This window comes from Gobius niger, assembly GCF_951799975.1.
Source record: "Gobius niger genome assembly, chromosome: 1".
NCBI classification, from domain to species: Eukaryota; Metazoa; Chordata; class Actinopteri; order Gobiiformes; family Gobiidae; genus Gobius; species Gobius niger.
Window position 1 is genome coordinate 55,598,279 of NC_136852.1, and position 143,793 is coordinate 55,742,071.

The 143,793-nt window shown below is 40.6% G+C and overlaps 9 protein-coding genes across 12 annotated transcripts in view; 5 read left to right on the plus strand and 4 right to left on the minus strand.

Moving 5' to 3' along the window:
* Positions 1-3,174: 3,174 nt before the first annotated feature.
* On the minus strand, positions 3,175-3,631 carry LOC306969020 (homeobox protein Nkx-6.3-like; the record flags this gene model as incomplete). Its single annotated transcript, XM_079564630.1, has 2 exons — positions 3,175-3,405; positions 3,482-3,631. 2 exons carry the CDS (start codon positions 3,629-3,631, stop codon positions 3,175-3,177), a joined length of 381 nt encoding a protein of 126 aa, XP_079420756.1.
* A 946-nt stretch (positions 3,632-4,577) lies between these two features.
* Positions 4,578-6,567, plus strand: LOC306964781 (E3 ubiquitin-protein ligase NEURL3-like). Its single transcript, XM_079558934.1, has 4 exons — positions 4,578-4,670; positions 5,407-5,904; positions 5,988-6,119; positions 6,202-6,567. Exons 1-4 carry the CDS (start codon positions 4,646-4,648, stop codon positions 6,375-6,377), a joined length of 831 nt encoding a protein of 276 aa, XP_079415060.1. The 5' UTR covers positions 4,578-4,645; the 3' UTR covers positions 6,378-6,567.
* A 1,329-nt stretch (positions 6,568-7,896) lies between these two features.
* On the plus strand, positions 7,897-26,795 carry sorbs3 (sorbin and SH3 domain containing 3). Of its 4 annotated transcripts, none has more exons than XM_079554998.1 (21): positions 7,897-8,186; positions 15,214-15,281; positions 16,228-16,407; positions 16,590-16,662; positions 16,905-17,038; positions 17,588-17,651; positions 18,249-18,287; positions 18,379-18,463; positions 19,136-19,247; positions 21,054-21,116; positions 21,256-21,381; positions 21,909-21,964; positions 22,741-22,811; positions 23,207-23,265; positions 23,353-23,399; positions 23,566-23,680; positions 23,750-23,875; positions 24,559-24,660; positions 25,220-25,305; positions 25,395-25,501; positions 25,801-26,795. In XM_079554998.1, the coding sequence occupies exons 2-21, from the start codon at positions 15,270-15,272 to the stop codon at positions 25,860-25,862; spliced, it is 1,719 nt and encodes a 572-aa protein (XP_079411124.1). In that variant the 5' UTR covers positions 7,897-8,186; positions 15,214-15,269; the 3' UTR covers positions 25,863-26,795. The 4 variants fall into 4 exon arrangements, with proteins under 4 accessions (XP_079411124.1, XP_079411121.1, XP_079411123.1 ...); XM_079554995.1 differs by having other exon boundaries at positions 7,903-8,186; positions 24,559-25,095; positions 25,801-26,793; XM_079554996.1 differs by lacking the exon at positions 7,897-8,186 and adding an exon at positions 10,010-10,073 and having other exon boundaries at positions 24,559-25,095; positions 25,801-26,793.
* Positions 26,796-27,620: 825 nt separating this feature from the next.
* On the plus strand, positions 27,621-61,688 carry pdlim2 (PDZ and LIM domain 2 (mystique)). The gene is made up of 10 exons (XM_079554655.1): positions 27,621-28,014; positions 35,843-35,963; positions 38,656-38,807; positions 40,697-40,766; positions 40,931-41,076; positions 42,193-42,256; positions 53,608-53,723; positions 59,389-59,537; positions 60,078-60,186; positions 60,738-61,688. Exons 2-10 carry the CDS (start codon positions 35,871-35,873, stop codon positions 60,910-60,912), a joined length of 1,074 nt encoding a protein of 357 aa, XP_079410781.1. The 5' UTR covers positions 27,621-28,014; positions 35,843-35,870; the 3' UTR covers positions 60,913-61,688.
* A 3,376-nt stretch (positions 61,689-65,064) lies between these two features.
* On the plus strand, positions 65,065-103,733 carry adgra2 (adhesion G protein-coupled receptor A2). Its single transcript, XM_079571006.1, has 19 exons — positions 65,065-65,429; positions 83,311-83,382; positions 95,123-95,194; positions 96,962-97,033; positions 97,126-97,197; positions 97,269-97,432; positions 97,706-97,919; positions 98,590-98,754; positions 98,831-99,029; positions 99,140-99,289; positions 99,365-99,526; positions 99,616-99,816; positions 99,907-100,096; positions 100,201-100,409; positions 100,584-100,711; positions 100,803-100,926; positions 100,995-101,143; positions 101,634-101,723; positions 101,847-103,733. Exons 1-19 carry the CDS (start codon positions 65,137-65,139, stop codon positions 103,237-103,239), a joined length of 4,119 nt encoding a protein of 1,372 aa, XP_079427132.1. The 5' UTR covers positions 65,065-65,136; the 3' UTR covers positions 103,240-103,733.
* Positions 103,734-104,347: 614 nt separating this feature from the next.
* Positions 104,348-116,252, plus strand: rab11fip1a (RAB11 family interacting protein 1 (class I) a). The gene is made up of 6 exons (XM_079579747.1): positions 104,348-104,548; positions 104,680-105,038; positions 109,156-109,592; positions 111,189-112,056; positions 114,996-115,101; positions 115,932-116,252. The coding sequence occupies exons 2-6, from the start codon at positions 104,689-104,691 to the stop codon at positions 116,130-116,132; spliced, it is 1,962 nt and encodes a 653-aa protein (XP_079435873.1). The 5' UTR covers positions 104,348-104,548; positions 104,680-104,688; the 3' UTR covers positions 116,133-116,252.
* Positions 116,253-117,483: 1,231 nt separating this feature from the next.
* prlhr2a (prolactin releasing hormone receptor 2a) lies at positions 117,484-120,376 on the minus strand. Its single transcript, XM_079551507.1, has 3 exons — positions 120,164-120,376; positions 118,921-119,398; positions 117,484-118,515 (listed from the first exon to the last, which is right to left on the minus strand). Exons 2-3 carry the CDS (start codon positions 119,388-119,390, stop codon positions 117,882-117,884), a joined length of 1,104 nt encoding a protein of 367 aa, XP_079407633.1. The 5' UTR covers positions 119,391-119,398; positions 120,164-120,376; the 3' UTR covers positions 117,484-117,881.
* Positions 120,377-127,087: 6,711 nt separating this feature from the next.
* Positions 127,088-133,609, minus strand: got1l1 (glutamic-oxaloacetic transaminase 1 like 1). Its single transcript, XM_079572766.1, has 8 exons — positions 133,358-133,609; positions 132,303-132,484; positions 132,046-132,166; positions 128,717-128,934; positions 128,490-128,640; positions 127,897-128,062; positions 127,607-127,749; positions 127,088-127,326 (listed from the first exon to the last, which is right to left on the minus strand). Exons 1-8 carry the CDS (start codon positions 133,542-133,544, stop codon positions 127,193-127,195), a joined length of 1,302 nt encoding a protein of 433 aa, XP_079428892.1. The 5' UTR covers positions 133,545-133,609; the 3' UTR covers positions 127,088-127,192.
* A 3,804-nt stretch (positions 133,610-137,413) lies between these two features.
* Positions 137,414-143,793, minus strand: part of adrb3a (adrenoceptor beta 3a) — a 9,154-nt gene continuing 2,774 nt past the window's right edge. Inside the window, exon 2 of the mRNA XM_079564952.1 lies at positions 137,414-137,740. Within this exon, the coding sequence (XP_079421078.1) occupies positions 137,713-137,740 (28 nt within the window). The 3' untranslated portion in view covers positions 137,414-137,712. The remainder of the gene's footprint in view (positions 137,741-143,793) is intronic.

Sequence of the window (143,793 nt, forward strand, 5' to 3'; positions counted from 1 at the left end):
TCTATTTTACGACTTATTTTAATTCCATAAAAACAAAGTGCTTTATCCTGTAATCCTGACTAATAGTAATGACACATTTGCCAAAATAAATCTTCAGTTTGCTCTCGTCTGTCCAGAAACACGTTTGCCTGCAGCATCCTGTGTTATTACGTGTTTTATGTCCTTAGATTAATACCTCGTCGCTAGAATGCAATGTGCAGTTTTGTTCTGTCATGTGTGGTTTTTGGTGCAATGTTTGTTATTGGGCGATTACTTCTTGATCTTACACAAAAGGGATGGCACAATGTTTATTCTCACGCACACAATACATGCACGGTTTGTATGACAACAGACAATTTGAAACGTTGTAAAACAAGACTGAATGTTGTAATTGTGTGGAGTGTATTTGGCCAGTGTTACCATTACCATTTACAGGCACTACCATGTCACTTTTGCAGATAATAAATATCCTTTCTTGTATGTTGATACGTGACTTCTGCAGAGTTCTTTTACTTAATCATAGATGTTGATAAACCTGTTTGATGAGTTGACTGGATATATACCAGGCCATAAAGGATATCTGCAAACAAAACTTATCTCACGTGGTCGGTACTTAGTTTATTTAGTTAAACTTTAACTAAAATGATTTCTTGTCAATGGTCACTACATTCATTCATTTCTTGTAAATGAGAGAAATGTTGCACTTTTTTTTCCTTTTTCTTTTCGTCCAGCCCTATAATGAGCCAATTACTGACTTCACCGGTCTCAGTTTAGCATCATTAGTTGTAAGGTTTTGGATTTATTTTTGCTGAAAGATCTAATAACAGTCATTGTGGTAACATTGTCCTGGTTCTTCACCATGCAACACAGTGCCCTTCGCTTCACAATGTTCAGACTCTGGAGGTTCGTCCATAGACTGTAAATCTTGGTCTTGTCTGTCTGGGGCCATAAGGGAGCGTGTGGGGAAAGAGCTCGTCTGCTGGTATTGATTTCATGTTAAATGGCTTCTGAGGGTCATTGTCTTCAATTAGGACAGAGAATCGCTGGAGTTTTGACCTTTGCCCCCCCTCCCTCTCTTCGTTACTGTTTATTTAGGTCACAACACGTGTTTACACTTTCATTTTGAAGAGAAGAGTATTATTCGCCAATCATTTACAAACAAACTGATAGTGATTTGGCGGAAATAACCTACAGTTTACAAGGTCAGCGAAAAAATAACAAGCCTATAATCAATTTCATGTGAAGTAAAAACAAAACAAAAAGAAAGACAACGCAACTCCTTAAAAAAAAATCAACGTAGGCTTAAATCAGTATTAAGCCAAAAGCCAGGGGTGAGTTTTCAGTAAGGCCTATGTTCTGCCATGGCCTAAATTTATGATGAGGGGCTTTCGAATGACTTCATCAGTGAGAACCGAATGAAAATTATTTTATTAACGTTTTGTGTTTGGCCTGCACAAACACAGACACACAGACCATTTCATTTGCAGCAAAAATGCATTAAATTCAAATTTAAAAAAAAAACAGCAAAACATTTGCAATAAGTGAATCATTTAAATCAGCGGTTACCGTTTTATTTGTCTCGCGCTGCCCTCGAGTCCTCCATTTCTATTCAAAATAGCCAACCCCCTAAACTCTAGGATGCAGCCAATTATTTAGAAAATGATTCACTTAACTCAGATTTACTGGTATTTAGCTGTGTATTGTGTTAAAAATGAAGCTAAAACACATAATCATTAAAAATAAGTTTTCTTTCAAAACAATATTGAAATACTGTCCATTTTCACCTTTTGTTTACATCTGTAATATGTCCATGCACCTCCTCGTTAAGTGGTCGCGTGTTGGGAAACACTGATTTAAATAAAAAATGTTTTTGATTGATTCAACTCCTAAACAAAACAAAATTAAGCACAGATATTATTAATCTCAGACCATCTTAATTGCAGTTGGTTATAGCCTGTAATCATATCGCTTCCACAAAGATGATCAATTTTCTAACGTTATGACCAGTTTCCTTCACAGAATTAGTTTATTGGGCTTTGTCATTGATCTATATTGCTTTTATCAGAAATGACAATTACCATTCAGCTTATCCACAAGAGTCGTCACACTCTGGCTGTGTTTATGTGTGTGATCCTAAACGATTCACCTAAACTCAAACAGACCTTAAAAACTCCATCAAACAGTCATATATTTACAATGTTTGTTTATTCAATTATTTCATGCATAGTTGTTTTTAATATTTTTTTAATGAATTTTTTTTTTTTTTATACAGATTTAGAATGTGATGATGTCATAATGTCAGATGGAGGCCAGGGCCAATACAACACTATGAGAGAAATGCAGTTTTTGTAAGAAATCTCCAAAACGAAAAATTACAAATGTTTTTCCTCATCAGTATTTGATCGTGATTGGATTCACAAACCTGTGATATTATTTTTATGTCTGAAAGTCCTTTCTATTGGACAACATCACGCTCATGTTTTCGCATATTGTCACCACTTTTTGACTTTTTTTGGAGAAAATAATTGGACATTAGTTCATATGTGCTGACAGAGGAGATAATGAACTTTGTGACAGTTTTTGTTTCATGTGGATTCCTCCAGTAATGCCTGAGATATGAGCCAAAAAACAAAGACATAAAAATATGCATTTTGTCGGTTACTGCAGTTACCATAGTTACCGTCAGTTGCCCTCCTTTAGAATGTTGTGATGTCACATGAACAATACCTATTCCGCCCCGCCCACTTTTGTTGCTTTTTGCTTTGTCTCGGAAAATGTTCAGCACTAAAATCTGATGTTTTGTCGATTGATTTGTGTAAAATGTCCAATGTTTATTTGTACCAACATGTCAACACTGCACCGTTTCTCAGTGCGGCCTAAAATCGGCTTTGTTTTCGTATAGTAACTGATCTGGACTTCTCCAGTCCCATGTTAACTGATAGGGCACAATTCATGGCGGCGCCTACGCGAACTTCGTTAATAAGGTGTATACTGTTCACCAGTGGTTCTCAACAGGTGAAACCGTTTTCAATGGGTCACGAGCCTTTCCTGGAAAACATTACTTGTAATATTTATGTATAGAAAAGTATAGAATCACGACTTGAGTCTGTTAAAATGACTGATATCAGGTTGTTTTGGCTTAATTAATGCTTATTTAACAGCGGCCCGTGCTTGAATACTGTACAGTGGGCAGCATCAGACTTGGTGTGGTCCCAGGCGCAGCACAGAGAACGCTCGCCGGTGTTTCCGTAGTAATAAGCGGATCTTGTCATCGTCAGAGTCTGGATCCAGAGGTTTGTTGTACTCCTCATCCTCCACCTCGTTCTCTGACCCGTCGCCACTCTGTCCCGCGTGGGACACCTGTGTGGAGCTGGGTTCAGATGCACTCTTCTTCCTCCACTTGGTGCGCCTGTTTTGAAACCACACCTAAAAGACAAACAGCGGCTAAAGTGTCTGAGGAATGTGTTATGCAACTCTTTATATAAAGATGAACTAGTTTTACCTTCACTTGTGATTCTGTCATCCCCAGAGAGTAAGCCAGTCGGGCGCGTTCAGGTCCTGCCAAATACTTGGTCTGTTCAAACGTCTTCTCCAGAGCAAAGATCTGATGTCCACTGAACGTTGGCCTGGTGTGCTTCTTCCTGCTGGGCATCTCCCCGAGTGGACCACTGTCTAAAACAGAAAACAATGTGCAAGAGTGTAACATTTTATTATGGCAGAACTGTAATGTAACATATGTCATTAGACATACACAGCAGTTTTCAATCAATTAGCATTGCATGTTAATGCATTTACATTTACATATATTTAATCACCTATACAACACCAATAACAAATGTCTTTCTTCAGAGTACACTCAATAAATTAACATGCAACTATTCTTGGTTATTATTATTTTTTAAATTTTATTTATTATCGCATTTATAAAGAACAAATGAAACCAATATTTAGGGGATTGACACACAGCAGCACGAGAGCATGTGTTTCATAAAACACACAATATCTCTGTTTCTTAAAAAAAAAAACAGCCACGTGCTTTCTGAAAACAACCTCAATGAGTGACATCATTAGAAAACTATACAACTATTGCCATTGTATTTGAAACAGGATGCTGCAACAAAAGGTAAGAGTATAAACAGATCACCATTTATACACAAAGAAAGTCAAAGAGCTTCACAAAAGCTTAAATTAAATTAAACAATTACAAAAAATTAAGAATTCATATTAAGTCAAATAAAAAGTGCAGTTAATACTTTAAATTGTCTTTTTCTTTATTAACTACTGTCACTAGTATAGTGTTTCCTGAAATGTTTCAAATTCCAAACAATTCCCTAGTTACAAAATAACACTAATGATATTCGGTTTTGTTTTTACAAGCACAGCATTTGTAATTGCTCTATATTATATATTTGCCAACTTCAAAAAACAATCAACATACACCTGTTTACACTGACTAATTTGGAAACTGAAAGTACACGTGAGCAGTAAAAAAAAAAACTAATGGGGATTTACAAACCAAAAGAATGTCCCTCCCCTTTCCTGCTCCTCCCATTGATGTGATGTATGATGTTAAGCAAGTACATGAACCACATGAATATCACAAATGAAGAAATCAGCCACAAGAGCAACAGCTTCTTTTCTCTGAGACACAGAACAAATCTACAACATGGTGAAGAGCAGCCTCAACTCTGGTGAGACGACATTTTAATTTTGCTGTAAACTTTTATATTTTATGTAGGAAGAATTTTAGAAAGAAATAAGCTTTTTTTTTTTCATTTTAAATGAAAAAAATGATTTCTGATTTTTTTGTTTGTACATGTTTTTATTATTAGTTTCTTTTCATTGCTTTTGGTGCCTTGTACGTGACACATATGATAAATAAACTTGAAGTTGACCTTGAATTATTGAATAGTTCATGGTTATTATGGTTTATAATATAATCACTTTTTTTGAGAAACGGCAGAAACTGGAGGGATTTTATGGACCTAAAAATAATTAGCCTAAAATACCATTCAATTTGACTCAAGCATTTAAAGGCAATTTTAGTATTTATATGTGTCTGTTAATGTTTGGTATGACAGTAATAATAAAAGGTATTAAGTAAAATATTGTCAAAGTCTAGCTCAGAAATCCTCTAAATCCAACAGTATTGACACACTTGTGGTGTGAGTCAGTGGTTGATGCAAGGTGTTGCTACGGTGTAATACCGCGCACATGTAAGATAAAGCTCTGGTGTTATTGTTTATCATTCTTCTTCTTTATTACTTCCCCTCACAGTCTATAATTCAATTAAAAAAAAAATCATATTTTGTTTAATTATATCACAGTTATATCTTTTAAAATCCTGAACCAGTAATAATGAATTGTAATAAAGGTTTATGAAAGCTGCTAGATGGCTGACCTAAAGTGCTTTCTGTGTGTCTGCAGATGTGCACAGGTGTGGTGCACTGTGCCTGGGACCTCTGACCTTCCACTCTCAGATCAAAGGGGCGTGCATCAATCTATCTGAACACGGCAGGTGTGCGCAGCGAGCCTCGGACACATTTAAGAACGGCCTCGTGTTCAGCTGCCGGTCTGTCCGGGTGCAGGAGCGAGTGCGACTCAGGGTCGACAAACACCGTCTCAACTGGACAGGAGCTCTCCGAGTGGGCTTCACAACTGTCCCACCATCGGCCCGCACTGGAGAGCTGCCCAGTATGGCCATGCCCTGCCTCATGAATGTCCCTGGACACTGGGTAGCGCCTGTGGCGGACGATCTGGTCAGGAAAGGCGCACTGCTGGAGTTCTGGGTGTCGGACAGCGGCTCTTTAAATGTGCTTGTCAACAACAGCATCCAGAGTAAACTGCTGACAGGCGTGGACATCAGCCGACCACTGTGGGCTATGATCGATGTATACGGCCAAACATGCGGCATCACCTTATTAGGTAACATGTTCTATCTTCACTTACTTCAATCTGTAGTGCCTCATATCTTTTCTCCAGCTCATTGTATAATATGTCAACTACAGGATCAGTGAAGAAGGATCTTTTTCGCACAAGAAAGTCGTGCCTTCCTCCTGTATGTGAAGTTGTGACCCCGTCTGTCCCGAGCATTGAGCCCTGCAGAGCCATCCCGCTTGTGGACACACGGACCTCAGCAGGTAGAACCTTGTAATAACAACGAGTTTACATTGCGGCCTACATGGATTGTTTCTAAATGTTTGTTTTGTGCTTCTCCTGCAGGCAAAGGAAACTGCGAGGAGTGTGTGGTGTGTTTGACAAAAGAGGCCAGGATCATAGTGAGACCCTGTGGGCACCAGTGTCTGTGCACAAACTGCGCGATGCGAGTTCTGGAGGATTTCGGCACCTGCCCCCTCTGTCGACAGACGATCCGCAGTGGGGTCATAGCAGCTGCGTAACAAGAAAATCAGGCCAATCATGTAAATAATGTGAATGTGTTTTGTACAGCAGTTTCAACATGTATCTCATTATGTATATAGTTTTTATATTTATGAATATATTTAGCATTGCAAATATATTGTCAACACTACAAAAAAAAAGACGTAAATTACTGTATTATTTATGTAAAGAGATTTTTTTTTTTACTGAACAGAGCATTATAAACAATGTAATAAAATACATTGATTCCTGTATGTGTGTGTGTAAATACAGAACACAATGAAATGAGCAGTTTTACTGATGTTTGACTGATTATAGGGACTGAATAACAGTAGATTTACATGTAGATGATATCTGAATGACTAACGTTAAATGTTATATGAGGACACTATTACACAAGTCATTCAAGGCCTCCCTTCTTCAAAATGGCCTTTAGTTATAACTGCTGTGTATTTGTTAATATTCACAATCTTGATTAGTATTAGTATTTTTAACCTCTTAACACATTTCTCCAGTTCAACTTTATCCAAATCTAGAAGCATCTCGACTGGAGCTCACATCCTATAGGCCAGGTTTACGCTTCATTTGAAAGCTAAGACCGTCAAAACGGATCCATTTTTCCTCACGTTGTTATCATTTTTTGTCGTATCTTTTGGTGCTTTTTTTATTGCCACGTTTCTGTTATGGTTTTGTCGCTTTTTGATGCTGTTTTTTTTTTTGGGCGTTTAAATCCTTATTTATATCACGTTTTTGTCGCTATTTTGGTGTGATTTTTTTTCCAAGAAGCTTTTAGATTTGGGCAAGGTCGAAAATGTGCTTGGTTAAGCCGAGGTTTAAGAGGCTAATCTACAACACTTCCTAAAGCTGTGTTTAATATGTTGTAATCATAGACTGTATGTTGTAATCAGTTAATTTACTCACTGTGTTTTAGAGCAGTGGCTTAAGCCGATCTGGCGACATCTGGCGGTGTCTTATGGGAATAACTTCATCAGGCGCACAGTTCATCAGTCATCCGTTAGGGGGCAGTGTCATACAGCCTTTAACCTAGCAATGTATACAAATGAATCTTCATTGTATATACTGCCACATACTACAATTCCGAGTTTATTGTGTTTATTGGGATAAAAGTGCAGATAGGCCTATGTGACCTTCGATGATGATGGCGACAGCTTTGTTGAATCCAATTTCTCAGAACTGGGTTATATAATTGTTGTATCAAATGATCTACTTAGCATTTTAGATATGTTGGTCAACTTTTAACACGGCATTTAATAAAATTAAGTGCACCTCAAATGTTTGGGCATGACTAGGACATCAAAGTTAAGGTAGACTATAACTCCATCTAGTGGTGTATTGACATAACTAAACTTAAATTACATGTTAATTCTATACTGATGCCTTACACTTATTAAAGCCTAATACACAGTGAGCATCACCAGCTCCTTTTTCAAGATGCCTTTCCAAAATACTTCCTTTTGCCTTGTCTGTAAAACACTGGGGGGCGGTACTGGTGTCGAGCTTGTGCCTGTATGGGGATCTCTATTATTTCCAGCTGTGGATGGAAACTATTACTGAGCTCCCTCTCCCTGATGAGAATTCAAGTGCATGCTCGCACACACATCTGCAAACACATGCCCACACACACAATGCAGCACACAGTCCCACATTGAGGAGACCCACGCTGAATCATTCTGTGCTGATAAAAGGCACCCTGTTTGCCAGAGACACAGAGGGAACAGCCAGTGGGAGGACAGAGCAGCAGTGGAGCCTCCTTTATTTTCATTCACTTCCTCAGTCCGCTGCACTGACGGCAACTCACTGCGCAGCCTGTAAGTACCACACTCACTGCTCACCCGAGACTTCACTTCAAACTTTTACCAGTAACAGGATTATACAAAATGGCAATGATGTTTCATTTAATTTCATGCAGGTAATCTCTGTGATAATATGCAAAACTGTGTGACGCTGCTGCTGCTGTGTTTACATGTTTCATAATTTTATCAGATGTGTCTAGCTTTTTCACAAGAGCTCATTCCTGTAATGCAGATTTTTATCATCAAGTCTGATACACGTGCTGAGGCTTCACATGCTGTCTCTCTTTCTGGTTTATATTTCTATTTAAGTTATATATCAACAGTTTGCCTCTTCAACTCTAACCGCAGGACTTTAGGGAATAGTCTTTGGGCGACCCCAACTTTAGGACAAAATCTTGTTTACTGCTGGGATAAACCATGGTGCTTCATGTTTATTTTCTGTGACATTCCACAAGAGTGACTTCAGAACACAGTACCTGCTGAAACACACAGAGCTCCTATCAGTGTAGTTTTACGCCTAGTCTTAGTTAAAGATTTAACATGTTGTTTCAGGATTCACCAAAACACAGCCAACTTTGGTGGTGGAAAATCAGGGTATGGTCATTAAATGATGTAGTTTGAGATGACGTACCAGATTTATGTCATCGGCTGTTGACTCATGGAGGCTTTTAATGAGTACAACATATTGGTTCATAGTACATGGTGTAAAAGGACAGTGACTGACCTTTACAGACTGCTGGAGTTGGTCCATCTCTGGGACAAAGGCCCCCAGTTTCCCCTGTTGTCCTGATTATGTCTGTGTAACAGAAAAGATGAAGTCTTGTGTTTGTTTAGTGAGGTAAAAGAGACAAAAGTGAAGCGGGGTGCAGCGTGGGAGAGGTGTTGTTCCTGGGACAAAGTTGTAATCACTTCTTGCGTGATTACTTCATTTAGCCGTGGAGTGACAGAGTGTCAGATCGGGTCCCAGCAGGGTGAAAGTCCACTCCACAGGCAGAGCCCTGGAGCAGCCCCGTAAACCGTTTGGCAAAACATCCCTCTTTGAAAGAACAGTCTGGTTAAAGGATATCTGCTGCACCATGCCAGACCACTGAATTATTAAAAAGAGCTGAGTCTTTGGATTTCCACTGGAGCTGCTAGTGGAGCAACACACATAAAACACACATTAAAGTAGTGGACTCTGCTTCTTAACTTGATTAAAGTACTCTGTCTGAGATTAACAGGTAAGCCCTCACCCGTGACACGTTGTCAACACAGTTAAAGTTTTATTGCATCTGAAAAAAAATTAACCACCAGCAGAAATAAGCTCTGCATTTGATGAAACATCCTGCATTTGAATATTTAGTGACTATAAACTTATGCTTTGAATAATAAACAGGTTAAACTCAAACAGTTTAGCTCTTAGCTATCTCTGTTTTATTACAAGAGGGTGGCCAGGGCAGTAGCTTAGCAGAAGGATCCTCTTATTGTAAACAGGGTCATTAAGGTTCACAAAGCAGCGGGAAAGCATAGGAACAGATAAAGTTCAGAGGGGTGTCATGGAGTCACTGGGAAGTGTCTGAGAGGAGATAAACTATTCCCCCTTGGTTAACCCCGCACTTTGAATTATCACCTTATCACAACAATAGCGCCGCTTCACTTAAGGAGGTGCCCCCAACAAACGAACAGGACCAGAGCGCAGTGCCTTTTAAACCGGGCTGGAGAGGTTCCCATGGTGATGCCTGTCAACCGGGAAGTCCTGTGTGGAGGCCGGTCGAGCAAGGGCAGGCCCTGAGAAAGAGAGAGAGAGGAGTGATTGTGTGCCCTGGCAAGTTTAGAGAAAAGAGGCAAAAGGGCTACTGCGTGGTTTACGTGCACCACTGACTGATAGAGGTGTGAGTTCACTGGACGGCGCTATTTTTCAAGGTGGGTACAGCCTTTTATTTTCAGATACAGTAACAGCTATTTGTGATCCAAACGCCTGCATAAATCATTTCGATGGTTGTTTTTCAAGCTTGGGTAACCTGTTTGACTGCTCACAGGGCTTAGGAAGGATTAGTGCCGCACACCTGCCTGAGATAGTCTTATAGGGAAAAGAGGGGATGCTTCTGCGTACCTGAAAACCCCACGCAAACCAGTGTGGGAACATGTTGTCAGTCGTAAAAGGTGAAGCATTACTTTGGTGGACTAAAATTCTCTGCTTTTGAGTCTTCTTCTTTTTGGTCAGTAAGGTATGCACACAGTGGCAAGTGATTTAATGGTTGGAGGTACATTTGTACTGTCAGAACAGTTTTGCATCCTACTCATTTGTAAGACCTTTCACTCCCCACTAGAGCTGCCCCTCTTTTCTGTCACTTTGATTTCCACAGCCAACTATAATTCCCTTTGTGAAGCTACAAAGCCGTGAGCTGCCACCTCTCATACTCACAAGCTCCACTCAGCTTTGAACATGCACAGCGACAGGCATGGGATTTGCTAGACTTTGCACATGTTACTGTTACAGGGAGGTTTTCTCATGCTTTGGCCGGTGCAGTTAATAGCCCGTGCATGTTTGATTTGAAGATTTCCTCTCTATCAGATGAAACTTCATGGTTCCTACAAGCTTCAAGGGAAAAGTGGCTGAGATTTAACGCCTTGTGGATCCAGTCCATTGACAAGAAGCACGCTAACTATGTCTCCTCCCGTAGCTTAGGACGTGAAGGAGCACCATACAAGGAGGGAAAGTACTTCTCCCCTGATAAATGTGCGTATCCCCCCAATAACTGCATATCATAAACTCACCGCTCCACATCCTTGTAAGGGCTCTGCCGGCATTCGCACATCTGCCGAGCGGCGGACGAGACGCGCGGTGAGCTTTTGTGATTAACGTCACCGGCTGGACCTCTAACACGGACACATAACAACACCATGATTCAACAATACATGTTTGGACAAAAATGCCAGCTCTGTTTATCGAGGAACGGCTGACACACACAATTACCTTGTTACAACTTACCGAAATTCTTTACAACATGGTTATGTAATTTATGGAGGACCAGCTGATAAGATGGGTGTTCTAAAGGTAAAGATAACAACAATAACCAAGAATGCTTTCAGACTTATCAGGTTAAATTTAGGACGTGCTTAAACCTGATGCCAAATTATAAATTCCGTATTATTTAAGTAAGTATTATTAAAAAAAGATTAAGATTGATCTTTGTCAAGCGAGTTGTCTCATGATCGGAAGGTCGAGGGTTAGAATCCCAGCTCCTGAAGATGCACAGGAGACGCACACTGTCGTTGTGTCCTTGGGCAAGACACTTCACCCTCCTTACCTCCAGTGTCTGCATACATTGGTGTATGAATGACAGTGTGAATGGGTGACTGGTTCCTTGCTGAAAAGCGCTTTGGGCCTAATGAAGGTAGAAAAGCGCTATATAAGTTGAGACCATTTAATAGCATTTCTTTATATAAACAGTGAGAATGAAAACAGCACTGCTACTCACTACTTAGAGGAAAAGTGGCTACAATTCTTGCAAGAAAGTTCTAGGTTTGATTACAGGTTCAGATGGAGCCTTGCCGGGGGAGTTTGCATGTTCTGTGTCTGTGGTTTTCAAACTTTTCACTGCAAGCTCTACCACAGAATAATAATGTCCCGAGATCAATAACAGGACTCTACATGTGGGTCAGACTATTCCTCTATCTAGTAGTACTAATGTAAAACCTGTACATATAATGACAAAGAACACTTTACCTTGTCCATGTAACCTTTGATTTTACATATACTGTATTTTCCGGACTATAAGTCACACTTTTTTTCATAGTTTGGCTGGGGGTGGGGAACTTATACTCAGATGCGACTTATATATCAAAATATATAATGTCCCATATTCGTTATTTTCACACTGACAGCCGCTAGAGGGCGCTCTAGCCTTGTGTACAGTGTCTCCTAAGACCGAAAACAAATAGAAAGTCATATTCTGCAGATTACAAGCTGCAAGTAGTGAAATATGCAGGTGAAAATGGTAATCGAGCAGTAGAAAGTTTGGAGTGAGCTTGTGAGGGACTGGCGAAAAGCGGCGGTTACTCTTACTGCAACTAATTGTGGGTTAAAAGCTAGAGGAACGAGTTCGCAAATGGGTGCTTGAACAAAGTGCTGCTGGGAGAGGCTTGTCAACTGTGCACCAGGGTGGCTGATGTGACTTTTCCTCAGAGCGACTTATGTATGTTTTTTCTTCTTCATTATGCATTTTTTGGATGGTGCAACTTATACTCTGGAGCGACTTATAGTCCGGAAAATATGGTAGTTACAAACATTGCTTTCAGTCTATATTGCTTTGATTATCTGAAATAGAAAATATAAGTTTAAAATGAGTAGTTTACTGTCTAAGACACAAAAGCATTATCATTATCTATGTGTTGTGCCTTTGTGTACACCAGTGGGATCAAGCCTTCAGACTGTGTGCAGTAGTTCTCATGTTAAGTCATTGGTGAGTCAATTATTAACAGCTCACCACAAAGCACACAGAGGTAGGAGCCAATGAATGGAGATGGCTTTGCCTCTCGTTAATTACGGTTTTAGGATGTGGTCGGTGCCAGCTACATTTCTATCGTCCCCTCCCCTCATCTGTGTCCTCCATCCACTGACACAAGCCACTCTCAGGCCAACAACAGTGACGGTTACTTTAAGCACATGTGTGGTTATCTCAACAGTGTAGCTTAGACACCGATAAAAGACTATTTATACTTGTATGAAAGGTTATTGTTTGCACTGGTCGACTTGTGGGGAACGTTGTATGCATAAGTAAACGGCTTGGCATTTTAACTCGTTTCAGATGGTTTGGAAATCATTCAAAAAATCATGAGTAATACATCGTCTGTTATGTCATGATTTTCTACATAAAGCTATTTTGAGCTGTAGAAATGTGTCATATTATCAGGAATCACTGGGGTGGGTGTGGTGCACTGACCTGCTGCTGACTCGGCCTGTTCTGGCTCAACAACTCCTGATAAAAGTGACTCCTGTTTTTCAAGGAAACAACTTCTCCTGAACATAAGTTTTAATATGCCATTTGTGTTTGTATACTGTGGTTTTATTGAGTAGGTTTACAGTACACAACATCTGGCCTAAAGCGTTCTGGGACCGGATGAGCTTCCTTGGGACTAAATTATTTCCATAGCAAAACCTAAGCAGTTACTCAGCTGCATTGTGTACATTGGAGCTGACATTCAGTATAGAACCAATCATTTTCTTATGAACCATTTTGTGATTGTGTTAAGTCTCCTCATATGAAGGCTGGACCTTTTATGGACCGTTCCTCTCTTCATCCCAACAAAATCTCCAGCCAAATGTGGTTTAAGCACAGCTTGTGAAACACATGGGCTATAAAGTTCACATATTTGAGTGAGATAATATCAAGGTTTTCTCACCAGGCTGGAAGTCCTCTCTGTTAAACACCACATTTACTGGACAGTCCTGATTACATAAGACTTAGTTGGATGTTTGGAGAAAACCTGAGAAGAGATAGACTTATTTGAGTTTACCTTATTAGGTAGATCTTTTTTGTTTGCTTGCAGTGAAGAGGGGATGTCTGCAACACTTTTCTTTGACCTAACTTACAGACTCAATATTTTGACATTTGCTTACTCACCCTGACAGAGAGATGGCGTGCTCCAAGATTGCGCCCATTTAGGTCAAGAAGAAACATGTTGTAGCTAAGGTATATAAACCAGCAGCAGGCTACGAGGTACAAGTAAAAAGTCTTCGGGTGCACAGATATGGTAATCTGAACTATCAGAACGGTATGCAACAACAAACAACTGTGTCATTTGCAAAGGCTAACAAATTAGCCTTTGGATAAAGTCTAGACTGCCTTCTTGTAATATTTTACGCACAGCCCTACAGCTATCATCGACGCACTGTTATAATAAGTATATATAATCCCAATTTAGGCAAAATATATTAAGTTTGGAATTAGCAACGCCCTATAAATAAATCAATCAAGGCCATCATTTCCGCTTTGCGCAAAGGCGGCGCTGTAGACGCATCAATTAGATCATACAAGTGTCAGTTTGCCACAGTTTGGCGCTGGGGCCTGTCATTGAATTAATGTCCTGTGCTTCTGCCTTTTTCCACTCTTGCTTCTCAGTAAGTTTAGTTTGCTTTTTTCAGAAAACACGAAAATATTCCCTTTGATCATATTTGCATGCTTTTGTGTATTGGCTGGAACTTTAACCTAATAATAGTAATTGTCTTTGATAAAGATGGGTCATCTGCTATAGCTCTCAGCTGGAACAGACTAATTGTGTTGTGGTGGACAGACCCATAGTTTCTCCATTATGTAACGCAGTTTGTTGGGGGATGATTCAGTTGCCTGACATTGTTGTCTGAAAACCAGATCACCTCAATCTCTGGCCCTGAGCTGTCTCCTCGTGTTGTAGACACAGCATAGCTTCAGCAGTCCTTATCCTCATCAGTGTTGTCAAAGGGAAAATGTTGGGCAGCTCTGTAACTGTAGAAGCCAGGCTATATCTTCTTAATCATTAATATTTATGTTTCCCAACCCGTTCTAAATAAAATTCCTTTTTTCTGGTTTGTGTTTTTGGTACTTACTTGCACACCAAAATGGTCACTGAATGTAGCTCATACTGTATTAGACCCCAGCCTCTAATAGGAGCGGAAATCACCACCCCCTCATTTCCCCATGGCTTTGATCTGGAAACAACACATCCTAGTGCTTTTTTTTTTTCCAAGACTCAATTGATTTCAGAAGCTGACCCTCTCAGATTCAGATTATTAAGAGATTGAATGACTGGTACTGGGAGGAATATGGGGTAGGAATGTGAGTTGCACACGTTGTTGGGGTGGGATTTTCCTTAGCAACAGTGAATGTGGGTGACAGAGTTTTTCCCCTTGTTGGAATACTAGAAGAGTGGGAAAATGGAACAGTTGTCCACCTGCCAGCAGACAAGGTGTGTGAAATGGTCCATAAACAGACCCCTCTGGACTGATAAAGATTCAAATGTAATATGTTTTTGTTATTTAAACACATATTCAACAATCTGTGTACTTTGTGTGTGTTTGCAGATCTTATTAATGACAGAGACTGATTGTGAAGTTGCAAAAGGGCAAAATCGGATCTCATGCAGTCACAGGTAAACATGTACTTTATGTATTTACTGCCAAATTCTGATTATTTGAAAGGACATATGTCTGAAAAATAACATTGTTTTACTATTGATTTTATAAAAGCAATATAGGGCAGAGGCTTAGCATCAAGGCTCATTTTGTAATTTTGTTTTATGATATGAAGTAATGAACAGGATTTTTGTGGGCCCTTCCCAGTTCTGGGCCCTGGGTAGACAACACCCTTTACCTTATTTGCCCCTGGCTAAGGAGCACTATTCCAGTTTATTCATGAGCGCTGTTGTTATGATTAATCACTGACAGATTCAGGGGTAAAAATGCAAGTTTGTTTGTTGCTCTTTTTCTAAAATCATGGGGAGTTTTTGTTTAGTTGTCCCAAAATGTTATTACATTATACATAAGTAGACTACACCATATTTAGGCCTTATGCGACATTTGAACCCCAGCCAAATTGGGGATTTCCCATGACCCCTTTCAACCATCCCGGGACGATGTCACCACCTGATCCAACCCCGCAGACTCCGGATTGTGGGTGGGGCTATAAGACAATCACCATGACAACAGTAGAACTATGACTAACCCTGTCGGACATTCGGGGCGACCGCTCTCCAACCTCCCTGTCTCCTCCCCCTATCTACAAACATTGAATAGGAAGTTAATGGGACACTCCGCTACTTCTTTGCCCCAGAATTTTCAATGAGGCATTTTTCTGTGTTTGTAGCAAGAGAGATGATGAAGAGGGTGGGCCACTAACTTCCCACTAGTTGTGCTTTAAATAAATTAGAAGCAATGGCATCATAGGACCTCCCCCACTGGGACTGTTTATTCTCTGGACAATAGAGGAGAGAGACACTAACAAGTTCACATGACCCTCTATACAACAGCGTTTATCCAGGAAATGACTTCAGCAAATTTCACTCATTATTACATATTTGAAATGTTTACTATTTTTAGCCACATGCAGAAGAGGAGGGCTCCCGGATCATCTTCTCTGGGGATCATGGGATTTCATCTGGTGAACACATACTAACATCTCCAGAGATGACGCATGAAGTGGTGGTCATCTCCCCCGGTCTTCCCACTCCTCCGCTCAGCCCTTATCACTCCGCAAGGTTCCCGTCAGGGGAGTCTAAGGTGAGCCTAAGTGAATTTACAAAACCAGGGCGCCTCCTTGTGGAAGCATCTTGTACAACTGTGTAATGCACCACAGCATTTATAGGCAGAGGTGATTTGTCACTGGAAGAAGCAAACATGCACATCTTTAAATATGCTCGAGTTCACAATATCATGTAATAAAATATATTGTTCTTTTGAAGGTGTCAGACGTAAATGGAAGTGGTTCAACGACTCTTAGCTTTGGATCATTCTACGGCCCCTCGAAAACAAATGGTAAGTCGTGCAAAAACTGATGACACAGTGTAATAAACACAAACTCTAATCTATTTAAAATTCTCCAAAATACTAGCTCTTGAAAGCAAATCATCGAGCTGTATACTAAAGTGATTTTTAAGTAGGCTTTATACAGTATATTTTGCTTGATTCTATTGTTTTTATTTCTTGTATTCATATATTATACACGTCCTATGTTCTATCGTCTATGAGGTTTCATATTGAATTATCGTTTTTTTTAGGAAGCATGTCCAATGGCGTCAAGAGTGCTACGACCTTACCTCGCAGCTGGACGCCCACCAAAGAAGAAAGACTGATCAAATATTCTGGAATTGGTCCTGTGGATGAGACTGGGATGCCAATTGCTTCAAGATCAGTAAGAACGATCAAATACTTTCATTATTGCTTTGATTTACTGTGGGTTTCGGAGATCATCAACTGCCTATGAAAGCCAATGTTGTCATGTTTGAGCTTTACGTTGGAAATGTATGAAAGTATTATCACATCTACTCATATGTAGAGGCTGTTTATTTTTTGTGTCTGTATCTGAAAAAAGAATCAAGATGGATGAGTCTGGGTTTAACGTTTGTACCACGCTATGAATGATTTAAATGTTCACATTAAAGCTGGGATCCCTGACTTTTTGTTGTTGTAGAGTACATTTATTTTTGCCACCTCCAAGTATGTTGTAAACACAGCAAAAATCAGGCCTTGTTGCCTTGTCTTGACCTAACATTTTATTGAGCGGTGTAAGATAGAAGTAGAATCTAATCTTAAGTGCGATTTATTTATAATTATAATCTCTACATAATAATAATTTAATCTAATAATTTAATCTTTCTTTCCCTTGTTTTTTCTCTGAGCTGTATTGGCCCCGGCACCGTTTACTTTGCGTAACAAAAAGTTTTTTCTCTCTCTATGCCAGAGTGTGAATAAGCCCAGAGACTGGTACAAGAGCATGTTCAGACAGATTCACAAGAAGCCAGAGGGTAAGGACACTCCTCTTCAACCTTCTCTCTCCCACACTCATCTGTCAGCACTGGGTCCTGGAGAGGTGATCCAGCAAACAGATTACTTAAGAGGGAAAATGGGGATTGATGAAAGAGTGCTATAAGTCGACGTCACATCATTTTGTTTATCCGCCATGACATTTATCTCAGTTCAGCTACTTTTACCTGTAATTGGGTCGTATACAGTCGGGGCGTGCAGTGTTTCAAATCACATCTTATCTTTTAATTTCAAAGAACCCTAGGCTTTGTTGTTTGTGTTGCTATTTTATGATAGAGTGTGTATTGATTAGTTTGATTGTTTAAATACAGACTGTTGAAGTTGAAATAAATATCTTTTACATTTATTGATTTTATCATAATTCCTTCTTTGTGCAGCACATTGGGCATAGTCATTAAAATGTCTTATTAGAGCAGCACTAAGTAACTTGTTTACCTTAATAAATCCTTTTCGTAGTCCCTCTGGGGGTAATACAAGTGTTGATGGGATGATTGGGGGGGCTTTCATCTCCCCCTGGTGTCTCTGAAAAGTTTTACACATTTTTCTCATAAACTAATGCTTAATTTCCACCATTTTAGAGTCTGACTTTGAAGATTCAGAGCGATGGTACGCCAAAGGTAAGTTTATATAAACCCAACATAGCTTTACCCACAATCTCAATGCAATTTGCCTAATAATGACCTCAAGTGAATTTTTACTTCTCTGTAGAAATCCATCATGAAAATGCAGAAAACAACAACGAATCTGACAAGAGTCTCTTTAGGTTGACCCCTCATGGAGCCTTACCAGACTGGTGAGTATTTGCATTGATAATTGGGACTGAATGGTATATCTTTAACATCTGGATTTAGCAATTAGCAATGGATAGAATCTTTCTTAAGAACCTAGGGGAATGGCTGTAGTTTCTATAACCAGATGTGTCCAAAACTGGCCGCACAACCTACAGTACATATACATATACAGTAAGTAATAGCGTTATATGAACATGAAAACCCAAATGTGTTTAAGTAAATTATGTTTTTGAATTGTTTAACCCCTTTCCTCAGACCAAACAAGCAAAAAAGAGCGACAAAAACTCAACAAAAGTCTGACAAAAAAGTGACAGAAAAGTAGCTAAAAATGTATCAAAAAAGTGACAAAAAACAATAGAGTGACAAAAAAGTGACAAAAACAGCAACAACACACATTAGCCATTACACTGGCCTATAGACTGTAAACTCCAGTCGAGCAAGAAGTTTTTAAATTTGGATAAAGCTGAACTGGACAAAATGCGCTGGGTTAAGGTGGGGGGTTAAGAGGTTAAAGTTACTTGCAAACTAATAAATCAGTATATTGTGAATACCACCAGAACTCAGTGCTCGGGGGGGGGGACAGACAAGTCGGGATTTGTTGCTACAGGCACCAACAATGAAGCCGTGATTAAATTGCTGTCCACGTTTTTGTGTGCTCGGGTGTTGCGTTTCAGGAGTGAGGACGTCGATAAGCTTTCGGACCCGGGGAAGCAGCAGCAGCGCCAGCCGAGGAGCATTTTCGACTATGAGCCTCCGCTGAGCGCCGCCTCTGAGAACAACAAGCAGGTATGCGCTCCTACACATCCAGTATCTAAAGTCCTGTGTATTTACGTTTATCCAATCAAACCGCTGCTCTCCTCTTTGTGGTTTTCTTGTTTTGTTTTTTTTCCTCCTTACAAGAAGTCTCACAATAGGTGCTCTTTCTTTATGGATTAGTTCATGTCTTCTGGCTTCTCACGCAATAACATTTGTGCATACTTGTGTAGCTACCTCTTATCGCCACCAGATGTGCAAACGCATGCACCAGTGCTTCCTATCGTCGCAACACCTCATCATAATTACAAGAGCATTTACGAGTAATTGAACTGAATCATAGGGACGGATAGAACTCCAAACGTGCAGCTATTTTTCCTAACATGACGTAATGTCTACCTTCCTCAGTGCTCACCTACATGTTATTATAAAGCAGTCCCTAAAGTGTTTTGATGAATGGCTCTTTTTGAAACACTGTCCCAGATCAGTTGCATATTGTGCCCTGTGTAAGTGTGTGTGAAGAAAAGGCATCTTTGTTTTCACTCGCCCACGGGAGTGAAAGAGGTGTCCTGTGATCCGTATTATGGTGTTAACCTCTTGTGGAGTGTAATGGCTCGCAGCATGGAGATTATTTAATTTCCCGTTTTGATGATGGCAGCCAACACTGTATTCCCTGGACACCGTTTAGCAAAGCAGACCATATCAGGTGTTAGGTTGGCTGTAACATGCGTTTGTAGCAGGACCTGTGGCTGCAGTGGAGACGACTTCCAACAGGGCGAAGAAATTATCTTGGCATTTAGTGAAACAACGCCGGCCAAAAACATAGAATCGTAGCCTTACCTTATAAAGTCATATTCAGGAACTAGTGCTATTCAAAGTTTGATACTTAGCCGTAAGAATGTGTTGAATGCCATTTCATAACAAACAGCTGTGGGACTAACAATAAAACTGTACCGACTCTGTATTCATCGCAATCTCTCCTTTATTGTTTCTGTTTCCTCTCTGACTATTGGCAAATACTTTCAAACTCCTATTTACTATTGGTTTGCATGTTCTCCCCGTGTCGGTGTTGGTTTCCACTAAAACATGCACAATAGGCCAGGTTGAGTGAGAGTGAGAGTGAGAGTGTTTGCTGAATCTTACTGATCTTACTGAACTGAGGGCATTTTCTCCAGTTCAGCTTTTCCTGAATCTTAAAGCTTTTCGACTGCAGAGCAACATTGTAATGCCTCATTTGAAAGCTATGATCTACTATAGTGATTGTAACTTTTTTTGGTCACATTTTTGAAGCTTTTTTGCTGTGTTTTCAACATGTTTTTGTCACTTTTTTGTCGTGTTTTGGTTGTGTTTTTGTTGCTTTTTCATCGCCTTTTGTCGTGTTTTCATCTTGTTTGTGTCGCTTTTGTTGTTGCATCTTCATCCTCGTTTTTTGTCTCTGTTTCGCTGCTTTTTTAAGCTTTTAGATTTGGGTAATGCCAAACTGAAGAATGGCATGGTTCAGGCGGGGGTTAATCGATTAACCGTCATCATGGGCTTAATCGATTAAAAAGTATGTTAACAATTAATCATTATGCTGCATTTTACGGGAAAATACAATACAAAGTGCAAGTAAGCTTAAAATGTGGTGAAGTTTATAATTCAACTTTTTGATTATTACTGGAAAATAATCTCATTGATATAAAACGTCCTGTACAATGACACTAATCCGGTGGTTAACAGTTAATCGATAATCGTTTGATAAAGTTCCCAATTAATCGATGAATGAAATTGAGTAGGATGTGCATTTGTCCCGACCCAATTAACAAGTACATTTACATGAAATGTTATTTGTCTGTTTAGACCAATCGACTTGTATCGCCAAAGAAAGAACCAGCAGAACAACGCAAGTCACCTTCAATTGAGGTAAGCTTTCTGTTTGCAAACATCCCCTCATTATCATCAGGACAAAGTAGTTCAATGGCAGTAGTTGTATCAGCAGTCGTAGTGGAGCTGTTTCATCAGTATTTTAACTTGGCCCTTCCACATTCCTGCGGGCGCTCAGGACACTCTTGTCTCTGAGCTGTGCCGCTTTGAGGCCGAGCTGGACTCCGAGATCAAGGGCCTGGAGAGGAGACTGTCCCAGAAGAAGCAGAAGCAGCAGCAGCAGCAACATCCTGCCCGGGGTGAGGTACTGAGCCCCAAAACATCCCTCCTCCTCTTCCTCACCATTTTATCATCCCTTGCCACGCCATTCCCCCCCTCGGATCCACAAGACGTCTGCACGAATCAGTGAGACCCAAATGCCTGCTTTCACCAAGTACAGTGCGTTGTTTTGTCTTTGGATGTTGTCCCGCCTGCCTGATGCTTGCAACTTGGTTTGATCCAGCATTTTGAAAATCCTGCCTGCCAATCCCCTTCTTCCTCCCTTAGTTTTTGTTCAGTATTTTCTTAGCAGCATTCCTGTGATTCTTGAATGATGTCCTCGGCAATTCAATTTGCTTCATTTGGTGTAATTTTATCAAATCACTGCAGCAGCTCAGACAGCCCAGTAGCAATGCTGTGCATAAAGAGAACATAGGACCCTGGGGATTTCTGTCTCCGTTGGGAGTGGTCAGCACCTCTACTTTGTCTGAGTTGTTGTTAGATTTCCTCACCGCGGTAGTGCACAGTAGAGTGAATGCTGCAAGCTGGGATTAACATGGATTCTTATTGCAGGAGCCTAGAGGCAGAGACCTGACGCCTGCGCCAAAGACTGACACATTTAACTATAGGTGCGTAGACATTTTTTTCAATGCACATCTGTATTTATATTTGGAAAATTTTACTGACTTTTTTGCCTAATAAATGCTCTATTGACGGTGACACAAATGAGCCGAGTGCTCTTGTGTATAGAAAAGTTTGTCACAGCTTAAGCAAAGTTTCTCAATTTAAATTAATCTACACATAAATCGTCTCCATAGATGTAAAAACACCATAAACACTGCGATTCCATACAACAACAGGTAATAACGCAAGTCAGCTGACTGTCTGTGCTGCCTCCACTGTTAAGAAGCTGTTGACGCGTTAAAGTACAATATTTGTAGCTTTTTAACTGCATTCCACATCCCTCCCCAAGTGTGTAACACATTCTCAGAGGAATCTCACTGTTATTTGCCAAAGCGTAGCTCATGGGTTTTGACCTTTACAAAAATACCTTTACGCTGCATGATGTTCAGGAAATGCCAATTTAATACAGCAGCTGGGAGACCTATTAAACTAATTTCTTCTAGCAGGAAATAGCTTTTTGACAATCCCCTTTATGAAAACAGGCAAGCAACATAGCAGATAATGTTAATGTTAATAATGTTTGTCCAAATTCAGCTGTGTTTGTGATCCTTTATTTTGAAAACTTAAGGTAATTTGTGTACAGCTTGGCCTCTATTATGTTGAGAAGATGTGGCAACCAGATGTGTTGTAAACCTGAAGACAATGCGCTGTTGTTTGTCGATCCTTGATACAATGACAAAAATGATAAACGCTAACAATGGGTTTGTTGTGTCGTTTCTAGCCATTTACCCACATCAAAACATCCAGCTCAGCGATCCGTGGGCTCATCCCCTGCCTCGACTCCCTCATATGGTAAGTGTGGACTTTGTTACCTTGCAGACCCGTGATTTTCCCATAACCTTTGCCCTGGAAACTAATTATGATGAAAACTAGGGCTTTGAAGTATTCACTTAAATCACTTAAATACTATCAAATGTTACTGTAAAGAAAAAGTCTGTGTTCCTTTGTCTTATGGTGCACTCTGTGGTTTACCTGACTGCAGCACGGAAAACCTTTAAGGATTCTTTCCTATTGTAGCGGTGGTTGCTGGGTGGAGGGGAAGCGAGGAAAAATAGGAAGTTGAGACTTGATTAAAGATTAGCTTTATCCAATTGTTTTTCCTAGATATTGGCTGAGAGTGAGCCAGCCTTTCAAAGAATTAGAGAGCAGCATTTTTCAGCTCACATTGTTATTTTGTAACTCAATAGACAGACTCTCCCCTGCAAATGAAATCATGGCGAACCCACCAAAGAAAGAAGAAAAGAAGGTAAATACTCGCCCTTTGTGGCTTAATCGCATTCTTTGCATTATTTTTGGTGTCGCTTGTATGAAACTGAAGGATTGTTTTCTGCAGATGAAAGCAGCTCGAGCCAAATTTAATTTCCAAGCTCAGTCACCCAAGTAAGTTACATTGTTTTACAACTTTGTTTTTCACCAGCCATCAAATGAAAGTCCTTTATTGTATTACACTGATAATCCCAAGAAGTCAAATAACTTTAAAACTGATTTAAAACATTACATTTTATTTAAGCTTAGAATAATTGGATCTCCTCATTTGTTCATTTAGGGAGCTCACGCTGCAGAAGGGAGACATTGTCTACATCCACAGGCAGATAGATGCAAATTGGTATGAAGGAGAGCATCACGGGAGAGCTGGCATTTTCCCCACAACTTACGTCGAGGTAATAGTTTCTAGGAAAAAAGGAAAGCAATATTTATTTGAGGTACTGACTGTGTGTGTTTTTCAACAGCTTTTAGCTCCTAGTGAGAGACCCACTCCAATAAAGTCACCCACATTACAAGTGTTAGAGTATGGAGAAGCTGTGGCTCTGTATAATTTCAATGCAGATCTGCCTGTTGAACTCTCCTTTCGTAAAGTGAGTAAAAGCAGTGTTTCCTTTTATGTATTTAATAGAATAGGGGAATTTTGTATATTCTATATGCGTAGAGATATATATTCCAAAAACTGTATCATAATTTCCTTTGTACGTATAAATTCTATACAATTGTAAAATAGAAGTGAGAAACAAGCTCCAGCCACAAGGGGTCAGTAAAAGGAACACATTATCTGTTTGATATTGTGGTAAACAAACAATATAGTATGTAAGATAATGTTGCCTCAATAGTAGACCCAGTAGCTCTGGGTGGAATTTTGTAAAAATGACCATGGATATTTAGATTACGTACATTGCAGGTTATACTGTATGTTTCTTTGTGTCTCAAGAGAAACTAAACTGTCGTATTGATAAACGGCAGAAAACGTCCTATTGCTCAGCTGTAGAAGCAAACAATGCAATTTTTGCTATGTGTTATTTAGAGAAAAGACCTCGTGTGTTTTAAAGCCTATGTTTGGCTACTTGTAGTCAAAGTAATGCAAGCCACATCTCCATGGTGACGAGCATGCAATGTCCCGAACCCAGTTAAGCTACATGTCACGTGTCACTGACATGTCACTCCCGTAATGAATAAGTGTATTTTATTCTGGACAAAAAGTTCTGCAGTGTGGCTTTAATCAGCTCCTTATACAAAAAACCTACCCCACATGTCTTGTATGTTTCAGGGGGAGGTGATCAGTATAACCCGCTGCGTTGATGACAAGTGGCTGGAGGGCCGGATCTCGGGTACAAACCGGACTGGCATCTTCCCAGCCAGTTACGTTCAGGTCAACAAGATGCCCCGCACCAAATACACCACAGACGACCTCTCCACTGGCCCCATGTCGCCCCTCTCCCCGGGACCCCAGAGCCCGGGGCGGCCGCTCTACTCCCCACGATCCCCCCTGTCACCGTTCACGCCCAACTCCCTGAGCCCTAAACCCGAGCATTCTCCTCTGAGGCAGGCTTCACCCGTCAGCTTTGGCAGCCCGCAGTCCCCACGCTCCCCCTCCCAGACGCCTGTTCCCAAAGACGCCTACCGGTGGCCACACGGCGGTTTGAGAACAGCTTCACCGACAGGACCAAACAGCCAATGGACACATTCACAAAACCACAGCTCCCCGGCTCGAGCAGGTTCACCCTCCACTCAGTCGCCTTTGTCTGTGCACAGAGCTGCAACTTCACCGGCTTCAAACACTCCGCGATACTCTGAGCGTTCACAGGTCTGCTTACACTGCCTCCTGGACATAGATGCATGTCTTCACTAGTGCTTCTGCTGCTTTTGACTTCAGGAATTTGATGCATTCATTCACAGTGTTTGATATTTCCCTTTTATAATTGTTTTAGGGAGGGAAAATAAGTCAAACGGTCCCTAACAGCAAACAAGCAAACATGCCAAATAACGCAGGCCCCCCACTGGTGCAACGCCATCCGTACGTTTCCACATTTCGTACACAAAAATCTGTTGCAATTTTGAGTGTATTTGTTGAACTTCTTTGTTTGTTTGTTTGTATGTATGAAGGTATAAAGCTGTTTACAACTACAAACCACAAAATTCAGACGAGTTGGAGCTTAGAGAAGGAGACATTGTGCAAGTGATGGAGAAGTGTGATGATGGCTGGTTTGTAGGTAAGTGAAATAATATTTGTGCAATTCTAGTTTTTGGAAGCAATATACTAAATAGCCTGTGAAAGTCAATGAGTTAGAACATTGCAAAAAAATATGTAAATAAGCGCACACTGTAATTCACAGACTAATACAACCCTTGTTGTATTTCTAACCATACATACTTAATGCCTGTGTAACATTACAAGACAAACTAAGCACTGGCTGTAATTTGTGTAATGCAAGGTCGCCCTCTAGTGGGGAAGCATGCTTGAACGATTGCTTACATTGCACTAATTCCTGTGCTTTTTGTGTTTTTGTAGGTACGTCAGATCGGACTCATGCTTTTGGGACATTTCCAGGAAACTATGTTGCGCCAGTGTGACGGCTTCACTGCTGCTTCCCATCTGGACTCACTACAGCTGTGTTTGTCACTCCAGTTCACAACAGCGATCTCTCCTACCACTGCTCAGCCTCAGCTTGTTTGCATGCTGCACTTATTACAAGGACACTGTGTGGTTTCTTATGTGCCACTTTCACGCATTGACACACATGCCGGAGTGTTTTTACACAGAAAGTTTCAAGGAAAAATGAATAGTAATGGCACTGATGCAGGATCAAAGAATGAACCATTTTGTTCCACAAATTTGCAGCTGCAGGAAATCTGCATTCTTTCCCACTGAAACACACTGCTCCAAATGTCTTATACTGTACTGTGTGGTGTTGTTGTCACCATGATACCACAAACCACTGCTGTCATTTCTGACTCTGATCCATGCATTTGTATTTTCTTCATCTATGTCTTCATACTTTTTTTTAGATCTTTGAGAAAACCCTGTGCCTTCTGTGGGAACCAACTTCTGTGCCTCAGATGAGTGCATTTTATCGAGATAAGTTTGCCCTGAACACTGTGCAGACCAGATACAGTATCTATAAAAGGGTTATATCAACATATGTAAAACATAACTATTTTAGGGGCTCAAAAGTACAAAATGGTGCTGAGAAAAAAACAGTAATTAACTGTGCTAAGCTTTTTGTAAAGTTCCTTTGTTCAACAGTGTTAAGTTGCTCAAGTGCTCCCTCTGAGTGAGAGCTGAAGTGAATATTGTGTGTCTAAAAAGTGCCTACACTGATCATTCCTTCCACCTAACAAAACTATTGCTGCCACTGCTGCTTTTTCTACACTAGTGTACCAATGAGACGATAAAAGACCAGCTAAAGCGTTTCTATTTTGAAAAAAGAACAATGTATTTCAAAGTTGCTTAAGATGGTTGTACAAATGTAACATTTGACCAAACTGAAAGTATAATATATTTGCTTACAAATCTATGTATTTCAAATGTATGGTACGCATTTAAGGCAAATAAACATAGTGTTATACACATACTGTGCAGTGCTGTTTTATTAGATGGATTTGAACTTACTCTCTACTTGAAAAACAATATTGTTGTACAATGCTTTATTTTTTTACAGAATGTTGCTTTAATATACAATTTTATTATTGCTGCATCATTATATGCATCATAGGCAAGAGTACATTTACTATTGTTTATTATTCAGATGAAAACATAAACATCGGTTGGTGAAAGTCACAACTGACCTAATTAAACTGACTTCAATCAAACATAGTCCAGGCAAAACAATTGAAATAGTTAAATGTTTCTCATGCTATTGGGACAACTGGTAAAGATAAAGTGTAGGTTAATTTCTACTGTAATTCAATTTTCAAATATCTAATATCAAAGAAAAAAAAGAGTGGAAAAAGAGTGGTGCACACTGAATGGGTGCTGCTGCCGGATGCTCTCTCATCGAATGCAATTTCTCCATCTGTGAGATCAATAAAGTATCATCTTATCATCTTATCTTATCTTATCTTATCATGAATGAAACTTCTCATTACCTCTGTGAATTTTGACATAATGGTGTCCTTGACAGACGGTCAAATGGCCCTTATGAGGTCCCGAGGAGACACAGATCTCTCACCTGTCCAAGTAAAGGTGACGCGCAACGTCGTCGTCTGAAATGACTGCAGTGGCTGCGCTCTGTCAGCAGGTGGCGCACTAGGACTTAATGCTGTCGGGGTGTTCTCTGGTTAAATGACATGCTGCTGCTCAATTATCACCCTCCTCTTCAACTCCCGCCTCTCTCCCTGACATGACACGCCCCGGGTTTGTACCTTTGTAAAATGTGTTATTTTGGTTTGCTCCAGCACATGGCATGTTGAGCTCATCCCTCGAGCGCAGAAGTACAACCGCGAGTGGTGGTGAACCATATTGTGCTGCATCAGAGACTACAAGCCCCTCATCATCACGCCCACTACTGCGCTGACATTGCTGGAGTTAGCAAGTACATATATAACAAGGCTGTTTTCCTGACTGTTGTTTTTGGTGGCTGTCTTTGCCCCGGGCTGAGCTGCGCTGGGACCTGCTGTCTACTTTCTGGGTGTGTGAAGTGAAGTTTGGCGGAGAGGCTCTGGCACGTTCAGCAGGTGGTGGAGAGGGCGACGCGGGCAATCAGATCAAACCACATCGATTTTGGTAAGTAAACATTAAGCAAATACTCTTTCTTAACTGATAACATGCTGTGTTTCACGGTTGTTTAGTGAGTGGGATATGATGTGTATTACAGTAGGGTCTTGACTTGAACGCACTGAGGCGATGTTAAATTAAGATTGATTTCAGCTCTGTGAGAACTTGGAGCCACGAGAGGTTTAATGAAGCATAGTAGCACAAGTGGAAAAGTGAAGACATTTATAAAAAGGGGCTCATGAGCAGAAACACAAGCCCACACAAGAAGCCTCTGTGTTGAAGACGAGGAAAGGTTGACTCTCTCCACTGTAAGCAGTCAAAAGTGATTTGTGGAAAAGGCTGAGCCAGGTGCAACCCCAGGAAAGTAAAAGCCAGTGTTTTGTGTGTCATTAAGTCAACTGGTGGTGAATCCTCTTGGTCTCCTCTCAGGTGAAGTATAGGTCTGTAGCAGCAAGACAAACATGCAGAGATGTCAGTGTAGTGCTGCCAAATGTTTTGACACATTGCCAAAACACATCTCATACTGTGAAACCATATACTGTGTATGATCCTGTTGAATTTGACATAATGTTACATCGTCTCATCTGGTTGAATGTCAGAACAGCCACAGTACAATACAATCTTGTGAACTTATGAAAAATAACCAGGTCTGCTCTTTTATTCCCACTGTGTGCATTCTTCATCAAAAATAACCATTTTACAGTCTTCTATTTAAGCTCTGAAATAACATGTTGGGTGTGTGTGTCCTTTTGTTTGGTTTCATTACAGAGAGCTCTTTTCTATTGTTACATAATTTGAAACTTGTGCAGGAAGTCCGTTTGAATCTGTGGTTTGAGTCGTGAAAGAAACGTTGGTCCGCCAAGCCTTTTGAAACTAAAATACCTTAAATAGTTTCACAAGGAAGTGTTCTTTTATTTAGATACAAAGACATTTGTTCTGTCTTAACGCGAGGCATAAGGAGCTGAGCAGTGGTGGTTGTTTATGTGTGAAAACTAATGATGCATGCAGAGGTTGCGGTGAACTGCTTTGATTGCTAAGCAGCAGAGTAAGTTCAGTGAGGAAAAATGAAACGTGATCTCTCTCTCTCTAGTCTACATGATGATACAGAGGCAGATAGCTGGTGCCGGTGCCACAGTGCCCTTGCCTTGATACAAACTTTTACCGCAATGTGCTGCTGAGATGAGTTAAAAGCACCGTGAGAACTTTACTTCTGATTGCACAATCTAAAACAGCAGACAATCACCAACACCCCGTCTTCTTCTTCTGTTGTTGTTGATGATTTTCCCATCTCCCTAGTGACTGCCGCTAAAAGTGTGAATAATAAGATTGCAATGTAATTTCACTTTGTTCGAATCTGGGAGGGGCACTGCTATGACGTGGGCCTTTTGATTGGCTGGGCGTGTGTGTCCAGGTATTGGCACTGACCTTTCAGAGCGCCTCATGACACAGGCCCCAAGCACGGCTGACTCCCTTCTGCCTCTGGAAAGTTTGCTCTGGTCTGTCGCCATCAGCAAAAGCTCTGACGAGTGTGATTCATTCCGGAAATATTCCCCTATGGCTCAATTGATCACAGGAGAGGTTTTCACATCACAAGTTCACATCTCGTACTCAAATGTGTTGTGTCTGCTAACCTCATCATTCTGTCTGCTGTTATGAACAATATCTAAATGTCTCTACTTTTGTCACGATTCGTAAAAATCGTTGAGGATTTGACGCCAAGACAAGGGGCTAAATACTACAATGACAATTTGACTTTGCACCTTCTTGTAATTTTGCGTGTCTGTCACTAACAGTGTTGTTCTGACATGTGCACTGTGCTTAATGTGACTCATCGGGGCAAAGCACTTTAGAAAATAACACATAACATTTCAAACAGTCACCTCAGCAGATTTGGTCTAATTCACTCTGAATTACAGCTAAGTGCATGTTTGGGTTTAAGTGCTCCATTGGAGATGTCACATCAGTGGTAGGTGTTTCTTTGAGGCTTGGTGTAAAAAATGTTGAACTCAGTCATGTGAGTTGCCCTTTGTCTGTTTAATGTAAAGGCAGGACTTGATGTTAAGGTTTTTGCAAGTCATAGTAATTCGCCAGGATATAAGAAGTGCCTGTCATCGTGTTGATGATAAGCACCTTTTTAAATATGTATTTGATCATGATTGATTGCCAGAGGAAGGGTAAGCAGCCATATGTACTCATGTAAGGGTAACATTACTAAGCCACACCGCGTAACATTTCATTCAATAAATAGGAGGCTATACAGACATTTATTTTATTATGGATATATTTATTAAGAAAAATATGAACAAGCCAAACTTTATCTTTGCTTCCACGGCTCGTCTCCATGGAGATGTTGACTAAAGGCAGCCAAATATGAGATGTAAATAGGTAGTTAGGTCCTCATCCAAGCCCGTTCTGTGATTACCCACTGCAAAAATACCCTTTTCTGTGTCGAGCTGGTCATTAGCAGAATGTTTTTTAATGCTGACATCTTAAAAAAAAAAAGTACTGGCCCAAATATTTACTCAAGTAAGAGTAAAATAGTGCTTGGAGAAAGTTTTGCTTGAGTGGTGTGAGTACTGAGTAACTGTTTGAGCGTAAAAGTTAACAAAACTTAAAAAAAGATTTACTCATAGTGTCATGAGATAGTTTTTTTTACTTAATAGTACAGATACTTCATTTTAATATTACATCCTGTAAAAGTAAATTACAGTTACTTCAAAAAGAGTATGTACTACCCACCTCTGTTAATTGCTTTACAGGCCTGTGAAATACACCAACATGCCATTAGAACCTCCGTGTGGCTCTATGAATGCATGAATTCCTACTGGGCAGTGGCCAGGCACAGTAGTGTTACTAGTCAAAGCAACAATCTAACATTGGCTAACATTGATGTCTTCCTTTTTTATCATAGTAGAATACACCAGCTAAACTACAGATATTTTCCCTCCACCTAAAATGATATACTAAATAGAAGCTAAATTTCAGAAGCTTGTTCATGAGACCGGTGGTTAAGGGCTTTGGTTGGAGTAAGAAGCACAAACTTTACTAATCCAAGGTAACCACCAGGTGTTAAAAATGCAAACAGTCTTGTTTTTCAAACGGTTTGCCCTAAGTATACATGACATAATGCGGCCATTGCATCAGAGTGAACCGTATTTTACTACACTTGTGCCTGTGCAAACGCAGCTGATGCTGAACTGCGATGACTTCATGACTAGAATTCCAGCCATTGTTTGGGTGTGTTGAATTGTACTGCCAAATTGTTGTGGCAGCAAAAGCAGGGAGATGTCACCAGAACAGAATTCACCTTTCATGTTCACTGGCAACCATCCAACACGTGGTTCATCACTCTGGACAGTTGTTTCTTTCCTGAGCGGCACTCGACAACAGTAGCCATCAAGCCAAATGTTGGTAGATCCTAATAATAACTGATAATGATAACAAATGAAATTGGCTGCTAATAGAGCTAATAGAAAATACATCCCCAATTATAGAGATACAGTAACTATGGATGTAGCCCTGAATAAAAATAAACAAGCCAAGTAGATCCCAATTTAAAATGCACATAAAGAGGCAACACTTTTCTTGCGTATTTGTTAAATGTGGCTCCTAAAATTAAAGTTGCCGTTGTAATCATTGACCAATATCACACCATGTTTCACCATGTTTTTATTTGAGCTTAAAACCTCACCACCATTTTGAGACTTTCACTGTCCTTTCATCTTGACGTTGCCCCTTGCTTTTTATGGCGTCAACACTGGACATTTACACAGGGAATTAGCGGAGTGCTCAGCTAATAATGCTGACTCTATTGGAGAAACTGCTGCAGCTCATAGAACTAATTGACACCATCAGAGGCTGGGAAACCTCAGGAGCCTGCTGCCTGTCATTATAAGAGTTTCACTTATTTGAGGCCACGGCAGTTAAAAAAGTGCAATGATGGTGAGCCATATTCCTGCTAATTGGCCCGGACTGTTAATGAGAGCTTGTCCAAAGCACTTGTGGAATGTAGAGAAGATGAAATAAGCCAGTGTTGAGGAAAAGTACGTGTTTAGAGCGACTGTCACCTGCATTTAGGGCTGTGACAGAAACGTGTGTGTGTTGTCTGGGTTTATTTAGTCTTTAGAAAATTTAATTTCAAGGGCAATGTCTGTGAAGTGTTATCACAACCCACTATGTCAAAAACTAGATATTCATCATAATTCTGTTAAAGGAATCAGGAGCAGACTGTTCAGGAACACACAGATGTAGGAAAATGCTTGTAATTAACAAAATGGAAACAAAGAGTTTCCAATCTTCTGACAATTTCCTGGTCACTTTTAATCAGTGGAAAAGATCAATTCCTAAGGCTAGGACTGTTACAAGATATCCCCTAATTGGTTCATTCAGTGACAAAATGTTTTATGTAGCAGCAATCCAAAAACAAATTACTTTTAAGAGAGTGGTGGATATTCTCTTTTCCCAAAATTAGGGCTGTAACTTCATTATTATTATTGCAATATTGGGTGATTCATATTCCATGGATATTATATGGATAATCGCAAAATTAGTCAGGTGTAAATCTCATTGAGATTTGAGATTGACCTAATAATTCCATCGTTGGCTTGTTTTAGTCCTGATTTGTTATTTTATGTCTTGTTTTGACACATTTGAGTTTACAAACAACAAAAGACTTACAGTTTTTGTTTGAATATAATTGAACGCATTTTGTAAAACATAATAATGTCATAGTTGTCATATTCAAGAAAGTTATGGCATATCACAATTTGTTTTTCCTCTATTGTGCAGCCGAACACAAAATTGTCCATTAAAACACCCTTGGATGGATCCAAGCGGGGTTCTTGACCATAAATATACCATTACTGACCGAAAAAAGTAAATTTGTAGATATGAAATACATTGAAAATACAGCTCAACAGTTTACATACCCTGGCAGAATTATTTATATTTTTTGGACTATTTTTCAATCAATCAATCAATTGTTTTGTATAGCCCAGTATCACAACAGGAGTTGCCTCACAGGGCTGCACCGAACATTAAGGCAATAATGTTCAGTGCCTTTTTTTCACTCCTAGTTAGTGGTTGTGTAAAGCCATTTATGGTCAGTCTATTTTTAAACCATGATGAAAAAAGGAAGCTGGAGCCAGTGGCATCAGCAAATCACTTCCATATTTGACAGTAGGTATGGTGCACTTGTTTGTTGTCAACAACAGTGAAATGTAGAGCTGGTTCGCTGATGCCACTGCAGCAGAATAAAGTGAAGGTCCCGTTACTGACCATCTCAGTCTCCTCAACTCCGTGTCATTGAACCACTGTGGGGAGAGCTCAAACCTGCAGGTCATGCGAGACAGCCCAGGAACTTACAGGAACTGGAGGCTTTTTGCCAAGAAGAATGGGCCAATTTACCATCAGAAAAAATAAAGAACCTCATCCACAACAACCACCAAAGACTCCAAGCTGTCATTGATGCTAAAGGGGGCTACACAGTATTAACAACTGGGGTATGTGAACTTTTGATCAGGGTCATTTTGGTACTTTCTTTTTTCATCATGGTTTAAGAATAGCAAACTCACACAACCACTATGAGTGAAAAAACGTTTTGTATTATCTTTCATATTCTTCGAAAAATAGTCAAAGAAAAATCTAAAATTCTGCCAGGGTATGTAGATTTTTGAGCACAACTGTATCTACAATTTAAAGCTGACTAGGCATGTTCTCGTGAGACGCTGTGGACTTTAGTCATTAGATTATTTGAGTTGCATTGAATATCTTGTTGGTCTGTTTTGGAAAAAGAAGACAAAGCATTGCTCTCCAAAAAGTTGAAGCTGAAACCCAATTGTCATGCAAAGAAAACAAACACTAAGACTCAAATATTTACTAAAACATCAACTGTGATCTCTTTGTTATTCTGAAAACCATACCCAGCTCATATAGAGGCCATCATTATACTTCACCACTTGTGCAAAATGCATGCAAAAATATACTATACGTTGTGCCGATACACAACATCACTTTGCACATGTCAGAAGAACATTTTCATGAAACTGCCTGTCTTTACTGGCACTTAAACTATGTTAGTCATGTGTTTTTGGTTTCAGATTCCTCCCATTCCTATTTGATGTGGTTACACAATGCATGTCAAGGGGACTTAAGTCAGTAGTGAGTAAAGCCAAGAGAAGTCATGTCGGAGATAAAGGGGGATCTTATATAAATGCCCAAGCTTCTCATCTGTTAATATTAAACCTGACTAGATCGATCTCCAAACCATGTGCAAGGCAGTTCAGTTTCACATTTGTGGCGCTGTGGTTGGGTGGTTGGCATGGCACGCGGGTAGTTAGAAAGTTATGTGTGCCTTTTTGTGGCTTTTGTCCTTGTGCCTGCACAGCTGCCAACTTTGAAGCTTTTAGACTTCCTGTGAAATCTGTTGTAAACATTGATCAAAAAATAACAAAATGTCCTCTATCTGCTGAAGTGAACACAACCTTACTGTGTGTCGCACCTGTTTGTGGGTTGGATGGACTAACTTTGAAGTGAAAGTATGACAAATTACGATGATGAGACGAGTGGGTCAGAACATCTACAAAATTATACCTGATGGGGTTCTCGCTTCTATGTCAAGGTCAACTTTATTTCTATTGCACATTTACAACAACCGCGGCTGCCCAAAGTGCTTCACATAAAATACATGACAATAAACTGTCCTGAAGGAATTGTGGCAATGCTTCAATGAGTTATGTAAGAGTGTGATTTGACTAAACAGATAATGCAGAGAAGATATCAGAGACAGTTCGATGGACAGATGGCTGCATATTGAACAATACAGAAGTCTATTTGCAATCTATAAAAGGTCTACGTCAATTTGACATTTTCAAAGCAATATACATCCAGGAACATTCACATTTGAGTGAGAACTGCTAATCGCGTATTCATTTCAAAACATGTTAAGCGATATAAACAGGATTGCCAGGTTTTACAAGGAGGTCTATCCTGGAAAGAGCCAGATTGATGTTACTGTGCTAATGATATTTGCATTGACATCAATCTGGGATCGCCCCAGCGCACATCATTCGGGGAGTGGACATATAGGAGTCACCAATACACACTAATGGAATCATGAAGAAGAAGCTAACGGGCTAACGGGCAAAGCTTACTGCGGCTAGCGCCACTTAAACAGTATTTACAGCCAAATTTGAGTGAAAAAAATTAGCTTCATTGTGTAATTGGATGTATAATATCCCTCTCTCCCTTTGTCTTTTCTGTCAGTGTGGTATTTACTCTCACGGACAATTAATAAATAAAAAAAACGCTACATGCAACGACACCTGCAAGTGGTGCTTATGGCCTCTAGAGGCATGAGTTACTTAGTACTGCTTTAAAAAATGTCATGTGTGTCATGTCTTATCCCTGACCTGAACCAAGCACATTTTCTCCAGTTTGGCTTTACCCAACTCTAAAAGCGTTTTGAACAAAGTGACGAAAACAAGAAGAAAGTGAGGATGAGAATGCACCAAAAGAGCGATCAAAAAAGTGACAAAAAGTGACAAAAAGCATCAAAAAGGCGTCAAAAAAGCGACAAAGGAGCGATGAAAAAGGGACAAACGCAACTAAAAAGCGATACATTTTTTTCTGTGTTCAAACAGACTGGTAGGTTTACAAACTCGGCGTAGTTAATGAAAGACATTGTATTACCTACTTAAATGCAGCTTTTGTAGTTCTCCTGTGGCCATAAAAATGACCCTTTCCACACATCTGCGCTTTAACCTGTAGCTCTAATATAAGTCATAATGTCATTTCTGATCAGTATATATGTGTAACATTCTTTTTTCCTGTTTTATAGAGTTTGACTTTGCTGAACTGGTGTCTCGATGGCGCTGACTGTGAACCTGACTGGCCCTTCTCCGTGGGGTTTCCGAATATACGGAGGAAGAGACTTCAAGAAGGCCATAACTGTATCAAAGGTACCATTCTTTTGCACGGCGTGGCTGAACTTTGTCACACCTTATCAAACCATATCCTCTGTTTTGGACCATACCCCGCCTGTAATGACATGCCAATGCAAAGTCAACTTCCTCATTTTCACATCGCTTTCCTTGCCTTTGTTTTTGTCTGCGGTCGCCGTGTACAGTTTTCCTTGAGTACCGAGCGTGCACCAATGGATGGAAGTAGATTGCATTAAGAGGAAGTCAGTGATTACAGTAAAAGTGGAAGTTTGAATGGGAGGTTGACGGGGCGGCTCCTGCTGCTCCAACAGGGAGTCGCCACATGTGAAAGCCAGCACCACGTGTATGAAATAAAGTTCATCCACGTGAATATTGTTTCTGTCGATCATATTTTCCTAGGTCAAGCACTAAAGGAGCTGAAACAATGCCACTGAAAGCAGACAGTGCTCGACAAAACACCTCCAGGAAACCATGTTCAGACTGACCTCTGTGTGCCAGATGCACTCTGCCCACTGCAATGCACTGTAGACTAAATACTGAACAATCGTATTCTCCTTTTGAGCAAAGATAAATCACACAAAACCTGCATGATGGGGCTATGCAACCGTAATTTAAAGCTTCATGAACTTCAAAGTTGTTTACAGTGCGCCCTTTTCAGCAGGTTTTGCCCCCCCCAAAAGCCAGCTTTGAAATACAGCCTCTTCCTCCTTGTCACATTTTTGTTACTGCTGCCCAGTAAACAAATCATTGTCGCTCATCTCAAATATCAAACTAAGACACAGGCTCCCACAGAGGCGGAACATTTCTCTATAAATTTAGCCTGTTTTGCGAAATGCCCCGTCACATCCACAGTCAGGTTGGGTTTGTCTTTAAAGAAGGGGCTGTGTTTTGGCACTGGGACGACCCGCTCTTTCAGCCCGATTGGCCTTGGCGATGCATGTTTTTTAGATGGGTGGAGTGACTCTGGAGAAGAGCCCCTGACTGCTTTTGGTTGATGTGTAACCAGGCGTGCCATGAACGAAAAAGCACCACAGCAACTTCTAATTGCCCCTCTATGTGGTGCACACCTTTTGTTGGGTAAAACTTCCAAATACCAAACTGACATTTTTATGAGTGAAGCTTTGCATACTTTGAATTCTACTCATTTTAATAGTGTGGCAATTACAGAATTTTGTACCGTGTGGTTAAACTTTTGCTTTAGCGAGCCTTTTGTCTGGCTTGTATACCTTGGACACATGGACAAACCACACGGACAGACCATGCTGAGACAGTGGCTGGAACATTATGTTTTGAGCCATTAGTGAGGAATTCCTTTAGATGTGGAAGTATAACATTGGCTTTGACATGCGGTGAGCCTGAGGTCAAAGGCCAGGCCTAGTCAAACTATCAAATAGTGTCGTTCTAATGACTTCTGCCCAAGGGTGTCATGAATTTACTGTGGCTCCCGTTGCTCTTTACCTTTTACGACTATTCGCACTAGGGCTGCACAACATAGTGCCAAATTATTATCGCAAATAGGTGACACAATATCTATGTCGCATGAAGAAGCCATAATATATCACACAACAACCTAAAACAGTGGTTCCCTTTTTTGTCTCAGGTACCCAATGAGTCTTTCATTTGTACTCAAAGAACCCCTTTCGATGGTGCCTCCAATTATTTGGAGAATTCTCAACTAAACTAAGATTTATTAGTATTTAGTAGTGTGTTGGGTTCAGTGTTGGGGGTTAATGTATTACAAAAGTGATATGCTTTTTCAGAAACTAAAAAATATAACATAGTTATTACATTTCAAGTAAGTCGAGTTACAAGAGCATTTAAATGTATGAACGAAAAAAGCCAAACTCCCCCCAAATAACAGACACTGGTGTATAAGATGTGCATTTGTGTGTAGCTAACATTATCAAAACAAAACGGAGGGAATGGGGAAAGTGAAGGAAAAGGAAATCTTTGACTGCAGTTTTGCTCAGTGACATTTTTATTTAACTCAAAAGTAACTCAAAGTAGTGTAACTCAGCTACATTTTTGAAACGGTAATATGTAATACAAACATATTTGACTTTTATAGCTGTAACTACTAATACAGAATATATTTCAGTTTTAAAGTAACTTGCCCAACACTAGTTGGGTTCAAAATAAGGCTAAAACACCCTTAAATGTAGACGTTTTACAGGAAAATATCCCCACAATTAACTCTTCTTTTAAAGTCATATTGAAATGCAGTTCAGTGTCATCTTCTTTTTGATCTGAAGTAATTCTAAGCACCCGACTGCAAAACACTTGTACACCCCCGGGGGTCCACATGCTCGTTGTTGGGAAACGCTGATCTTTTAGACGATTTATTTTTAAATTAGCCTTGTTGAAATTGTTTCATAAAATACTACAGGGATGTTATTGCAAGATAAAAGAAAAACGTGTACAATGGATGCACGTTTAAGAAATGATGAGTTCTCCAAATACCACCACTTATAAAGTCAGTCTAAGTCTATTAAAAGTAACAGCACAGTTGGGTCTAAACTTGGACGGAATGAGGGAAAATTAGGACTGAATCATGATCAAAGTATATGTGTTAAAATAAGAGACATTTTGGAGAAATCTTTCCAAAGACTGGAGCTGCAATGGAGCCTCGTGTCACTCGTTCCATTGAAACGTTCCACTATTTTATCCTTTTTTATTCATTTTATTCATTTCCCTCTCATCTTTTCCACAGGTCAATGACGGCAGTAAGGCTGAGCAGGCAAGCCTCCAACCCGGCGACATTATTTTGGAGATAAACGGGGAAAACACCACAGACATGTTGAATGTTGAGGCCCAGAACAAGATCAAGAACTCAAAGACACAACTGCAGCTGATGGTTGAGAGGTATGCTGCTGCTGCTGTCATGAGTTTGATCAAATACTTCATCCTATTATAAAATGTTTGTTTTGCCAGTACCACATTGTTCTCAGGTCTCTTTCCTCCAACATTACATTCTGCTTCATCATGCCGGCTCTGTACACAAACTAGTGATTGCAATCAGGGGAAATGCCTGCATGTTTTCTTCCTGTACTCCTCTTAAATTTGGCCGAATCTTGTGTGAAGAATGGGACATGTTTGTCTATCACGGTTGCTCTACTGTTTTGCGGCCCTTACTGTATATATTCTCACGTAAGATTATAATGGGATCTGCCCCTTTCAACAAGTTTTTTTCTTGTGCAAAATATTTCCCAGCTTACTCCATGTATTCATCATGCCAGAAAAAATATTATTACTCCCTGCCCAGAAAAATTGTGGTGCTGGAGTATGTGTACTCCATCCATTATGCAAATCGACTCATTGATTTATTTGAATCACACAGGGACTTGTCAGGTTTGTAAATGACAAGATTTGACATCTGGACTGATGTGGCTCCACAGCTGCTGTTCTTGTGCTCTTTCTATACAGCTGTATAAAATAAATGTATTTCTATGTGCACTGCTTTTACCTAGTGATATTTAACCTGGAGCTCTGTACCAAATCACAATCCCTTTCATTATCCTGCCATTTTAAGTGCATTACTATCGTCTAGCCTTAAAAATGCAATATGCAACTTTTGATGCAAAAAAATAAAAAGTTTATATTAGTGCGTATTTGACCTTGTAGTGTCTCAGTGGCTGTATGAGTGGTCAGCATGGCGCCTTTATTTTCCATCACAGTGGTCTCTACAACGCTCCAGGATCAATTGTTTTGTAGGTTTTGTGGTGAGGGGGTCCATCAGCAGAGAAAACCTTCCAAACAGTTGAACCTGAAGCGTCCTAGAGACCACAGTGATCGAAAGTAAAGTCGCCTTTCTGACCTCTCAAACAGCTGCTGGGTCACTACAAGGTCAACTACGCACAAATATCAACTTTTTTTTTTTCACATCAAAAATTGCTTGTTCCACCTTTAAATAGCATGTCGGTATGTTCAATCCATTTAAATCCATTTTCAATCAAACTTTTTATCTTTATCTTTATCTTAAGTTAATTCTTTGTAAAAACAGTCATTTCATTTTTTTTAAACTGAAATTCTTGGTGCCGATAGGAATTCTTCCTGTGTAAACCTTGAAGAATCTCCCTGGGGCAGAGTGACAGCAGGCGCCACAATGATCGCTATGAGAAGCACTTTGCATTGCGCGCCAGAGTATCGAACAAAACGCTGCATCTCCCTCCACAGTTACATTAGACATTTTGTGTCAAAAGTCAAATTTACATCAATTTGCTGCTACATAAATCATATTTTCCACAGGAGTAGGACATGTGTCTGCTTCATAAAACATAAGACATCTCTATGCTGCACAGCTCCAGCAGCAGAAATGTGCTTGTGAGTGATTTACCACAGGCATTCAGGCCTTCCTGTGAGCTTCATTACACTGGGCTCAACCCAGAGCCAGGCTGCCTCTGGCCCTGCAGCCAGGGGGCCGCTGTGTTTGCATTGGCGCTTGCTGCTCATATTTTCCCCCTGCAAAATTCAGCGATGGCATTGCGTACAAAGTAAGCTTTATTTTTAGGCACTGTAAAGCAAAGTAAGAGTTGGAAAGTGAAGACACCCTGAATAAATATTTCTAAAGCAGAAGTTAACTTTCCACAAATCTTCCGAACCAATTATTTAGACATATTTTTTTATCATCATATTTTATTCAATATAAAGCAAATGATGAATTTATCAGTTGTGATCTCTTATCTTATGTTAAGTGACTCTCGTAGAGGGATGGAAATACGCTTTATGACACTTTACCTTTTTTTTGTGTAAAGGCCAGAAGTTCCCAATCTCTCCCAGACCAATGGTATTAACTCACCTGACCAGCTGACCGGGCGCTTTCAGGTCAGTATCAAATACCAATGAAATGTGTTTTTACCAGCTCTTATATTATCTACATTAAATTTCTGCAACCTTGGATGTGTTTAGTCAGCCTCATGTTCTGAATGGTTCTGAATGGTTCTGAATGGTTCTGTCATTCCGTCATACGTGTGTCTCGTGTATTGCAGGAGTCTTTAATCGTCAGTCGGGATGAGAACCAGAATTACAGAGAGTACTCCCTCTCCAGTCCTGCCTCACTGTCGCCTGGACCCTACTCTCCAGACCCTCCCGCCAGTCCAAACGGCAAAATACTCAGCCCTAACAACAACAAGGGGTACATACACAAACACACAAGCATTGAAATTAGTTAAGTTCCTTCTCTTGTGTTGTTTTTCTAGACTATTACAGCATTTTACTTCCGTTATTAGTTAATCGTCTACTGGTAGAATAAAATGGGCTTTAAAGCTTTCATTTTGAACTGTTGAGCTCAGTCCATATTGTAGCTTGAACCTTTAAGCATTTGAGTTTTACAGCAACCATTGGTCTGCCAAAGTGTAAGGATGACTAGCGTCTCTCGGGGGAAGTTACATGATGCAATTTGTGCTGTAAAAAGTACAAAAACTGTGAGTATAACCCTTGTAAGAAACCTCCTACGAACTGAACAAGTGCTATGTTGAGTCCACAAAAGGCTGGTTGTAAAAGGGGAAAGAAAAATGGAGGTTAGTGGAGCCAGGGGACTGTGCTGTTGGAACAAAGGAAATGCACAGGATATCACATTCCTGTTTTATTCACATTAACAAAAGGCTGAGTGTGGAAGCTTCACGTTGTCGCTCTGCTTTTTTTTAACTTTTATTTGTACTTTGTTGACCACACTTCAGCCCAACCTGAATTTACCTGATTTGTAATTATCTTTTCTGTCTTCAACCAACCCCGTTTGCAGCAGAATCTCCATATCTCCATCTCCCACACCCCCAGAAAAGTATATTAAACTAATATAATAATAAACTCCTGTTAAATTACTGAAAAATGTTAGTCAAAAAAAGACGAAAGAACCTGAGGAGGGTTCCCAGAGCCCCGTGTATACTCTATATGAATAACAATACTTCAAAGCTTGAGTTGAGCCACTGAATGTAGTCTTTCTTACCCTTGGTCCCCCATCTTTTTGATGAGAACAAAATATGCCCATGACTGTGCAAACTTGCCTTAACCTGCTTGTATGTTTGCACCACTGTTGCTTCTTAAACATGCCTTTTTATATTACCTTTGTTGTGTATTGTTAAACAACTATCTTTGGATCAAGATTTCCTGATGATACACTCACAAACCCCATCCATCCTGGGCCTTACCACTAAAGAATTCAGTGCTTTTAAGTGGTCATGATGAACAATCATTCTTTTTTCAGTGCGTGTCCTTCTTAAATCTCTCCTTTGTTTTTCATCTTCTCTTGTAGTGTCCAGATGCGCTCCTGGTCTCCTGAGGACAGGGGCCTCAGACTGTCCAGACCGCTGTCACAGGTTGGTTTATGTCTTTAGTAAAGCTCCCTGCTGTAAATTCTGCTTTTATACATGCACTCTTGACTGAACATCATTTATATCCACGCACATTTAAGAAATATCTATAAAAGCCTTTCTTCACGAGAGCAAAATAGTTAGCCAGACCTTAAAGGAGACCTATCATTCACCTATCATTGTAAAAACGAGGGAACAAAGGGGCCCACGGATTCGGTCTGGTCTGGTACTTTTTTTTTTTCCTTACATTATTGGCTTACAACATAAACTGCATTCTTATCCATAAATGCCACACAAAGTCAGCTGTGTTTTGTTGAATGTTCAGTTTTATGGGGTAAACATATCATGAGCATGTTTTGTTTAGATGTTGCCTAGCCTATCGCTTTTGTATGACTTTGATCTCCGCTCCGCACACGCGCGACAGACACACCTGATGAAAATAATGCCGCAGCAAGAAGCAAGGTAAAATCAGAATAACAAGGCGGCAGCTTCTTACTAACCTTTGATTGATTGAAGAGCAACTTCTTTTAGCATCAGGCTTAAGTTGACAGAAAGAGTTGTCCATGACGTGGAAGAAGTAATGCCTCATGTTAGTTTCTGCTCCTCGTGTCCTAATAAGTCCATAAGCAATTTCGAAGGTTCCTCAGCGACAAAACAAAGCATCGAGCGCTGATTCTCCACTGTAAACTCAGTCACATGACGCGCTTCCGTTTGAGCTGCAGAGCGGCTCATGCGGCGGCTTTTAATATGTGCGGTGTTGGGTCGGGTCAGCAAACTGAGACTCATTTTTTCGGGTCAGGTTTGATTTACATTGGCTCGTGTTGGGGCGGGTCAGGCAAAAAGCCGACCCGCGCATCTCTATTGTGTAACATTTACAGGCAAAAACAAGCACTTATTCGATACTAATTAACTACATAACGACAATGGAAAAACATGAGGTATGTTGCTACATTCTTAAATACACATAACATCTTTAAAAATAGAAATAATTAAGAATTTGCTATTTGAGCTGGTTTCTTTTGTGAAAATTGGTGGTGATTTGCTAAAACAAGTTGCCCTTGATCCAATCAGTGTTCCTCCTCAAATGATTTAAACCAGAGCAATCCCACATTGATAAAGTGCTAATGTTCTTCGCACTGTAATATCAATCTGCCTGGTTACAAACTTGCCACTTAAAAGGAAGGAGCTTGTTTTGTTCTAGTCTTGAAAGGGCCTGTACATGGCGAGAGAAGACGTGCACTTTATATTGTATCTAGTGTTTTCTTAAAATTGTACACAAATTGTACTTTTCAGATGTCTGATTATCGCAGTGATTTCAGGAAGCAGAAAAGAGTTGACATTTATGCAGCAGGGAGTTTATAAGCTCAAAGGTCAGTGTTTAAAATGGTTTGACATTCAGTTGTTGCAACGAGGAGCCTTTCAATTCAAGAGGTAAAAATATATAATCGCCATAACCTTTACTTCACAGTCTACAGGCTCCTTTATAATAATAATAATAATACTTAATAATACGTACCCACACATTTATCTGGTAATGCGCTCTTAACAGTGAACAGGGAAATGGTCAAATTTAGTCTCAGGGTTATCAGTAGATGTTGACTGAACTATGTACATACTCACCATTCCAAAAACATAACCCAGAGAGGGGGAACCGAGGCGTCTGGAGACCTCACTATGCTACACATGTTGTGGGAAAGTTTGTCAGCTATTCCAGCTATGCTCAAATGATTCAAGTTTGGGCCCTGATCGCGACGTGCGGGACGACGGAGCAGAGGAAGAGAAAACAATCAAGACCTTTTGTAATGACACGACATTCCATCAATTTTTATAACTTGCGGATAAGTTAAGAAGTATGCAGGGGTATGAACTTCAAAACATTCACACATTCCTTCTGTGAAACCCCAGCTGAGAAGATCCAAGTTTAAAGAATCTCATCGAGTTCAGGATTTTTTCAGCTTGTTCACATGCGATCTTGAGTACAGATGGCCGTTTGGACAGAGGCTACTGAGGCAATGTGTTTCAGGTCTTGATTCAGTCTGAGAAGTCTAGCCGTGATGTAACTCCGGCCTGTCATTTGGGTGCTCGAATTGTGTCTCTCTAAACAAATATGGCCACCTATTACTGAGTGCTTGGATACTGGCTCTGGTGATTTGATGGAAATGCATAATTTAAAGTTAGTTCATGTAAAAGCAAGTAAGCACATGTAACGAGAGTTGGTCTAGAGCTGTGCAATTATAGAAAGCATCTAATTATAGTTTAAGTATAGAAATTAGATTTTAAATTTGTAGATGTAGTTCATGATACGCATTTTAAACATGTTCAGGAGCATTGACATTTAAAAGGAGACTGAAATACGAGCTGTTAATACAAGTTTTCGATGCATTTAAGAGAATTTCTGAGGGGCTACAATATAATGTTTAGCAAGCAAAGTGCTGCGGAAAAGAGACAGGAAAAAGGTTCTGCTCTGGCCGCATTGCATTGTGACCTGGCACGCAGTAACACAACAGTCTGGAGCTCTGTGATGTATAGCCACAGTGACAACAGGCCCCTCTGTCTGGGCATAGAGGTGCAGAGTCCGAGTGTATCAGGTGATCAGTCTCAATGAATGGGCATTAAAAAAGGTTTTCCACTCTTGTTTTGGCTCTGCAAGTGAGGAAAGTGGGATGAGCAACAGGATCCCCCTTTTTCCACAGTGCTGGATATCCTGAGAAAATGCCCCGTACAATGGGGGCTGTGATGGCAGCGCCTGGTGTTGCTCTTCTCTTGCGTCACAGGCCTCTCGTTGTGTGTTGTAGATGGAGGAGACAAGGCTATGCAGCGGGGTTGACAGCTTCAATCTAAAGACCTGCATCTGTGTGATATTGTCAATTAGATAAGATCCATTAAGCATGTTGAATTGGGAAATTGCCGTTAGCACTTTGACCAAACTGTGGCATGTGTTAAAGCTTTTTTCACTCTCTGCCTGATTGTGGTAGCTCCTGGTGATTGACTACCATTGTTTATGTTTTGTACAGCCAGCTCATTGACTAAAGGAAGAAAAGCAAAGACCGTCTACATTCCAGGAAGCAGGGCATGAGATTGTATTTGAACTTGCTGGCACTGTCATGACTGAGAGCATCTGTTTATATCATCAAGAAGGGACCACAACGGGGCTGTGTTTTGACTAACGAAGCCAAAACCAAAACTGCTATTCACAAGACATGACCTATCATAGCCAGAGGACCAGCCTCCACGTCTGGCTTTGCCATCGCTGCACTTTGAGGTTCCTGAGGCGGCCTAAGTGGCCTGTTGGATCCTGAGCTTTGGATTGAGTGTTTATTTTAGAAATATTTCTTGCCATGCAGCTGGGCCAACTCTCGCAAAGTGACAGTGTTGGGATCATGCAGACCAATGTTTCCTCTTTATCCTAAATTTAGTGAAATGTCTGCAATGACTTGTGTCACCGAGAGTTTTATTTTGAAGGGACCGGAAAAAATAGTCTTGCATTCTGCCTGTAAGCCATAAATCGCTGTTTATTCCATCTCAACCAGCAAACCAATCAGTACAGTGACTCCAGAGCAAAGCCGTGGTTGTCTCTTTAAGAAATAGACTTGGCACGAAAGAACTGCCGTGACTTGATATTTTTCAAATTATGAAGATGGATTTATGTTTGTGAAGGCTCTCATTCATCCAGGGAGTATCCATAGTAGAAAAGCTTAAATCATCAACTGGACTGGGTTTTGGTAAAGTTGAGGACGTTTTGCTTCCAGTCAGAAGTCAGTCAGTTTAAGTCAGAAACGTTGGTAAAAGTGTCTTTTCTGCCCTAAAGAGCTAGGAAGAAGCTTCTGTGACTTGAAGTGAAACGTCCTCAACTTTACCAAAACCCTGTCTAGTTGATAATTTAAGCTTTTCTACGAAGATGGATTTATTACATTTGGCACAATGTGATTTTAATTACTGAAAATGCCTGTTCCTAAAAGGATAGTGACAGTCGGGGCAGAGGTTTGCTTTAATGTTGTTGATGAAGATACTTTGTAATCATGGTCTATTTCAAGTCTGACTTGAGCGGCGCTGCTGTTGGGTTTGGCAGACGGTCGTGCCGCTGAGCCGAGCCAGTGTAAGGGGGAGTGAGCTGTTTTCCTCCCTGTGACCGGACAGAGAGGGACCTTTTCACGTGGACTTGGAGCCATTAAGTTCAGTCTCCATTGTGACCATTACTGGGGCAGCATGCCTCTCCTCATGCCCCAAGATTGATCAGCCTTGCCTGTTTTTCTTTCCCCTGGAGCGGAAAGGCAAACCAGGAGGCTTTTGATTCCCGTAGCGCTCCAAAGGGCCAAACTCACAGGAATGCTCTCTGGGCCATGGAGGTTTATTACTGGGAAGTTTTGGCTCGGATATAAAGATGGCCATTTTTACTCTTGGTTGAGTTTATGAAAGTACTTGTCAAGGGAACTCCAGAACAGTGTTTTACTAGACACCCTGCAAACGTAAATGTGTAGTTTATGCCCTGGTTTTACACTACATCACCAGTGCTTCACTAACCGTATACTATTGTGGCTCATAAATTACAAATATGAAGTTGACGAACAATCTGCTGTTTAAGTATTACATCTGTGAGGCTCAGCCAAGTACTTATAGTGACATTTTCTTGATTTGCAGTAGCCATCAGTGGGAACTCCTGTAGAAATATGACCACTAGCATACACAGCATAGTATATACATGTGTCTAGGTTTTACAGTCCGGCTTATGTCAGCTGCATTATATTCAAATGTAATCCTAAAACAAGGGAAAAGTATTATGTTACTGAATTTTAAATCAAAGTTGTCAAAACGTGTACAGTTCTCACCTCGTGTATTATGCAGCAACACATGTGTAGAAATGGCATGACATTACGGCAACTGCTCTGTTATGAATATCGAATGTTGGTCTATAAAGTAAATATATAATGCGTTAGAGTCACCCCGTAATGGCCAACAGATGTACAGGGATCTGGAAATGCAGTTAGGGCCCGTGTGGAGATCTTTATAGGGATGAAAAATGGGTTGCTTGTAGCTGCCATGGTGGATAAATAAACACTTGGCCTCATTCATTTTTCAGTGGATCTCCTGGTGGCACTTTGAGGGAGTCCCACCCCCGGACCACCTACTGTACCATCACATGAGATGGATTTGGCCTTTCCCCAGTCACTTCATTTTCACCACTCACACGTTTACAATTATTTGGGCATTGCTGAACTGAAGAAATGTTAAGCATAGGAGCTGGTTATCTTATATACTAATCCGTTGTGAATACCGCAATTCCAGTAGAGATTATATTTTCAGTCTATCATGCATAGAATTAAGTGATCTGTCTGGGGCTGTAATGAATGGGTCTTCTGTTACATTAGTCTCAGAGCTTTTGAGTTTATTTCAAAGCAAAATTTGGACTTCAAGAAAGTATTGAGCTGGTTTTTAGGTGTGAGATTAGATTTCTAGATTGACCCTGCTAGTCACCAGACAATAAGTGGAGTTATTAAAAGTTGTACAACCTAACACAACAATTAACATTATTCCAGGCTTGTGGCTGGACATTACTGCTCTGTAGTTTGTTACTCAAAGTCAAGACACCATCATACTTTTACGTTCATTTTCCGTACTGTGAGACACTTAAAGGGATAGTTCAGGATTTTTGAAATACATACATTTCCTTGTTATCCAGAGTGTTGTTTATTTCTGGAGATTTTTTTATTTTTATTATTCATATAGTCCTTATATATGAAGAGTTTAGTGGCGCTAGGCTAGTGCTAGGCTAGCTGCATGTCTATGGTAACTAGTAGCCTGCATTAAAAAGAGTCTGACCCAAGCACAGTGAACCTGAGACAAATCACTTATAACACCTGACTACTGATATAAATGTCTGTGTTGACTGAATAATTTTGCATTTGCAAGAACTTATATTTGAGCAGCATCAGCTTCCTACCCGATGATTTTCAAGAGTTTTTTTATGCAGGCTACTAGTTACCGTAGACATGTGCTAGCCTAACCCTAGCCTAGCACCACTAAACTCTTCAAATATAAGGACTATGTGAATTGAAAAAATATATCTATATCTATATCCATCGAGAAATCAACAACACTCTGGATAACTAGGAAATGATGCCCTATGTCAAAAATCCTGAAATATCACTTTAATGAGGTCTGTCTAATGCAGCAAGAAGACATTGTGTAATAAAAAGTTAAAAGAGCTGAAGTATGTTAATGGGCTGATTTATATATGCAGTATTCCCTCATGCTCCCGCTGTGCTTTTGTATGTTACAGTATGCGGACAGAGTTATGCACTATTATTTAGACTTGATTATAAGGCAGTGTTTATCAGCGACGGTGGATAATGAGTAGGTTGTTCCCAGGACCTCCTCCAATGAGCGCTGCTGGACAGGAACCACTGTACACACATCTTTGATTATTACCCAGCCTGGGATGCCTAATGCCCCCCCCCCCAGTGCTACAGCAGTCATGTCTGTGGTGGAGACAGAGAATTAGCAGTTAAACGACTTTCTTTCAGCGTCCCCAAAAATAAAAACTTCCCCTCGGGCATTGCTAATGTGTCGTCTTGGCCCATGCCCTGTAATTGAAACTGCTGGGTGGTAGTGATGATGCAGAAGTCTACTTGCTTAAAACCAGACTCGATGATCATCCGTGGCACCATACACGCTGTCTCGCTTTAGCCTTCATCTAAAACACATGCATCTGTTGACAACATGAAAAAAGAGCCAATGCTGAGCAAGATGCACGATTCGCTCAGTTGCCAATGTGCATAAGTTGTTATTTTTATGTTTATCTTCTTTTATCCTGGGCCATATTGTGATTGTGAGATCTCTGAAGCTGAGCAAAGACGGCCCTGCAATACCTGGATGGGAGGTGGAAATACCAGGTAGCTTTGGTGAGGCGTTTGTGAGTGAGTGGTTGGTGGTAGTTTGTTGGTCCAATGGCGCAGGTCTTCTGTCTAACCCCCGAGGACAGATGTGGCCAGTTACACATGTGCGTAGCTTACCACCACCGAGTATGGAGCAGATTAAATCAGTTTTGGGTGACTTGCGCTATGTGAAAAGCGCTATACAAATAAGATTCCTTTCCCCTTCCATCATCTGAATACAAAAGTAATGTGTTTATATTGTGGACTGTAGCAAACGTATTGCATATTTCACGTCATCAAAACAAACGCTCAATTCAGAAAAAGAAAATGCCATGCTGATGTGCCCCACATTTCATTTGTTTTGTGGGCCGTCACTACTTGTACAAGAAGCTTTTGCATTATTTGTGATTCTTAAAAAAACAATGGGACATAGTGGCACCTTTTCACCAATAATGTTTATAGATGCTGATTTATTATAATGGAATAAATGATTCACCAAATCACTGGTTCACTGCAAAGACAATTCCCCACAACGGCAGACATGTCGGCTAAAGGAAAATTAGATTACTGCATCAGAAGTAATTTAAGAGCTTTGAATACTAGCATGTTATTGTACACTCACACCAATGGCATGGCCCTAATGATCTAGACCCCCAGTGTATGGGTTGATTACAGTTTCTTTCAGCTTTAATCAGTGTTTCCTCTTTTTGACAGCCACAGGAACCAAGAAGAATTGGCTGATGAATTTCTCCAAATGTTTTTTCCCATATCTAAAGTACTTTCCCATCCAAGACAAAATAATAGGCTTGCCTTCAGCTCTGAAGTGCCCCTCCCATAGTTAACTGGTGTGTCATGTTCTCCAATTGGCACTGCTATGGCACAGCACACATGCAACAAGCCCTAACTGTGTAGCGCTTTAGTGGTCTAGTAACAGCATTGAACCACAAGGGAGACTCGAGCCTTGGTATCAGTCCTAAGCCAAGGAAAATGAAAAAGAGTTGCGTTCAAATTGACATCTGCGAGTTTGCTTACTAGGGGGTAGATGATTTGTTGTGGCAACCGAAGAAGCCTACTATGTACTTAAGCCTAACTGCATAGTTAGTGCAGCCGAGTTAAGTCACAGAGCATCTGGAAGTGGATAGATAAATCAATCTGTAATCAATGCAATCTGGGTATGTTTTGGATATTATCATGTTAAAACCCGATACCTGACATTTCTAACATCCAGATTCTTTTACAATATACTTAAGCAATACTTTTTAAAACGTTTTTCTAACACAGGGACAACAGTTGATAAAAACAATAGGTCACTCAAGCACAAAGGCACAAATCCTTATACCTGTTCTTATATTGCATTCCTCTGTAGATCGGAGGCGACTTGTGTTATTACTTATTGCACACAAAACCTTGGCAAACATGACAGATTGACATCGGCAACCTGACTCTTATATAACTCTGGCTTGTTTTGCATTAAGGTGGTTTTAAATGTACTTTTCTTGGTTTTGCCTAGAAGCTCTAAAGCATGTATGGCTGTCAGGTATATGCCTTTGAGATTGTTTCACAGCGGGAGAGGAGATGGATGTATTTACTTTGTTTTCCGCTGGTACAGAATGTATGTTTCTGTGAATCCGCTGTTATTATTCTCGTTTTGTCCTGGGAGCAGAGCAAAGAATCCCCAATGATCATTTCTTGTAAAGTCTCCTTGGCGTGCTCCACTAATCTGCCCACTCGCTGAAGGGAAAGAGGAGGAAAATTGGACTCGATTGAGAACAGACACATTGTTCAAAGACGTTTTCTGAATTGGAAGCGGGTGCTGGCAAATCTTCATCATTGCCACTGTTTTGAGTCTCACTATGACTGTTGCGTGGCTAAATATACCTTCAGGCAAGTCTTAGTTATAAATGGTCTGCACCTTCCAAAGTTAAGTGTACTGCAGCCTCCATATAAAAACTGAAATCCAACACACACAAATAGGTTCTAACGTTTCCATAAAGTCAGGTGTTACCACATATTTCCCTAAGACCACAAACAGTGAACTGCAGACTTAAGATGGATACTTTAGTGTGATATTAATGGTAGTACAGCAAGGTTCGATTTGGCTTTCTCGGGGTAATCCAGTCCCACCTTGTCGATGTTGGTTTAGAGCACTGGACCATGATTCATAGGTCAGCTTTGTCTTTGAGCAAGACACTTAGCCCACCTTGCCTCCATTGTCTGCTTACACTGCTATAAGAATGTGAACGTTAATGAGTGATCAATTCCTTTCCTTTGAGTCCCCACTAGAGGTGGAAGAAGCGCCAGAACGTCTGAAGATCATTTTCCATTTAAAGTGCATATGACTCATCAGACACAATTTTTGCAAAAACATAGTTAAGACGATTATATTTAAGATTTTGCTAAAGATTGTACCCAGCTTTCTTTAGTTTGGCCATTTTTGTGATGTTTATAGATTCACTTCCTTATTGGACACCGACAGGAAGTGACATCGATGAAGGCAAACAATTTTAAACTGTTGTCGTGCCGACCATGTTGAGTCAATGGGAAATTAGTCAAACTGCTATATGGAACTTTACCTTTATCTATGTCAACCGTCAGAATTTCTTTATTAAAATCGCTGCTTCACTGAAATAAAATGATAATTACGCAAACTATGTTATCCATCTAAATAGGTGATATGCACTAAAAATAATGTGAGTATTCCTACAGAACCTTGTTTAAGATCCCCTTTAACCTCTTAACCCCCACCTGAACTGAGCCCATTGTCTCCAGTTTGGCTTTACCCAAATCTAAAAAGCTTTAAAAGAAAATTGCGATGAAAACAAGGATGGAAACACAACAAAAACGTGACAAAAACGTGACAAAAAAGCAGTGGAAAAGCAAAGAAAAAGCAACAAAAACGTGCCAGAAAAGCATCAAGAATACCACGAAAACATGAAGACTAGGCAAAATAGCAATGAAAACAGTGACGCGGCGACGACGCAACAAAAACGTTTTGCAGGTCTTAGCTTTCAAATGAGGCATTACACTGTTGCTCTCCAGTTGAGAAGCTTTTAGATTTGGGTAAAGCCGTTAAGGCGGGTGGTTAGAGCTTAATGCCATTTATTTTAGTGCCCTGAGAAACATTGCACGTTCTTGCAGCTCGACCATCTTGCTGTTCAGTCTGGCTTTTTCAACACATGTGTTTTTTTTTTGTTTTTTTTATGTTTAATGTTTCATTGAAGCACTTTGGCCTTTTGTGTTATTGTAAAATTCTATACAAATAAACTTTTGATTTAAAAACTGAAGTAATTATCCGCAAGCCAAAACAAAAAAACAGAGCATCTCTTAAGTTTTGAGACATAACTTTATGTCATTAATGTTTTCCTTGGATGTTTTTGGTGTAACAGTTTTGTGTAGGTGTATCTGAGTTCAATGCCAGACAGCACAATTTGTTTTTAGGGATTCCTGACAGTAAAAATGTCTCTGGTGAGTTATGTGCTGCTCAGACTCTGACCAGGTGTGCGAGCGTGTGCCTGGGGTCAGTCTCACTGCAGCCTGAGTCACACTCTCGAGGCACAGTTACATTTATCCAACTTCAACCTTTGGCTTTATCTAGATTGCTCTGTCTGCCCTTTGGTTTTATCTGCAATAAACAACCCAGTGACACATTTGCTGAGCTCGACAGTGAGTGTTTAAAAACGTTTGCATATGGCGCCCCCTTCTGTCTGAAAACGAACCCAGCGTTGGCAACTTGATCTTGTGGCAACAGTTCAAAGTGGACTAGGCGTTACACAAACTACTATACTGTAAGTGAGACATTTGCACCTGTGGCTTGTCTTACCATTTTAAATATTAGATTAAATTAGGTACTGTAAGTGATACATCCAGGCAGAAGCATCTTTTATCTGTATCATCTGTGAGCACAGCTGTGGTATGAGCTGATGCTGGAGTGGTATTGCAGACACACGCCGGTGTTTTGATTGTTGAGAGCGATTAGCCCTGGCAGCAGCCCCTGAGGAATGTTGGGTGTGACTCACGCTCTCGAGTTGTATTCGAATGTGTCACATCAAAAGAAACGTGAACCCTTCAATAAAACCTCTCAGGAGAATATGATCAAACGTGGCTTGAGTCGACGCAAACAGTTTTATTAGCACTATTGAGTTGTCATTGTAGATCCTAAACTTAATTGCACTTAATTGCTCTGATCCTCCTCATAAAAAGTGGTGTGTATGATTCTTTACACTGATGGGTAAACATGTTCTAATAAAAAAAAAAAATGCTAATTGTGAAAATGTTCTCTTAACCTTCACTTGTTTGGTAATAAATAATCTTTATGCCATTAGAAGGGAAAAATACAGTGTCATCTGAAAAAACATATCTTTTTTCAACTGATTTATTGTACAATGAAGTCATGTTGGTGGTTCACAGTTAATCGGTATTTTTTTCCCATCGATTTATTGATTAAAGCGATTGACCAAAATGTGCATCTCTACTCGTGTTTTCTAGGAGTTTTCTCCGGACTACAGGAGCAGCTCGGTGTCCAGTCGGACTCCCACTCCTCCGGGACGCTACTCGCCTCACAGCCCGATCGACCGAGATGTACCGATGTCTCCACGCCGCAGGTACACGTCTATGCACTACGCACGCACAAGATCGGAAGCCATGTCAACGGCGAGTTATAAAATGTGCTATCACTTGTCGGTCCGGAGACTTGAGGGCTCTGTTTAAAACAAAAATAGAGCATATACCCTCTATTGTATTAGCATATATACATACATTGTAAGTTAGTGCTTGAAATGATACTGTATTATATCTGTATCATTGAAAAACTTGGATAACAATAGAAAATACATCCGTTTTGTATGCCCTAATTTACATTTTGTATTGACTACTGCATTATAGGGTTTAGACTGCTGAGCCTTGGTCAACATTAATATAAACCTCCTGGTAAACTTAATACACACTTTTTTTCTTAAGATGTATTAGGACCCAAACTTCATAGTGTTTGTTGTCTCTATTGGGGAATGTATTGTGGAATGCATGGTTTTATGAAACCTAAAGTAAATAACTATTTTCTAAATCTGTTTTTGAAGAGGGGAAGATATGCAAAATTGACTTTTTAGAGCTTTTTATCATGTTGCAATGTTGTTATCTCATCAAAAACATAACTGGAGTTGTGTTTCAAGCCACTTGCGCAATTTTGAGTTATCTTTGAATCTTCACTGGTGGCTATTCTTAGCAGCGAGACAACGGCTTCCATAAGCTCCTCCTGAGGTCCTCCATGTTCAGGAAATGCTTTCCTCACCCCTTCTAGCTAAGCTTAACCCTCTCATCGCAAAGTAAAAACACTCCCCATCTCTTCACCAAAGCGACACGGGCAGAGGTGACTTTTATTTTCTCTTTATTCACTCTATTAAAACAACTGTGTGACGAATGAGAGCAAGAGGAGGGGTATAGTAGCATAGTAGCATGGAGTATCAGGAAGTGAAACTACTGGATATATATATATATATTTTAGCTTGCACTCACACTTGGGATGTCATTAAATCAAGATGGGTGAAAAATAGCAAGATAGTAACAAAGATATGTTGTTACCGAATACCTGCAAAAAGCATGAGTCCTTGATTAACTGTACAAGTATTTAAACCACAAATACTCTAAACAGAGATGTGTCTGTAGTATCCTAAGTTTGTTACACAGAAACAGCTGTCGGGAACAAGGAACCGAAACCTAGATCCGGGCTTCACTCTTATGTGTTATTGGCTTTACCAGTTGACCCAGTAATTAGCATTTGTAACCTCTAAAATAAAGTGTCCCAATTTGTGCCACCAGTGCTCCCTCTGATATTTGTGCAGCTGACTTGAGCTAATAGAGCTGTTTGCAGCTGCACCGTTGTCCCAGACATTACAATTATGTTTAGAGCTCTCAGGAAACGGTATATTGCGTTTCCCACCTGCAGTGTTTTGTGCTGATGAGGTGACGGTCCGGCCTGGTCATTTGACACACGCCTTGTTTTCAGTTCACTCCATCTTTTTGTGTGTTTATTTTTGACCATATGTTTTGTTAGTAACTAAAAACCCAAGAAAAAGCCACAAAAAGCCATGGACAAAATGTTTAGTTATGCAATTTATCATTTAAAGACACTACTACAGTATCTTTCTGATACAGTATCTTTTACTGACATGAGAAAAGATTTGTTTTGGCAGATTTTTCGCCATTTTAAGGCCAGGGATGTAAAAGTGTTTTGATGCTCTATGGAGAATTTCCACTACAGAACTAGAGGAATTTGTGTTCAATGGCCATACATTTATAGAGTGAACTCATGCATTTTTTGTGAGCAGATTTTTATTGATTTGTCCGCTGACGTGCCTTTTGTCTCATGTGTCTGTCTTTTAAACCTAACTTCTGTGGCCTCTTGTTGGACACTTATCCTTGTTCAGTCTTACATGGCGTGCAGTGCTCTGTGTCCACTCTCTGCTGGAGAGCCTGGTGTCTGTGTTTTCACATAGCAGGATGGTTGACTTTGGCCCCAGTCTCCCTTTGGGGAAAGTCAGGCCTGTGATGTGACGTGTCGCGGACCTCGGTCAAATCAAAACTCCACGTACTGCCTAAAAAGTCAGACTCAACTTCTCCCCCCCCTAATTGGCCCCCAGTCCAGAGACCCCAGCCGGCACACAAAGCCTCGTCTTGCTTTCTCTGGGCCAATCACACACTTGGAACCACCCAGGTACCGCCCCTTTGCGCTGCCAAGCCAATGAGAGCACACCCATGGGCACACCTTTCTGTTCGGCTATTGTTTTTCTGTCTAGTCTGCTGTAGATAGAGAGAGGTGTGTGTTCTCCATCCGTGCATGCTAATATTTCCCTCTTGCACGCACGGAGAACTGACAGAGAGTTTGAGACAGCCACAAGAAACTGCAGTTGTGGTCTAGTTTCTCTTATTTCTGTCTGAGGTAAGTCCTGCGAGATTTGTTTGATCTGGATGTTCAGTACTGAGTTGACCTGCTCTATGCTGTAGATGTTGCTGGTAGAAATTTAGCCTTGTGATGTGAAAATGTTTTGGCTACACCAGATTTGAGTCTCCTCTGTCTTTCCTATTGTGCTGCTCCAGTCTGGGCATAAAGACCACTAAGCTGTTTCTCAGATGCTGACATTGACGCATAAAACGTTTAAAAGCATAATTTCCCAGAGAACTAGTCACTATCAAGTTTGCAGCTACTTCATCAAATCCCTCCACTGCAGAAGTATTGCTTTTCATATGACCCTCATACGTATTTGTTTTCCTCCCATTTGACCTAGACTTTCCATTTGTTTGGAGATTGCATGTCAGAGTGAAAGAGAGAAGTTGAACAAAACGAAAACTGATTGCTCAGGGTGGAGGGCGCGCGTTCCCCGAGTCTGTTTTCAATTTAAACCATGTTCTTTGGTGAAAGGGAAAAAAGTCGGACATTGGTCTGAGTTACATGTCGTATGTTGCTTGTGTCTGACGTTTTCTGTGCATCTTGTTCATGCTCATCAGAAAATGTACAATGAGTTCAGGAAGTGTATATCACATTGTATTGATTCGTACGTTATTATGTTGAAGTCTAACAGCATACTGAAAATGTTAAAATTGTCTGCTCACAGGCTCGACAGCATTGCCATTCTCTGTCCCATTTCTCTGGGAAGTGAATGGAATTTATCACAGACCTAAACTCTTATGAATGTTGAAAAACAACTATGACTGATTGCACTGGAATCAGTCAACAAAATGTACCCTCCTATTTTCTTCTTAAATTTGTTATTGTAAGAAAATTACTGCTGAGTTTGTACAAATATCAAATGTAATTACAGGATTTTAGTAACAAACCGCTACATAATGAACTGGAAATGATTAAAAGAGGCCTGAAAACTTCTAATCACATTGTCTGTCAAAATGTCTTGACCTCTGCACTCACAGAATGTTTGCACAAGATACAGACGTTTTACTTATTAGTCATCAATTAATCATCTACCGCTTGACCTACAGAGATTCATCCCTTAATTCAGGAGTTCCCTTGACCCCCAAAATTACTAGACCAACAACTCGACCTCTCACTGTAAAACGCATGATAATTCAGGTGCAAAACTTAAAATCGTACATTATCTTGATATTTGATTTAATATCACTAGTATGCTGTTTTCAGTTTAAAAAAATATACATCAAATTTAATATCGCACCCCCCCGCTTTGGGAACCACTAACTCAATATACAGTTAGCCATGTGCTCTTTCAGACACGGCACATTCAGCTAGGTTTGGGACTGGCACAAAGACTGTGCAGGAGTTAGGCCCTGCTTATCACAAACAGTAATTTTCCCCTATTTCCTAAGAGCAGAGCCCCAGCAGAATACATCCATCTCCATAGGGCTGTTCACAGTGCAGGTGCGGGTCTTCTCAAGTTAAATATTTTGCCATTCTTTGTTGAAATTCTGATGACAAGGGAGACACTCAGTCAGTTTAATTTGAGACGTTTATGTTCCTCTATTGGTTCGGGTGTGGTTGAGGCCTTTTACCTGTGGCCAACTGTTGTACCCGATAGACCAGTTTGTACTGACAGCAAACACTCCACAGCGCCCTCCAGACACACTGACTGACACGAGAGCACTTGTATCTATCATCTTCTCTTCACAACGTTACTGCTCTGCTTCTCAACCGCACATGAGGCTTAGCAGATGCAGTAAAAAGTAACTACTTCCCCGCCACATGAGGGAGTGTTTCTCATTGCTCTACTTTTACTAGTTTGTAAATTTGCTAATTGCAGACATGCAAAGTTCAAAGGCTGCTTTATGGTTGTGGGTTTACTGTGAGTTTTGACAAAAGCTGTAGGAGCTTGTGAGAACTGACATATACTGTACGTCAGTGGTTCTCAAATACCAGCCATAAGTGAGCATGAAACTGAATTTAACCAGCACTTAGCCCAGAGTAAACCAGGACTTTGCCAGGACTTTGCCAGGACTTTGCCAGGACTTTGCCAGGACTTTGCCAGGACTTTGCCAGGACTTTGCCAGGACTTTGCCAGAACTAAGCCAAATGTAAATCAGAACAAAGGCAGCACAGCCAGAACGAAGCCGAGAGTAAACTAGGACTTTGTCAGGACTAACCCAAGAATACACAGAGAATACACCAGGACTAAACCAAGTCTCAAACAGAATTGTTTACGCAGTGACTGATAATCAATTATCCCCTTTAATTTACACTGCATTATATATTTAATCTGTTCCATCCTTTGTGTATACTGTTTATTTATATTGTCATATTTGACTTATTTAATTTACACTTGTAAGTTTTTACATATTCCCAAATTTGCACAAGTACCTTTTCAGCTATTTCTACTAATTATTTCATTATTTAAGTTTTATCCTTAATATTAGAGAACACATTGCATTATTCATTCACTCCATACTTGGTGTTGGTAAGCTATTGTAGCCACAGCTGCCCTGGGGTAGACTGATGTAAGGTGTCAATGTGCGCCCTTGGCCCCACCGAACACCACCAACCACTCACTCACACACTACAATCACCCAGGTGTTTCCCGAACGGTCTCCCATCCAAATACCAACGAGGCCCTTCCTGCTTAGCTTCCCAGATCTGACGGTGAGCAGACAGAACATTATTGTTGGCAGAGGATATTACTGCTGTATATAGTACTTGCAGGCAGCCTTATAAGATTTGATAATTGTGACTCTTTAGTTGATCAGGAGGTGTGTTTCTGTGGTAGGGAGGAGGGTGCGGACTCTCATGCAGGGCATCCTTTGTAACACCAAGGAGCACCTTCTACATGACACACTGTTGGCTCATAGGAGCGAGCGCAGCAACAGGCTCCTCTCCCTGCCTCTCCCTTCTGCTATAAGGCTGTATAACAGCTCAGTCAAAAAATGTGTTTTTATGTGTCTTTTGTATGAATGTTCTTGCGACTGGACATTGCGACTGAATTTCTCCTGCGGGGGATGAATAAAGTTTTTGTCTATCTGTCTATTAAGCGCTATTTTGACCTTTCAAACTTTTATGTCGGTATCTTTTTTCCATAATCTGCTGCAGCATTAGTGCAAAAGGACAGGGGTGCAGGGCAGGTCCTTGACTGGACAGTGACCTTCCTGTGGCTGGGGCTGAAATGTCTGAAAGCCGCACACTGACCCTTCCTTTGCCATTTTAGTTAATTAAACACACATGTTTCTTCAAACTCCTCTTAATGTAATCATTATTTAATCATGATGCAATTATTGCCCTTCCTGTAACATGTTTGTATTTTGTCCTCTTGTTGTTTACAGTAGTTCAAGCTCAGACTTTGCAATGCAGAAGTTTGACAAGGACTCGGAGGTGTACAAAATGATCCAGGAGAACAAGGAGTCTCGCACCACGCCTCGACAATCCAACACCTTCAAAATGCTGCAGGAAGTGCTTGAGGCTGATGAGAAAGGTTGGCTGTAGTCCATTTGATTTTGTCTGAACTAGTATATAGTTTGTACATGTAAAAGGTCAAGGTAATTACTGCCATATTAGTGGGTCTTATCGAGACTAGTAATGTGAGGATTATGACCAAATCTGAAACTCATTTGTGAAAAACGTATTGATATTTTTTATGCAGTTTCACCCAAAAGTCACTCATCAAATACAAGCAACAGCTCAACAGAGCAAGCGACCCCAGTGTGGTGTTTTTGCACCCAAAGCTATTTTGTGTAGCTTGACCAGCCTCTATATGAAACAAGTAACAAGGCTAAGGCTGTATTAAGCCATTTGTCACTATCCCTCGTAGTTGCATGGATAAAATACATGCCCCCCTTTTCAGCATGTCTTTGAATCAAGATAAGAATCGCATTCTTTCATGGCACAATTGATCAATGAGTGAAAATCAATCCACAACATTCTTGGTGACTAGTGGGAATAGCCTCCTCTCTGGGAAACAGCGCGAGTCCTGCTCCTTTCTGAACCATTTTGAAGCCGTTCTCTTTCATTTCAGAGGCAGCGCTGAGGTTCCCAGGAAACCTCTCTCCCAACCTGCCCAAAACCGCCTCCGTGGCTGGCGTAAACAAGCAGCACACCTGTGAGAAGTGTGGCACCAGCATTGTGTAAGTTTTGGGGACTGATTGTATTTTATAAATTGTCACTATATGTGCTACAGTGAAGGCACTCTTGAGCACTGATGCTGATTTGACTGGGAAATTTTCTAGGCCTTTGTGTTTTTGTTGATACAGTCGCCCACTGGACTACAAGTTGTTTTCCTCATTTCTCTAGAGCAGAGGTCTGCAATGTCAGGCCCAATTCAGAGATCAAATACCTGTTAAACTACTCTAAAAATATAGAAAATATTGTCAATGATTTGTATCAATACGAAATTCTCTGGCATAATCTTATTTGCTCTTATTTGATGTACAGTACTGGCATTTGTAAAAAGTGGTGCTGTATTTTAGGCTGCAATTTGGAGATTCAACTCAGGGTCTTGATGACAAAGAAAATCGAATTAGTTTAATTTGGGTCACAGCTTGTCATCATTGGTTGACGGTGATGTTATAGAGTAAATAAATTAATCAATTTGCAAGTGTGAGTTACAAATGTGAAGCTGCGTGAGTGCTCCGTAGAGGTAGGAAATTGAACAAATGTTTGTCTGGTATTTCCACAGTACACAGGCGGTTAGGATCATGGACGATCGTTTCCGCCACCCTGAGTGCTACACCTGCACAGACTGTGGGCTGAACCTGCGGATGAGAGGGCACTTCTGGGTGGATGACGTGATGTACTGTGAGAAACATGCCAATGAGCGGTACCAGGGGCCCGGACAATGTCCACGTTATTGAGGGCAATGAACAAATGAGGATTCAGCCCTGACTGAGCTGAGCACCTATGGACAGACGTAAATGTGGACTATCAATGACATGCCAGAGGAGTTTCTTTCCTGATCACTTTATTTTGCTGTATTATGATTACTTTTCTTGCAAGTTATCAATTTTGTATGACTCTGTCTGTAGTTAAAATGATGATGAAAAGCTTTGTTTATTTGCAGTACTTTGAATTGTAAAATACCTAAACCTGACAGGACTGGTTTCAAACCGTTCGAAGCTCTGATTAATTGGGTATTTATGAAATATGAGGTTCCTAGTTAATTAAAAGGGACCAAATCTTATCTATTGCATGCCATTCAGTTCTGTGCACAGTGTGGGCCTGTGTGGGGTGGTGGCTGTGTGGAGAAACATGCTTTTACATGCAGAGTGTCAGAACTCTGCGTGCCTTCTCAGCATCTGCATTTGTGCGTGAGCATGAGGCGAGTGAAAAGGGTCCAGGTGAGCAAACATTTTCTGCTAGAAAAGGCCAAAACATGCAGTTTTTTTCTTCCCTGTAAGCAATACATGTTGGAAATGTAAAAAAATAAAATAAAAAAAATGCTGACTCATGTTTATGAGGGACTTAAATAATGTTCACTTTACAAATATTGTTGTGATAAAAATGTATTCTGTATAGACCATAACAAATGCACAGGACGTTTATTGTGAAGTTGTGATGATACAGTCCAGTTTGCAGTCGTACCCTGAGATGAACCTGTTCACATTTAATGTGGCACTTAATAAATTATATAATAGCTCTTGGTGTAAAAAGTGTTCTTGGTTGATGTTCTTGTGTAAGTGTTATTACTGCTGACAAAGTAAATGTATGCTTGCGTTTCGTGGTCCGCCATCTTCCACGGGCACTGGCTGCTAACCCGGTGTACCTCGTTTCACTGACTGTGACTGTACAGTTCACCGTAATGTTAATGCTGTTTAATGAGGAGCAGCTGCTCTGTGGCCAGTTTCAAATGGCATCATGTGGAAATGGAGTGAAACCATTATGGGAAAATGCGAGGCTTTTTAATGTCTTGAACAACTAAAAGTCAACACCACAATTGTTCTATTGTATATAGAAACCAGATACATGGACACCTACAGGTGCCAGCAGCTCATCACAATTAGGGATGGGATGATAATGACATTATGCCAGAATAATTGCGATTAAGATATTATCACGACATTTGCCTGTGGTTTAAAAAATGATGAGGATTGGGCAATTATTAAATATTCCATTGTCTGCTGTAAATGTCAAATTAAGTGAGACAAAAAGTAAGTATTTAAAGGCACACTATAACATTTTGGACTAAACTGTTGTCATCAATACAAAACATGCAGCTCATGAGCAGCTCGTCACAGATAATGCTCTTTCTGCAGTGGGTAATCAAAGAATGGATTTGGATGAGGAACTAACCTACTGAAATGTTAAACATTTCTGACTTTTGTCACATCTCCATGGAGACGTACCCACTCCTGGTAAAGCTATCGGCACTGGTTGTCTGATGGATTTACCGATTATCTTCTAGCTCGATAATCACGATAATCATCAAATGTGGCGATCGTTTAATTGCCGCATTTTTAAAATTGCGATTAACAATATTATTGTCTATCATCCCATCCCTAGCCACAATGAGGGGTTTTAATCAGAGATGTGAGCTTAGTCTACTGCCAACAGAGGGCAGCAAAATCATGAAGGCCAGTAGTGGTCAACTTGGTCAATAAAAGCTTTCAAAAATGCTGCTGTGAAACGTAAATTATCTTAATAAATTATTTTTGCTAATTAAAATTATCTTTGTTAAAATACTGACCTTTAATTTAATGTGCGTGTGCTCATGAGAACTGTGATACATAAAATGTGTCACTAGATGTCGCACTTTCCACAGGAACAAACCGCTTGTTCTGCGCTTCCCGTGAGGACCTGATCTAACTTGGACTACAGCATATAGCTACTACAGCATATACATACTCTACCACTTTTACGTTTTCTTTCTTTGATTGATTTAGCCGCAGAAACAGCGGCTTCCTGACCCATTTCTCACCAATCTTTCTAATCTCAATGGTAGACTGTTTTTATAACGTTGCTGCTCATCTTCCTACCTGGATGCAGATGTGGATTTAGGGTAGAGCTGGGGGAAGCAGTTGCTTGGCTTTGGGGAGCTGCGCAGGGCTGTGGGGCGCACCAAAATGTTGGAACAGCATTAAAGTTCGTCTGGATGTGATTAAGTACAATTTGATGTAATGCGCAGTTCGGGACGTGACATTTCAACTGGAAACTGCGCTCTCCAGATGAGAATGATTTAGGGCTATGCGTAGAGCGCAGACGGAGGGGGTGGTGTACTTGAAGCTTTATTTAACAGCTTGGATAAACAGCTCCGCGTTTCACTGCCGGAGCGGGCGTCCATCCACTCTTTGTGCTTTCTTTGAGTAATCACTGGGCCCGGAGCGCGGTAATATGCACAGGAATAATACCGTGCACCGTGAGGGCCGCAGCACAATGCACCATTATATCACCGCTGTGTCTGAGGTCCCCCGTTTTAAGGATGACTATGAGTGCATGTCAAATCCAATCACCTTTAGTCCCTTTTTAAGAACGTTTCTCCTTCACCTACTCATATTATGACATTCTTCGCTCCGCTGCGCAGTCTCCGGCCTTCCTGTGCCTCTCAGATATCAAAAAATATTTTTAACTTACATCCGCGCGCCGTGCAGGATTTGGTCAATGTTCCAACCACAGAGACTGGTGGTTGGCAAATCAATGAAAGGGAGACTTGTAGGGAAGTTTATACAGTATTTTGAGAGATTGTGTGTGGCAGGGCAGAGTAAGAAGTAGCTCCATAAGTTAAGCTTTGTGGTTAGGGTTTGAAGTTGGGGGGAAATTAGCTATTGATTATTATGGCAGTCTGGTGGGCTGCAGATATATCAATATAGGCTCATAATTATATTGGCTTCATTTGAACATCAGATGTAATAAACGCCATATATTTGACTAATATTAACCTCTTAACCCCCACCTGAACAGAGCACTTCTTCTTCAATATGGCTTTACCCAAATGTAAAAGCTTCTTGGGGGGAAAAAAGTGTCAAAAGCAACAGAGATAAGACAAAAACGAGGATGAAAATGCAACAAGCGGTGATAATGAGAACAGAAAAATGACAAAAAAAGAAATGCAAAAAGTGACAAAAAAGCCTCAAAAAAGAGCAACAGAGAAGTGACAAGAAAGTGACAAAATGTGATGAAAAAGTGACAAAAATGTAATGGGAAAATAATAAGTGACAACAATGCGAGAAAAAAAGCTCCATTTAGATGAGTTTTGTTGGTCTTAGCTTTCAAATACGGTGTTACACTGACCTGTATAGGCTGTGACCACATGGATTTGTGTAAAGCTGAACTGGAGAAAATGCACGCGGTTAAGGCGGGGGTTAAGAGGTCAAACTCATCTGTAGCGATTGTTTTGTACAGACTTTGAATTATGGCATACAGTGACTACCGCGCGTTTTGTGCTGATTCACGCTCCCTCAATATTCTATCTTCTTCACTTGCACATTCAAGTAAGGGACTAAGTAGAACTAAGTCTAAGTAAGTCTAAAATAAAACTTTCAAACTGCATTCTTCAAACAAGCGCCAGGAGTCAGGACCTCTCACAATTGGGCCTTTCAAATCAAAAGTTATGAACTCGCGCAAAGTGACAGAGAAGGTGGGCTTGGCGCTGGTCACGTGACGTTTCCTCCCCCCCCTGTCTCCGTGACATGGACGCGCTAGGACCCGGGGACCGTATGCGCGCGCCCTCACACGGAATGGGCGCACTTGGGCTGTAGTTTCATACAGTGAGTAACGGTGTGACCTGGACAGGAGCGCAGAAAACCAATACTTTTTGGGAGCACTCTCTCTGGTGAAGTAAGACAAAAGTTTGATTTAATCTTGGAGTCGGTTGTTTTTGAAAGCTCGAGGCTATGAGGGAACTTTGAAGAGTTTGCGACGCGACTGTCAGAAGTTTTGTTCACTCCAGTGGATGAGAGTTTTTTTCTTCTTCTTTTTTTGAGCACTGGGAATACTTTCAGATATAAAAAAGTAAGCGCGAGTGACTTGGCTGTGAAGTGGTATCGCACTTTTTTTTTTTTACGCGTTTTGGGGATTTATCCATCTGGCGAGGACACAACCGTACCGTGTGAGTAGCGCTCAGAGCTCCGGGCTGGAGATATGGGATGATGACCGGAGGCGGGGGTGCTGCTGAGGTGTCATCCAGCCCGAGGACAATGTGTGGCATCCCCGCGCGACTGCTGGTGCTGATGCTGCTCTTCTTCGCGTTGCCTCTGGAGCTCGGCCGGTCACAGTCCGTCTGTCCCGGGCCCATCGCCTCCACCGGGGGCTGCAGCTGCACGGACGACCGCTCCAAGGGCCACGGTGTCCAGGCGGTGGGGAGAAGAGTCAGCTGCAGCAAAGAGGAGCTGTCTGAGCCCCCGGATCCCAGCCTGCTGCCCAACAGGACCGTCACTCTGTAAGTCTAAATGTGCTCCTTTCTGCTTTGGTTTCCATGTCATTCAATGCATGTTTAAATGAACTTGATTGACAATGAGTAGGTGTAACTTTTGAGTAGCTTGACTTAATACTAAAGTACGGAAAGTGTTATAATACAAGTCAAAATGTGTGTTTGTTTATTTGACATAGTGTGCCATTTATTGCACACATCTTCTGGATTCCCATGTCATCCGTGCATCTCTTTGACCTCATGACCTCAGTTTTAACTTGCTTAGAGTGCGTTGCAGTAATAAGGCATGTTAGGTCACAAGTTTACATCTTGATCTAGTTTCGACTGTGAAGTGGGGCTGTGTGTCTCCTCTCTGTCCTACATTTGGGGAGATCAGTGAGAGGGCAGGCCACTGTAGCTGTCATTCTGGCCCTGCCTCTTTGACACAACTCTGCCACTTTAAATTTCACTCAGCGTCTGTCCCTCCATTGCTCCTCTCCCTGCACACAGCTGACTCCTAGCCTTGTAAAAATAGAAAGGGAAAAAAAAAAACATATTTGCTATCAAGCTCTTTTGTCCTTGACTTGCTTCTGGCATTGAAAACCGTCCTCTGTATCAACTTGGCATTTTATACAACTTTTTTTCTGGGGTCACTGCATATTACCTGCCTCCATACTGACACAGCCTGGAGAAATGATCTACAATATTAGGATTCGAAGAGCCAAAATTCTTACATCTATAAAGACTTTTAACAAATTTGAATATGTTAATTGTCTGTTAACACCGAATGCCCCTCCTGACAACAACCTCTCCATCGAGATTTGGGACTCACACAAATCATTTAATGTGATTATTTGTCATTCAACTACATCTAACTAATTACACTTTATTAGAAATGATGAGGACACCGGCATAAGCCAAAACACAATAACTGATATGATAAATGGACTAACTATCTCGCAGTGACACTTTCTGGGTGGTGTTTTCTCCCTGGAATTTAATTTTGTCATCACTTTGTTTTGCAGCTGCTCCGACTGTAGCCAGTTCCCACACAGTGTCACAGCCTCAAATGCTTTGACTTGTGTGGGAGTACAACAGAGCTTTACATGGGTACATAAAAAAAAGAAAAAAAAGAAAACACGTTAGCCTTCACAAAAGCGGCCCTCTGGATCTGGCATCTGAGGTAAAGTGAGGAGATTTGTGCCCCGGAGAAACAAAAGCAGCCTGCATACCATTTATAGTGCCTTATGTGTCTTTCATAATAACGTCAGGATGCACATCTGGCTAACACATTGCCCTGGAAGCACAGGGGAACATCAAAATGGCTCTGATGATACTGAGGTTTATTAAAAATACAAAAAAGACCATTTGACCAAGTTTCTTTTCGTGTACGTCGGCCATTTTCTTTACGTCAAACCTCTATTTCCCCCCTCAAAAAAGTTTCCCCATGCTGCGCTTTTGTTGCAGCGCACTGCATTAGCTCCAGATGTGGAATGCGGGACACGGCGTTGATATTCCTGTTACCCCCTGACATTCCTGAGTCAGGCTGCAGACACCATCCCAAACCATCCCGCGGTGGTCAAACACCTGGGACCCTGCCCTCACACTGCAGCTGGAGTCATAGCTGCTTCTACTATAGTCCTCTGTGTATTCGTGAAGATGGGCTCCGTGCAAGACACAGGCCCAGGCTTCCGGGCGGCTGCTCAGTGTAATGCACAACAGCTGGCCCCTGTGAACATTCCTGCTGAGGCCCCTTAGCCTCATGGGAAATCCCGACGGGGTTTTGTTTATTAAAACTATTAGTTGGCCTGTTTGTTGTTCCTGCCAGCCATAAAGCAGCAACCAGTCGCTCCTATATTCTCACCTTCTCTACACTAGGATTTGCTCTCGGATTTGGCGAAGTGAACACCCAAAACGTATCATCGTGTCTTTGTATCAGTATTGTCATTTACTGTAGTGTTTTGAAAGTATCACAGCAGCATAAATATAAGCCTTACAAGTGACTAACCTACTTTTTGATGAACCAATAGGTCTAAACTCAGTAACAAAGTTTCTCCTGAAAAAAATGCATTGCTTGATGAGATCCAGGCCATACAAGACCTAAACAGTATCACCAACGGATCTAAACTTGTACTAAAAATTCAATCTGGAATTGATTTTGATGAGTACTATCTTAAAAATAGGATTAGACACACCATATTTAATCAGAACTGAAGCTAGACAAACCAGCACTAAAACAGTCAAAAGATGAAAGAGCTCGGACTAGAATGAGGTTCCAGATAGGCGTAAACAAGAGCAAAAACAGTTTCCAAGAATAAACGAACTGCCCTATTGATTCAAATCTATACAGTGTGAGGTAATGTTCAGGTTTGTACTTTGGCTCAGAGAACCCAGGAACTAGGGCGCCATTGTGCAGCGTGAACCCAACTTCTTTCCTTTATCACTTTTCATACTCTCCTTTTTTTACCCCTTTCTATCATGAGTTCATCCACACGCAGTAACTCTCAACCTAAATATTTAGCCGTCTTGGTTGGAAACTGCCATGTCCAAACTCCTTCCAGATGTGGGCCTGCGCACAGCCTTGTGTTTAGGGCTAATTATGCACAGCCCGCGGAGCTGAATCACGGTGAGAGGAAGAGGAAGGGAAGGGAACGGCAGATAAGAGTGTGAAAGTCCAGGAGAGAAATAATGAAGGGAATAGTTAAATAAGTCAAGAGTGGAAGGTAGAAGAAGTGTTTGGGGAACAAAGGCGAGTGCATGCGGATGAGGGAGAGGAGACGCTTGGCAGGCGCTTCAGAGAGATGTCCCCCAAGAGACTGAAAACTCCCCACATCTACAACACTGGGGAGAGGAGGAGCACCGCAGCCCCACATTCAAATCCTGGGAAAACCTGAAGAAATGAAATTGACCGAAGATGGACACAAAAAAAACATGATCATATCACTATGCATCAATTTACAAAATGGACAGTAACACTCTTCACGTTACCCATAGATGGACTGTGAGTAATGTACATGAGATGAATGAATGTGTTTGTTTTTAACTCACGAGTGCCACAAAAGCTCAGGCTTGTTGTCAGCAGTGACTTACGGCTGGCTCAGTGTCATATAGGCTGATCTCTGAATGGGCTTAAGGCCACTCCTGCCTGTCCCGGCCAGTTCCTCTTTTGTCAAAAACAGCTGCAGTGGGGACTGGACATTTGCTCCAAACATTGTTGCACTTGAGAGCCAGAAATGCCAGGGATATATACAATGGTTGAAAATAGCAATGTACAAAGTAATGACATACTCGAACACAACTTTTTGGTGATCTTCATAATTCCCATAATCTTAGAGTGATTGTGCCAGCAGCTGCCAATGTGGTAACTCAAGTAGAACTACTTATGTTGATTGAAATAGCAGAGATAGCCTTGCAGTAATAAAGTAGCACTGGTAGTATTTTTAAATTAGTAGGTATGTAGCTACTTTCTTCACAAGCTCTCCCTAATAACTTGGCAACTGTGCTCTGTGTACCGTATTTTCCGGACTTTAAGTCACACTTTTTTTTCATAGTTTGCCTTGGGGTGCGACTTAAACTCAGGTGCAACTTGTATATCTAATTGTCTCATGTAAAGCTCTTCTTCTTCTTCTTCTTCTTCTTCTTCTTCTTCTTCTTCTTCTTCTTCTTCTTCTTCTTCTTCTTCTTCTTCTTATTGTCAATGGTGCAGTTACGCCTCCATGCTCAGGTAGTTGCCAAGGCTGGTGCGACTTATACTCCAGAGCGACTTATATATTTATTTTCTTCTTTATTATGCATTTTTTGGCTGGTGCAATTTATACTCCGGAGCAACTTATAGTCCAGAAAATATGGTACTTTTATTTCAGCTCAAATATTTATACTCTTGTGATCGTACTTGAGCTTCTGGATCTGTAGATCATTTATTTGTCTGCTGAGTTGTATTAGTATATTATATAAAACACATTATCTCTCATTTATGTCAGTCACATACTGTGTGTCTAAGTAAGTGGTTCTGGCAGAAAACTAAACCTCTTTGAAGATAACCAACTTTTGCCACTACTTTGACCGCACATTATCGGCTCTTCTTTTTAACCTCCAAGTCTGCGATCGATTTGACGGGTCGCTACTATCTCACCGCTGTCATGGCCAAATCACCTCAGCAAAATTATCTATTGACCAACGAGTCTTTAATCACCATTCTTATCTTTTTGAGTCACTGGGTTGTGCTTGTCAGATGTGGAGAGACTGGAGATATGGGAAAGAGCTGCCAGATGTGTCAGTGGTTTATGTCGGGACAGGGGATGACTTTCAATGAAGCGTCCCGCGTCTTATCAGGGGGTGGATTCCAGTGGAGGCAGAGTTTATTTATGTGGGACTAGGTGTTGAGCGTAGGAGAGATGAGGCACACTGACCGCTCCCCCGCACAAATGCGAGGCGGGGCAGCGGGTCGGTAATATATCAAAAAAGCAAACAAAACCATGACATTGGATCCTGGAGCTTTTCTACTCAGCTGCAGCACCTGCCCATGCCACACAAGTCCAGGCTTTCGCTGTAGATCAGAGAAACCTGATCAGAGCCTTGAAAGCGTATTCACTTTTCACCCCATTATATTTGTTGATTAAGAGTTAGTGCAGATTTGGGGAAAAGAGGATATCTGTGTTGTCTTTGTAATGTCATTCCCCTCTGAGAGTTTGTATTATTATTTTAGTTTTTCCTTTCGCTGTGCTTTCGTCTTATCTTTCTCCAGAAATGTCCGACTCTGAGTTTCCTTTGCCAGAACTTCACTTCCCCCTTCCTCAGAGCTGACCGCGGCTGCCCCTCAGGTTCCTGTCCGGGTCAACAGCACTGGGAGTGCAGCACGCAGATAATGGGGTTTTTCAAAGGAATGCAGTCAATTTGCATATTTTTCTTTAAAGCAAACTCTTTTTTGTGTTTTTTCCTGCGTTACTTTGTAGTTCCCACTTAAAAAAATCATAAATGCTTGTGTAGCTTTCAGTCAGACATTTTTCAGTCATCCTGCATTATCAGTTCCTTCCATTCTAAAGAACTCAAAACTCCTGTCCCCCTCTTGCCCATGTCGTGAAGTGGTGATTCTTTGCATCTTTAAAGTTAAAGCAGTACTTAGTAACTTGTTTACTTTAATATTACCTTTTCGTAGTCCCTCTGGGGGTAATACAAGTGTTAATGGGTGGTGGTATCTCTTGCCAGAAAACCACATGCAGCTTTCCTGCCTATGGGTCGGAGTCACCAATAACCACAATTGGAATCACGAAGAAGAAGCTAACAGCTAACCGCGGGCTAGTGCCACTAAAACAGAATTTACAGCCAAGTTTTAGTGAAAAAAATTATCTCTATTGTGTAATTGGATGTACAATATCCCTCTCTCCCTTTGTCTTCTCTGCCAGCGTAGTATTTACTCTCACGGACAATTAATAGGTAAAAAAAACGCTACTTGCTATGACACCTGCAGTGGCGCTTGTGGCCTTTAGGGGCATGAGTTACTTAGTACTGTTTTAAGACAGCTTAATTGGACTCATTCTAATTGTTTCAGTGCTCAGATTTCCTTCACGGCATGTTATTATGATTAGTTTATTGCAGTTATTTCATTCATGTGTCCATAACCACAGTAAAATACTGCGTTACTTTCAAGTCAAGTTAACTTAATTTATCAATGTTTTAGGTTGTCTGAAAGATTGAAACGCTGTGTTATTCATTTGATCGGGCAAATAAGAAATCAGTCCTTCCCCAGGAGTTTGTTTTACCCCCATGCCTCTCCCTAACACTGCTGAGTAACGTTTATGATGCACTTACTGTAACATATGACCACAAAGTATTAACACTCATCATATTTTATGTCTTTTCCCTGGCAGTAAATTTGAGCTGGTTCAAAGAGACAGGAGCAGATGTGAAGATTTGCAATATGTATTTAATAAACAGTGATGATTGATAAAAACCACAAGCTGCTATGTGTATGCAGCAGTAGTAGCTGAAATTAAACGACTAATTGGAAAGCCTCATGGTTGCATTAGATCATCTTGGGAAATTTTCATGTATTATTGCTTGTATATAAACTTGTTGACCCAGGAGTTTTTGTTGTCGTAGTTTTACACAAATAGGACTACACACGTATTGTTACACACGTATTGTTACTATGACAAGGTAAGGCAAGGTAAGACAATTTGTTCTCTGCCTTCGACTAAAAAGGGGAACCTTTTCGGAACAGTGGCTATGTTTACATAAAAAAAATCAGAAAATCTAATCATAATCTGATTTATGGAGGTTTAAGATAATTAAAGATGTATGTAAACAGCATAATCTGACATACATTATCTGATATGTATGCAGTGTTAATTTTGACAACATATTTTATTTTAGTTTTAGTCTTAGTCTTTTGACTAAAATGTAATTTAATTTTAGTCGAGATTTAGTCAAAAAATACGTTTCAATTTTAGTCTAGTTTTAGTCGACTAAAATTGCATGTCAATTTAGTCGACTAAATTTAAGACTAATTTAGTCGACTTTGCATTTATAATATTCATTATAATCAAATTTAATCAAGGTCCTCGACTTCATGGAGCTGCTTCCACATGAATAAAGCACAGACCTGTTCATTTGGCTGAGAATCTATGTGATATGAGGTTTTTTCAGATTGTCAATAGAAGTTTGGATGATTTTAGTCTCTCCTTTTCATTTTTATTTAGTCTTATTTTAGTCGACTAAAATACCTGGACATTTTAGTCAAAGTTTTAGTCTCATGAGAAACTTTTCATTTAGTTTTAGTCCAATTTTAGTCGTCAAAAATATCACTTTGACTAAAATTAAGACTAAATATTTTAGTCGACGAAATTAACACTGTATGTATGTAATCTCATTTCTTCCTAATCTTTCGCACGTGTGCCTGAACACACCAGAGAAATACAGCAAAACGGCCAAAATCATGTCAAAAAGACACAGATTTAAAGATATAATAAAAAATACTGAGAGCATTATTATAAATGATGAAAGATAAATAATCAGAGAAGCTGTTCATGAATAGATAAAAATTAGCTTGTAGAGTAAGTTTTGCTGCTGAATGTTGAGTGGTTAAGGTGCTGCACATATGCAAAATATGACTTCCTCCTTCATGTTGTGAGTTCGAGTCCCTGCTCTGATTATTTACCAAATTTTCTCTCCATTCTCTTCACCTTTACATTTTTAATAGAAGTCTAAGCACAGTTTGTTATTGGTGTTTTAATTTCTTTATTTACTTACATAAAACAATAAACCGGATTTGCTTTAAGTTAATAAACCTGAGCTGTGTCTACTTACCAAGCACAAGAAGCTGCCGCCACATGAACAGCACTTTGACTCCCAGTCCAAATATGGAGGCGTAATCCTCCTCCACCTGGTTCTGCAGGTGGGCCTGACTTAATAGGGGCGTGGAGACATTTCAGTTGATAAAAATCGAAATCTGTACTGGATTGTCCGATTTCTGAACACATCTGAACACATCAGATCAGATTATTGGGTTATCTGATTTCTCCAGTTTTCTGATTTCTTTGGACCATGTGAACATAGCCAGTGTTTGACCCCCATGTAAAGAATTTGATCTCATTTTTTGAGTACTTAGCTTGATTTTCCTTTTACCTATTGTGCATGTTTTGGGTTGATTGGGGAAACCACAGGAATTCAAATATGTACAGTATATACTGTAATTCTACTGCTACTACTACAAATTATTGGTGTAAGCGTCACTTTCCACTTCCACATCCAACTGTTTGCATCCGAAACATTGCATCTTTCCTTGGTTGTGTCCAGAGGCACCGTGAGAATATCTGGGGCAGAAACATTTCATCTGACCCTTTGCAAAAGCAGCCTGTTTTTTTCCCAGCAGCCTTTGCCCACGAGCAGAAAACAGAGGCCAGTTATGAGACCGAACAATGAGACAGTTTGAGCCAGGCATTCACTGCATGCCACTCACTGTTTGTGAAGGCGAAATTACTAAATTGGCTCATTAAAGTTTAAAAACACAGTGATTTAGCCCGACTATTGTGTTTATTCTTTGTGGTTATAACAAGAGATTTTAGTCCAAATATTGAAGGATTTTAGGATAGTTTCATGTAGTTGCTGAGTAAACCACCTAATAAATCAATTGTACATAATGTAGTGTAGAAGATCTCGGATTTAGGTTTGAATGAAGCACTAAAGCTGTATTGTATTTTTTCTTGACTTCAGCAACAGTAATATTATGGTATTCAAAGGTAATTTTACCGTCAAATACAGTCTTATAATGGGCTGCACAATTCATTAACACAAATTATATTTTATTATTATTATATTATTTCTAATTATTTAAGTCATATAATACTTCAACAAACAACAAAATACCCAGTTATGGGGCATTGTATATAATGAGACTCAGAAGATGGTGAAAGACTGTTGTGGAGCGGGGGGAGCTGCGTAGGAGGAAGAGGAAGGAGGAGGTGGATCTGACCAGTGCAGCACACCACGCTCTGAAACAGGGACAAACCCAGGAGATGGTGCACTGTTTGAGGGGAGACTGAAGGCAGCCAGACAGGTTTCCTTCGAGTGCTACAGTTTCCCCAACCTCCAGAAACATGCTGGTCAGGTTGACCCACAGAGGCGGCGCGGCTCAGCCACAGCAGCACAGGGTAACACCTGAACACTATTTCGTTGTACGTTTACAATGACAAATAAAGCACTTACTTACTTAAACCTGCAATTCCTGTAGCTTAGACCAGTGGTTCCCAACCTTTTTTTACCCCGGCATTAAGCCAGACTGACTTTATTCATGTATGTTAAGTAAAGCATCCTACGCTTCGCGTTTACGTCCTCCGCCATGATTGTTTGTAGTCCACACGTGCAGTCGAGTAAATGTTCTGGTGAAAGCCCTCAGAGAAGCTTCTTGCTGTGGCTTTAAGCACAAGTTCAGCTCATTCAAAACAGAAAACAGGGCACTGGGAAAAGATCATTGGGTCGCGGCCGCCATCTTTACTGTTTTGGTTGCGGCCCTGAGGAGCGCTGGTGTTTGATGGGAAATCCGTTTGAATCGTTTGAAAGTACAGTATACTATGCACAATATATGTCGTGTTGAGTAAAGTAAATTTACTTTTACAAAGTAGTAATACGTAATAAACTGATAATTATAACTTTTGCTGTTTTTTTGCCAGCAGTTTGAAGGACTTCTTTGTAAATAGTAAATAGGCACTGACCGGTTCTGCAGCCATATTCCATTATTTGGGCAAAAGCCTCATTTTGTGGACAGCGTGTCTTTTGCACTCACACATGGGCAGGGCGTGCATGGCCACAACTCCCTTAAAATAGTCTTCAATCCTCCCCCTCTGTAATTAGAGGCATTTAAAAAACCTGTATTTTAATTTTAGACCATGCAGTAGCTTTTCGGGCCACTTATGCGTGCTCCCACTCACACATGCAAAATACGCACTTTCAGTATAAATAAATGTGATAGGCTGCACACACGAAGCCACAAACCGCAAAGCCAGACTCCGTGCGCCGCCTGGTAACCCAAGCACAATGCACAGCTCTCTATAATAAGTGGTTGCGAGTATCAAATGCAGGCTGTCCTTCTCTCGCTCCAAGGCAAAATACTCTGATACTGAAGCTAAGTGTTTCCCTGCCAGCCATAAATCTCCACTTTCATGTTGTTTTGTCATTCAAACTTGAACAACAGCAATTTGATCTGTCTTTCATGTGGCGTCTTCTCACTTAGTTACTGATGCGCTCAATAACCAGGAGACGGAAACTGATTAAATGTTTTGAATGCAATTTCATGGATGCTTCTCTTGTCAGGGACTCAATGGGGCTCGTATAGTTTGGTGGTGTTCCCCCTTGTAAGCCACAAGCCCAGTAGCAAAATAAGGGACAATAGCAGCTTTCACATTGTGACGTGCGTTTGCTGCTAAAGTGCCTGTTGTCCTCAAGGGCATGAAGTCCCTCTCTTGCATTCATTTGAGTGAACCAGTGGAGATTTTAAGGAGATGCACAGGGCACATGATAGAAGTAGTATTTCCATGTTTGCACTACCAAAGGGTTAAGTAATTCTGGTTTAGGACCCTTGTTAGTATGGGCTCTCATGAGGTACTTGATGAAACAAAGATGCCGCACACTCAAAAGAGATTCCCCGTTTCTCTCATCCCTTGTATCGGTGAAAGTGTCCTCTGATGACAAAAGTATTAGAGGAGGTTTTACTCTCGACACCTGTGGACATGAAAAATGCGCGAAATTTGCTTTTGACATTCCTTTCTATTGAGTTTAACAGAGGGACTTTTTATTGCAATAGCTATTGAGCAGATGCAAGTGACGAGCGCTAGATTAAAAAAGGAACTGAAATCTTGTGAAATCTTATTAAATGTTTAGCATTATTATTACTGCATTTTGCAATACTAGTCAATAAAGGTAACAGCTCTAAATCTTCAATCAAGACAGGTCATTATGTTTTTTATGGTCCTTCCTGAAACGATCATTTACTTTTCCATAGGTCTGGCCAAACCTCAGACAGAATTAAACACCAAACATGTTATCTTCCCTCTAAATTACACCACTATTTATTTTTTTGTTATTTTTTTTCTTCTTCATTGGATGTTATGCAGTAGGCCCAGGAAAAACACACGAATAGGCTGCAGAATTATTGTAATTTATGGTTTAAACATGGTACAATTATTTTTAAATACTTAAAGCCACCACGTAGAATTTTAAGCAATAAATGAAATGGAAACACAAGCGTTTATTTTGTGACAGATTTTTTCATCATTGAAAAATGCACAAACAAACATGTGCTTTTGCTGTGAGCGGCTCCACTCCTAACACATGACTGTAACTTTACTGGGAGTGGGTACGTCTCCAGCTCGTCTACATGGAGATGTGAGCAGAATTTGAGATTTATACAGGTTATTAGGTCCTCATTCAAATCCATTCTTTGATTACCCACTGCAGTAATAGCATATTCTGCGTCGAGCTGGTCATTGAGATGTTTTGTATTGATGGCAGCAGTAGTATAGTCCAAAATGTTACACAGTGTGCCTTTAAGTGACAAATATTTTGGACCCAAGTGCTGCTTCAATTCACAATGCGAGGAAAGTAAGTAAGTAAGATTAACAAATCAATACAGCATTTTGCAGCTTTAGTTTTTTTTTTTTTACGACAGATGCCCTGTGGACTATTCTGTGTTTCCAGATTCATGTGTTTACAAGAAATTCAACATAATTTACTCTGCCTGACCAAAAAGAGTTGCCATCTGGATTTAACTGCTCTGCTCTGGGGTTGCTTCCCAAGGAATGAGATCAGCCGACCTCCTGAACGTCTTGAATGACCAGGTTATGCCATCAATGGATTTCACAAGCATGCTCTAGGATTCATCTTTGGGATGTGCTGCATTAACAATACACGAAGAAGAGTTCAGAGGCAGCTGATTCCATAGGAGGAATTTCCACAGTGGTCACACTCCCCCATCATCAAAACACGATCTTGGTGAAAAATTAATGCAACAATGAATGGAAATAAATCTTATGACATTGCAGAAACATATTGAAACAATGCCAGACTGAATGCGTACTGTAATCAAACTTATAGACGGTCCAAGCATTTTTTTTTGATCAGGCAGTATTATATGTTTGCATTTTGCTGGTTCTTACCCAAACAGTCCATTTAATGTTCACTGCATGCCCTTTTTCTCAACAACATCACAATCCAAATGTGATTCTTTCCACTAATTTGTTCAGTGTGTGACAAAAATAATACTTGACTTTGTAGCTCTTTGCATGTGACGTGAAACTGTGTGGTAATGCGTAAAGTAACGTCTTCAAATCAATTCAACCTGGCGTTTGGGTGAAGTGAACCATCTTGGAAAACCTGCTAACAGCCAAGCTACAAATTAAAGGCCTTTTTAATCCATCTTTTCTGGTTACACCACAATATTTAGTTGATCCAATACGTCGGCCCTCATTACCTCCAGTGTGATGTGTACACAGAGAGAAATGTTGCCATGTCCACTTTAGTTTTCCACAATGAACTGCCAGTGTGTTTGAAACACAACCCTGGGAAAGTAAATGGGAGAGGAGAAAGGGAAAATACAATAAAAACATGGTGAAACGCATTTTGCTCCACCTCAGAAAACCGTTTGCTTTTAGCGCTGTTAAAAATCTTATCTGGACTAAACTGGGAGTATAGCAGCACAAGAGAATGGTCATGGTCTAAAATCCTGAGATCAACGATGAAAACAATCAACAGCAACTTTCTTCTTTACTGTGGCAAATCCAGATGTATTATGTAGGGCAAAAGTAGTCACTCAGCTGTGTATAGGCCTACTCTAAGAAAGTGAAAATGCTCCATGCTGTACCTCAGTTTAGGAATCACTGCCAGAGCACAAATGGCTGTATTGTAAAGTATGAAGAGGATAATCATGTTACTGATTTAATTACCTAAAATTCTCCAAGGGCCTTTTCTCTTATTGACTGCTTGAGACCAAAACGCGCGTCACAGAGCCAGCATGCTAATTAAACTCGACTTAATTCAATAATGACGTTTTGAAACCCTCTTAAAGTTCCCTTAATGCCCCTTGGAGCTAGTGGATTTATGGCACGTTACCAATCTCTTTCAAGGGTGCTTGAGTTTCCCCTCCCGTGTGGTCCTTATGTGTTAAAGACCTATTCGAAGGTAAATGATGTTTACACAGTGGGTGCCCGGTTTGTTTTGACTCTGGTCATTACACCCAACCTGCGCCTTTTTGTCTGCGCCTCTGGCCTTTCATTGGCTCCATGGTCAAGGAGGGATTAGCGTTGTGGAGTTTGTACGTTGTGTGGTTCCTAGATATGACAAATTTAACCGGTTAACCCCCACCTTAACCAAGCACATTTTCACCAGTGCGGCATTACCCAAATATAAAAGCTTCTTGGGGAAAAAAATGGTCAAATCGTCGAAAAAGTGACAAAAAAGCATTTGAAAAGGGACAAAAATGTAACAAAAGAGCAACAAAAAAGTGACAAAAATTGAATGAAAAAGTGACAAAAATATGATGAAAACTCAACAAAAAAGCGACAAAAATCTGACAATAAAGTGACAAAAATTTAACAAAAGTGCAACAGAATAGTGACAAAATGTGATGAAAAAGTGATGAAAAAGTGACAAGAATATGATGAAAACTCAACAAAAAATGTGACAAAAATGTGACAAAAATGTGACAAAAGAGCCACAAAAAAGTGACATAATGTGACGAAAAAGTGACAAAAATATGAAGAGAACTCAACAAAAAAGCAACAAAAATCTGACCAAAAAAAAGTGCCAAAAATGTAACAAAAGAGCCACAATAGAGGAACAGAATAGTGACAAAATGTGATGAAAAACCCCACAAAAGAGCAACCAAAAAAGTGACAAAAATGTGGCGAAAACCTAGATTTAGGTAAAGCCAAACTGGAGAAAAGGTGGGGGTTAGAGAAGAGGTTAAGCACTAGGTTCACCTTTCTGTAAATATGATTAATGAGACATGTTCTACAATGTTGCAATCAGGAAGCTAATGTGCTATCAGTAGTCATCTTTTTACGTTCCTACACACTTTATATGTCACTAAATGCTCCATGTCTGTGAAATCATATTTTTCTGATTCCTGCCCCATAATGTCAGGGCGTAACAGAGCATTTCCTGCGTGTTTTCCACCATGAATATCACAGATGCTGCTGTGACCACTTGAGAGGTGCTGCTGCTTGTATGTGCATTCTGTTGACTGTCTCTGCATCTGTTTGTGTTTGTTTTAATGTGCGAGTGCACTAACAGCTGCGCCACCGTGCCCCACCCAATCGCTAATGGCTTTTAAGGCGCAGGGAATACGTCATCCACACAGTTCTTATTAGTATTAGTATCCTGAATAAAAACACTTTGAAGTCACAACATTGCTCATCTTGAAAGTAGTTACTGACACCCAGGCCTTTCCAGTAGAAACACTAACTGTCGTCAAATACAAATCAGTCAGAGGGAAAAGTGGAAGTCAAAAGTGAATAGGGTGCGTAATGTGCTGCTAAGGCCTTGTGTCAAAGTTTCTGTGGCTTTGGGAAGCAAATTGAGCAAACCAACAAAGTGAGTGCCATCACGCAGGGAGGAGCTGCTGTGGTCTTGAGTCAAGTCAGCCAAAGGAGCTCTAGACTTTATCATGAATAATGTTATTAAGCAACGCACTGTCGTATTTGACTATAACGATATTCTGTATATTCCTCCTATGGAACCAGCTGCCTCTGAACTCTTCATTGTTATTATTATTTCCTTGTTTAATCAGGACAGCGCATGTCAACACGCAACTCGGGGGTTGATGGCTTTTAATAACTTATTACTAATATATAATTCAAAATGGTCTGTATCTAAGCACAGTTGACGTCATGCCTCGTGTGAGTGACCCAGTGTGACCGCTCTAATGGTGTCTGTCTGCTCTTCCCATATGACCCTGTCTTTTGATGCACATTTAAATGAATTACATGAGCTGGCTTGCTGGGATCCTGGAGCCCGACATGTGGCCCTGTTTTTTTTTTTTTTTTCCCATTGATGAGATGGATTCAATTAGCCCGTGCTGTGTCTTAGAGGCTCTTTGTGGTCTGAAAGGGTTAAGCGAATGAGAGATGCTAAATGTGGCTAACGCACATACTGCCCATATATAGGGCTAGTGTCTGGAGTGAATTAATACAGTGTCATGCCAAAGAGTACAACAGATTGTCACTCTAGAAATAACAACGAGCCAGTCTGCAATCTGACCTGGAATAAGGAGTTCAAAGAAGCAACTGGGATAATATAGCAATGACATTATTGTTTAGACCACATACATCAGTGGATGGAGTGTTGTACAAGGCTTTCCAATGCTTTAGCAGTGTAAACATGATGTAGAAATGCGCTTTTGTTTTTGGGCTAATGGTCATCTGTGAAGTGCTCTTAGTGAAAACCCTTGACCTCTGGAAACTGGCCTCAGCATAAACGGCTAATTGGCTGGGTTTCCTGTTTGGCCTGATGGGAATCGACAAACTATTTCTGTCTGTTTACGGAGCTCCCTGTGCATGGTTGTACTTTCTGTATTGTTTTCAACATGAAGAAAGAACAATGCTTATGTTTAGTGGTCAGCCGCTGCAACATCACTGTACTCTGGGAAATAATTTACAAACTCGAACTTTGTTTTCTCAAGACTGCACATTTTTCTTTTTCAGATTGTTTGTTGTGTTGAAGTTGAGTCCAGCCACCAGGAGTCACAAGAACTCTTTATGCCAGTCTAAAATGGAGAGGGTGATCTTGGGTTAGGCGGGGCATCTGGCATAGAATCAATAATATATCGTACCATTCTTTGCTTATTTGCATACATAATGAACATTGCATTTGCAAAAAGGCTGACTTTAAACCTTTAAATCTTTATGTTTCCAATGGGACAAGAAAGGAAAGAGGATTAAAATAGATAATATCTTTGAATACAATTTGTTCTCGGCCTAATGTCACAGCAGCCAGTTGTAGTTGCATTAGTGCTTAATGAACTCATCTGCCTGTACTGTTTTATTGTTGCCAGTTGTGACTTTTCCTCTCTGCTTTGAATTATTGAAGCGGTTCAGAATTTTCGTCACTTTCATCTCGGGCCTGTATCTGGTTATGGGACACTCTGAGCCCGGAGTGAGGGCGAGACCTTAGGGACTGGAGTCAGAGGTTCAAACCAGGGCTAAACACGAGAGAGACATGATCACTAAAGCTGCAAACATCTCGAATTGGTATTGGTTGTTTCTTTTCACTGGTGCAGGGTGGTGATTTGTGAACATGAACACTTTTTGAACATTACATCCACTGTTTCATTTGCATACGGCGTTCATGGGAAGTGTTGAGTCCATTTTAGTGCACTATTTGGTAAGATTATTGTTGTATACACAGCTCTGTTACAACAGTGTTTCCCAACCAGGGGTTCAGGGGGTACTTGAGCACTTAGCAGGAACTTGGAAGGATTCCAGATTAAAAAAGAAAGTGAAGCTGAATACAGTTTCTAATTTAATAGGAACGCTTGTTTTACAGTAATTACCATATTTTCCGGAGTATGAGACACCCTTTTTTGGGTTCGACTTATACTCAGGTGCGACTTATGTATCAAAATATATAATTTCACATGTTCATTATTATCACATTGACAGCCACTAGAGGGCGCGCTATGCTTGTGTACTCGCAGGCTAAAAGCTAGATGGCCACAGCGTGAGAAACGAGTTTGCAAATGGGTGCTTGAACAATTGCGAAGAGGCTTGTCAAGAGTCCACTGCGTGGCTGGTGCGACTTATACTCCAGAGCGACTTATAGTGTTTTTCACTAAAAGGTTTGATTTTGAGAGTATTTTAGCTTCATTCTCACAACACACCATTAAATGCTGATTAATCTTTGTAAATTTATTATAATATTGCCAAGATCCTCGAGGTGAGGGGCACTCGGACTATAAATGAATGACTCAAGAGGTACACGAGACACAAAAGGTTGGGAACCACTGTGTTACGGCGTACTGAACATAACATAATGGGCCAATTGTAACTTTCAAACTTCTTTAAGGATATTTTCTGTAACTGAAGTTGACGATGTGCTTGCAGTGACACATCAGTTGTTCTTTACATGTAAATGAATGGTGAAAGGTTGCAAATATATTGCCTGAAGAGGATCTGGTTCCTGGACTATACAGACCTTGTCCCGACTACCTCTTGCACTTTTGTACCATTGATCAAAATCTGAAAACCTGCTTCTTACAAAAGTGAATTGTAAGATGTGTTGAAACTACACAGTATGTTCACTATCTCCATCTATTTGGCTAGCTGCCTTAATTATGTTAACGGACGTGGTCTGATTTCAATTACTGCCATTATCAGTGGAGCAGGTCCCACATCTTGATTACAGCTCTGTAGATAAAAACAAATCCAGCTTCTAATTTTAGCACATAGGAACTGACTGTGCTCTGTCCCAAACAACACTTACTGATGGATCAATTTAAACAGTTTTCTGGTCTTCTTATCAGGATTGTGAGTTAGTTGCAGTAGTAACTTGTCCCTGTGTACAGTGTACTGTGAGTGTTTGATTAGATCTGAGCTGGAGGCAAAGAGCTGTAGAGTTTTTATGGATGTGGCAGGAAACAGGAGGGCGACTGCCGCTGCAGAATCTGTAAATCTCACAGTCAGCTCCCTCGACAAAAGGCACACACGCTGGATTAAAAACGCACTTAATAAACAACCCATTTGTCTGAACGCGGTAAGACGAGGAGAGTGGGTGGGGAGAGAGAGAAAGAAAGAAAGAAAGAAAGAAAACATAGATAGACAGATAGATAGATAGATAGATAGATAGATAGATAGATAGATAGATAGATAGATAGATAGATAGATAGATAGATAGAAAGATAGATAGATAGATAGATAGATAGATAGATAGATAGATAGATAGATAGATAGATAGATAGATACACACATACATACATACATACATACATACATACATACATACATACATACATACATACATACATACATACATACATACATACATACATACATAGAGCCAAAGTACAAAAACCTTAAACAGCCTGGAGTCGTACCATCCCAAAGTATATAGGATCGACTGATGGACATCTCCCACGTTTTGCCGCTAAGCGTTTGAAGTGAAAAGTCGCCCCTTTGATGTAAATAGCATCTAAAATGATTATGGTGATTACCCCTTGTCCCTGAAACGACAGATTCCCGCCCGTCTTTAGCATTAATTGAAAACATCTTACTCTAATGTCTGTGGAAATGCTAATCTGATGTTGTGAGCTGCAGTGCCCTTATCTTGCCATGTAACCCTCGGCTGTGTTGGATCAATGCAATATGTTTATATGTTTCCTATCATAAGTGAATGTTTAATAAAATTACTGTTTGTTCTTTCTTCACAGCGTCTTAAGTCACAACAAAATCCGAGTTCTGAGGAATGGATCGTTCATTGGACTTTCCTCTCTGGAAAAGCTGTGAGTAACTTAACTTTTCATGTATCTTGTGAACATGCTCTTATTCTTCTACGTTTTACCTCAGTGTCCATATCAAGGTATATAGTGGCAGTATGTGGGAAGTTGTGGAAACAATCTCTTGTGAACATGCGCTTATTCTTCTACGTTTTACCTCAGTGTCCATTTCAAGGTATATAGTGGCAGTATGTGGGAAATTGTGGAAACAATAGTTTTGGCTGTCATACTGGTGCTATTGTTGGCCTGTATTAATGTTAGTATAAAGTATGCTAGCACTAACAGTTGTAATTTCCTTCTTTAATTAAAAGTTTTGACAGAATTTTGAAGCTTCAGGGTTTTTGTTCGAAACAAAGACAATCCCCACCTCAGACTCTTTTCCAGTGGGAGGAGGATCCTCTCAGACTGGCATCACAGGCTGATGTTGAAAAGGTCACATAATTAGACCTCAGTGCTTCATTATAGGTGAGCTGCTCTCACCAGGACAAGATAAGCTGCTTTCAACAGTTGCCAACAGCCAAATGCAATAAGGCAAGTGAAGTATCAGCAGCAGAAAGGAGTTACTGCAAGAAGAGCAATTTTTATAGATGTATTACTTGGCAAGGTAATGGTTAAGATACTAAAAATGTATTATAGGTGTATTATATGTACAGCCAACCCTGGGGCACACTTGTGTCTTACCCAAAGACGCAACAAAAGTATAATGGATAGAGATTTGTGAGCAAACACTCTACCACTGAGCACTGAGTCACCGCCTGTTCATTTCTCCAAACAGTATAACTCTTTTAACTTTATTGCAAATATGAGTAACAGATTTATTCAAATACTGACCTTGCTGGAATGGCTGACACTGTTATATTGTCAGCAGTGATCAACTTGCACCTAATGCGATAGATGTTTGCACTAAGCCAGAATCGAGTCAGTGCACATCGGCAGGGTTTGGCCCTCAGACATACTTTTTGTTGTTTTAAGGCTGTAGTGGTATTGAGGGGGCGGCGTGCTGCTGCTGGGATATTGGTTCCACATGCCACTTAGAGCTGCCACCCATGACGCTAATGAGCTTCTCCAAAAAAGTGTTGGAAAAATATGGTAATTTGCTGCCATTGTTAAACCTCCTTGAGCACACCTACTGGAGCTCGCACCAGACACGCCAGATGAAAACAATAGCGGAGTTGCTGAGACGACTGTTTCATCCACTTTACTGTATCCCGTCAATGTAAAAAGTGAAACAGTTAAGGGTCAAATTCTCCACTAAATATGTTGCACCCCGCTGTAGTAAACACAGGAAAATGGCTGTTGAGTGGAAAGTGTTTAGCCTAAAGTCAATCTGTTGAAGATGTCGAAGTCTTTGATGTAAAAAGAGCTTGTTTTTGTATGTGTGGACATGGTTCCCCATAGAGCCACAGAGAAGGGGTTTCTGGGTAACGTGAGACCGTCCACTAACAAGGCTTTTTACCTGGAGCGGTGGTAAACCTGGCAGGGGGGCTCCAAATGATGGAGGTTTTCTACGGTCTCATAAGCAGTGAGTTAGAAGCAGTTTTATTGGAGAAACAGTTGTTTACTTAAAGGAAAAGCGGCATTGTGCCTGCACATCTACTGCATAATTTGTTTTCACAGCTCATTCTGACCACTTTTATCCATCCACAACTTATAATTACTTCTGTGCTCATGGGGAAAATGTTTTAAATGTTTTACATGACACACTGACTTGAGAGTGATGATGTTTTATAACTTGAAGTGCATCAGTATGTTAGAAGTTGTAAGATTATAAGTAAGCGTGCAAGTAGTAGTCATTTAAAGCAGTAGTTGTGACATCAGGAATTGATGTAGCAGCAATCTTAGTAATAACAATAAATAAGCCTCCTTTTTTCCTGTACATTCTACAAATAATACTGTATTTAAGTCATCATTTTATCCAATCAAGAAATACAAACACTGTATCTCAATAGACGTGGGCCCTTGTTGTGAACCGGCTCCCCTCTTCTCAGACTTTGCTTGCAGTGTGACCTCTCCAGAAGTGAGATTAAAATACATTATAATCTTTCCTAAATGATAATCAAACCCTTTGCTTATCTTCTGATCCCAGTTTTTTAAATTAGCGTGCACTGTTTCGCAATCAAAAGGTGATAGAAGTAACTTGAGTTGCTTTTCATCCAGTCACAGCTTTAGCATAATAAATGGCCCCTAGTTTTAGCTTAGCATTACACCAAGTGAAGTCCCATTAAGTCCTCCATTAGCTCTACCTACACTACTCTACTTAACCTCATTCTCACCTCTTCAGACTCTCTTGCCCGGAAGCTCCATCATTGTTTCCAGCCAGTCGTCTACATGTGCTTGTCATTTTGAGCGGCAGTGCGTGCTCACTCATTTTTTGTGGTCAGTGCTGCAGTCAGGACGTCCCACCAGGGCTCAGTAAACACGCACACGGGACGGGGGTAAACAGTCGCTTGTGCCCTTCTGTGACAGGAGTGTGTTTTGCTTGCGCTGCCTTTTTGACTTAAGATCCGCTGTATCCCAGTTTGCGCCACACGTCTATTCATGGTTCTTTGTGGTTTGATCTTCTGTTGTTAGTGGAATAAAACAGCCGCACACCTCGAGGGTCGAGCCAGACTGTGGAGCAATCTGCATAATGCTCAGTCCTTTCATTGGGACGGCTCTACACAAAGCCACAACTGCCTCCGCAACCTGCCAAACCACCCAAGAGCAGAGGAGCAATTTTAGACATATTTGTGTGTTGCCCGATTACTGGACTACTGTTTTTGTATGGTTTTTCTTAAACCGCAGATTGGAAAAATTATATGTGATTTACATAATGCAGAAGCCCTGCTTGAACCAATACAACAACAGAAAATATCTTCTCCTATTGCCTGGGCTATATTTGCGTATTTATTTGGTCTACTGTACTTATCTGCGTACTCAAATTCTTCTTTTAAACCCAGTTGTTATGACAGTGGCGCAGTTGGCAGAGCAGGTCGTTTCATGATCAGATGGTCAAGACACTTCCCCCCCGTTGCCTCCAGTGTCATGTGTCCATGTCCAGTGCGCACATTGGTGTCTGATTGAAGTTGATGACTGGTTCCTTGCTGTTAAGCGCTTTGGGCCTGAGTGTCTAGCTCTCTCAAAGCAAGAAGGTCCCGTGTTTGAGAAATGGGTCGCGTTCATGTGTGTTGTTTGCCTGTTCTCCCCGTTTGTGTTTACGCCATGCTTCCCAGTTGGCCACACAAACTTCAGGTTATACTGACAAAGATCCTGAGTCAAGATGTGTCTCTGGGTGCTGCACAGGCGCTGGTTGAAGGATGGGTCAAATGCAGAGGACAAATTTCCCTACGGTAACAATGAAGTTGTCCATAGAGCATCGTTTTAGCTCCGTTGTCACCAAAACAAGCTTGTACATAAAAGTGTGGAGCGTGTGTTTCAACAGCTTAATGTTGTATGAGTAATGGAAATAAAAAGTTATTATATACAGAGTCCCAACATTTGTTTGAAGCAGTGTTGTAAACACCATTCAAATTTGGATCTCGTTACAGTTTCCATTGTTTGGACTGAAACACCAGAAGAATTACCCCGCCTGCTAACTTCACACATTTCACACTCACCTTATTGGGGCACCTCACCTCTTTTTGACGAGAGCTGCAGTTGGCAAACCCTCTAATGAGCGGGGACCTTTATGAGTTGTGGACAGATCCCAGCGGCTTGTCTCGAGCTGATTTGAGGCGAGGTAATGAGAATAATGAGCGATGAGGGCCCGGGACAGGCTCTGGCTCCTGTCCAAGCTGGAAGGGCCCCCACTGCCCCACAGGACACGGGACACGCAGGCAGGCAGTAGGGAGGGGTACAAGGGGCCTTCATTGCAGGTTGGTGGACCTCAAGAGTGCGACAGGGGGAGGCAGTGACTAGTGATGGATGAGGAAGCAGCAGGGTGCAGGTGTATATATATATAGACCAGAGCAGTAACGTGGTCTAGACTGTCCCAGGACAGAGGTGCTGTCAGTAGACATGATAAACTCAGTCTTTATGTGGTACTTAAACATCTTTAAGCACCTAAAGTTAGGGCTATGGTTAAGGTTAATATATACTTTATTGTCCCCATAGGGAATTTTGTCCTCTGCATTTGACCCATCTTTCGATGCTCCTGGGGCAACCCATAAGGAGCAGTGGGCGACGCCGGTGCCGTGCCCGAGGACCCATCTCCGGATGTGTAGCCAGGCTGATGGTCAGAATCACCTGGCTGGATGATTCACCTATTGTACATGTTTTTAGCGGTATGGGGAAACTGGAGTACCCGGAGTAAACGCAGGGTAGTGGGAAGGGAAGTGTCTTGCCTAAGGAAGGACACAATCACTCTAGTGGGAGGTGGGATCAAACCACCAACTTTTGGATGAATGGATGAATGCTCTATAACAGAGCTGCATACAGCTCATATAGAAACTGATTTATTCCATGTTAGTCCGAGACGCTTTCAAATGTGCTATTTTTATTCCAGATTGAAAGGTACGCAACTCTATGATGGATTATGGGTGATTGAAGCCTAAAACATGGCTTACTATTGCACTGTACTGCAGTACAATTTTCTTTTGTGTAATGAATTGTGTGTAATAAAAATTATTAGGACTATGTTGATTTGGGTTTGAAAAACCTTAATCCAAAAGGCACATTGAATGTGAATGCGTTTTTTGATGTGTTCAACATTTTTTATGGTTAATATTGGTAAAAGATATGTTTCTCTTTGCTTTAAGCCCACTCTAATGAAGGTTGTTTATTTATATAAAAACTGCAGTATTTATGAATTATGCTTAGAGAGGAAATGATAATGGCATGATAATATACACATGCTTTATCTTTGGTCTAAAATAACTTTGCAGTTGCCTGATGATATGTTATTACAAAAGCAGAGGAAGGCGCAAGAAAACAAGCCTTAAATTCGCTTTTGCCATTCGCAGCAACTGGGGTTAGGAAGTGATCCAACTTAAACAACTTTACCATCTGACAGAGGGCGAGTGGAGTCGTGATGGCTAAAGATGGTATGGTGGCTGAGAGAGGGAGGGACCAGCACAGAGGCCTGCAGTTCGTCTTATATAAATGTGATTCAGTGTTTTTCTTAAGGGGAGAACACCATTAGTGATAGCAGGACCTAGACACATTATCCTGATCTGTGGAACAAAGCTGTTGAAACTGGGAAAGGTCCCAGTCACAAATATTAAGTTTATGAAGTCATGTGTTTGCAGAAAGTTATGACCCATGCTGTAATTTGAAAACCTGAATATCTTGAGTATGTAATAGGCTAGGCACAAATACGCCAGCTGTTTTAATACAAAATAGCAATCTAGATGATAAAACTTCCCAATTTCAACATCTGACATTTTGCCACTGAAAATGATTGCATTCACACTGCGCTTTTCAAATAGGTAATAAAATATGTCAAAGTGAAATATTAGGATTTCCATTGAAGTTATTATTATGATGAATGTATCTTTTATACATGTATTCGACTCTCCATCCAAGTGGGTTTATCATAATCAGAGTCATGTACAGCATCTTTTCTTTTTATTATTTTAACCATTCAATATAGTTCCTCCTATCATTTTCACCCACATGTAATATTCAGCCAAGCAATTACAATTTATAATCAACGCAACCCATTTCTGACCCAGTCCTTCCCAAACACAACCACATTAATCTACTCTCACTAAAAAGATGGAGCTCTGTTTTTGTACAAAAAATGTCGATCACAGGCCAGCAGTCATGGCCAACTAATGAGAAAGGTCCCGGGACGTTGAGGGGTGCAGCGGACGAGGAAGGGGTTAATTGCGCTCCGGAGTGGGAACAGAAAAGGGGGGTGCTTGCTGTAGTTGATGGAGTCCAGATGTGTCTCAGATAAACTCAGGGACGAACGGGTGTGTTTGGACTGCAACACTAGCTCACTATGGCTTTGGGGGTTTCTTGAACAAGCAAGCACCCCTCATAAGAATAGAAATGGGATACTTTCACCAAATTATTTATTTCTTCACAATGTCCTGTACCATTTATGGAATTTGCATATTTGGGAGAGTCATGGTGCAGTCGTAAAGTGTTAGAAGACCCTTATGAGTAAGAACTTCGACCATCAGCAGTGATATCAATCAGTACTAATAATGTAACTAATAAAAGCAAGTACTAGTAATAGGAGTCATAATGGTGAATTTTGTTGTAAAGTTGACATTTCATACTTCTACTTTTTCCATTGCTTTTTATTTGAAAACGTCTTTCACCTCTGCGCTACTAGATAAAATATATACAGCTATATATCCTGTGGACCCTTTTACACACTCTGATTTCAATCGAGGTTTGCCGCAAAGGAACTTGAGCTTTCTCCAGTGCTGCTCCCCCAACTTCCTTCTTCTGCTTTATGTTTGCATCTCTGCCCCCTGTCCCTCCCCCTGCCCACTGCTGCACGCTGTAGTCCACCTACTGGCTACAAGTCCATCAGCTCACACTAGCCCCATTCATAAATGCAACATCTGCTGAGTGTGCTCGTGCAAAACGTGCGCCCTTTTCCTCTATTAAAAAACGACAAGTACTTTTACAGTATTTTTAAACACTATTCGGGTTAAAATAATAGAAATGTGTGATGTATGTCCCTTTGGTCCAAAAAACGGACGCAGTAGCATAGCTTTGTGGTCGCTGAGTTTTCCTTGGCGGAGTAATACACAGATCTATTACAGTATATAATCAACCAAGGGAATTATACACTTGAAAGAGAAGTGTGGCATTAACTACTTCTAACTCACAGTTCAAGGTCTCATTGTGCCGTGTCACTGGCGGGGTTTACGACTTTGAAATGATCGCTCGTGTGTGGAAGAGAAAGTAAGATCGTCATCTGTAGCCGCCAATATAATCACTCAAGGAAGCGCAAAGACAAGAATCCTTGAGTAATTATGAAGACGAGACATCAGTGAAGCATGCTTTGAGACCCTGTGTCTGATTATGTTTGTTTACGAACAGTGAAAAAGGGAGCACACATTTCCAACATCCCAATTATTCACAGGGAAGAGTTTAAGCACACAACTCAGAGGGAGATTTACTGTCACCGTATCAACAACAAACAGCCTGCTATAGTTCACAATCACTTAAAAGGATATCGGGTCTTTAATGATTTTTGCAAAGAAAAAAAATGTGGTATGAAATTTAAGTACTGTAGCCTAAAAGAAGTAGTAAATGTTAACCCCGTGCCCCCCTCTGTGCATGGACAAATTGGTCACATGTTATCAGATAAATGCAGGGAAAGGTATAGGTTAGATGTGCAATCAGACAGGAACCCAACGTAAAAAATAATCTCGGGAATCGGCAGTAAAAGCAGGAAATTAGAAGAAAAACAAGAGCGCCGTGGATCCCGGTTTCCTGTTTTGGGGGAAGGCCGCAGAAGTAAGTTACAGAGCCCCCATTGTGAGCGAGTGTTGAAGAGGGAGGTGGGGTCTGAGAGGCCGTATGCAGGGACGACATGCTCGGAGCTCCATCTAAAAAAAAACAAAAAAACACCTGCCCTCCCCATCCTGCGCCGACCGGGGAAAGCAAGGTAGTAAAAAAAAAAAAAGAAAAAGGAGAAAAAGGAAACTGTAAAAATAAACGAGCGAGGGCCTCTGGAGATGGAGTGCAGACAGGAAATGACACGCGGCGCAAAAATGGCTGACCTTTGGCAAGAAACCATTGTGCCAACGAACGTACCTCAACATAAGGCGGTGGTTTTCAAAATGTGTTCACGAGGACTTTTACTTTTCCATAGTAGTTTGTGTAGATCAGAGATCAGTTGTCCGTGTTTAGTTATATCTGGGCTGGTTCTTGTGTAGACTTCTTTGGTGCTTGTTTAGTCTTAACCGACTCTAGGCCCGTGCCTCATTTGAAAGCTAAGACCTACAAAACCGATATAAACGGATATTTTTCCTCGCATTGTTGCTGTGTCGTTAGTTTTTCCACGTTCTTTTTCATCTTATTTTCCCCGTTTCTTGTTGCTCTTTCATTGCTTTTTTTATGGTGTTTTCGTCACAATTTTGTCACTTTCTTATCTGAGTTTTTGTTACTTTTTTGCTACACTTTCATGTTGCTGTTTTACCACATTTTTTGTTGTTGTTGCTCCTTTGTCACTTGCTCTTTAGTGGCTTTTTGTCAGTTTTTTGTTCTACTTCCATCGTGTTCAGGTGGGGGTTAAGAGGTTAAAGATGTTATTCTGTTTGTAAATGACCTATAACCTACTTCATTTACCTCTGCATAAAAATACATACCTGTTTATTTCTGAATGTGGCCACGGATTAGGTCAGTTCCATTATAGCACAGCGAGTACAATGTCTAGGAAGAGGAAATTCCTGATCCCAGTGCAGTGATAATAAGAGGCCTTTCCCTTTGCTTCAGTTGCGTTCCCAGCTCTTTCTCTTTAAACAATGTGAGTGCAGCTCCCTCTCACTCCTCCGCGTCTGGACTGCTTCACACTCATGTCTTCAATATGACCCCTGCTCTCAATGGCCCATGGCTGCACAAATGGGGCCCAAGATGCTCATCCATCCCAAAAGAGAGGTTGCTCTGTAGTGTTAAACCAAATAGCAACAAACAGTGGGACAGTGGACCGGGGGTCAAATGTTGCAAAAAGCACTGTTTCATCAGAGGCCATTCGCTCAATTGTGACGCTCGGTAATGGGGTGAGACTATGGTCAGTGCTTCAAAAATAGCTAGATGTAGGGAAGAGAGAGCATATAAGTAATATTATATAAAACAGGAATTTAGTATCTTTATTAGGGTCATTTGGCTGAAAGGTTCCCAAGCTCCACCAGATAGAATCACTGTATTAAATGACACTGTTCTCAGTGATTTATTTCATATTATTAAGTTTTTGGGGTCTTTTTTTTAGTAACCCTCTTAACCCCCCACCTTAACGCACCATTACTCAAAGCTTTGATTGGAGATCACAGATTATATGCCAGTGTGACGCCTGATTTGAAAGCTAAGATCTACAAAACTGTTCAAAGATTTTTCCCTGATTTTTTTGTTGTATTTATGAAGCTTTTTCTTTGCTTTTTTATAACATTTTTCTCGCTTTATGGTCGTGTTTTTGACATTTTTTTTTGTAATGCTGAAGGGGAGAAAAACATGTCCGGTTTAGTTGGGGGTTAAGAGGTTAACTGTTGACATTAAATGCATTCATACTCTTTCTGTATACGATTTTTTTTCCACTGGTCTCTGATACTGTATTTTCATGGCTCTTGCTGACAGCTATTGTAGTCAATATTGAAGCTGTGATATTGCTGTCAGGGCTCTGTGCCCGAGAGCCTACTTAAACGATCCTTCTGTAATCCCAGTTTTACACACACTCTGTTCTGGGGTGACTGGAGAGAAGACTGGTGACAGGACAGGTCTAAACACATTCCCCAGATAAGTGATATTGTAGGGACTGTATCAAAAGTAGCACCTCTCTGAGATTAGTTTATGACCTTGTAGCCTGCAAAACAAGAACTGGAAACACACTTTTTTGTTGTTTCACTTTGAATATGTTGAATAAACATGTAGTGGTGGTAAGAAAGTATGTTTTGATAGCATAATGTTTGGTAAAAGTATGGACTAATACAAGAAAGACTTTCACCCTCATTTCTTTTGCGGTTGTAGTATTTAAACTGAGTAACCTTAATAAATCCTTTCCGTAGTCTCTCTGGGGGTAATTCAAGTGTCAATTCCGATGATTGGGGGTCTTTCATATCCCCCTGGTGTCACTGGCCAGAAAACCACATTTGCAGATTTTCCTGAACCGGGTCGGAACCACCAATACACACTAATGGAATCACGGGAAATCAACGGGAAAAGCTAACTGCTAGCGCCACTTTAGCAGTATTTACAGCCAAGTTTGAGTGAAAAAAAACTGGATGTACAAAATCCCTCTCTGCCTTTGTCTTTTCTGTCAGCGTACTATTTACTCTTACGGACAATTAATGAGAAAAAACCTACTGCTTAGTACTAAGTAACTCATGCCCCTAGAGGCCATGAGCACCACTGCAGGTGTTGTAGCATGTTACGTTTTGTTACTCATTAATTGTCCCTGAGAGTAAATACTACACACTGACAGAAAAGACAATGGGAGAGAGGGATATTGTACATTGTGCCACAACTCAATGACACAATGGAGATATAAAAAAAATAAAAATAAAAAAAAAATAAAAAAAACTACTCACACTTGGCTGTAAACACTGCTTACGTGGCACTAGTCCACAGTTAGCTTTGCCCATTAGCCTGTTAGCTTCTTCTTCGTAATTCTACTAGTGTGTATTGGGGCCTCCGACCTGTAGGCAGGAAAGCCGCAATTGTGGTTTTCTGGCCAAAGACACCAGGGGGAGATGAAAGACCCCCCAATCATCCCATCAACACTTGTATTACCCCCAGAGGGACTACGGAAAGGATTTATTAAGATAAACAAGTTACTATGTACTGCTTTAAAAAAAAATAATAATAATGAAACCTTGAGTTAGTAATTCATTTGCATACAATAAGTAAGTGAGTATTTCTCTCTTAAGACAGGCACCCCTGATTTGATCACGTGGCCTTGATAGTGAGTGCCAATACTGTCCACAGGAGTCTAGCCCAGTTACAGCAGACGTGTTGATCCCTGAGTTTAGCCGCAGACAGGAGGGGCGTGTGGCCATCGCCGAGAGGAAACGTGGGCCGGTCCTGCTCAGGACACTAATGAGTCCTGGGACACACAAACTGGAAATGGGCTCATTGTTCGCACCTCCGCCCCATCAACAAAAACTATTGAGCTACTAACACAGAGGAGTTTACACATTTTCTCATTTACTACAGGACAGATATGCGCACACATCGGACCCATTCAATTGTATCAGAGGATATGTTTACCCAAGTGCTTTACTTGATCATTTATGAATTATTTCGGAGGAGATGATCTACTGTCAGTTGCTTTTTCCACTTTAAAGTCACTACCTGTACTTATGTGGATGAATAGAACTAGTCAAGTCAAATTCTTACTACAATAGCCTATACATCATTTCTGAGTCTGTGCTAGTGGTGGTCATTTTTAAGTTAGTTTTAAGTTACTATTAGAAGTTTAGAAGTAGTATGGTGCAATAAAGCAGTAGTATAGAGGCAATAGCGCATGAATAAAGTTGAAGTTATGAAAAATGTCACAAATCATACTATCCCTGGTCCATAGGACAACCTTGAGCCAGCAGGTCTAGCTTCCTAACCTTCATCTTTCCAAACCAAAATGCTCTTTGTGGGAGAGCCTGGCCCAAACCACTAAACTTCTGACTGGAATCCATTTTCTAAAACAATTTTCCTGGCCCCAGTGTGATCAAAATAGCTCTCGTTTTGGAATGTAGACAAGACAATGGTTACGAGATGCTTGAGGTCGGACACGGTGTGACACAGCGGAGTTGGGAGCGCTGTTGACGGATTATTTTGGTGGAAAAAACGAGGAGCAGAAAGTCCCTTGAGGTTTGGCCTACCACAGTGGCATCCTGAGCAGAGCAATGAGAGAAATGTGGCCTTTCGGCTGTTAATGTTAATGCTAGTTAGCTTCTGGAAGGAAATCCGCTTTCCTGACTGGACCTGTAGATAACTCTCACTCCACTTATCCGCTATAACCTTTCTTTTCCCACCTGGGCAATGAAACTTGGAAGGAAAACGGACAAAAGAAGGGAAAAAAGAAGGGATTTGTGTGTTGCCTTTACATCACTTTCTAATGCATTGTCTCACTGACCTAATATTTTCTCTGCAGGGACCTCAAGCACAACTTAATCAGCTCCATCATGCCGGGCGCGTTCCAAGGCTTGACCGAGCTGCGGAAACTGTAAGTCACTCAGCACTGCATGCTTTTTGTGGTTATTTATGTATTAAAATGTGTGTAGGGAACATGTAACAAAGCCTGCAGGATGTAGCACTTGACAGGCATTTTCGGAGGACGTGGTAGTAGTTTTCAAAGTTGTCAACTGGATTGGTTTGCTTGAGTTGACATTTCTACTCTTCTACAAAGGCAGATTAATATGAATAACAACTGTTCCCTGCATTTTCCTTCTGAACCATAGATGAAAACTCTTAACTGCCACCTGAACCGAGCGCATTTTCTCTGGTTTGGCTTCACCCGAATCTAAAAGCTTCTTGAAAAAAGTGTCAAAATGGCAACAAAAATGAGACGAAAACAAGCATAAGAAAGGCCACAAAAGAGCAACAGAAAAGTGACTAAAAGTGACAAAAATGTGTGACAAAAACACAACAAAAAAGCATTTAAATTTAAAGGCAAAAAAAGTGACAAAGCGGCAACAATGCGTGGAAAAAGATCAGTTTATCAGTTTATCAGTTTGCAGGTCTTAGCTTTCAAATAAGGCATTACACAGGCCGTAAACCTTTAGATTGTATGTATGTGGAAATACCGCCTTTGCTATGCCCAATTCCGTCAGACCTCAGAAGCTTAGCAGGGAAGCACTGGCAGCACTTGGATGGGAGACCGTTTGGTAACACCAGGAAGCCTGGCGAATGTGATGAGTGAGTGAATGGTTGGTGGTGGTTGGAGGGGCCGATAGCGCAGAGTGGTTGCCTCGCTTCCGTCAGTCTACCACAGGGCAGCTGTGGCCACAATAGTAGCTTACCTCCACCGAATATGGTGTGAATGAATAATGCAATATAAAGCGTCTTTGAGTGTCCAGAAAAGCACTATATAAACGATCCATTATCATTATTATTATTTGGGTGAAGGAACTGGAGAAAATACTCTTGTTTAAGGCGGGGGTTAAGAGGTTAAGACAATGATTCAGTCTTTATGGCAAACTGTATTAGCTTAGTTTTTGCCAGAAACAGGTCACAGGCTTTCATATCTTCCTCATAATTGACTTACTTTTGATGGTGAACTTGTGTGTATATTTGATGCAGAAATATTGTTTTGTCAGATTTGGCACATGTAAGTTACAATGCTAAATGCTTACATTCCTAGTAATGCGTATTTACCCCACTTAGGCTTATCTTTTGTGGCGTCCCCCTCGGTGTGGTAGAAACCCTTAAGACCACATTGAGACATTATTGTAGCACACAGTATCATTGCAATAGTCATTTTTTGCACCGACTCATTTCCCACTCATTTTTTTCTTGGTTTTTGCTTCACCATAGTCCTCCCCCTCTCCTCCCTCCACTTGTTTTTTTCCCTGCGCGCTCCGTGGCCTGTCTAAACAAACAGGGGTAGATAAACACATGCGCTCTGCTGGGTAGTGTCAGAGGTGCGACAGAGCAGATCTCTCTAACCGTGCTCATGCATCTCACTCAGCACTAGGGGCCCCGCTTGTACCCCATTTTCTGATAAACTTTTACTGGCGTCCCACCGAGATGAGACAAGGCAAAGTGGCAGGGACTGTGAACACTCATGTTTCTGGCGGCGAATGCACTCACAGGAAATTGTGCAAAGAAGTTAGTATTTATTTTATTGTGTAAGAATAAGCGGCCACATTATTCTTGTTCGCCATGTGAGGGATATTGTTGTGATATTGCTACAATAACATGTAAAAAGATATCACAATGCATGACTTGGCATGAAAACGCCTGACTATCTCTTTGTTTTGGCATCTCTTAGGGACCTATCCAACAACCGCATTGGCTGCCTGACTGCGAACATGTTCCAGGGACTGACCAATCTCACTAAATTGTAAGAAACACATCATCAATCACTGGAATAGAAAAGTGACCACTGATTGTATGGGGGCGCTGTAATTTAAACCGGATGTGTCATTTATTTAGAAACCTGTCTGGCAACATCATATCTACAGTGGATCCAGGAGTGTTTCAGGAGCTGCCCTTCCTCAAGCAAGTGTGAGTAAACTATTTGAAATTGTAAAAGTAAAAGTGTACCTACTCTCACTCGTGTTTCTATTAATCATCAGAAATTTCAACTCAGACTACCTGGTGTGTGACTGCGGGCTGCGCTGGGTCCCTGGCTTTTTTCGGACCAGCTCGGCTCGACTCAGCGATGAGACATTGTGTGCCTTCCCCAGCAGCCTGAGAGGAAAACCCCTGAGAGGACTGAGTGTGAACCAGCTGAACTGTGGTGAGTGGCTCAACGGGGGAATCTGTTGAACAATGCCTGAAATAGACTTGCAATCGAATTGTTATTCATACGGTCGCAAATCAAGAAAGCTGCAGAAAAGCTGCAAAAGAGTTTCCATCGGGTTGTATAAAACCTATAATGAAACATGTTTCATTCATCAATAAGTCTTCCCAAAAATGTTAACACTCATTAGAACAATCCTATACCAAACAGTTGAACAGTAATATTTTTCATGTAGGTATTTATTATTTCACTGGGATTTGTGTTGCTCAGATGGTCCTTTGGAGCTGCACACCCATTCCCTGCTCCCGTCCCAGCGTCAGGTGGTCTTCAAGGGGGACCGCCTTCCTTTTCATTGCACTGCTGCTCTGGTGGATAAAATCACCACTCTGTATTGGCTGCATAATGGTCGGATTGTAAAGTCTGACCCTGACATGAGCATCCAACTGGAGAACAGCGTGGTTCATGATTGCACCTTTATCACAAGGTACACAACTGTTTACATAAATACTGTCATTGTGGTGTGATTAATGCATGCAATAGTTTGCTGCAATGTCTCCCAACCAGAAGAAGTTGAATACTAATTGAAAATTAATTTGTAAGGAAGGCAGGTGCATAGGAGATTAGGGAAAATCCAATTATTTTTCATGAATGAAAAATAAAAATTCCTTAACTCAGCCAACCTTGCAAAAACAGTTTTAATAGGATAAAATCACCGCTTCATATTACTTGGTAAGTGAGTAATTTTTCTGATGAAGGTCTTTAGCGTTGAATTGAGCAGAACATTGTGTCTTTTTACTCAGCACAATTTAAGTTGAGGCTGAAAACCCACCTCTTTCACTTGGCCTTCAAAAGCTAGTGAGGCAGGATGTCTTGGATTACATATGAGTGTGTATAGTAAATGTATTTGTTTTACCTTGTGCTGTTGTATCGCTGCGTCTCTGGAAAGCACTTTGGTCGAGTTTTAAAATGTTTTTTGTTTTGTTTTTTAGATAAAAACGTGCTTGAATTTGATTTCATTAAACAAATCTGAGTGTGAATAAATAATTTTCTAAATAATTGGCAGTAATGTCATCATAGTGGGTACTTGAAGTACAAAAGAAACGTAGAAGACATAACAGGCATCACTATAACCTGTTTGTCTCCTTTGTATGTAGTGAACTCCTTCTATACGACGTTCATGTGGAGGCCAGTGGGGAGTGGGAGTGTGTGGTGGCCACTGGGCGAGGCAATGTGTCCCGCAGTGTAGAGATTGTGGTGTTGGAGAACAGCGCCTCCTTCTGTCCAGAGGAAAAAGTTATAAACAACAGAGGAGAGTTCAGGTGAGTTCTGTTTTTTTGGTGCATATACATTTTACAGTTCTTTTGTGAACTGCAGTATATGTGTGGTTGTTTGCAGGTGGCCACGGACTCTGGCGGGCATCACGTCTCATCAGTACTGCCTGCAGCTGCGTTATCCATCCCTGTCAGTAGAGGGAGGTATGGAGCAGAAAAAAGCATCCCGCTACTGTGACCGCTCCGGGAGGTGGCAGGAGGGCAACTACACTAACTGCCACTACACCAATGGCATCACCCGGGTCCTGCATACATTTATTTTGGTCAGTAGACATTAAGTACTGAGCACATGCAGAGGGCAAAGAAAGTGTACAATAGCCTTGAATAAGCTTAGACACTAATAGTCTTGAACTGTATGTAAATTTTCTCACAGAGACCAATAAATGCATCCAACGCTGTGACCATGGCCCATCAGGTGCGCACATACACACTAGAAGCTGCTGGTTTCACTGACTCTGTGGATGTGCTGTATGTGGCACAATTGATGGACAAATTCATGGAGTATATAGTCCAACTGCGAGAGGTGCGTTTGTCTGAATGACATCTTTGATTTGATTTGATATAGGCTTTCTGACAGTATTCCCTGTATTTGTCTCAGTTGTCAGAGGTGCTGGTGGAGATGGGCAGTAACTTAATGCAAGTGGATGATCAGATTCTTGCTTTGGCCCAAAAAGAGAAAAGAGCCTGTAGCTCTATTGTCTACTCATTGGAGACACTCGCCTGGCCGCAGCTGCACAGTCACGCTCAAGACTTTTCCATGGTAGGACATACAGTGTGGATAGAGTGAAATGAAGTAGTAAGAGATTGAGAGATTGAACTATGTTGCTTTTGTTGGTCTGTGTTCAACAGGGATCAAGGAATATAGTGATGGAGGCTCACCTGATTCGGCCTGCTCATTTCACGGGGATCACTTGCATTGTGTATCAGCGGCGTGAGGTTTTGGTGGCGAGTCCGGGATTGGAGACGACTGAAAGCTTCCAAGAGAACGAGCTGCGTTTCAAATGCAACGCTGGAGCCCACAACACATCTTTGAACAATTTCCCACTGAAGGTAAATCACCTGTTCCCAAATATCACTCACTGCTGTATTCTGTTTGTAATGGATAACAAATCCACATTTCTTATTGTCTATTTTCCCCAGAATTCGGTGGCAATGGCCTCAGTCACACTCCCCCCAACCCTCTTTTCTCCCGATGCACCAGATGATTGCAAGCTTCAGTTCATAGCCTTCAGGACCGGCAGCTTTTTCCCCGTGACTGGGAACTCAAGCAGCAGTGGCGAGCATTCACGCAGACGCATTGTCAACACACCTGTCCTTTTTGTAGGGCTTGGTGAGTTATTTTTATAGAGGAACTTCTGATATAGTCTAGACCAGTCAACAGAAAACTGATGATATATGAACACACTGACAGTGTTATTTTTCCCCCCTTGACAGATGAATGCAAAATGTGGAACCACTCGGAGGGCATCAGGGTGTCGCTGCGCCACTTGTCCCCTGGCACAGAGGCAATAGCGGCTCACTGGAGTCGGAAGGTGCCAGAGAGACAGGGGGGTTGGAGTCAGGAAGGCTGCCAGCTGGTTCAAACTGACAGTAGCACTTCAACAATGCGATGCTCAATACTCAGCAACTATGCAGTGTTGCAGGTAAAGCTTGTGAGAAATCAGTTTGTCAATAAGAAAGGTTCAACATATGACTTTCTATTTGGTTAGGATATAGTGCTAAAAAAGATCAGAAATAGAAACTTTTGATAATTAATGAAATATTACACTCAACGCTTTTACTGCTACACTTGACTTCAATGTGTATTTCTTCCCCAGGAGGTGCCTGACTTCCCCAATTCTTTATCAGTATCTCTGACAGTGCTCCATCCTGTGGTCTATGCATGCACTGCAGTCCTGCTTCTCTGTCTTTTTACGATCATAATCACACACATACTTCATCACAGGTATGATTTTAATAAACACATGTATGCAACTTTGCCATATTTAGGTGAGATTCTGAATAATTTGGACCCTTTTCTCTCTCTTTCTAAATAGTTCTATCCACATTTCAAGAAAAAGCTGGCACACACTGCTAAACACCTGCTTCCACATTGCTATGACCACAGCCATCTATGCAGGAGGGATTGGTTTGACAAGCTACCCAGCAGTTTGTCAAGCAGTAAGTATGAAAGTTATACAATACTGCATATAGCATCACACTGTACCAACCTTATGCCTCACGTGCAGGTTGGCATTGCCTTACATTACTCATCACTGTCAACCCTGCTGTGGATCGGAGTCAGTGCCCGGGTCATTTACAAAGAGACTCTGTGGAGACTGCCGCGACACCAGGACACAGAGGCTGCAGCTCCTCCCACTCAACGTCCAATGCTCAGGTCAATACTTCTCACCTATATCTCCTATAGTGCCTGTTCAATGAGGGCTCTGTTTGTTGTAAATACACTTGAGACCATGGCCCATGACTCATTCTCTGCTTTAAAGTCAGCTACTGAATTCAGCTACCAAGGTCAGTAAGAAAGAGGGCACAATGGCATGCTGCTGGCATTAAAAATGATCAAAACAGAAGGATTTTGTGTGGGAGTAAAGAATGAGTAACTCAGCAGAGTCACATCACGCCAGTAATAAATCTTTGTCTGAAGTGACTGAGGGGGCGCAATTTCTTCAGATGTTCCCCTTTATTTCTGCTCTTTGTGCACAATCAGCAGCTGGCTCTAAGGGGGTCAAGCCATATAGCCAGCTTGGTCACTGACCCACTGTGGCACAGATAATTATGCAAGTCAATGGTGACAACAAAGAGTGTAATGTGAAATTGCTGTTTTTGTGTATACTGTGCAACACAAATCTAATGCTTTTCTGTCGCTCTAGGTTTTATTTAATTGCTGGTGGAGTTCCTCTTATCATTTGTGGGATCACTGCAGCTGTCAATGTCCACAACTACGGAGACAATAGCCCTTAGTGAGTACTGTCCTTGATGAATGGGTGTTTGGTTTTTGGTTGGTGACAGTTTTATGATATCGAACACACAGAGATGTCCTTGTTAAACACTGACCCTCTCGACTTCTTCTCCATCTTTTGCAGCTGCTGGCTGCTGTGGCGCCCCAGTTTGGGCTCCTTCTTTGTCCCTGCGAGCCTAGTGGTCTTTGTGACCTGGGTCTACTTCCTGTGCACAGTGTTTCGCCTGAGGCGACATGTGGCCAAAGAATGCACAGGAACCACCCTGTCCTCCCCAGTGACTGAGAGCCAGCCAGCGTTAGCAGGAAGTACCAGCCTCCTCTCCACGGACTCAGTGGTTGGTCCCATAACTCCTGCTGTAGAGGACCAGTACTCTCTGAAGACACAGTTCACTGTGCTGGTGGTCACCCACTTCCTGTTTGTGCTGCTGTGGAGCTGCGGGGCCATGGCGGTGTGGTTCACAGGAAACACTGGGCTGTTGTTCAGCTGTTTGTACGGTGTTGCTGCCATAGCGCTGGGGGTGTTGCTTATGGTGCACCACTGCTTTCGTCGTCAGGATGTCCAGGCTTCATGGCAGGCTTGTTGTCCTGGTTATCAGCGTCCACATCCCACCTCCACATACACTCATACCTGCACCACTGGGAGTGGAGTACACACCTCAGAACAGGGATCACAACTTTTCATTAACTGCCATCCACCTGCTGACACTCACAACTCTTCCTCTGCGCGCTCCTCTTCCACTCCCAGTGGCATCAGCAGTGTGGGCCCTGGGCCCTGTAAGCTCACCAACCTGCTGCAGGTGGCACAGGACAGTTCAAACAACACCACACGTCCTGTCGGGAATGTTAGTGTCAGTACTGACAACATTAGCAAACCAGCCAATAACGTCCCCCCGTCCATAACCTCCGCCCCGGTGCACCCACAGAGGAGAAAGATCACCAGCAGAACGAAGCAGGCAAACAGTCAGTACCACCACCGCAGTGAAGGGAGGGCACACTACCGTCACAAAGCCCTCAGGACAGTCGCTGCGGGGGGCAGCCTTGGGGCGTTAGGGCCCACTGGTTTGGACCATATAATTTCAACACATGTGGTCCATAAACAGGCTACTAGTGAAAATGGCAGCATCCACCACAGTGTAACGGAGAGCCAGGGCTGCCCCCTGACCAACGGGAAGCGGCATGACTCTGTGCCAACTAGTTTCTCAGAGGGAAGTGATGGGGGCAGCAGCGGGAGCCGCAAACCATTTCCCCTGCTACCATCAGCAGCCAGCCGCGCCACACACAGCAACCAGAGACGCTGTGCCAGCCGGGACAATGTCAAATTGGCAGCGGCTGCAGAGAGAGACGGTAAACGCTGCTCCTACCCATTAAACTGTATCACCACCACAGTGCCTGGGGCTGCCAATGGCACCCTGAAAAACTCTGTGTTAGAGCCTGAGCCGGACATGAGTGGCACAGAGCACTCTCACAGCTCCTCAGGTATGAAAAGTGGTCTGTGGAAAAGTGAAACTACAGTGTAAAAGGACTGTCTATGCAAGACGCTACAGTTTCAAATTATTCGGTCCAAATGTGTTCAGATGTGAATTACAAGATTAATTTATGATATAAAAACATGCAAACAAGACCATAAACTGGTACTTTTCCTATGTGTAAATTGCAATGAAAAAGGAGATGTTTATTTTAAATAAAGATCATATGTTTTTGTTTTGTATTAAAAGTGTAATTTTCAGATCAACATTTGATGTTGATAATGAAGCTTTAAAGTTTTGATTGTTTCATGCATATCAAAACGTGAAATGGAGCAGCAGGCCATTGCAAAAATCCAGCTACATATATTTTGGACAATTGTATGTTTATGCACTTCCTCATGTCTATGTAATGTTTGTGTGTACTGTTTACTGTGTGTATGCGTATAGGCACATATAGTGCCACGAGGATCCATGTCTGTATGCAAAATCTCAATGCACAATGTTTCTGTATGTATCGCCCCAAGCTCCTCCAACTTGATAAAACAAGAAATATTGCAATAAGCTTTTCCAAAAGGATCCCAATTTATTCCCCGTTGTTTACACATTTATTCAAGTAACTGAATGATTACACACCGTACCAGAGGTGACGCAATGGATGTGATTATTTAAGGCACATGAAAACCCAAATCATTGACACAACTGGTGAAGATTTCATGTACTGACTATTTTAGCTCATACTGTTCCAAGAAGATCATCAGTGGTAAATCATTTATTATCACAAGTGGCTCAAAAAGCAAACACAAACAATACATGGTTCATTTGACAGTCCTTTGGTCTATCTGATAATGAGTTTCTTCAAAACAGTAAAGATAACCCCTGATTAAATAAAAAAGGAATCTTATTATAATTTGACTTAAAAATTACTTTTTCTTATCATTGGCAAGAAATGCATCAGCCTAACAGCTCAAGAAGGATGGGACCACTCTGATCCGGGCCACTCTGATCCAGGTCAGTCCGTGTGCTGCTTTGTAACGGGGCGCCAAGTCCCTCCCTTTCACTTAAATATCCAACCAGAGGGGCCCTTTCCACGATATGATCCAATTGGGTCCGTGGATGTAGAGTATGGGAGGAAACTTTTAAACATCAGGGAAGTCCGCAGTCAAACTAAGGAGGAAAACAAGACAGCAGTGTTATGACAGACTCTCAAAGGCATTAGACAGTCCCGTGTCGTGATTGTGCCACTTTGGTTAACAGAAAACCTTGTTAAGTTGCTAGTATAACTTCTACGTTGGCGTTTAACAGCGCGTTACCAGGCGGAGAGGACAGCATTACGACACCGACCTGCGCTTCCTGAAACTAGGTAACCCAAACCCACAACTGTAGAGGACGGGGAAGGTTGAGGGCCAGAAAAAAAGTTTATCGGCGTATCAATGTACCAACCTTTTTATTTTGCCGCAGAGGTAGTTTAATCTTGATTTACTTTCTTGGCAGATTTTGGCGATGTCGCTGGTCGATCAGAGTCAGCAGTGGTATCCCACGAGTGTGCGCGTAACGGTGCACCAAGCTAAAGATCTGCGCGTAAAAGGAAAGAATGGCACAAATGACGCCTATGCCATCATTCAAGTGGCGAAAGACAAATTTTCTACCACCGTGGCAGAGAAATGTGTCAGCCCAGTGTGGAAAGAGGAGGCGTCGTTTGACCTGCCACTGTTCCACCCGGGAAACGCTGAACGCTGCACACTGTACATCATTTTGATGCATCGGGCCCAAGTGGGACTTGACAAGTTCCTGGGACAAGCCGTGATCAATTTGCTCGGGCTGCACGACGACAAGGCCCGCAAAAAGGCAGAGTAAGTATTCACAGGGTGATGTGTGAATTGCACAGTCACTGTTGTAACACTGGTAAGAAACGTTATTGAGAAATGACAAATAATAGTCAGCATCAAGTCACTATAATGACTGGGCAATTTGGAGTCACGAGTGGGAAATGCCAACTAAAAAGTTATTTAATTGATTCTCACCAATTTATATTGGGTTGTCCTGGTAAAATACAGTGTCTTCATCTGAATCAGACAGAAAAAGATACAAATTTGTATTGTTTTTGCGCTGACTGACTGAGAACTGCATCATTCAAGAAGATAACCTAAAGATGTTTACATTTCCACCCATGTATTTTTCTGTTATGATCTTTACACCTGACCACAACACTTGCATCTATAGCATTTTTGTTATTTGTTTTCTTCTCTTTATGCAGCACTATTTGACTCTGACTAAAAGCCACGTTGACAACAAGCTACCAGGAAATCATTGACCTATCCATTTAGTCAATACAATGCACCTGCTCACACCCAAACAGCCTAATTGAGACTATGACATGTGTGGTCTGACATGTTGGCTGGGTGTAACACAGGTAGAGCTACTACAGCCTAAACAAAACCTTGCGTTTGTACAATGTGGGCATACTCCCTTTTACATAATGGATTAGCCAATAATAATAATGCCTAGAGACGTGTTTAGCTGCTTTGACTCTTTTGCCATTATCAAAGGACAGCCCTGCGTCTTACATGACCTCACTTTGTCCTATCCTGAGTGTTATCTTGTGTTTACTTTGTGTGTTTTTATAGTCATAAGGCAAAGTGCACTTCCCAGTCAGACACTTCCTTTGCCGCTTCTCTCTCCTCTGTACAACCCTCATTGCATATGCAGGTGTCAGATGTTGCTGGTTTGACCGAGGAGCGTGTTGTATTGGGTTACTATTGAATTTCCAGGCGTGCCTCTTGAGGGCGTGTCATTGAGGACTTTGTTTTCCAACTGAAAAGGATCTGTGTTGTCATGGTCCAGGATACAATGCAGTTTGTCATATTGATGTAGCTCCCTGTTTAAGCCTAGGACCAAATGTTTCCATTGGTGCGGGTCACACAATAATGAGATGCCATACAATGTAGCGATATCAGATTATGGGAAATGCATTTTTTTCCCTCCCAATACAGTAAATGCACACCATTATAGTCCAGAGTTGACACATTTCTTTCTTTTTTTCATAAAGGCTGCCCTCAGTTTGGCAGTGCTTGCTTATCTGTATTTCGGGCATCGGCCTTAGAAAACCCATACTGGCCGACCTGCTAGTGTAGTAAGGATTGCTTTTTGACCCTTCAATGTTGGCTCTTATCATTGTGAAGCAGATATCTCCAAATCCACTAACTTGGAACATGAGCTGGGCTTAGACTGTCAACAGACCGGTTAGTTTTACCTCACTGATGATGTGTGCACATAAGGGATCCCATACCTTTATCAACGTAAGGTAGTAGCGTATCAGCCAGAGGTAGTGTGTTAAATACCTGAATGCATGAAAATTATTTACAATTACTGTACGAATATGTTTAAAACTTCATCCTGTGAAAGCCCATCAAAATGATCCAAAAGCCACAGGAGATTTTTGCAAAAAGAAGCAGTATATGGTGAATTTAAAGCTCTTTTTTTGGAGTGTAAATGTTTTGACATAAGGGTGCAAAATTGAAGGGTCACACAAGGGTTAAACCCTGCTAAACTGCGTCTGAATCTTGTTAATATTTAGTTGTTAAAAGAGAAGTAAAGGAAGGAACTTGTCAAACTGGCAGAGTAAGAGCACAACTCGGTTTGTTTAGTTATGCCATTTACTGAAGCTTAGTTGTCAAGTGGTGTTCATGTGCACTTGCTGATTGATTTGTTTTGCTGTACAATATGTTGAGTTTGGTCTCAATTTGTCCGATGTGAAAGGGACCTCAATTTGGCAAAAACAATAGTATTAAACCTCGACATCAAAGGAACATGAATAGTATCTGTTAACGTGCATATGACAGGTTTTAATACTTTTGAAAACATGACTTATTTAGAAGGATAACATCAGTTTCCAGTTCATCAGTTGCATAACTATCATTTTAATAGTAAAGTGCCATAGCATTTTGACTCAATCATTTCCCAGTGATATAACAAGGTCGACACAGCAACAGTTTAAAATTGTTTGCCTTCTTATATGTCACTTCCTGTCAGTGTTCAATAAGGAAGTGAAACTATAAACATCACAAAAATGGCCAAACTAAAGAAAGCTGGGTACAATTTTAAGCGAAATCTTGCATATAATTGTGTTAACCAAGTTTGAGCAAAAATTAGGTCTAATGTGTCATATGCACTTTAAGCGGTTCCTGTATTGTATTCATTTTGGTTTATAGGGTATGGAAATAAAATGAAATATTGCAGTTTTATGTACTCAGGGTTACTACAGGTAGAGAGATTAGTAAATGCTTTTGATAGTCATTGTTTGGTTTTAAGACGTTTCACTTTAGGTCATATCTTTCCCATGATGACGATATATTTTTGTCTTAAAGGGTGTAGTAGTTTAACAGCTGGGCGTTTCTTCGTCAGCGTGCTTTGGACTAATTACTTACGTCTGGGTTTAATTTTAGAACAACCCTTTAGAAAACACTCCCGCACACAGAAGTGTTGATCCCGTAGCAGAGTGGACATGAGGCGGGCACTCAACAAAGCAGTCATTGTCTTATGTTGGTGTGAACTAGAACACACTGTTCACAGTAATGACCTTTAAGTGTCCTAAATGGTCTGGCTTTTGGATATTTCAATCTTTTTGTTAATATTGCAATGTGTATGAATTGACATTTCAAATTATCTGTGGAGGGCTTCACATTTGGACAAAGACTTGGCACTTGATGTTTTTAAATTGAAGGAGATTAAATCTAAAATAGACTCCGAAGGACACCGCTTGACTTTGGTTGAAGCGTCATGAATTTGTGTTATCAAAAACGACTTGCGCTCAAAGAATTATGTTTTTTAAATTGATTATTATTGTTAAACAGTGTTTTCATGTTTGGGTACAAAGTAAGGTTTGTTTCCAAGTGCTTTTCCGGCTTAAAGTTAAGCAGTACTTTCGAGCTAAAATCTGCTGTTGCATAAAAATGAACAAAGTGAGATGTTAAACTGTTGTGTGGTAAAGATTCCAAACTATGCTTTTGAAAATACGTTTACTGTAGATCCCTTAGCATTGTTTTTTCATGTCTGATTACACTGGTTTACAACAAATTTAGTGCCTAATTTCTGTGCACTGATATTTATGTGCTCAATCCAAAAATCACATTGGTTTTGCTCAATCAGGTAAAAAACTAAAAAAAACTATCATTATCCCTTGGCCTATTTTGCTGAAGGGTCTTGCCTCTTCAGTCCTAGTGTCTGTCAAAGCAGCTGTGTTTACAAACTACAGCGTGTTGGTGACACTTTATGAAAGCTATATACAGGGACTTTTATGATTTGATCGGTAAGTTCACTTCCTAGAAATGCCAAAAACAAATGTGACAGATGATTTACTGTTGAAACTGGCCTCTTCAATGGGGCTGGTTGTAAAATCATTTAGGGCTGCTTTTAACAGTATTACAGAATGTGATTGGAAAATCCATTTAGCACAATAACCTGACCTGACGCAGAAAAATGGATGTCATTTTCAGATTCTGTTCTAAATTACCGGTTGTTCAAAATGTTTCAGACACATCACAAACCCAGTGTTATGTATTTGTGTGGGAAATGGTAGTATAGTCCATATGAAACCATATGAACCATATGAAACATTTGGGTCGGATACTTACTTACTTACTTACTTACTTACTTACTTACGTACTTACTACAGTTATTGTTTTTTTTGTAGAAGCTTTTGAACAAGAAGACAAATGTATTATGCATGATTACATGAATGAAACCAAGCAAGACTGTGTTATTGGGGATCTACATTGTAATGGCACAAAAAGTCAGATCAGATAATTATCCTTTTTAATAAATATACACAGTCATAGTAAACCAAATTGTCATATGCTAAAGAATCTATTTCTGATCCCTCATAATTTTTGCTTCCAACTGCTTTTCACTGCATCATTATTTTCTGTTGTGAAACATCTGACTCATTTTTTTTTTTTCTGTCTTCAACAGTTGGTTCAAATTGGTGGACAAAGCCGGGAAGGAGGAGAAAGCGCGTGGGGAGGTGCTGCTCGACATCCAGTTCATGAGAAACAACATATCAGCAAGCATGTTCGACCTTTCCATGCAAGATAAGCCTCGCTCCCGCATCTCCAAAATCAAGGACAAAGTGCGCGGGAAGAAGAAAGATAGTTTTTCTGATTCGGCATCTGCAATTGTGCCCTCTGTCAGCCAGGTCCTCACTGACAGCGAAGGGGAGGGTGATTCTGTCTCACTCGGTCAATCTCCCGGAGTGAAAAAGAAATCCAAGTTCAAAACCCTCTTTGCTCCTAAATCAAACCTGCATCGTAACGTGTCTCAGTCTATGTCCACGCTGGGCACTCTTCCAGAGAAGAATTCATCCCTCAGCAGCAGCCGGTCATCCGGGCTTAATGTTGACTCTCCTGATGGTAAGTTAATATTTAAACTAAAGCAATGGTTCACAAACGATTTAGCCCAAGAAAATATTTGGCTTTCAAAGTACCATTCACTGAGCTACACAGCAACTCGTGTATACTTTGTAGCTTGAAACCATGTGTTGGATTAACCAGCACTAATCCAAGCCTTTTAAAAACACTAAGTTGAAATAAACCATAGAAGGGGCCAAATCAAAACCACACCTGAAATTAAATAGACTTCAATCCATGGCCTATAAATGGCAGTAATCAATCCATTTAATCAATCAATTTAAAACAATGTATTTTTTACCACCCAATATCACAACATCAGCATGAATGTTTGATCAAACAAGACGTGGCTTGAAAACCAATAATGAGGCAAATGTCAAACAATGGCAGACACGCAAATGAATGTCCAATTGTCAAAGCAGTGAAGCTGCAGATGGACAACCTTTTCAAGCAAGCCATGGATAACCGTTATTAGAGAAAAGAAAAGAAAAACAATGCTTGTTTATGCCCACCTACATTGTGTATTTGCTGTTTTTTTTAAATATTAAACCATTATGGTATAATTATTGAATCAGTCATTGTTATTACAAGCAGTTATCGCTCACACGTACTCAAACGATGAAAATCAATGTACATAGTCCTCCGATATACTTGAAACATAATGTTTATAATAATGCAGTCTTACGATACATTATTCTTAGATGAATAGGCCACTGTTTTTCCATAGTGAGATATGTTCTTACCTGAGCTTAGACGAGTTGATGTGTACCTGGTCTGAAGATGTTAGATAATTTAGGAGGGGGGGCTCTTCCCGCATTTTCTGTGTTTAAATACGGTTACATGAGTAGTTACATAATCCAAGTATAGGTACATAAAATTAAACATGTCAATTTTTTCTAAGCAGATCAAAAGGGGTACTATATTGTAAGCCGTAATCACATTTAGGAGCACTTTGACGTCCGTGCAGTAAAGTGAAGACATTACTGTGCGGATGTCGAAGTATGCACAGGAGAGACTAAATGCTAGCAACATCTTTGGTCTTTTTGCGTGACTGAGCGCACGCGTAAAGACCAGACAGGTACACATCAACTCATCTAAGCTATGCTAAGCTAAGCTAAGAACATATCTCGGTATGCAAAAACAGTGGCCTATTCCTTTTAATAAATGTCTGTTAGATGCTGATTCTTGTATTAAAGCGAGTTCAATGGCCCGTGTAGACAGTGACGTAAATGATCAGGTTAAACATTGTCTGTAACTTCTCGTTTAAAAGAGAAGAAAGTATTGTCAAAATTGTCATAACAAATGATAAAGGAAAACATCTCTATTTTTGAATGATCAAAAATGTTATCATCTAGAACTGAAACCTATGAGGCAAACTGGCTCTTGCCCCCATCCGAGATTCTAATAATCGCATTCTAGAAGCCACCAAGAGCTGTAAAATATGCTGAACAGAAAATCAACTAAATCCCATGAGAAGACGTTTAGATACCATCAGTGAAACCCACACCACAGTTTAAGAACCTCTTGACCATGTAGAAAAACTTGCTATTGTTTAACATGCAAACACTGACGTCATGCTTTTTGCTTAACCCTTCACAGTTAAGAAGAAATTCAAATTCCTGGGCCACAAGCGAACCGGCAGCTCCGACAGTAGGGTTTCCCAAGGGCCTTTCTCATTACTGGGCCGCTCAAAGCAAAGTGATTCAAATAACCTGTGCATCAATGGCAGCCACGTTTATGCGGAAGAGGCTGAGGCAAAGAGTGGCTCCACCATGAGCCTTAACAGCTCAGGACACGGATCTGTGGAAGATATCCGAAAGCAACCCTTCGATGTCCCAGTAGATGTCCCAGTAGATGTCCCAGCATTTAGTGTCACTGTGCCGTCAAACAGCCAGTCCACCGACAGGGCCTTACTAGAGCAGCAGCGCCTTCAAGAGGAGCAGCGGAGAATTGCAGAGGCCAAGAGGCAAGAGGAGGAAGGGAGGAGAGCAGAAGCCTTAAGACTGCAGCAAGAGGAGGAACTGGAGAGAAAGAGATGGCACCAAGAAGATGAGGCCAGAAGAAGGAAGCAGAGGGAGGAAGAGGAACTGAGGAAGAGGATCGATGTAGCCGAGGAGGAGCAAAGACAGAAGGAGCTGAAACAGGCAGAGGAGCAGAAGAAACAGGAGGAGGCGTCCATGAGCGATCGGCTGACGTCTCTGTTTGGAATGATCCGCAAAAAAGAGGAGAAGAAGGAGGAGGTGACAATCCCGGATGTCAAAGAGGAGCCTCCCGCACCTACTTTTCACACCGTGAATCAAGACTCACCAGTTCCACAGTCGTCCATCAACCCCTTTCAGGACATCTCCCTGAGCTCTGATTCTCCACAATCCAGAAATGAAAGCCCCACTGAGTCCGACCCAAAGCTCCATCCTCCCATGCCATCCGCCATGGTCTTCCTCAACCGCACGGCTAAAGTCAAACCCAGGTAGGCCCACCTCTCTATAACATCTTACACTAAAACTATGTGCATAACAAAAGCAAGAGAGCATTACACAGACCACATCTGGCATTAAAAATACCCCAAATAATCCCATACAATAATCTGTTCTAAATGAGGATGCCACTAGACAATCTCTGACTTGTTATTGTGAAGCCTTGGTAGCATTTACTGTTTTTCTTATGCTGCAACTTTGTCTTTTTTTGTCACCCACTTTTCACGGGTCCAAAGTGTTGATTTTGTTGACTTATTTTTTTACTTGTTCAAATCTGAAACTTGTTCTATTCGGAAAAGGCCTTTGTGTAAATGTTGACATCACTGCACACGACCATTTACTTTTTTTGCAAGTCTTCTATATTGCGATAGTATTTTTCTTGTACCGAATGCTGTATGTTGAAAGTGAAATTTGGATCTTCCCCCGGTTGTATTTGCATGCATTATGGAAGTCTTGAATTGAACCAAAACCGTGCATTCCTGCCAGTGATTGAGGGACCTGCAGAACTGGTTTGGTGTCTATGCTAAGTAGTTGTGAGGCGTGTCTTTTGTTGGGATGATGTTGCAGAACAGGTTAAAGGCAGAACATACGGAAGGACATTAGCTCTGTGTGACCAGTCGGCACTGCAGCAGCTGCTTGTTTTTCGTTTTTGAAAGGTTTTGATTCTAAATGGTAAGAAGCTCTTACTGAAGCTACTCGCTTTTGTTTAGTTGTGTGCTTGTTATGCTGTTAGACTAGACGTTCTTGTTTTTTCTTGATATTGCGTAACATGCCATTAGCTAGTTCAACTTAACCGTCATCATAGCTATTTATATTTCAGTGTTCACAAGTTGTTGTTGCGGTTACAAATGTGGTGATGGGCTTCACAGTACTTTGGTATACACTTATTGTTTGTCGCACTTACCTTTAGGCTTTTTGTTTTCACTCCTTGGCAGATTGGATGAACCTTTGAAGTCTGAACCCACTGACAGTCAAACCCCCAGTTTGCAAAATCCCTTCCCATTCACCCCTGACTCTCCCCCCTCTCCTGTTGTCCCGTCCGAAGCTTCTCATAACTTTGAAGATCTACATTTCTCGCTCGCGCCTCAAAGCGAAGACCAGTGTGATTCTTCTCGTGACGCCACTGAAGAGATTTCGCAGAATCCCTTCTCATTCACCCCTGACACTCCCCCCTCTCCTGTTGTCCCGTCCGAAGCTTCTGATAACTTAGAAGATCTACGTTTCTCTCTCACACCTCAAAGCGAAGACCAGTGTGATTCTTCTCGTGACGCCGCTGAAGAGATTTCGCAGAATCCCTTCCCATTCACCCCTGACGCTCCCCCCTCTCCTGTTGTCCCGTCCGAAGCTTCTCATAACTTTGAAGATCTACGTTTCTCTCTCACACCTCAAAGCGAAGACCAGTGTGATTCTTCTCGTGACGCTGGTGAAGAGATTTCATCATTAACGGACGATTCGGAAAACATGACGGATAAAAAGAGAAGAGCTCCAGTGCCTCCTTCCTACCAGATCAACAGCACGCAGAGCGGAGGAGGCAGGGAGCTTCTCAACCCAGCTTATGTTGAACCGGAAGCACAACAGCAGATCCCAAAGATGTCTCTACCCCTCCCTGATTATGAGACGCTGTTTCCTCAAAAGAGGCATGGCGTCCAAGGGCACACCCGATGGGATCATATTATCGCGGAGGTCAATCAGAAAAATAGGGATGACCAAATTGAATTCACTGGCAAAGAGATGAGCGTAGACGGACCAGCGGAGCGTCACAAAGCACCTCTCTTTGATATAACTGAAAGCTCCCCTCCTGTGCGGGAATATCGAGCGCACACTCCTAAACCAGTATCTTCCAAAAGTGTTGCAGCCCCGGATCCCCCCAAAGAAGTAACGCCACCTCAGTATAAATTACCAATTGAAACTAGTCAAACACCAAGCCAGAAATCAAGCCAGAATCGATTGTCTATTGTGGGATCTGATTCAATCCAGACACCAGTGACTGGAGATTCTGGGTCGTCCCGGAAAGTCTTGCACCCCTCATCTACAGTACAGACGCCCAGACCAAAAAGTCCAATGGAAATGGATAGATTTCTACAAGGAAGCGCAAGAATCTCTCGGACAAACATAAACCGAGATGCACCTACAGCCAAACCAAGACAAAAGCCTAGTAGCAGGGAGTCAGTCTTGATATCAGAGAACAATACTCAAACAGATGTGGATATTCATGAAAGAAAGGCTCCTGAAAGTGAACTTGACCCCTTCCCTAATCATCATCTCTTCCCTAAAGACCCATGGGCAAACACGCAGCAGTTTCCCGATGTTGACCTCTTTACTGGCAACAATGAGAAAAAACCTGAAGAACAAGGAATGACGGCTGATCTTGATAACATTTTTAGTCCTGACAAAACAAGCGATGCCTTCATTGTTTCAAATGGCAATGGCTCTCAGCCGAAGGAATACAGGAGTCATACAACAGGTCAAAGTGAACCTAAAAGTTACCACGACAAAGAAGACCCTTTCACACTCGACAGATTAACTCCCGAGCCCCTCCCTGTAGTTGTGGAGGAACTGGCGGCTGGTGGTTTGGCGGGAGGCAAGTCTCCGATCCGCGCATGGGTGTCACCTTCTGAGGTTCAGCCGGTCAGTGCGCAGAATAGCAGTGGAGGGGGGCTAGCTTTGTCCCAACGCAGGTGAGACAATTTGTTACAATGGCATCAATTACTAAGCCGACAATTGAGGTGTTGGGAGTATTTGGGCTTTTGTGGCATCTCTCTTGGCAGCTATGATTCTGGTTAGAGGACTGAAAAATCAAAAAACATCCATGCAGAAAGTGTTTCACCTTCTTTCGGATGTTAAAACTCTTCCTGCTTTTGTGCATGCAGAACGTTTCTTTTGTGATTTTCAAGGACAGAATAAAGAAAATTAACTTTTTTTTTTCTTACAGGCCACATCCAGTGAAGCCTCTGAACCCAGCAGACAGCCATAAGCCATCCAGCACGCCTGCTTTGAAAGAGATCAAGATTGAAGACGGTGCACCAGCCAAGCACAAGGTAAAAAACAAGCCTTGCCATAATATATTTGACATTCGAAAGATACTGAACCTTTTTAGTGTTGACAAACAAAGTGGCTACGTGCCATAAATGAAGCAGACATAATACCTTTTCAGTGGGAGACTGGCATTAGCACCAAATTTACCAAGAAATCCTCAATAATGTTTTTGACATTTGGAAACATTTGTTTTTAATGCCAGAGCCTGGTTAGTAGTTAATTAATGCTGGTCTGTTATTCAATGTACATCTATCGTACGTACAGTATTGCATTGGTTTACAAAAAATTCCAAGTTTTGTGAGCTGATTTAAGACAGTTTTGATGTGCTGAATCTAAAAATCACATTGGATTTGCTCTATCAGGTCTATTTTGTACCCCCATTTGCTAGAGGGTATTGCCATTATAAAGCCTTCAGTCCTGGTGCCTGTCTGTTCACTTAGCACAACAACCTGACCTGATACAGAAAAATGGATGTCATTTTCAGATTCTGTGTTGCATAAATGTCCTCAATCAGTTAAAAATAGACACTTCACAAAAAGTCTGTTAAAAATGTTAACATTTCAGTATTCCTTCCTTAATTATATAATACGTAATTTCACAACACTGATGAAAATGTTTTTAGGTGCTATTTTCACAGTAGGGCCTCTGTTGTTCAGAGAAAAAGTAATTTTGAGGAAAAATAGCCCTTAAAATTACAATTTCCCTTTCAAATCAAAGGATTAAAGTGAATTCGGCATGAAAATGAAGCACCCATTTGCAGATTAACAGTCTCTCCAGGTGATAGATGAATGGGTCTCTAGGGTCATTTTGATTGTGCATTGTATCCCCACAGGTGCCTGGATCCTCAGGAAGCGGGCCCTATACCCAGCTAACACAAGAGGAACTAATCACGCTTGTGGTGAAACAGCAGGTGGACCTGTCCAAGAAAGATTCCAAGATTGGCCAGTTGGAGGAATACATAGACAACCTGCTGGTGCGCGTAATAGAAGAGAAACCCAGCATTCTGCAGTCATTAGATTCTAAGCCGACTTAAGGAGTATATGGGAAGGCTTGGGGGGCAAAACAGTATATGCACTTTTTTCACACCTTAAATAACTATTAACAAGCATGTGACTATTTGTAGTAACACTAAGATCTTAATCATTTTGAACACTGGAAATCTATTTATAAACAAAGCTTGGTTATTATTTTTTATATATTATGCAAACTTCAACACTTACATTGGTCTTCCTTTTCACATCATGAACTTGAATAGCATTATGTTATAATGTAGCTATTCCTGAATTGATGCACCCCAATGAGTCATTTGCCTTCATGTTTTTGGGCATTTACTTTGCATGTAACATTTAGTGGTTTGCAATTACCCCAGCCACAGGTAAATGTCAGTCTTAATGTTGTGAAACTCAGATTTTCGCAGTGTGTGCGTCAAGAATGTGTTATAACAGCCAGGACAGGTGAAAAACACTGGTACAGCTTCTATACGTATTTAAGGTAAATGAGAACAATGATGATATGTGTTTGTTTGCTTGCACACAATTATTGAAAAGGGCTAAACTCCTTATCATAAATATTCTGGTGTACTGTTGTAATGCAGTTATGTATTTATTAAAAAATGGATACTACTGTACTGAATGTCACAGCCAGCCTTGTCTGAGAAAATGTCATTAAGAAAACCAGCACATATGTACGTCAATAGTAATTTTATTCACTTTATTATTTGAACTCCCTGTTGAAAGCAATATTGATTTTATAAATGTGGGTATACTAGTGACTTTTTACGCTTGTCCTTCCGGTGACCTTTCTGTGACATTTAATTGGTTGATTGCTGGATCACTCACTCCTGTTTTGTGGGGTGAACGCTTTTGAACAAAACACAAAGCTATATTTTTAAGAATGTTAAATAAAAGCAAAAATATTTTACCATAATGTTTCTTTGTTATTCATGTCAGAAATACACTTTACAGAAATGGTAAACAAGATACATGTGACATTAAATTATTTTTTTCATTTGAGAATAGTCATCAAGAAGACTGAAAATATTACGTAACATTCATTTTACACAAGATAAGGACATATTTTATACAGCTCAAAATACACAGACCACTGAATCAGGGCCAATCAATACTCCTGAAGGCACAGTTATGCAGTACAGTTTGAAGTGAGAGGCCTGTTTCCAGCTCTGACCAGTGCATCCTTTGGTCTTAATGGGCACAAATATGACATATATATGGCACACATGAGCATGTCAGAGAAGGCCAGGTTTCCAATAAAGAAGATGGTCACATTGTGCATCTTGCGAGTGCGGCAGATCACATAGAGCAGCAGGTAATTGCCAAAGACACCAACCAGTGCCACCACAGTGTAGCAGGGGATGATGAGTTATGCAGTACAGTTTGAAGTGAGAGGCCTGTTTCCAGCTCTGACCAGTGCATCCTTTGGTTTTAATGGGCATAAATATGAATGTGGTGTGTGACCGATAGTTGGATATGATGTTAGCAGATTGGCATTCATGTCTGTCCAGGGGAGCTGTGATTGAGAATAAAGTATCTTGTCACACCTGAGTGTGGGTAGCAGGGAAATAATGTAATGCGAGGTGCGTAAAAAAAAGCAATGTCTATGCACAAAGATTTATCTGCAACATCATATTTACATCACTTAAAATAGACTTTAAATAGACACTGAATACAATTGTATCAATAGGTTCTCTATGAGTTTCAGCAACTGAAGATAAATGTCACATAAACTCATATGAACATTCATTGCACATGAGCAACTGAAATAACTACATGACACTGGCAGAGGCACAATTATTGGCAGAGATGCCAATTCGTCGTCTGCAGGTGAACATTTTCCTCAGCTCAGCTCTGAAGCGGTCGTGCAACCAGGCGTAGAGAAAAGGGTTACAGCAGGAGGAGCTCATGGCGCACAGGTGACAGAGCAGCTGGATGAGCAGGAAGTAACGCTTATCTATCAAACTGATATCTATGTCTCTCAGCACATTGAACACACTGATGGGCATCCAGCAGATGCCAAATGCTGCCACTACGAGACTGACCAGTCGAAAGGTTTTCCGTTTACGCATCCGCTGGGCCACTGCCTGACTCTCGGTGAGATGCCCTGGCACCACACAATTCCTGAGTTTGACAGAGATGCACAGGTAAGAAATGCAGAGTGCAGATAGAGGCAGGACATAGGTCACAAAGAGGGTGCTGTATGCATAGGCCAAACGCTGCTGCTCTTGGCCCATCCAGAACTCTTCACAGATGGTGAAGCCCTCGTTCTTAAACTCCACATGGTAAGTGTGTGCCACAGCCGGTGCCACCAGACTGCAGGAGAGAAGCCAGACACCAGTCAGGAGGTAGGTGCAAGACACCACTGAGAGGCGCTTCTTCAGGGGGTGCACTGTGGCATAATATCTGTGCAGAACAGAGAGAGAGAGAGACTGTCAAAAGTATTGAATAAAACTCAATTCAACACATTGAGGTGTGAAGCTAAAGAGAAACTCTATTATCAGCTACAGGACTGTGATAGAGGCAGCATCAGCTCAAACTAGTAAACTATCTTTCGTCTCTGTTTGTCAAATTACAATGATGTCTTTTCACTATCATGTTCAGAGATACTACCTTATTTTGAAAGAGCAAAATGCAAATGCATGGTTCCAATATGCACAGATGATGAATCACCCGTCATTCAGTTTTACATCTGTGAGTAATTTGTAGACTGATAGCTTTTGTGTTCACTTGATTTTAGAAAAAAAAAATGTTTTCACATCTTTTTGCAGCTGTATCAACTGATGCATGTGGCTTATGGCTCTAACTCACCGGTCCACGCCAATTGCTGTGAGGGTGAAGACTGACACATACACGGTCACCGGCTGGATGAGATAGACCAGATAGCACATGAATCGCCCAAACACCCAGCCGTGGGGATTGAAGGCATAAGCCAAGGTGAACGGCACGCAGGTGGCACACATGAGCATGTCAGAGAAGGCCAGGTTTCCAATAAAGAAGTTGGTCACATTGTGCATCTTGCGAGTGCGGCAGATCACATAGAGCAGCAGGTAATTGCCAAAGACACCCACCAGTGCCACCACAGTGTAGCAGGGGATGATGAGTAACTTGAAAGACTGCAGCAGCTCCACGCCTTCGAATTGAGGGCTCCGTTTGGACGAGCCGTTCTGTAGGGGCACCTCAAAAACCTGACCCGTGTTGGTCTCATTCCCTTCATAGCTCACGCAACATGGAGAAGTCAGCTCTGTGGGCCACGCACTGACGGTGCTCTCCATCCCCATTTAGTAACCTGAAGGAAGAAATGTCATTAATATCAAGAAATAGAGTATGTCTCCAATAACAGGCTTTGTTAAATGTCAGAATGTCAGCCTCTGCACAGAGCAGTGGATGTGACAGAGGACTCTAGCTCTTGTGTTAAGAAGCTCATTAACCCTCTTGTATTAAACCACAGTGGAAACGTTTTATGATAGGGCTGTGACATGCTGCATACTTAATGGGCTGTATCTTTTTCAATTTCTAAGGCTTATCAGGTCATGAACGGTAGAGTGGAATCAAGATGAATTTACAGAAAATAAAAATAAAAACTTAAGACTTCTAAGATATTTTGTAATGTTTGCCCCGTGCAGTAATCATACATACTTAAGCTGGAATGTATTATATAGGCTATATATTTTGTTTGTTTTCCTCACATAGTGACTTATAAAACATCATGGTCTTATGTTGTTTAAGCAGTCCTTCACAGGCTCTTTAATTTACGTTGCTTTTGTCTGACAGCGACACATTTACATTGAATCACAACCTGACAATTTAAAAGCAGCATGCAAGCGGCTACATTAAACCACCATGATAGCTGCACCCACAGAACGTAAAATGTTTGATTATAGCTCTATTCTGCAATAAGCACGACAAAATAGGAACATTATTTTTTCTCTCTCTCTCAATAACTTCCAGAAACGCATTTCAACTCCAAGTATATTTTTCTCGCGACAGTTTTTATGCTGTGAAGTTATTTTCTGTAGCAAGAAAAGGAAAATACAATGCTCGGTGCTCTTACCTTTGCTGCGTGCTCCGTGCGAGTCCAGCAGAGATTTGAAGAAAAATGGGTCCTAATTCGCAAGAGGATGAGAGTCTATCGAGCCGCTCTGAACCGCGCGTGCGGAGCCTTTGCTGTCTCTGAGGAGTGTGTGGACAGTCATCTCATCATCATCACCACCATCACCACCATCATCATCATCATCATCAGGTGCATGCCGCCGCGCAACCGACTGCTTCACGTAATAGGGCAACCGAAAACTTTGACTGACAGCTTCAAGACCGGGAGCGCTTCCGACACGCGTCTCCTGAGCGCGCCTGTCCCGACGGGAAAAAAGCCTGTGAATTATTTAAAAGAAACATCAGCCCAGAGCCGGTGCTGGTCCTTCTGGGGCCCTAAGCAAAAATCGGGGGCCCTACAGTACACGTCCCATGGCTATTCGACGAAGAGCGAACCCATTTACGGTCAAAAACAGTTCCACTGTGCAGTAGTGCAGGGCAGAAGGGGAACATAATGACCTCAATTCAATGAATGGATTTTTTTTTTTTTTTACCAGTAGTATGGATTTTCAAGACACAACAATCTCATGTTATCTCCTTAAGATCCATTAGTGTAAAATTGAACAAGGAGGAAACCTTAAAATGTTGTATACTGGTAATAAATAAATAAAAATACATTCAGGACATTTACTCCAACACGCTCGTTCATAACAGCCTCTTCAGTCTGTAACATCAGCCCATCAAGAGGTGGAGGCTGAAATATTTTCCATTTTCATCCATGTATTCTTATTTTAGTAATGTATCCATTGTAATACACTTTTTTTTTCTCAATACCACACAAAGTTAATTGTGTATTCAAATGAAAGTACATTTTAATTTATTACAATACAATGATTCTTTATTTTAGTAGCAAGATTGCAATAATAACTGCGCCATTGCGATTGACTGCGGAATTGCGGGAAGCAAATGCAGAAATTGCATAAACTGTTCAAATTGCATAAATTGCTTAATTTGCATAATCTAATTTGCATAAACTGGTAACATGCATAAATGTCATGTTGCATAAACTGTATAAACTGCATAAAGTGGTAAAATGCATGAATGGGTTAATTTGCATAAATTATGTAAATTGCATAAACTCTTTAAAATGCATAAATCCTAAATGGCATAAACTCTTAAGTTGCATAAACGCTTTAAAATGCATAAAGTGGTTAAATCCCATAAAGTGGTTACTTTGCATAAATTGTTAATATTGCATAAACTTTTTAAATTCCATAAACTGGTCAAACTGTTGAAATGGCCTCAGTGCTTGATTGGCAGAAGCTGCACAAATGGCTGAAAGTCCTGGAGTCTCCCGATTGGCTGGATTCCCCCATACACACCAATGCAAAAATTTCAAACTACCGTATAAAAAAACTGGAAAACTGCAGAAGGCCAATTTTTTCTCAAAACCCACAAGTTGCAGAAGCTGAACATGCACAAAGTGCAGAAATTGCATAAAATGCAGAAAAAAGTGCAGAAAAGCATGGATTTGCGGCAGCCCCATTATAAGTCAATGGGAAAAATCTCCGACATTTTGGCCGATTGCGGAAAAACCGTAAGTTGCAGAAGTCCCAAAAGTAATAGCACCCTTCTCCTCAACATGCGGAACGTTTTGATGCATAACTTGCATAAATTGCACAAAGCATGAAGGTGCTGAAAGCTCTAGAAAATCGGGAAAAAGATGGAAGAGGAATAATAATAAAGAACATGAAAACCAATAATTGCAGTCAATCAATAATAAAAAAAAATGAGACCAATATTAATCTTTCCCAAATAATAAACTTAGATTGACACAGCCAATCAGAAGTAGGCTATGGGTTTACAGGTTTACATACTTTTCTACCCTCAAATCGCTGAAAGCGGCAAAATAAAGGACTTTTATCTCATCACGGACACATTTTGCATCACTTTATATCGAGTATAGCGGGACACAGGCCGATAGTGGCAGGAGGCATCAGCGCGATGGAGCTCAGGATCTACACACCGGATAGGACGCACCTTCTTCGGCAAAAAAAAACGGCGCGGGGACCGGGTCATTTGACCGCAGCACGGAGGGACTCATGTGCGGATAACAGCTCCAGAGCTGCACATCTGGGACTTATACTGGAGTAACCGTCTTATCAAGACAGCAAAAGTAAGGAAAACACCAGTGTGTGAAAATAGTGTGGGGATATGGGGTTCCATTTGTGCCAAAAATAAGTTGCTGCAATATGTGTCGATATAGTTGGTCTATGTCATTGCTATGTGTCTTTGGTCTATGTTAACGGTGTACATGTTGTTGCCAAGTGTTGTTTGACATTTGCATGTAGATGTTGTTTATGTGTTTGTTGTATATGCGTTGGTTGCATATGTGTTTGTTGTATATGTGTTTGTGGCATATGTATTAGTTGTATATGTGTTTGTTGCATATGTGTTTGTTGCATATGTGTTTGTTGCATATGTGTTTGTGGCATATGTATTAGTTGTATATGTGTTTGTTGTATATGTGTTTGTTGTATATGTGTTTGTTGTATATGTGTTTGTTGCATATGTGTTTGTTGCATATGTGTTTGTTGTATATGTGTTTGTTGTATATGTGTTTGTTGCATAAGTGCATATGTGTTTGTTGTATATGTGTTTGTTGTATATGTGTTTGTTGCATAATATGTGTATACATAATGATGTAATCTGCGCGTGACTTAAGTGCCTGAGACGGTTCAATGCTGTTGTTCCTTAGTGGTTCATGTCGTTGCCCCCATGTGGTAAATTCATGTAATTATCTGCACATGTCTTGACAGTCTGTCGTTGTTCACTGCTCTCTGCTGTTGGTTCATGTCGTTGGTACATGTCGTTGGTTCATGTCGTTGGTACATGTCGTTGCCCCCATGTGGTCAATTCATGTAATTATCTGCACATGTCTTGACAGTCTGTCGTTGTTCACTGCTCTCTGCTGTTGGTTCATGTCGTTGGTTCATGTCGTTGGTAGCTACTGTTGTTGCCTGCACCCCTTGTTCTATGGAGGACCGTGGCTGCCAAAACTATATATATATATACATAAATAAATAAATAAATAAATAAATAAATAAATAAATAAATAAATAAATAAAAAGATAAATACATAAATAAATAAATACAGAAATAAATAAATAAATGCAAAAATAAATAAATAGAGAAATGAATAAATAAATAGAGAAATAAATAAATAAATAGAGAAATAAATAAATAGAGAAATAAATAAATAGAGAAATAAATAAATAAATGCAAAAATAAATAAATAAATAGAGAAATGAATAAATAAATAGAGAGATACATAAATAAATACAAAAATAAATACAGAAATAGATAAATAAATAGAGAAATACAGAAATAAATGTATAAATAAATACAAAAATAAATAAATAAATATATAAATAAATAAATACAGAAATAAATAAATATATAAATAAATAAATACAGAAATAAATGCACTTATTCTCATAATTGCACGCATTTCTTTGCAAATTTTATATTTTTTAAATTTATTTATTTATTTATTTATTTATGTATATATATATAGTTTTGGCAGCCACGGTCCTCCATAGACAAGGGGTGCAGGCAACAACAGTAGCTACCAACGACATGAACCAACGACATGTACCAACGACATGAACCAACAGCAGAGAGCAGTGAACAACGACAGACTGTCAAGACATGTGCAGATAATTACATGAATTGACCACATGGGGGCAACGACATGAACCACCAAGGAACAACAGCATTGAACCGTCTCAGGCACTTAAGTCACGCGCAGATTACATCATTATGTATACATATATGCAACAAACACATATACAACAAACACATATACAACAAACACATATACAACAAACACATATGCACTTATGCAACAAACACATATAAAACAAACACATATACAACAAACACATATACAACAAACACATATGCACTTATGCAACAAACACATATAAAACAAACACATATACAACAAACACATATGCACTTATGCAGCAAACACATATTCACTTATGCAACAAACACATATGCACTTATGCAACAAACACATATACAACAAACACATATACAACAAACACATACAACAAACACATATACAACAAACACATATACAACAAACACATACAACAAACACATATACAACAAACACATAAGCAACATCTACATACAAATGTCAAACACATATACAACAAACACATATACAACAAACACATATACAACAAACACATATACAACATACACATATACAACAAACACATATACAACAAACACATAAGCAACATCTACATACAAATGTCAAACAACACTTGGCAACAACATGTACACCGTTAACATAGACCAAAGACACATAGCAATGACATAGACCAACTATATCGACACATATTGCAGCAACTTATTTTTGGCACAAATGGAACCCCATATGGGGAAACCTTCGTGAGACTTCGGACTATTCCGAGTTGACCCGAAGGGCCCTTGCGTCGAATTACATTGGTTTTAACGTGGATCCTTTGGGTAAGCGTTTCTCAAATGTATTATCGTGTAATAGGTACGCATTTGGGTGCGACTGGGTTGCTCCTGCTCATCCCCAGCAGACCACTGCGTTTTGGTGTTATATGTGGCAAAGTAGGCGGAGAGTGAGTGCGCGCTGGAAGAGCCTGTCCCCGTAACAACGCGTTGATTAATCAGTGAAACAACACCGTAGTTTGACTGAGACGCGGGGCCCTAATGGCTGCGGGGGCCCTACGCACCTTGCGTAGTTTGCGTATAGGTAAAAACGGCTCTGGCCATACCTGCTTTGACATGAGCAGATCTTCAAGGTTGTAACAAGAAGAGATGATGCTTGCTCTGAGTGAGTCACGGCGAATCATCGATCAGCGTCAATCAGCCCCCGGAGGGCCTGCCTTCTCCTAACAATCAGCTGACTTAATTTACACCTCTCATAATAAAGACATGCTCTGTGCTTACTCTTCATCAATAAATCTACTTTGTCCAGTCGATGTCTGAGTGAGTATAATACGTGAGAGAAATTTAAGATAACAAATCACTCACCAACCCAAAACACACAAGGGTCCACCAAGTCCAACTTCAGAGAGAAAGTAACTATGGTGTAAAGTAATCAATGTAAAGTAATTAATGAAATAGATCAAGTTTAATGCACATCTAAATCTGGATTGAGCTACTGTGCTTTGTCTAAACCAGTGATTCTCAACTGGTGGGTAGGAACTCAAATTGAGTTGCACACATCTCCAGATCGTGGCCAGAGCTATCTAGCTGGAGGATAGAGCATTTCGGGGAGATCCATCTAGATACAGAGGATACACATGGATATGCACACATAAGGCTCCAGCCAGTCCTGGAATCAAACCTGTGATTTTCTTGCAGTAAGACCAGATTACTAACCACTCAGCCACTATGTTCCTCAGTTAACATCAAACTCTGAAAACAATGTTGGGTCGAGCTCTTAAATATAATGCTTTGAAGTTCAAAACACCATCAAAGGTTTCGAATGTGTGCTCAGGGACATGCTGATTGTACAAGTAGTTTGCTCGAGAATTCTCAAATGAAAGACTCGGCTACTTTAAAATACTCTCTCTTAGAACTATGTCATGTAATGAGAGAGCGGGATGTATAGGTGCTCACATAGAAAAGACGGATTCAAAAAACGTATCTGAATGAGGCTTTTGTTTGCCCACATAACAAGGACAAACATTTGTATTGAACCATTACGGGTTGAAAAGAATAAGGCAATGGCAAAGGACTCAGAATCCAGACTGGTCATGAAGACTAAACAACATGTGTTGTTTTTTTGTAAGGTAAAGGAAACATGTCCACATCTATAAAATGTATGCATTGTGTCTCAGGTGCCTAAAATGTATCCATCAATGCACAATTTAATTTACAACATCAACTTTTCTTTTATTACAGAAGAGCCAGACAGAATGCCCAATTGCACAGTATTATTGACACATGCTGTGCAATTTAGCAGATTAAAATGTATCATGATTCATCAATATCTTGATGAAAGTTGGCATATTGTTTTGTGGGGGAAAAAATCTATTTGTCCATTTGCGCTAAACGAGCTGCACTCTTTGTAGAACATAACATTTACATTAGTGATATGGCAGTATTTAGAAAGAGGCTTCTGTGAGTTTTAAGGAGCTATACCTGATGTTACTTCAAGAAATGAAATGAAAGTTATGTTGACCTCTTGGTATTAGTATATAGTATAGTATAGTATTAGTATAGCTTAGTATTTTGTAAACTCAAACGTTTGTGGAGAAAACAGCGTGCATCAACTTATAAAACATTTGTATCAATTTTATGAACTTTCAGGCTATTTTTCTTATGTTTTTGTGAAAGTGACCCTGCAAGTTGTGAAATGTGTCAATAAACTTGTCCCTGTAAAGAGTTTGGATGCTACAAATATATTAGGAAAGTTAGGAATGAGTTTGGACCGCCCCTAACATTTTAATTTAGTGGCTTTAATTGTTTGCAATCAAACTTTTAAAGCCTTGCACGCATTACAAACACAAACTAACACAAACTAGCACAAAGTGACGGCCCACAGGCTGGTTTGACCTACCTAGGGATCAACGGAACATCCGAACATATGCTATTGTATATTACTACTTTCTGTCAATAGATTCATTTTTCACGATAATTTGCAGCTCATTTTAAAGTAATTTTTATATTCATTATTTATTTTATGCTCTAATTCAAACCATTTGTTCACATTTTATCAACAAAAATATTTCATAAATGTGAAAAGCCTAACTGCTTACATCTGTCTTTTTGGCAATAATTTCATGTGACTAATTTGCCATTAATTGATGATTAAATAGTTAATTACGTTTTGATTAATCATGAGTAAAAGCATTAACTTTGACAGTGTAAGGATATAGGATATAAAGGATATAATGTAGCACTACCTTCTTGTAAATTTACAGTCTCATAGTTCTCATCAACTGTTATGAAAAAGGAAAGTTAATAAGGGCTCTTTACTTAAAAAGCCATGATGTCAGAGTGAAGTGGCTTGGCGGATGGACTCAGCTACGTACTCCAGGTTTCTACCATTGAGTGCACTCACATTAAGGCATCCATTGGGAAGAAGGTAGACATGCTTCGAGTAGGCCAAAAAGTCCACCTGTGGATCTAGATTAGAAAGACAATTATGCGGTAGCTTTTAAGAAATGCATCCTTTAGACCTCTGCAGACATGTTCTGAATGGCAGGTGATTCTTGTCTATGCACTTCATAGTTAGTCTTCTCTCAAATCTCCCTGATGTGTTCAAAATGCTCTTCATTTTAAAATAAAAAACGACAATCAAATGGCACTTGTACTACTTTAAATTCCTTAAATCATTGCTATACTGATAATACACTGTGCATCCTTCAAGTGTGTACATTATTACAAGTAAATTAAGATTTCTCACCACTTAGGCCAATACAACTGAATAGTCCTCGCTGATGAGTGAGATGGTCCCAAAAACCAGGACATCCCAAGTGCCTCAGTCTTTCTCTCAAAACTTGGCGCACCAACATACATCTTTCAACAAGGCGCTTTATCTCCTCTTGCCTGAAAAAAGAGGCCATTTAAATAAATATAGTTTCCAATGATAATGAAAAATGTACATTTATATCAAATTGGATTTAGCTAAAGAAAGATATTAGCAGCAGACCCCTGAAAGCTTTGAAAGGCTGTTCATCAAATTCACACACTTACCACTCTATAAAATGAGCCGGATTACTGAGAATAGCGGTGACAATGTGTGCTCCCATCACAGAAGGCTGAGCCCAGAGGGATTTCACAATCTCCTTGGCCTGGGACTGCTTTGCCATCAGAAAGTAATTGTCTTTCAAGACGCACAAAAGATGACCGACACCCTCACCTGAAATAGTAGAGTTGTAAAAATGCAATCCAAAAAAATCTGCATTATTATTATTTGACTCTCAGTATGAGAACTAAGAAGTCTGCATATAATAAAAATGTGCATCCTCTCTGTATCCTTTTTAATCTTTCTGGTCTCAATACAGCAAGTCAGATTCAGGTTTTTTTTGCCAAATGCTTCCTTTGTGTCAAGTGCATATTAGTAATATAGTCTGGCTTGTCAGATGGCAAAATTGAATATTATACCAAAGTCTATATGAAGTATTATACAACAAAAGAGTTACCTACTCAGTACAGACAAGAATAATATATGTGGCAAAAATAAGGTACTTTCTAATCCTCTACTCTATTCTTATGTGGTTATTCTGAAACAGACTTTTCTTAGAATATTCAGAATAAGCAATAGGCTGATTGGGTGAATTTTTTACCGTATTGTCCAAAGCAGTGGGAGAATGACTGTGCGCAGATGAGCTCCATCCCCAGCGCGGCACACTTCTGAATAGGCCTTGCATCACACCCTAAATGCCCTGTGCTGAGAGCAAGTGCAGGCAGTAGAAAGAAAGGAAAAAGCCTTCGCCCCTGTTGGGAATTTTAAACAAAATGTGAATGTGATGCACGTCAATGAGCTGTTTGTTCTTAAAAGTAACTAAATCACCTTAATGATTTGTGTAATTATCTCCCATTGATTTTCACTGAGGTCTGCTCCAGTTGGGTAATGTCCAGACGCATACAGAACTACAACACTTTGCTGTGGAGCTCTCTCCAGATCCTCCACAAGCTTGTCCAAACAAACACCACGCTGCTTCTCATCCCAATAGTAATACTGGCGGATATCGTGGATGCCTGCCGCCTGGAAGATACTGGCCAATGAGCCTGTAGGAGGATCAAGACAACATATCACCCAAGACACACAAAGCTATACAAAACCCCTTTATAGAATCAATGCATAAACCTTTTAGCTGCAGAATGCAAAAAGCCATATGCAATAGTTGTTAAGCAGTTTCATCGCTATTTTAATAATGCTGATTTCTTATGCAATCAAATGCCACTGCTTTTATAAATCATCATTAAAACCATTCAGTTTTTCAAAATGTTCAATAAATCAACATACATAAATGGGATGAAAAAATATTTCATAATCATAGAAAAGGGAAAGTGCAGGTAATTGTCAACTATTAGTGTTGCTTTCAAATCCAGAACAGTGCAAATGGTGAAGAGATGTCTCTAACGTCATTTTCTTTCTGCTCCATTCAAGGCTTTCAGCATGAATCATCAGCTTTATATCTTTTTTCTGTACGTTCATCTTTTACACATGTTACTTCACACAACCTCCATACACTTCAGATATCCTGTATCCCGCATCATTCATTCCTTTCTGACTGAAACTCTGCTCTGTGTGTCCCAATGTGCTGTTTGTACTGTACTGTACTGTACTGCTTGTACTGTACTGTTGACTCTTTATATTCTCCCGCTAAATACGTTTTTTCCAAAAGCATGGCATCTCTTATCACTTCTACATAGACGACTGCCAAATAGGGCAGGGCCATATGGCCTCACGATGTAAAAAAAGAAATATCACGATAACGATATATTTGACGATATAATTGACAATGGACAAATTACTTCAAAATCCCTGTCTTACGCCTATTGGGAAGATTAATTCAGTGATCTTTTATTCTTTTTTGTTTTAACAGCCTACTAATTTCCTCGCAAATATGACCTACTCAAGCCGCTTACATCTTTCATTTCATTTTACTCCTCGAGTGGCCCTTAATTTTGCACCCTTTCAAGACCCTAATGTCAAAAAATGTACACTCCAAAAAAGAGCCTTAAAATAACCATACATTCATATTTTTTTCTGCTTCTTTTTACAAAAATCTTCTGTTGCTTTTGGGTCATTTTGATAGACCGCGGGCTCCAGTGGCTTTCAGGTCAAAATGACCGAAGGCCCCACGAGGGTTGTCCCCGTCACAGTCAGTGTTTATGCTGCTCTGATGGAGCTGAGCGTAACATAAATTATATCCTGTCCACAACAATATGAAAAATTACAACAATACCAAAAAATTATATCGCAAAAACGATATGCGGTACGATATGGCCCACCCCTACTGCCAAATCTTTATGCCTTTGAAGAAAAATGGTGGGTGTCCCCTGACCATACCAGCTTTATATGCCCGATCCCGTCAGACCTCGGAAGCTAAGCAGGAAGGGCCTGATTGGTGCTTGGATGGGAGACCGTTTGGGAACACCAAGAAGCCTGGGTGAATCTAGTGAATGAGGGAGTGGTTGGTGTTGGTTGCAGGGGCCGATGGCACAGACTGGTAGCCTCACTGACGGAAGTCAGTCTACCCCAGGACAGCTGTGGCTACAATAGTAGCTTACGACCACCGAGTATGGAGTGAATTATAATGCACAACATTGTAATGTGACTTTGAGTGTCTGGAAAAGCGCTCTATAAGACTAATGCATTATTATTATTATTTATTATTTTCTCTACTCCACCATACCATCAAGGCCCGGTTGGCTCAAAACGTTTTAGACCTTCATGAAAGCAAAACTGAACACCACACTGGTGTTTGGCCCCATTGACTCTTCGAATGACCTGGACTATCTTAAAGACTATGGGCCAGATCTTGTGGCGGCGCACGGGGCGGCGCAGGCTCTTGGCGAATTATTTTCCGAGTGGCGGCGCTATATGTGCCATTCGCCTCCGCCACCTGTGAGGGGGCGTCACAAGAGGAGGTGACTGCACTGATGGAAACACGGCTGACATTCACTTCCTCGTTTACATTGCGCTGTCTTGCGTTCTTTCTTAAGCCTTAGGCTCTCAAAGGTCAAACTAAAAAGTTTATGTACCCCATCGTGAGCTAAACGATGTTCACGTCTCGAGAGAAAAAGAGCTACAGCGTCCGCTGTGGCGCGGATCTGCCCGCGCTTGGCGTGAACGCGAAGCAAAACAAAAGCACATGTTCACTCCCCACTCCCACACAACCACTCTCCTGGACGCGGAGTCGATCTGGTTGGAGGAAAATGTGTGTCTCCACCCACTTACATACGCTAAGTCTGGAGTGGCAAGATCACAAAGTGCGCAAAATGTCACGCTATCGTCTTTGTTTTGATGCACAAGATCGGGCCCTATGTCTTTCAAAACGCAGACTATAGCACAACATTTTGTGCTTATTAGGAGCACACTTTGAGATCTTGCCACTCTAGAACTAGCACATTTAAGTCAGAAGTACATGGGGTGGAAAAACTCTCATGGCCAATGGCGGTGTATGTACAAAAGCCGATTTCCTCCAACCAGACTCCACAGCCGGGAAGGGGGGCGAGGGAGAAGTGTTGTATGTATGCGATGTAAACAAAGAAATGAACGTCAGCAGCACTCCCATCAGAGCAGTCACCTCCTCTTGCGACGCCCTCTTGCAAGTGGCAAAGGTGCATAGCTCATAGCTCCGCCACTCGTAAAATTTCAGTTCACTAGTAGCCTGCGCCAGGCACAAGATCTGGCCACCAGCCTTAGTGTTACTGTTGACTTTGATTTTAACTTCAGCTTTTATCACCTCCATCTTTTATCTAAAGTGAACCTGTTTATATAAGTATATGAGAATTTTGAGCAAGTCGTGCTGTAGTTAGTCTAAAATTCTACGGCACGGCTCTTAAGTATGAACACATTTCTCCCATTCTTGCGTTGTTGCACTGGCTTCCTGTTAATTTTAGAATACAATTTAAGATTTGATTGTAGTCAAGATTTTATTGTTATTAAGCTTTGAATGAACTGGCCTGTCATTCATTATATCATCATTATATCATTATATCCAAGTGCTGAACTGATGTCTGAGGGCTAAGTCCAGCTCATAGTACCTAAGATGACCCATAAAATCAGGGGGGAGAGAGCGTCCTCCGTTGTCGTCCCTGGGGAGGTCTTAAGACCTCCTTTAGTAAGTAGACACACTACTAAAATTAGTAAAAGAGTAGTGTAGTTACCATCACAAGGAGTTGACAAGTACACTGGTCCTGACCAGGGAGAGTTGCCAGACCAAACTCTCAAAAGTTCAGCTCCAAGACGCACGGCAGCATTGTAACCAGGCGTTTGGACCTCTAAAACCTTTATGAAATAGCAAACACGCAAGCAGCAAAACAGACATCAGAACATATCCTTATCACTTTGGTTTGGAACACTACTATAAATAGTAGCTGCATGTTCCCTTGGTAATGATAATGTAGGTGAAAGCTGCCATTACCCTGTTCTCCAGTATTGGCTTGAGACTCCTTCCCAGGGTAACCTTTGTGGCTTGCTTGGTAAATTCTGTCAAACCAAGAGGTGACGGATACTCAGGACGAATGGTGGGGTCCACACTTAACTGTTGCTTTATTTTTCCAACAAGACGCAGTTCAAATGTTTGCCCATCCTCGCTGTAATACTCTGTGGGAAACAAAAAGAATCACAGGTTGTTCAGCAGCACAAACCAGGATTAGATGTACTATTGAAGGAAGGTAACAACAACAACAACCAAGCACACAAAAAAGATTTGCTCATACATTGTACTGTAAAAAAAAAGTACAATAGGATATTTACTTAATGATTTTTTTCTTATTTCGTTTTTGATTTTTCTGAAGCCCATTGCATTATAGTGAGTGATCAGTATTTACAGCAGTTTGAAATCACTTTGTAATAGACATAATTAAACTTTTTCTTTTTTTTCAATCTTAAATAAGCTTACCATAGGGATCATTAAAGGAGCTATACTTGATTTGAAATTTGAAATGTCTTCCTTCTGTATATTGTAAACTCAGACATTTGTGGGAAAAACATTGTGAATCTAATTATAAAGCATTTTTATCTATTTCATGAACTTGCTGGCGAGTTTTGTGAAAATGACCAGCAAGTTGTGAAACAAGCCTATAAACATGTCCAAGTGAAGAATTGCTGCAATTCTTGCTACAAATTTGTTAGGGAGATTAGGGATGAGTTTGTACCTCAACTAAAATGTTAATTTCATGGTTTCCTCTTTCATTGTTTGAAAAAAAAAAAAATCGGATATAAAACCTTTAATTTGTCCACTTCGTCCCTCAATGCATCCAAACAGATGAGTGTGGACTTAACTCAAGAAGCTAACGCTAAGCCTTTTCTCTGGCTACTTTTTTTGTTTTGCCATTTGACAGCAGACCCGGTCATCATGAATCAACACAAGATAAAGGGTCTCTTAGCTGTCAGCCCCAATTTCTCAGCATCGAACATTGCAAAGCTAATGTCATCGTTTATCCTTTCACCGTGACGGACCTGTGTAGTACTCACCTGGTCCCGCCAGATAAATTTTGCTCGCCTCTGAGTCTCTCTTGAACGCGGACAGCAGACTCGTTTCGGCCTGCACCGTGCTGCTGGAGGAAAACACCTCTCTTCCTGCCGCTGCTTGGTTGCACGCTTCATTTTCCCTGCATAAGTTTTTTTCAGGGACACTGCTGGGACAATTCATCGTCCCCATGTGCTGCACTGGCCGCCAAAATCGTCCGCTATGTGCCTCCTTCACGCAGCCTTTTGTTTAGCTGCTGTTGCCCGGAGACCACACGTATTTAGAGCACTGTCACCAGGCAACAGTGATGAGTGAGTCTGTCGCTTTCGTGCGTTGTTTACTGTAGGCCAAGGCCAGAGGTCTCCACCTTGTTGCCCAGGATCTCCCAGCAGCCTTTTCCTAGAAGGAAAAGTTTCCATTAGAGTCAAATCTGTGTCTTGGCAAAAATTTGGCCACTAACCATCCTGAATTTACTCCACCAGTCCACCTAAAATAAACCTATCCACAAACAGGCAATCAGTCATCTGCAATATTTACTTTGTGAAAGTAGCCCACTGCTCGCTGGGGAACGAGTTGGAGACCACATGAATCTTTTGTGTCTTCCATTTCCCCCTTTCCACTAAAAACATGCTGCCTACATTCGGTCAGAATGAATGAGAGTGTGTGTTTTTTAGAGTGTGAGTATGTGACGAGCCAACGACGGATGGAAATTAGCCGATGGCTACAATACGGCAGTAAAATAGCGGCCAAAAAGTGACAAAAAGCATATGAAAGTGCAGCAAAAATGTGACAAAAATTAGATGAAAAAGATAATGAAAAAAGTGATGATGACATGGCTACAACGTAAGGAAAAAGATCTGTTCAGTTTAGATAGAGGTCTTAGCTTTCAAATGAGGTGTTATAAGCTCCAGTCCAGAAGCTTTTAGATTTGGGCAAAGCCGAACTGGAGAAAATACGCTCGGTTAAGGTGGGTGGTGAGAGGTTTATATGAGACCATTAGCTATTAGGACTTTTGTCCATTTAAGAAATAGAACAATTTTGAATTGTTTATTTGCTATGGCAATGGTTCTAATTTGTCACCTCCTTATGCCCATGGATGTCAATTGGTCCATTTAGACTACCCACCTTTACCCAGCAGATCACCTGTATCGGGCATTGTTATGAGAGTTTGTTTTCACCATATAATCATTTTAGTTCTGCTTGACCAAAAAAATATACATATTTGAAAAAAAAACCTCTTTGACAGTCAGCATGTATATTGCTGTTTCTATAGTGGTTACAAATAATTGCACTAGATGGCAGTAGATTGTGGATAAACACAGCCACAGGCACCTGGAAAATACCCTTTTAAAAGTAGATTTTATACTGTTTTTACAGTGTATTTAGTTACTGTTAATCTTTTTTTTTTTATTGCGATTAATTACACTTGTGAAATTGGATTAATTGTGATTTGTCGGAGTTAATTTTTCTTTATGATTATATCCATTATTAATACTTGGCCGACATAAAACAATAACAATAACCTAATATTCACAGTTTCATAATTCTATAGGAAAAGCATATAACAGGGAGCTCTCCAGCCCTTTCAACATTTCTACATGCGCTTGATAAGTCACATTTTAGATACATTTTCTTTGGGTGCGGAACATTTTAAACACTTTACGCAAACATAGATAGAGTTTATGGCCAGAGTTAAAGTAATTTTACAGTACCTCATCATGGAAAAAGGTTGTAGACCCTGTAGCTCACATACATATATGGAGTGAATGAAACATTTAACCATGTGATGCACTTTGGGTGTCTCTGGGTGAAATATACTGTAAAAACAAGATTCCCTTACCTCTTTGCCCTCTCAGAATGAGCAGTAAAAGCTTTTGGTCAAAATTGTTCTATTTGTCAGCCATTTATCACTTGGTTTGCGTGTCTTGTGGGGGTTTAATGGAGGACTATTATGAAAGTTTGAAAATGGAGGTATGTTCCAAGAACAGCAGTGTATTCCTGGTCTGTCTTTGATAGATATTTCCTTGTGGTGACATCAACAAAGGAAAAAGGGTGTTGGCGGTGGGGAAGCAACAATGGTTTTATTCCTTTTAGAGATCTACGAAAGCATGTAGTTGTTATGTGTTTGCATTTTCCCTGTTGTGAAATTAGTTACACAGTATACAACTGTATTCATAAAGTCTACAATCTTCAAAGGGGCATTATTTGTTGTAGTTTATGGTTGTGCAGCATCTCATCTCTGCACTGCCTGTCTCACATCATAGTGCCATCTATGATCAAATCCAACTTCTGTTTGTTGTCCTTTTGCGCCGATACCTTGTGTTGACTCTAAAACAGTGTGTTACTTCAGGCGATGTTTTCAAGCACTGTACCAGCAGATCCAATTCACGTCTCCTTATTGAGTTGGTGAGCTACTATTAGATCAAAGTGGTCTGAACTGGAGAGCTGTGAAGTTTAGTGTTTGTCTGAAAAGCACCGGAGGAAATAGACAATGATACAAAATAAGCCAGTGTCATCTGAGGGCACACAATTAGCATCGGAAGACCCAAGAGAACATTTATTTCATTAACGTCAAGCAACTCAGAGCAACACATTTACAACACGTGAGCGATAGAGGATGATTTTGATGTGGTTTTCCTTGGTTGGATGATTTGTTTCTGCATTAGGCTCAATTGTGCAAGATGATAATTGTTTTGGAAAATGAAAGACGTTGGAGTTGGGCTGTACTTTCCCCTTGTTTCCCATGATGCTTTAAAAAATCACCTGCTCTGTTTTTGCCCTGCGGTGGCTGTGGTTTCAATCACTCAGTACATAAACCCCACTATAGAAAACCAATTGGTTTATTTATGTGCTCTTACGTGGGGCTTGTGTTTTATAAACACTCCCCCTCAAAAGTGTGGCTTATGTAAAATGTTTGGAGTTGATTCCAATCTAGTCGTACTCACAGAAAACATTGTTGCAGGAATGGACTGATAAGCTCAGGCTTAATGTGAGACAGGATAATATTTCCCACTGCAGGTTCCTGTGCTGATTTTCTGAATTATTTTCTAGCATTCCCATAACACAGTGTTTCACAATCAGGGGGTACAGTATATTGAAAAAGGAAGGTGAAACTGAATGCCTTGTTATGCTGAAAGGAAAAGCTATTCAAACGTTTAGCTATCAAATGTATGAATTTGAGAGTGTTTGCTTGGACTTCAAAATTGTGTATTTTACAAATAAATAGTAGTTTTAGTCGATCCCTTTACAAACAATCTGCTACACCTTGAGATAGGGGTTCACGGAGTGCAAATGAAAGGTTCAAGGGGGCCGCACACGGCAAAGGTTAAAAGCACTGCCTCCCCAGCACGTATGCTTTTTTGTTCCCATTATTTGTCTCACAAATTGAGGGCAAAAACTGACCTTGACCATTGTTCCTGACACATGTGAAGTGTACTGGACCTGGTCATTTATTTGAGTGGCAGTGTATTGTTCCCATCTGGTGCAGGCTGATATTTTTATGTCTTGTCAAGACACTACAACCCTCCAGTGTATTTATATGTGTATATACTTTTTAGTGTATTATTCATGTTTAGGTTTTTAATCAATGCTGATTCATTACAACATATCAACAGAATATTAACTTCTCTTCGACATAAATTACTTTTATAACAATGAACATGTAACACAAGTTGGCTCTGCATCAAAGTGTGTCCTTTCTGGAGGCAAATGCTCACGAGCAAAATAATAGCAGATTTACTTTATTGTCTGTTAAGCCAATGCAACCAACAAGACTGATGATACTTCATACTATACAAAATACTTCATAATTTAATTTTGACACTAAAACCCATTGCACTGCAGGTTAAGTGAAGTAGTGAGTTTACGTCTTAACAGTTTTTGACAGTGCAAGTCTGTGAGGAAAATAAATACTATCCATACCAAAAGCATAGACTTTTAAGATTTACGCAAAAACATAACGATTGTGCGGATACAGATTTTGGCTCAAAATGAATATTGTAAGTCTGTAATTAAATATGCAAAGGCACCGTTTATTTCATGTCAGATCCTTTCTCTCAGGTCAACTATAGTTTTGTCAACCAGTCATAAATAATTGTATAAAATTCAGAGAGGGGAAAGGCCACAAAGCTTCCTGGAATGCATTATTATTTTCGCATACTTAAAGTCATATTTTTCAAGCTTGTGTCCTCAATGCCTCCTCTTCCAATCCAGTTTTTTCAAGGCTCTTCGTTGCACGTGTATCCTGGATGTACAGTACTTCTTTCTTGCAGGACAGCCTTGACGCAGTCTTTCTCTGTTTTGCCCTTGAAGAAACATTAGTGGAGTGACTTTTCTTCAATCTTTTAAGAACTTATGATCCTCATCCATCGGTTTCTTGTAAAGTAAAGCTGTAGAGAGAAGAATAAACAATTAATTAAAAAGTCATCTTAAGTAAGTGCAGGGCTACTGTACTGTCCAACACAGTCCCCATAAATCACTAGGGGGCTTTGAAGCTGAATGTTCTCTCTAAATCTGATGCTATTAGGCCCAAGGACCAAATCCGGACTCCCAGCGTATATCCTCTGGCCACCCACATGATCTGTTCAAGTTAAATGTCACTCCAAAAATACTGGAGATGTTGTCAGTGTTTTTCAAAATAGTAAGTATCTTTAAAGTGAGAGTTTTTAAACTCTTAACCCCCACCTGAACCTGACATTTTCTCCAGGAAAGTTTGTCCAGGAAGTTTGGCTTTACGCAAATCTAAAAGTGCTTGGAAAAAAGTGTCACAATAACAAGGACGAGAATGTGACAAAGAAGCGACAAAAGAGTGACAAAAAATGGGTGAAAACGCAACAAAAACATGACGAAAGCGCATCAAAAACATGCCGGAAAAGCAACAATAGCAACATCAAAAAGCGACAAAAAACAGACGAAAACACAGAAAAACAATAGAAAATGTGACAAGACAAAAGTTAGGATCAGTTTTGTAGGTCTAAGCTTTCAAATGAGCCGCTACGCTGTTGCTCTCCAGTCGAGACATTTTTTGTTTTGAGTAAAGCCGAACTGGAGAAAATATGCTCGGTTAAGGCGTGGGGTAAGAGGTTAATAGTTCAAATACAGTGATTACAATCACATCTCAACCTGGGATAGTTTTCCCTACTTAATATATTAAGACAGCCATACCTCACTTGAAAGCTCAGAACCTTATGAACAGCCCCAGGTGCAGGGATTGTGGTAGCAGGCACTGAGATCAGAGAGAGTTCTTTTAGGGTTACTGAATACTGTTTTTAGCCAAAGCATGAATGCTCAAAGCATTGGGCTCATTCTACTTTCTGATTGTATCAGCTTGAGAACCAAAACAATAATGAAAACATCTTTTACATCATGTAAAATGGATAAGCAATGCTTCTGAAATATCTTGACAAAATACTTCATACATTATATGTAAGTCTGATTCATGAGCACTTTTTGTAATTGATTTTTTTTTTGACAATGGACGAAAATATTTGTTCACCACCAAGCAATATTAACCCCTGCATTAGATCCTTTTTATGATGAATTGTATGGTTAAATAAATAAATTCCGCCTCAAACTTTGGCCCCAGGCAGCATCTTGTATAGAATACCTAAAATGAAATGGCGAGAAGTTTGACCCGCAAACCTCTTAATTGTTGTGTACACCCCCACAAAGCTATTGTCATGTTGCCAATCACATACTGTTGATATTATGGTTGATGTAATTGCATACTCTTTTCTGCTGCTAATTGCTGAATGCTTTACAAAGTGTCGCTCACTCACTCGCCTTTTTCTTTCTCCAAACAAAATAGGAATCCGATGCTATCATGGCTTTGAACATGTCCACACAGGAAGATGAAAAGATGACACAGAACATGTCCTGAGCAGAGCAAGAAGTGAACAAGACCTCATGATATGGATACAGTTAAAGGTAAGGTTCGTGTTGGTGTTGTAAGCACTAATGTACTAGGATTGATATTTTAACAGTTTCACGTGAACATATTGTGTTGTATTGATTTAGTTGAAGCGAGAGATTCATCAAGTTTAAGGTAAATTCATTCATCATCTGTGGCATGTGTATTTTCCTTTTACACCTGCCACACATGTGTTGAGGATTTGGCACTAAAAACCACATTCTACTCATTACTCATTTCTCTATGTAGATTTTAGATGGTTAGAAGTAGGACTGCATAATTAATCACAATTATAATCACAAAGTCTACAAGCACTTATGTATTATAATGTGCTCTGAAAACAACATTTATTTTTCTATTTTTTTATGCATACAACCTGCTGACTCTGTAGCTTAGACCTCTTCAAACATGTTGTTTGAAGAGGTCTAAGCGGCAGAACATACTGTATTATTTCAGCCTTCACTTTAAAGTGGTTTAAAGAGACTCGACGCAAGTTGGGCATTTGTATCACTACTGCTATCTCAGGTCTTATGCGTAACTGCAGCTTCTATATTAAGCTCGTGCATGACGGCACTTCGGACCAAATTAACAGCTTTTTGTGTGACAGAGCATGATTTTAGAGACAGTTGTGGTGGTCTGGGCTCAGTCTGGGCTCATTCTAAACATTAGGACATTGTTGGCGCATGTAGGGGGAGGAAAATACATCATTTTTACATTTTTAAACTCCGTATAGTCCCTTTAAGAACTAAATATTGATTTTGAAACGTATATCTCAAATCTAATTGTTATTGCAATTTCCCTTAAAGCAGTACTAAGTATGCCCCTAGAGGCCATAAGCGCCACTGCAGGTGTCGTAGCATGATACGTTTTTTACTCATTAATTGTCCGTGAGAGTAAATATTACGCTGACAGAAAAGACAAAGGGAGAGAGGGATATTGTACATCCAATCACAGAATGGAGATCTTTTTTTTTTCACTCAAACTTGGCTGTACTGTTTAAGTAGCGCTAGCCTGCAGTTAGCTTTGGCCGTTAGCCTGTTAGCTTCTTCTTCGTGATTCCATTTGTGTGTATTGGTGACACCTACCCAGCAGCAAAGTTGCAATTGTGGTTTTCTGGCCAGAGACACCAGAGGGAGATGAATGACCCCTCAATCATCCCATTAACATTTGTATTAACCCCAGAGGGACTACGAAAAGGATTTATTAAGGTAAACATGTTACTTAGTACTGCTTTAAATATGCAGCCGTTGAAGTCAAACCACAAGAAACTGTGATAAAGATAAATGAAATGTTAAACACACATTGGACGTGATCAGTTGCAGAGTGATCACTGCTAATAAACATGATTATACATCACGATTATTGCCCAGGATATGGGTGTCTCTTGGGGCAAACCATGATGCAGCGGCTGGTCCGCCTGAGCGGTTTCCCACAGGTGAGTACTGCTACAGTATGTTTAGTTGGATCCTGCTTTCTGCTTTCTGCTCTCTTAGTCCTGATCTCTGCCTGAGCATACTAAAGGCACAGTATAGGTGCCGGGGAGACAAACTTAGTACAGAAAGATCCCGGACTCCGCAACGGCACAGGAAAAAAAGCATTAGCACTGGCTGACCCCTCCTCAAACACAATCAAAACATCACTTTGCCTAATGCGGGCCTAATCATATGCTTACACCCAGTATACAGCGGGCTTTGAATGTAGGGCTGGACGATTTGGAAAAATAACCTAAATGGCGATGACTATACTCACTGTTCGGATTCTAAATTACAGGTACACTTCACATGCACATTTTAAGCAACTTCAGAAGCATTGAGGTTTGAGAAAAGTCACAAAACTAGCTTAAATGATACAGCAAGTATCAAGTTTTATACACTACGAAAACCTATGGACTTAGACATTTTGTTGTCTTCAGAGGACATCCAGCTGCCTAAATTATTGAAACCTTTGCAATCTTGGCAATTGCGATGATTAAAATCGTGATTTTGTAACCTTATTTGAACGTACCCAACAGGACAGTAAAGCTAAAGCCTAAAGCTATGCATGAAACATCTCTGTTGTTTGTATGTCATTGGGAAAATATATAGGGAGCCAATAAGAAGTGGCAATAGTGGCTATTTCAAAGCACATGATGTACGGCAAAACATGTCACTCAAAGTTGACACTGCCCACACAAAGATGATTAGTGATCTTTAAAGGACTGCTTGTACTCTAAACTTTGATTCACAGAGTACAAACAAATGCATTCTCAACAGCCTTTCCAAATAAATACACTGAATTATTGAAGATGGAATGGTTTTCTACTCTGATATTTTCTAATGCTGTAATACAAAGGTGTAGCTTTTGTATTATTAGGTGACTCGAGAGTAAGGTTTCGAATTTATGCTATTGCAGGGGGTTTCTGACACAATCTCTACAACATTATGGTAGTTTTTTGTAATGTAAGATAATTGCATTTTGAGTCGACGCTGGAATAAAAAGCAATATCAAATTACTATACCAAATAAATGGCTTGTATCAGCTGTAAGTACCGCACATTAGCAGGTTTCTGCACGGTGAAATCAGCACATTACACGAGATCAGACAGATTTTGGTCAGATACCATTAAATCCATTTTCCAGAGGAGCCGCTCCAGCACCTCTTTTTCTGACCCATCAAACACGGAGCTAAATCGAAATTCATCAGCCTGCCCTTATTTGCACTGACCATTTCAAACAGTGCATTTTTGTACTGCAAATATTTCACCAAATCATACAGAGCAGGTTTAGTTTTGTAACTAATATTGGAAAACCTAATTTTCCTCACTTTATGTTTGTTGTCTTTACTTATTTATATACTTCAATCTCTGCTCTGCTGATTTTTCAATTCAAGTCAATATTTAAGTTACTGCCTGCCTGGTTGTGCCATTTGCCTTTTCATTCTTTAGTGGGTAAATTATGATTCCTTGGCTGCTTCGCAGTGAAATAAAATGTTCCTCGTTCAGTCTGTTTTCGGGGGTCATTTACCCAATGTTTCCCTTGTGCAAAACCAGTAGCACATCATAAAACTGTAATACAGACCATTTCAAATGAGAAATTAGGCACAAATTGTCCACAATTCGCTATATTCTAGCTTGCTCCCGTTATTTAGCACCCGCCTTGATAAATCACCTCAGTCATGTATCAACTGTGCTAAAAAGGTTATTCTGCTCAGTCTGCTAATAACATGTAGTGTTTTTTCAAATAAATGGTCAGAGTATCACAAAGACGTGTAAGTAAAAAAGTGGTCCAATCATGCACTTTTGTTTTTGTTGTTTTTTTTACAAGCCAGCTGTAGATTTTGGTTATTTTGAGTTCATTTCTAAAATAATCCTGTGGAACTGTGAATATAGTAATTGTATTCCTTGCCATTTTTGTAGCATTAAAAAAGGAATCAAACGTCCAGGAGGATTAAAGGTTTACTAATGATAACAGAGACAAATTTGACTGATTTTATGAGATGAGTCTATGCAGCCAGCCAGAGCTTGTGCCATAGAAAGCAGAGGATACGTGACACCAGAGGCTGCTGCAGTGTTGATAAGGGCGTTTAGTGTGCCTCTATTGTTGCTTGTCATGTATTTGTACGAAAACAAACTTGATATCATGTTTGATATTATGTTTTCCATGGAAGCTCTTAAACCTCTTATAGCTTTTATTTCTCAAATCCTGCCCAAATCGTTATGATCCTGATAGAGCTGCATTTCATAGGATAAAACATAAAAATGTAGTTAATCAATATACTGTATCTGTAAGAAAATCACATTTTATGTAACTTCTGTACAGTACCAATAATAATTTTGTAATACTTTTATTTTAGCAATGAAAAGATATGTATGTAAACCTTTTCACCTCCCGTCCCAATTGTGCTCATAATATTGTGTTTGAGTTTTGTGAAATGGACTGTGGCCTGGCAGTATTTTACTCTTAATGCTTGTCTTTGAGATTGACTTTGTCTGTGGCAGCTGCACTCACTTAACATTTGTAATCCAGCTCAAAGCACTTCCCTGAACCACTGAGCCGTCCTGGGGCTTATTTACAACCCAACTAACCGCTCGCCATTTAAGGAAGACTTTTCATAAGCTGCTCAATATCTCACGTTTTTATGCCCCTCATTGATGATGTCTGCAGCGGGAATCCGCCAAGAGAGGGCTGTCATGTCAAAAAAATGGAAACACGGAAACAGTGAGCGCTAAGTCAATATTTGAAATAAAATATCCCCGTGCAGTGCAAAATGATTGAAAAATACATTTTATTGCTCTCTTTATTCTGATGTCTCACACCACCAAGCAGTTCTTAGTTATGGGCAGGATGTTCATTCACAAAGACTATTCTAGACTATTGATTTGTAAAAACAACATTTATGTTAATGTTAATTATGTAATGTTAACAAGGTCAAATTAGCCTTTAAATGAACTATTGAGTTATTTTAATCATTGGCCATGTTAGCTACATATTTGCGAATGCTTTCAGTTAAGACGAGTTCTCATGAGTGATGAGTGTTTACTTTGCTTTCTTATGA

Excerpts from the sequence above, each read along its gene's own strand:
- rab11fip1a (XM_079579747.1), top strand. The coding sequence starts at position 104,689 with ATGTCGCTGGTCGATCAGAGTCAGCAGTGGTATCCCACGAGTGTGCGC. Across the intron at positions 109,593-111,188 it reads TAATGTTGACTCTCCTGATG|TTAAGAAGAAATTCAAATTC; the intron begins GTAAGTTAATAT and ends AACCCTTCACAG. Across the intron at positions 112,057-114,995 it reads ACGGCTAAAGTCAAACCCAG|GCCACATCCAGTGAAGCCTC; the intron begins GTAGGCCCACCT and ends TTTTTCTTACAG.
- pdlim2 (XM_079554655.1), top strand. The coding sequence starts at position 35,871 with ATGGCGCTGACTGTGAACCTGACTGGCCCTTCTCCGTGGGGTTTCCGA. Across the intron at positions 53,724-59,388 it reads CCGATGTCTCCACGCCGCAG|TAGTTCAAGCTCAGACTTTG; the intron begins GTACACGTCTAT and ends TGTTGTTTACAG. Across the intron at positions 59,538-60,077 it reads GCTTGAGGCTGATGAGAAAG|AGGCAGCGCTGAGGTTCCCA; the intron begins GTTGGCTGTAGT and ends CTTTCATTTCAG.
- LOC306964781 (XM_079558934.1), top strand. The coding sequence starts at position 4,646 with ATGGTGAAGAGCAGCCTCAACTCTG. Across the intron at positions 4,671-5,406 it reads GAAGAGCAGCCTCAACTCTG|ATGTGCACAGGTGTGGTGCA; the intron begins GTGAGACGACAT and ends GTGTGTCTGCAG. Across the intron at positions 5,905-5,987 it reads ATGCGGCATCACCTTATTAG|GATCAGTGAAGAAGGATCTT; the intron begins GTAACATGTTCT and ends TGTCAACTACAG.
- got1l1 (XM_079572766.1), bottom strand. The coding sequence starts at position 133,544 with ATGGGGACGATGAATTGTCCCAGCAGTGTCCCTGAAAAAAACTTATGC. Across the intron at positions 128,935-132,045 it reads CTTGTCAACTCCTTGTGATG|GCTCATTGGCCAGTATCTTC; the intron begins GTAACTACACTA and ends ATCCTCCTACAG. Across the intron at positions 127,327-127,606 it reads CAGTTGTATTGGCCTAAGTG|ATCCACAGGTGGACTTTTTG; the intron begins GTGAGAAATCTT and ends TTTCTAATCTAG.
- sorbs3 (XM_079554995.1), top strand. Across the intron at positions 21,117-21,255 it reads GCAAGTCACCTTCAATTGAG|GACACTCTTGTCTCTGAGCT; the intron begins GTAAGCTTTCTG and ends GCGGGCGCTCAG. Across the intron at positions 25,502-25,800 it reads TGATGATGGCTGGTTTGTAG|GTACGTCAGATCGGACTCAT; the intron begins GTAAGTGAAATA and ends GTGTTTTTGTAG.
- adgra2 (XM_079571006.1), top strand. The coding sequence starts at position 65,137 with ATGATGACCGGAGGCGGGGGTGCTGCTGAGGTGTCATCCAGCCCGAGG. Across the intron at positions 97,198-97,268 it reads CTGCCCTTCCTCAAGCAAGT|AAATTTCAACTCAGACTACC; the intron begins GTGAGTAAACTA and ends ATTAATCATCAG. Across the intron at positions 101,724-101,846 it reads TACGGAGACAATAGCCCTTA|CTGCTGGCTGCTGTGGCGCC; the intron begins GTGAGTACTGTC and ends CATCTTTTGCAG.
- prlhr2a (XM_079551507.1), bottom strand. The coding sequence starts at position 119,390 with ATGGGGATGGAGAGCACCGTCAGTGCGTGGCCCACAGAGCTGACTTCT. Across the intron at positions 118,516-118,920 it reads ACAGCAATTGGCGTGGACCG|ATATTATGCCACAGTGCACC; the intron begins GTGAGTTAGAGC and ends TGTTCTGCACAG.